Consider the following 121,896-nt stretch of genomic DNA (forward strand, 5'->3'; position numbering starts at 1 on the left):
AATAGGTGGCCTGGCTCCAAAATGGCCATGCCACGAGTCCCTTCACCTTCCCCAGGTCGAGTCGACCCGGGTCAGTCCTTATTTGGTCATGCACTTTCCCGCAAATCCCAATGCTTTTGCGGGCTTCTGCATGCCTTGTGTGTGTGCCTCCAGGATGTGGGCTGGAACGTCTGGTTCCAATACACATCCTAGGTGCCAGAGAGTCTAGAGTGCCCTGAATGACTGGGACCACCGTGGTCCTTGATTGGTCCACATATGGAGTGTGTGTTTGTGAGCAGATCTCCCATTGGGTCCTCTCTGTTTTGGCGCAAAGGGAACTTTGGATAAGAGGAGACTAAAAACTCCCATACCATGTTGATCTCCTGAGTTCTCACTGAACAAAGGATAGGATCCAAGTATCCTGCAACTACAAAGCTGAGTCGAGAAACCGCTGGTGACCCGCTGGAAGGTTTGGCACTCTGAGCCCGCTGTCGTCCCGAGGGACCCCTCTGCATCTGGTCATCCTAGAAGGTCTGCGAAGACGCTTCGACCCATTGGAATAGCAGGACCAACTATTCTCGGCACCTTCATCAAACCCTGCAAGTAAGCTTTCTCGGAAGTGTCCCTGGGCCAACCAGTGGACTGACCAGCTTACCCAGTTGCTTTGCTCTGTCACCGCCGCCGTTTCATGGAGGCCCTTGAAACTTGGTCTACTGCTAGCTCTGTGTCCACAGCACCCTCACACCAAATTTTGTACACTTGCCGTTCCCAGGTCTGAAGTGAGACGAGTGCTCCAGGACCGGAGTAGACGCGGTTACCGTGTTGCCCTGCCGTGGCAATGTCCTTTGCAAGTCCTCTTGCCCCTGAACCCTGCTGCAGTGAAAATGGGATGATTCATCCACCCAGAGTGGAGAAATCGCCACTGTCCCGTTTGGGAATCATCGCTGTATCTCAGGAACTGAAAGGTGCAGAGACGTCCTTTTTGCCGTATTCAAACCTGCAAGTGGACTGACCTGCCGAAGTTTGGGTCCACTTGCGTCGGGGACCGGTGAGTACTCAATACCCCAACCGGTGGCCCCTAGTGCAAGGGCCCATTTTTACACATGGGTGGCCCCTGGGGGTCCCTCTCCTTTCCACTGCTGTTGTGATATAACGACTCCATCCCGAATTCTCGAACTGCCTCTGCCTTCAAGTGGAGGTCCTTCTTGAATAGGGGGAACTTGTTCTGCATCGCCTCATCCACTTTCCCGAACTGCTAGAGACCCCTGAAGAGACCCTGTTCTGCCCATTGGAACAACCGCGTGCGTTTGCATTGCATGTACTATTGAGCACAAGGCTCCTCTCTTCTTAGGGCTTGGACTGCCTCTTAGGTGTATTGTCGATGTCGAAAGGGGCCTAAAGACTATCTGCATTGCCTGTTTCTTTCCCATCTAGGTTGTCGACATATTTCGTGCATTTACCCCTTTAGACCTCAATGGTCTTGTATATATATTGTATTGGTTGTGATGTGTTAGTTTACTTAGTGTTACTGTGATTCTTTGGCTATGGTCTATGTTACAAAGGCCTTGTAATAAATGTGTCTATATTTTTGATATAACACCTGTCTGGAGTAATTTGTAAGTGTCCTTGCTCTGTGTGCTCATTGAGGTCCTTCAGTAACCCTCAACCCTTATGAGACTTAGTCTTGACCGCCTGCCATAGCAACATTGATTGGGCTGGCTTGTCCAGAGGTTACTCTGTTCCAAGAAACTAAGTTGGCCTTCTGAACCTCTGCCCCTCCAGGTCAGAGTTCAGAAATCCATCTTAACATGTGTCAATTATGAATCAGTCAGTCAATCAATATGTTTATTCGGATGTGAACATCCATCAAATAGACAAAAACACAACACATAATAAAAACAATACATCATAAAGTCAACAAGAATAAAATAAAGACCTTCATAACACTGCCAAGACACCCTTACTTTTATACATAGCTCTTATTCAAAAGGATAACAAGGCACTAGCAACATATACTGAATCTGCAGGTGAGAGAAAGAGCAAGGCAGGTCGATAACGGAGCAGATTGAACTGTCTAAAAACAGGTAGTAATGTGGGCTTTCTAGTGTCCCTGTATGCTGGGCAGAAAATAATGGAATGCTTTAGATCCTCCCTGACCTCCCCACATAACGGACAGCTCGCTGTATCCAGATAACCTTCCAGTTAACTGTGTTTCCCCTCAGCTGTAGGCAATCCATTCTAGCAGGTGTAATCAGCCAACGGTCTCCCTTTCTAGAGCTCATAAGGAGATAAGGCTGCATCCTATCTACCCTGCTGACAACAGCATGTGCTCTATCATTATAAGTAACAAGTTCCCGGCATTTCCCTCTTTTCCATAACCGCTGAAGTCAAAATACACACATAATATTGCTTTTGCCCCAGGGACAACAAGCTGCCAGGCGGAAAAAACGGTCTTTGATGAAGGTGAGCAGGGGTGTTGCTAGGCCTGGAAAAGATGCGGGCCTAAGCTAATGTTGGGACTGTCGGGACTTGGGGCTAGCTACCCTTTTGGTTGTAGTCCCTGAGTTTTTATCTGGGGCTACAACTAAAAGACCCGGGGCTATAGCCCCCTTAGTCCCCCCCCCCAGCAACACCTCTGAAGGTGAGCCAGGAAATGTTATACCAATTAGCCCGACCTATCAAAGACTTAATAATGAAATTACTTAAACTAGCCTGTTCATTGGACCAAAGGCAGTGAGAAATAAATCGGAGCCAGACCCCACTGATCCTCCAGGAAGCCCACACCCAGTTCCCTATGCACTGCTACACTCGATGAGGATCTTGTGAGTCCCAGTAAACATCTGAGAAACTTGTTTTCCAACACCTGTAACTCAGGCACTTTCATATAACCCCTTAGAGGCGCTCTACATAAGGTTGCTGCTTTCGTTTGTCTCGCCAAATCCACCGGTTGCCCCGGGCATCCGGTCAAAAAACAGAAAAGCCCTCCTGTATGTTGCATCATCTTCAACGATTGGTTTCTCAGGGGTGCACGGCCCGTGACTGTCTCAGAGAATCGTACTCCCAGATAGTCAAAATCCTTCACTTGGTGATTTGGAGGTATTGATCTTCAAATTATGAATCAGTGCTCAGTAAATATGTAAATACAAAAAAAGGAAACAGACGACAAAGCAAAACAGTCATTACTATTGTAACCATTTTTTTTATATTTGTGGTTCAAATGACCCTTTACAAAAATAGAACATCAACCATATAGTATTACACATTTCAAATACAAAACAATTCTTATTATTAAAAGAAAATAAAACAGATTAAAACAACAATTAATCCGAATCAACAATTGCATTACCTAATATAGAAAAAATATACACTAAAATAACGAAATATCTTTTTCTATTGCTTTCAGAAAAACAACCAATAAAAAGATTTGTGCTCTCTCATATCACTGCATTAGTCTATTCCAAAGAGACTCCATGCAGTCTTCATAATTCACATTTACAAATCGTAGAAAGAGCTTAGACCTTAAATCTCTAAAATACGAGCATTCTAAAATCAAGTGTTTCAAAGTTTCATTTGGTTCTAAACAATTCAGAAAATGACATTTAGAAATACCATGATAACCATTAGAGGTTCCCCAGTGCTTTGTTCTTTCAAGAGTATGGTACTGGTTTAGTCTAAATCTCATTTAATACATTCTGGTTACGTTGCATGGGAATATAATAAGATAATAACAACAACCATCTCTTTTCTGTGGAAACTTGGAATATTCTTTATATGTTCTCAATGATTTTATTTCATCTAACGTTTTGCACCAATCGTTCTCAAAAAGTTTATGTTTTACATAACTCGGTCGGATATATAAATCTTCTTGATCTACACCTAAGTTATACAATATTTTGGCCATGGTTTCGTAATAGCCGGTGATAGAGGTAGAAGAGTATCCCTTCGTGAATTCAAGGAAATCTTGATACAATGAGTTATCAGGGCAATTAAGAATTTTACAGTAATTTGATAGCACCCGCCAAGTCAATTTCGTAGATTAAGAGATCAAGCCCATCTCGTGTCTAATAACGCAATTCGGAATTGCAGGAGACAAGCGCAGAGCTTCTTTCAGCAAGCTGCCCTGCATAGAATCTAGTTTTTTGTGCAGATTGCATACACAAATATCCAAGGCATATATAAGTATTAGTTCCACCTTTAGGGTAAGGAACTCTAGTAACGGTATCACAGAAAATTTATAAAATTCAGTAAAAATAAACTTCATTTGACTTCTAAGAGGTCTAGCTTTTTGCTTCAGATAAACAACCCATGATTTAATTGAGGTCTCGTTACTCAGACGATATCCCAAGTAAATGGTTTCTTTTAATTCATGTATAGAGATATCCTCAATATTCCAACAGAACTTCTTAAGTTTCTTACTGGATTTAAAAATCATAATACTAGTTTTAGAATGATTAGGTTCAAGATTATGTTGATGGGAAAATTCAGAAAATATATTAAATATATTTAACTTAGATTGGAGACCAGTTGGGGTCAAGTAAAAAAAAATAAGATCATCTGCAAAGGCTAGACATTGTAGTCCTAGCGAGCATAGCCTTGCAGGATAAGTAACAATAGAATTCCAATGTTCATTTATGTCAGAAAGATATAAGTTAAACAGCAATGCCGCAAAATTACAGCCTTGTTTCAACCACAGAAATGATTGCAAAGGGTCAGTAAGTGAGCTCCCTTGGGTTATACAAATTCTACACAATGTATTGGTGTGAAATTTAGTAATCCAATAAATGAAATACTCAGGAATTCCAAGTTTACGCATCTTAGTCCATAGCACATTGCGAACGACTGTATCGAACGCAGAAGACATATCGATCGATGCGATATAAAGGGTGCTAAGTTCCTTCTTTTTAATTCCAGCTATTAAGTGCGCCAAAATTGTTGCATTTAGTGTTGTTCCCATCTGGCGTCTAAATCCCACTTGACATCTGGAATAGATCTTATGTTTTTCAAGCTCATAAATAACTAAGATAGAAAAGACCTTAGATGCTGAATCTGTCAAAGATATTGGTCTGTAATTCGCGGGTAAGCCGGGATCACCTTTTTTGTAGAGTAGAATGAAAATGGAGGTAACCCAAGACATAGGAATGGTTCCGCTTGCTAAAATGTTGTCAAACTTAATTTTTAGAATCGTACTCCAGAAAATAGGATCATACCTATATACACAGGATGGAATCCCGTCAGGGCCTGGGGCGTGGGAATTGGATAATTTTTTGATGGCCCGCATGATGTCAAAAGTAGACCAAACAAATTGCACAGATGGTGGAGACTGATCTAGTTTTTCATGAATTTGAGCAAAGCGAGCAGGTAACGCATATTTGTTCTTGACATTGGCTATCCATATATCCGCATTTATTATAGTCGTATTTTGATTTTATGGTGCATGACCTTTCTTGATCGCGGTACAAATGTTACGCAAATTGTAACTGCAAATAGCTCTGATAATTTCACAATTTTGCTTATTGTATTGGTCAATATGTACTCCTTTAATTTTAAATGTATATGCTTGAGACACTTTTTTTAACAGATATTGTTCAAATGGTAACTGCTTTAATTCAAGATTTCTTATATCTCTATACTTAGATCCTTTCAAATATTTGATTTTAAAATGAGATCTATGTTTGTGACTAATCACAAAAGGAGATTGATTAATTCTGAGATGATCAAGGGCTTCTTTAGTACAGTTATTAATGATCTGGTTTAGATAATTGATAAGAGTATTTTTCTGGGGTATTAAAGTTGATACCACATTTGAGATGTTTTGATACACGCTCGGCTAGCCTCTTACATAAGGTAGGATTCCATCTGAGAGAAATATTGTCCCTTTTGGTCACGATTGCACGTGTACAATGATCTATATGCCATGAGTAATGGGGGCATGGCCGCTGTAAACAATTTCCCCAATAGTATCAGAATCAATGCATGATAACAAGGAATAAGAAACACAAAAGAAATCAATCAAGGCACTTGAGTTACCTCTTTTCCATGTAAGAGTAGGAGAGAGTTAATTAAACTTAACAAATGACATGCCCCATACTTTAAGGTAGATACCAAAGTCAGCCCCTCTCTTAATACTATTTGTTCTGACTTGTTTAGAAACATTGTGACACACATGCCGTCCTAGACATTGTGAGTTAAAATCATCACCCACTATAATGTCGAAATTGGTGTCAGAGGTACAGGCCTGATTAAAGCATTGATCAATGTCATCAAGAATCTCAGTTAGCTTATATTTCAAAGGATTGCAGTACAAATTGATTACTAGAATCGATTTTGTATCGTTCTTGTTCATTTTCAAAAATATGGCCAAGACATGGATGGATGAATACACCAATGTTACATTGCAGGCTACAGAATTAACATACGTTGCAAGACCACCATAGGGCCTGCCTTCCACACCTTTGATGGCAAAAGAACAATATGGGCAATAAACAGGGATAACTAGTGGATCTATTTTCATGGTTTCTTGAAATAAAATAATTGATGGTAATGTATGCTTTCCAAGAGTAGATAGCCAAATTGGAATATTGTAACCATTCTAAAATGTTCAAAACACTCACACCTATAGACCACTCACACAAGGCCACAAAGCACATATTGCCAGATTATTTCAACCTTGAGGCCAATGCAGACTTTGAGAAGTTTCAGCTCTGCTAAGCACGGCAAGTGGCACATGAGCCCATAGACGCCTCACCTCAACATTCATCCCGATACATGAGAAGTGTGAGCTCAGCTAATAGAAGCTGAACAAGTTGAGGAGGCAAATATTCTGAGAGTTGAGCCTTTTGCTGCAACGCATCCTGGAGTTGGGTCGCTCCCAGAAACTAATGGAAGTACATGCTGACAAATGAAGGAAGCATTTAATCATGTAGAAGTGAATCAAGTACATGCACCTAGGGGTGTACCGAATAGTAAATTTAAGTATTCAACCGAATAGTTTGACAAGTATTGGGCTGGAGCCGAATACTAAGCCGAATAGCTGCTTTTTTAATAAATAAAGTTATGTAGACAAGAAAAACACACTTTAAAATATGTGTATCAATTCTTTATTCTACATTCATGTTTTGGTCTCTTCAGAAAATGTTTGTGTGAACCATGAAAGGAATACATTGTTAGAAAATAAACGGTTCAATAACAGCAGGGTTTGTATTTGTGTGCATTCATAGGTGTTACTTGTTGGGCAGGTGCCAAGTAACTAAGACTAGCCCAAAAGTATAGTATGCAATCACTGAGGGGAGACTGTGATGTGTCTACTTGTACTTTCAAATGTTCCTTTTGAGCCTTACCCATCTTCATTCTTCTTACTCCAGGAAGGCACTGAAACACAAAAGGAGTGATTTCATCATTTAGCACCCTGCTGCCCGCTGAAGGGATACTGAATACAAACCTTTGGGATGCTAAAGCCACGCCTTCATCCCATGGTACTGAGTGGGGCTGAGGCATGGGAAAAATGTCTTTCCATTAATAGATATTTTTCTTTCTTTTTCAAGTGTGGAATGTTTGTGGTGTTTTGGGGCATGGTAAAATACATCAGACAAAAACATTCTCGGGAATGCTGAGTCCTCCATGGTTCTCGGCTGACCTATAGGGAAGGGACAGTGCTGATTTTTAGATCTTTAATTGGCATTTGCATGTTTATTTTATTTATTTGTTTTACTTGAAAATCCATTTGGTCCAATGGTTCCAAATCTTAAACTTTTATCTCTTTGCCTTTATTGCACAAATAACTCTCTTTTTAACTGTAATGTTGAGAGGAATATTTCTGCTGCTACAGACTGGGGCATTTTGGTAAAAAGAATATAGCCACACTCTTTAGTAAAATCTGACACTTTTACTCAACTGAAAGGGACTAATTTGTGCAACATGAGAAAGTAGGAGGGCAGGAATTGTAACCTATGTTTCAATAATATAAGCACATCTCTGCCGCAGGCACACTTCCCACTGAGCCATCTTACTTGATTTTCAACCTTGGCCTGCTGGCTGAAGTTTTCTGCTGCAGGCACACTACATCCTGAGATATTTTATTCAGGGTTTGGAACTTACTGTGATCTCCACAGCAGCTATATTAATCCACTTCATTATATTATTTGAATGTGGTGGGATTGGAACCTGGAACCTTCAGATCTTACACATGTCATCAATAAGCACCTGCGGAAGATACCATTTCCCAATAGCAACATCATAAACTATTGTTCCAATTCAATGGTTTTCAACTGCCAAATCGAAGGGAGACAAGAGACACATAAAAAAATATAGACAGTTTTGCTTCAACTCACCCCTCTCCAGCAAACCACCAGATGAACGACTGTCCAGGACATGAAGGGCAGGGACCTGGTCTGCACTTTCACACCTCTGCTCTGCAGATATGCAATCAAAAAAAGTGACAGCATTTGTTTTATGATCTCTTTAAAGGATAAACTTGACATGCCTAAATGAATCCAGGCACACAGTCAAAGCAGTACCTCATGTATTTTGTTGGGGAAACTATTCAGCTGCAAGTGATGAAAATTAAGGTATTCAGCCGAAGTCGAATATCTCATTTTTAGCAGAAATTCGGCCGAATACTTACTTGAAGCGGAATTTCGGTACATCCCTACATGCAGTGGTAAGAAAACAACTATGGTAGAAGCAGGGAAACAGCTATGCTAAACCACAGTGAAGCTACATGCTCTGCACCAAAGAAATTACTATGGTGGACCCCTACCACATAATGACTGCTGCCCGGCCAGGGGGGAAGAAGATTCCAAATGTGGTCACATGAACCCCTTTGAGAATGTGTGCTGATCGGGAAGCAATCTAATCACAATTAGAGAGGTAGGGCCCCTCCCAAAGAAGGTATGACAAATGCCTGAAGACGGAGCAAATTACTCAGAAGATGAACACAGGGTGTTCCTATTCTTTGCTCTAGCCAGGTAGACGTTGCCTGCCTTGCTGTAGGATATTGCCCTCAGAAACACACATGCCTGCACTCATTGACTATGGGGCAACGTAAAAGTCTTGAGCAGCATACAGTTCAAAACGCTGCGACCAAGATCTGAACCCACCAACGTAAATATATTGATGACTTTTTCACAACGACATTATCTCATGTGATAGCCAGTGATAATTTTGCCATGAAAATGGCCACCAGTTGGTGACATTTCCCTAAAAATGCCCCCCACTAGAAATTTACTGCTTTCCCCAAATATTCTAGTATTGGAGGAAATAATATATAACTATACCACCTCTAGAATAGGGGAACGAAGTTTAGGGCTCAGGAAAAAAAAGTCACCTAACCTGGCAACTTTTCATCACAACATTATCACATGAAACCAATATATTTGCTTACGGAGCAGACACATGGTTTGCATCAACTTCCAGAAAAGTGATATCAAATTGGCGGGAAAGAATATGTAATGCCAGAGGACACTGTCACACTCCTCAGCTGCGACATGGGCGATAATAAGCAGCTGATATACTTTGCTTTTCACATCTATGAAGAGGAACTGGAAGACATCATCCACACATTCGATGTGTTGTTCCATGGTACAGGATGCCTGAAAAGCCAAAAGGTGCATCTGCATATCGACGAAACTGTTCAGACAAAGGCCTTAAAACACTGTACATCCCTTTTCACTTTCGACCAAAGTCAAGGGGGAATTACGCAAGCTACAGAGCACTGGCATCATCGAAAAAAGGTGTTGCCAATCGGAGTGGCGCAAAAATCCAAACAGCCACATCAGGTGCATCTCTGCATAGACTTGCGCCTGCCACGCTTTGGTAAAAAAGTAGAGCAAATAAACTCTGACCAATTTTTTTCGATCAACAGACGATATCCTCATGTTTGTGAAAACTCCCAGCTTCCAGCTGCTAAAAGACCAGGGCCGCACCGTTAATCAGAAGAATTGTGAGTTTAACAGTGTTTAAGCTGGAGTTCTTTGGCTTTATATTCTAGAAAGACGGTGGGCCCCATCATGAGTTGGGCAGTAACGCCGGCGCTAATAGCGCTGGCGTTATTAGCCCTACTGCCAAACCCACCGGTGCTATTAGTGCTGGATCACGGGTTTGGCGGAACGGGAAATCCCCATTCCCCATTGAGCCCATTAGGGAATTCCCCATTGGGCTCAATGGGTGAATTTTGCGCTTTTACCGCTGGCGGATTTCCCACCGGCGGTAAACGTGCCGAAAATCGGCAAATTCTCAGCGGAATTCCCACCAGCAGGGGGGAAGTCAGCCGAAGCCAGGATTTGGCGGACCCTTAAATCAGGCGGTAACAGCACTACTGCGGGATTTAAGGGCTACCGCCAAACTCGTGATGAGGCCAGTTGTCTCCACAGACCCTCAAAAGGTCAGTGACATTAAATCAGCATCAGCTCCCCAGAACCAGTCAGAAACCTAAAACTTTCTCGGCATGATTAACTACTGTGGGACCTTGCTTCTCTCGCGGAGATCCTGCGATGACTAACCAGGGTGGTGGAACCCGGGGAGTGGAGGGGTGAGCAGTCTGCCACCTCCCAGGTGAGCAAAGATGCAATAGTTGCAGATACCACAATAGCCTAATTTGACTGCCAAAGACAGACTGAACTGGTCAAAAAGACCAGTTCCCATTTATTTATTTATTTATACATTTGTAGAGTGCACAAAACCCACAGGCATCAAGGCGCTGGTTACATAAACAGGTGGGAGGTGATATTGATATTTGATTTGTATCGCGCTCGTACACAAGTGTTTCAGGGTGGGGTTAGGGACCAGAGGGAAAAGCAATTGGAATGGCTGGTTAGCTCAGTACATGATTGGTTAATTGTCCGCTGGTTTTTAGTTGTTTCCTGAATAGCCAGTAGGACGGTTCAGTGCGTCATGGCCTTGGGGCTGGGGCTTACTCACATAACCAGATAATCCCAGACAGAGAAGGAAGCCATCCCAGTAGTAGTATGGGGAGGACCCTATTTCCACCTAGTTATACCAGAGGTCTTCAAACCGTGGGGCGCGCCCCTCTAGGGGGGCGCGGCCACATCCCAGGGGGGGCGCCAGAGCCCAGCATGAAATGCGTAAAAATTTATTTTTTTTTTTAAATAAAAACATTTTTTTTTTTAGATTGGAGGAATTGGGAAGGGGCAGCTCACACGGTCAGACTGGACCATAAAACGGTCTTAGGCACCAATGAAAAAATGACCAGCAATTGCAAATGAATATTCAGTCCTTTAGTCACAGACTGTTTGAATAGTACCCAAGGGGTTGTTTTTTGTTCAAATGTAAACAAATTGTGATATTTAAAGAGTATTTATTCAGCAACAATGGTCAAAACTACTAGCTGCATAGTGAAGTAACTCCTCAAACTGGCCCACATTGGCCAAAAAAGTGGCCCATTTTGACTGGCCTACACTAGCATTTTGCATTTTTGGTACGGTCATCGCCCTATTGCCCTATAGGCCAGTCCAAGCCTGCCGGCTCATCCCTAATGGGTGAGGGGGCGTCCACCCACTGGCCACCTCACCCATTATGGAGGAGCCGAGGGGGCAACCCAGTGAAACACTGAGCACTCCCTCAGCTGCTTTTTCCAGCTGAGTGAGTGCTCTTGGGCTGGCAGAACTGTCAAAGGGAAACACTGTTTGCCTTTGACAGTTCATTTCCCCAGCCGCACATGATCACTGAGCCATGCAACGCTGGGGGTGTTTTGCTTCGCCAGCCTTGCATAGCTCATTGGAAATGCTGGCTGGGGCACTGCATGTATGTATGTGCGAGGGGGTGCTCCTGCGCCTCCTCGCACATACGGGCAGAGCAACCTGGAGCTGGGCATTTTAGCATCCACGTGCAGGCCCCTGCAGAAGGTACGTTTATGGCGATTTATTTTTTATTTAAATGTGTATGGATGTGTGTATGCTTGTGTTATGGGACTGTGGTGGGAGCAGGATGAGCGGCAGCACTGGGATAGTGGTGGGAGTAGGGTGGGGATAGCCCAGGGTCTGTACTGGGAGTAGGGTGCGGTGACGGCACGCAAAAGTTCACAGCGATTTCTACATACTGTCCATCTGGCACTTTTGGGGGGGCCCGGCCTGCCCAAAGGGGGGCCCATACCAAAAAAGTTTGAAGACCACTGAGTTATACGGTTGCCCATTCCAGGTAATCGCAGACTGCAAATCCCTCGTTCCAGTACTCATAGATCTGCCCTCGCTCACCTCAAGAATCGAGAAATGGACCCTTCATTTAAAATCTGGTGTACAATACGGTTCTGGCGCCAAAAATCTATCTGATTTCCTCAGCCCTAGAAGCCACAGCCCAAGAGGAAAGGGCAGCTATCTGGCTAAATCAATACGTCAATCAGTGGTCGAAGTGAGCGGGAATGGTCGGGAGCAGAGTTCCATTACTTTTATTTTTTACTGTTAACAGTTCCACTGCTATTTCTAAATATTTTCTTTCACCATTCCGGAACTGTTCTTTGTGAAGTTAAAACACTTTTCACCACTTTAACACCCAATAGCAGTTACAGCTAAACCGAAATCGGTTTCAACTCAAGTGGCTGTCAAGCAGTACAGCTGCAACCCTTGAAAAATGTGTTGCGGTCACAGTTTAGTTCCACTACTTTTTTTGGTACACTTCTACCACTGATGTCAACATTAACGTGGCTGGGAGTTCATCAAAAGCTTAGTCAGTGGAAGAGCTACAGACAGAGTGCCTGGGTGTGGTAAAACCAGCACTCACTAGAGGCAAATAGCAAGGCTTTCTACAGGCTCAGCATTATCGGGCAGAAGGCTTGCGCCAGCAAATGAAAAGCCTTTCTAATATGAGGCAAAGTTGCCCGGTTCAAAGTGACTTTACACTGCTGACACAAACCCTGATTCATGGAACTGTGCAAAGTGTAATTTTGCAGTGCAAAGTCAGCTCATAGTCATTTTTGCAGAACAAAATGACTTTGCACTGCAAAAATACACTTTGCACAGTGCCATGAATCAGGGTTTGTGTCGGCAGTGCAAAGTGACTTTGAACCGTGCAAAAGATTCCATGAATTGGGCCCAAACTGTCTTCAACTGCAGATGGGCTCTGGCCCCTGTATAGTGATTGCAGTGGCCCTCGTCTCCAGAGTAATCCAGTTGACCCACTTGAGATACCTAGGCCCAGGGCCGTCACGAGGGGGATGCAGGGGGGGGGCAAACTGCCCCGGGCCTCGCACTTGCGGGGGGCCTCGTGGCCCCCTCTCCTAAGTAGAAGGCAGCATAGTCCACCCGTGTCCATTATTCACACGAGGACTGTGCTGTCTCCTCTCTGCCCCTGAAATGATTTTGCTGTTTTTTGCAAAGCTGTTTGGCTCCGCAACAAACAGCAAAATAATGGGAGACAGCAGGGCTCAGAAGTGAGCTCTGCTGCCTCCCCTTATTCAGCTGACAACGTGGACATGCTGATTGACAAGAGAGGACTCAGTGTGTTCACGTTGCTCAGTGTGAACACACTGACTGATGGGAGAGGAGTTCTCTCCTGTCAGACAGCATGTCCACGTGTCGGAGTGCATGATGTAAGGTAAGTGTTTTTTATTTTAAATTAAAAGTGTATATATGTGTATTTAAATTAAATTAGTATATATATGTGTATGTATGAATGCATGCGTGCATGTTGGTGTTTCTTTGTGTCAATGCTGTGTTTGGTTTTATGTATGCATGTATGTATGGAGTTGTGTAACTGGTGGATGAATGCATGGGTGAAAGTGTTTTATGTGAGTGTGTGTTCAACCCCACCCCTAAATTTAGCCGCCCTGGGGGCCACTTCATTAAGGGGTGGGTTCATGCCATCAGAGGTGCACTTAGGCTAAAATGTCAGGGGGGGGGCTAAAACTTAAAATGTTGGGAGAGGCGCTAACATCAGAGGCTGTGAGGGAGGGGCAAACTTCCTTGTGTGGGGGCCACTAACATCTTTCCACATTTCGAATGAGACTGTCCTGGTGAAGCTTCAATGTTACAAGCAGCTACCTCTTGCCTTCAATTCTGAAACGTCACACTTAAGGACAGACTGCTGTGAGAATGAGATGTCTCATGTCACCACTTCCCTTCTTCTCATGGCCATGCTAATCCCTATGGCGATTCTCACCCAGTTCCTGCCCTCCCCACCCAAAACACCTCCTCACTGGAACTAGCTTTAAACACGCCTTGCCATCAAACTTTGCCCTCAATGTGCCTGCAAGTGGTTCCTCAAAGGAGTCTTCTGCGAGTTCATGACTTCATTGGAGTTATAAACACGAAACTGGTATAATAGAAATGTCTTAATCAAGTCTGCTTTGGACACTCGATTTAAAAACACCCTGCGTGTCTTTCGCTGAAGTTTTGTTAAAAACAAGCATTGGCAAAGCCAACAGTTTTGGCTTGTGTATAAGTATTAGGTATTTGCCAGACACTGCTCATAGCTGCTCAGGTACTCAAACCATTTTGCACCGGCACTATCAATGGCCAGCTAATACCAATACAGAAGTGACTTTCCCATGCCTACACAAATGCTCAAACTGCTCTTTTTGGTTGGTATAGGTAGAAATGACCGAAAACAAAAGGTCGAAATGACCAAATGTTCTAAAAATGCTACCACCAAAGGATCGAACACCTAAAGTTCGAACCTTTGGTGGTAGCATTAAAAAAAAAAACGGGGGCTGCGGGGGTGTCCCCCGCATCGCCCCGCTCACTATACTTTATGGTATAGAGAGTGGGGGCTGCGGGGGGACATCCTGCAGCCTTCCGTTAAAAAAAAAGAAGAAAAGGACCCTGCAGCGTTGATTCCCTTTCACAGAAGTTAAAGGGAACTGGCGCTGCAGGGAACCAGTGTGAAGATGAAGGTAAGTGGGTTTAGTTTATGTTGGGGGTGAGGGTGTGTTGGGGGTGAGGGTGTGCTGAGGGTGTGGGTGGGGGGGTGGGTGTGTGTGTGCGTGTGTGTGAGAGAGAGAGAGAGAGAGAGAGAGAGAAAAAGAAAGAGAGAGAGAGAGAGAGAGAGAGAGAGAGAGAGAGAGAGAGAATGAATCTATGTGTTTTCGCAAATTATTGCGGCTGTAATGTCCGAAAACAAAGTGTTCGAACTTTTGGTTATTCAAACACTTTGGTTTCGTCATTTCAGCCGCGATAATTTATGCTTCGGTCAAATCACGTGGATTCTTTTGGTTTACTCTTGATGCACAGGACTATGCATCAAGGTTAAAGCAAACATACTACTTGGCTAAATTGGCCCACATTGAATGTAGGCCAATCTAGCCAGTAATAACACTTATGGTACACAGTCAGTATGGATATACCTTCAGTGGCATTGCATGTTTACTGGCTGGGAGTCTGTACATGGTAATAATGGCATATCTTGATGCAGCCTGCATGGACATAATTAGAACAACCAGCATGAATATATTTTTATACTAGCATATCTTGCGTGGAAAGGCAGCATGAAATGTATTGGAAAATGTTCCTATGCACGGTTTGTGATTTGCAACTATTGGGATTTTCCATGTGCTTCCATACAAAACAAATTGCAAACTGTATGGATTTCTACCCAATTTTGCAAAGAAAGTGCTGTAAAATGCACAATTTTAACCCAATGTTTCAAACCTTTTCTTGGCACAAACATTTAAGCCTCTTAAATTCAGAAATGTACCAGCCTCCACTGTACATCATTGTCACGATGTATGATGTCTGTTTTAATGCGCACACAGGTGCAGGGTGCTCCTTAATGATATGATATGGCATTTATAACGTGCCTGTACACTACACAAGTGTTACTAGGCACGACAAGGCAAGGAGGGGGAAACAAAAGAGTAGTGCAAAACACAGATCTTACTAGGCCTTGTGTAATTCAGATCGCGCAAGAGCAGGGAATGGGGGAGGGGAGAAGTGCCGAGTGTGGGGTAGGATGCAGAAGTTGTTACGCTCACCTGGTTCCCACAGGGGCGTCGATGGGACCCGGACAGCTGCGGTCTCCACCAACGTGATGCGTAGTGCAGAGATGACTGTCTGGACTGGCCCGCCTAATCTTGTCTGCTGGACTTGTAGAAGTATTCTCCTGCAAGTGGAGAAAGGGATTTAGCCACCCGTGGACTTTAGTGATGGCCCCCCAACTGTTCTCGTTCTCCCCACTAATCACCTCCGATATCCCCTCTTGGTAACCTCACCTTATGTTTTTAAATGATGAGCTCTCCATCCTGCATGGCATGCAGGGGTGCGTAGATACCAGTTACTTCACTGGTTTGAAGGTACTGGAGGAGTTCCGGAGGAATATTGACTCCAGTGTCTATAAAGTTCAAAGAGTTCAATATGTCCAATGTTCACTCTTGTTCCATTCCCTCGCTAGGTTGCAGCTGGGTCCAAAAGAATATTGCCTGGAGGCAGCTGATGGCGTTCAGGTAAGAGTCTGTATTACCAAACACTGTCCGGTAAAAGTTGCATGAGTTTAACTTGCTGTTTTCTCTCCCTTTATAGGTGCGGCATAGGAAGATGCGGCGAATTAAAGGATAATACCTCCGGTGGTAAAGCAGGTAAGCCTATGGTGGCAAGAGATTGTCTTTGTCGGTTTTCTCGGCTCACCTTGTTATTCCTTTTGTTTTCCCACCAGGTGCTGGGTTTCGACGAAGAAAATGATGGAGGCAGCGCCGAGTCGAAAGATGCTGTGGGCTGGTGAGTATAACGTGGCGTTGCTGCTGGCGAAACGACGCGTGCTGAAATAATGTCCTTTCTAGGCTCGGAGCTGTGTTGGGTCCGGAATCAGGTAAGGAATCAAATAATGTCCGTGATCTAACCTCTTCTCCTTTCCTTTCCTTTTGTCTAGGAGCTCCGGATTCGAGGTGGGCGTGGTAGAAGACTGGATGCTGACTTGCAGACACGGTGAGCGTTACGCTGCTGGATGCAGAATAACACGAAGCATGGGCTGCTGTTCGGGTGTGGTTTAAATAGCCTGCAAAGTAGTACCAGGTAAGAAGTTCCCCAGAACCACACCCGAGTGAAAAATAGTCCCTGTAATAAAAAAGTCCCATCCAGGCCTCATGTTGGCTTGGACTCATTTGCAGCATGGTCTGCATAAGGTAAGTAAAGGCTATGAGCCTGGCGCCTATGCGCCAGGACTGATTTCTATGATGAGCCTGGCGCCTAAGGCGCCAGGACTGATTCCAAACAGCCCCCAGCCAGGGCTGTTGGGGTTTTAATAAGTATCTGGATGCCTGCTCCCAGGGCTGATGGACTCGATCCGGATGCCCGGGGGTAGGCATCATGACAGAAGTGCAGTAACAAAGGAGAAACAAGAGTGCAGCCAACAGGTGGCAAGTGTTGGTACTCATAAGTGCAGCCAAAGGGTGGAGGATAAGTGCAAGAGAGGGGACTGTAGGGTTACAGATACAAGTAATGTAGTGTATGGAATTAAATGTCCATGTGGATTATTTTATGTTGGCCTGACATCAAGAAAAGCCAAATTGAGATGGACTGAGCACAAATCTAACATCCGATTATGCTCACCGGTGGCACAACACTTTAAAGAATATAAACACTCAGTGGCTCAGATGAAAGAGGTGATTTTGGAGCAAGTTAGATGCTCTAAAAGAGGGGGTGACATACAAAGGTTACTGAGACAAAAAGAGGTGGAGTGGATTGAGCGGCTAGATACACTTGACCCAAAGGGTATGACTAATGAGTTTGATTTGACTTGTTTTATCTGAAGTGATTTTTTGTTGACCATTTTGAGAACAACTGCTTTCTTTGTTCATTTTTGGAATTGCCCTACTTTTGGGCTTAAAGTGTATATAGAGTTGATAACTGAAATTGTAGTGTTGATCCATCAGTGAGGATATGTTCACAATAACAATGATGGAATATGAGTATGTTAAATAAATAAGGGAACTGTTGTTAATTATCTCTGCTTGCATGGCGAGCACCCGTGGTACCTGAATGAATTTAGGCATTGAACAGATTGGAATACTCTGTTTGTTTTAATATTGGATTGCAGTTATCGCCAAATCTCTGTTGGGAGAAGAGAGGATGAACACCAAGGGAGCATGTCCCAGTTCACTTCATTGTAGAGCAGGGATTTTCTCTGCCTGTACTTAACATATATAGTTGTCCTTTTAGAGAATGGAATTCAGTATAGCAAGTATTATATTGAATAGATATTAGTATAAGGCTTACCTGCACTGGAATTTACATCCACTGGGAGGTTTTCTTTCCCATGCTCGTAATAAGTATATGAGTGTTTTATTTTTGATTTCCTGACAAACAAGAATCCACAACTGTATGCCAGCTCTGGTACACTCCAGGAGTGGTCTTTTTACGTGGACAATCTGAAGGGAGTTAAGTATAAATAGTTGAAGTCTTTTGAACTGTGTGGCCCGTTGCGGACAGGCCGTCACGTGATGACTTTGTTATCACGTGGGGCGGCACCAAGGGACAGGTATCACATTTACTAACGATCACGTGATCGGGTTGATCACGCGACTGATTTAATAGATTTAACTTCACGCATCGCGGGACGGGTGACTGTTATTGCAGCCAATGCACCGTTCCCGCGTTGCGTTTGAAATATATTTGTATTTACAAGTATTGGCATTGCTGTAGGTCCCAAAAGAAACGTACGGGGGTCACGTGATCGGATTCACGATCACGTGACTCATTGACATCCTATTGAAAACGAACCGTGGGATGGGAGGCTGTGGTTGCAGCCTTTTTTCGCCGTCACCTCGTTGCATCTGTGACACCAGTCGAGTTGTGGGCAAATAAGTTTTTTACTTATGTTGGTATAGATGTAGCAAGTAGCAGATTGTGGTGGGCAAGAAGTTTATCATTATTGTTTTCTCTACAGAGTGATTGCAATATCTGGCCAGACGTTTTGGAAAATTATTCAGGAAGTGACACGGCGGTCAGAATTGACTATAGAGTCCCTGGACATCTCCAAGGTCAGTGAAATCTATAGACTGGGTAGCTTAAAATTAATTTGTGGGATACCGGCGCTCGCTGTACCATAGAGGCAATATGAGTACAAATCTCAGATTTTTGTTAAATTTACTTTTAGGGTACAGAGAAATTGTTAAAAACAACACATCAACACCTGAAGAAGGGGTGAAGATAACCCCGAAACGCATAGTGGACAAACATCATGTGATTGTGATTGTGATTGTGTGGGGAAACAAAACCCCTTTTGTTAAATTTAAGTTTATCTTAGAAAGTACAAATTCAGCAAATCTTGCTGAACTTTTTCTGAAGTTATTTTCTAAAAAATATTGTTTGCTGTTAAGAACTTTCTGCTCTTGTTTGATGAAATATTTGTGATGTACTTGATGAAATCGTGAAATTCAGATGGGCTAAAACATTGTAGGAATGATGCATACAATTACCTACTAAAAGACATTTACGAGTATGTGTTTTTTATGATTTTTGAAAGTTTTGATTGAAAAGAGGCTACATCTTTTGAATTGATTGAAACATTTTAGAGAGATTCTTTCTCAATTAGAGTGACCAGGTACATGCCCCACAGGCTTAGTGTGGCATAAAATTGTATTGGGTTACAGATACAGACCACAAGTGCAGGGGAGCAAAGAGGCAGTACGTAATTGCAACAGATCAGGCAGGTACCTGGGCCCGAATTCAGAGCTTGAACAGATGACCAGTGCATGGATCAGGCAGGTGATCAAGTTTCAGAGAGGCAGGGAGGCTGTTTCCAGAGGGAGGCCCCAGCCGAAGAAAGAGATCTGCCCTCAACTCTTTGCTTGGAAAAGTGACTAACCCTCAGAGAGTTGGAGGTGGGGCAGTGGAGAGCTCATGCCATACTATATATATTTTTGCATATGATACAAAAGTTAGTCTGGCATAAACCTTTCTTCAGTAGAGAAATCTAGCTTTGCTGTAGTTGATTTGGAGTTATAGTAATAAACCATATTTGGGATCCTGCACACAAACGCAAAGGTAGATTTCTCGAGTCTCCTGTATGCAGAGATGCTGCCGCTGACCGAGTGCAAATAATTGTAAGGGGGCCTCACCAAATGTTTTGCCCCAGGCCTCACCCCATCTTCTGACAGCGCTGCCTAGGCCTGTGCAAAACCAAGGCCTGTGTAAAACTAAGGCCTGCATCAGGGGAAAGGTGTGGTTCCTGGGGCGTGAACAGGCCGTTGAAACTGCAATATTAAGCTGCATCCCTTGCCAACCACTGGCCTCCCTCCCACCTAACCCAGCACCTCTGCAGTCAATGCTGAGTGGAAGCCTGCCCTGGGAGGGCTGCACGCTCCTAGTAACTTATTGACTCCTTGGTTGTGACCACGGTGCAGAAGATGTTTGCAATCCTCTCTGCCTCCTCAATGAAGGCCGACAATGGACACCTGTTCGCGGGGAATGGATTTGAGCAGTTTCCTAGAACCACTTAACATCCATCACCGGCAAATCACCCCATGCTGGCTGCAAGTCAATGGGGACACCAAAAGGTTTATATGCACCCTCAACAAGGTGCTGATGGCAGTGATGGATTGAAATGATGACTTACTGACCAAGGGCCCACTCCTCGATAGGTTCTTCCCAGGCTAGGGTTCTCCTGGGCCAAAGGCCCCAACAAACTATTTTCACATATCCAAGATGGATGCCACCTGAATATGCCGCTGAGAGAGTCGATAAGCGCTGAGTGGTGAACAACCAGGCGGAGAGCAAAGGGATAAGGCAAACAAGCCTAGGCTACTAAAGAACCAATGAACCCAGGGGAAATTTGGCATGCCTTGTGTGTCCCGTCCATTCACGGTCACCACCCAGAAGGGCAGCATGGTCAAGGGCTGCAGGTGAGACATCTGATGAGGAGCACCGCATGAGTGAACGGGACAGGCTCAGCGAAGGGAATGCAAAGGATGGTCCAGTTTAGGACGCCCCAGTGACAAAGGTGATGGAGTGGCCGTGCGCCCCTGGGACTACTAGTGACCTGGGAGCCCATGTCCACCACCTTTTGCTGAAGTTTCACCAAGGCAGAGGTACTCAGTGCGAATGCCCAGCAAGTTTAAAGAGGGAAGAGGGGGCATTTTCAAGCCAGGTGTACTATTGATATTCCATATATCAGTGGGAAGGGATTTCATGATGACAGGATAAAGATACGAGGATGGCATACATCACATCTTATGACCCGCGCACTCATACGCATGCATGCTCCCATAGAAGCGGTGACATGAAGGCTAGTTATCACGAGAATAAAAGGGAGTCTTCCCACGTGTGGGAGGGAAAGTCACAGAGATTACCAGGTATCCTTCTGTAGAGGCGTAGGGGGCACTCCTTCATTCTTTTCTTTTGTATTATACAATTCATTCGGGATTGGTTTAAGGGGGACTCCCTCGTTCTTGATTTCTGTATTTGTACAAATCATTCTAGAGTGGTGTCGGGGTGACTTCCTCGTTCTTGACTTCTGTATTTGTACAAATCATTCTAGGGTGGTGTCGGGGTGACTTCCTCGTTCTTGACTTCTGTATTTGTACAAATCATTCTAGAGTGGTGTCGGGGCGACTTCCTCGTTCTTGACTTCTGTATTTGTACAAATCATTCTAGAGTGGTGTCGGGGTGACTTCCTCGTTCTTGACTTCTGTATTTGTACAAATCATTCTGGAGTGATGTAGTAGAGTCTCCCCCATTCCTTACCTCGATATACTCCAGACTCCCTTGTTCTTTACTGCTGTACTCTATCAGTTGTTCTGCAGTGGGTCTGGGAGCACTCACTCGTACCTGACTCCTGTATTTGAATCAGTTATTCTGGACTAGTGTAGGGGGATACTTGCTTGTTCTTTACCTCTGCATTATATAGCTCATTCTGGAGTGGTGTAGGGGGACTCCCATGTGCTTTACCTTGGAATTCTATCTATGGTTCAAGAGTAGTGTAGGAGGGAGAGTCCGTACATACCAGAGAGACATTGATATGTAGTTGGGATGAGGGAATGCAGATCATATCATACGGATCGACTGGAATCCTTTCTGTGCATGCTCGGTACTGTCTTGTTGTCTACTCGCATGGCTCATCGGTGCCCCCCACCTACCTGTCAGGGGGTGCTAGTGCACCCATGAGGTGGATTAGGTCAGTTGCGATGTAGAAGGGAAGAGCCAAGTCTTGAGGGCCTTCCAGAAGGCGAGGTGATCCTCTATGTGGTGAATGCTAAAAGGCATAGAGTTCCATATGGTAGGAGCTTGGACAGGGAAGGAGGATACCCCTATTCTGGTCAATTTGGTGAATGGGATGACAAGGAGGAGAGCCATGCCTGATTTCAGGTTTCCGTTGGGTCTGTAGGGTGTGAGCTGGCATTGTAGATATTCCGGGGCTGAGTTGTGTAGAGCACGGTGGCTGATGCACATAGCTTTAAAGGTGGACTGTCACCCAATCGGCAGCCAGTGAAGGACACAGAGGGCGGATGTGATGTGTTCACGGGGGCCTAGGTCAAGAAGGAGTTCTGCTGCAGTGTTTTGGACCAGTTGGAGTTTTCTAAGAGTTGATGCAGGGGTGCCCAGGTGTAGGTTCTTGGCATAGTCTAGGCAAGAGAGGACGACCGTGGCCATAATTGTAGCGACTCTGTTTGGGATGGTCTAGGTAGAGGAAGATGCGTCAGAGGATGCGTAGGTATAGATAGCACGATTTTGACGCTGAGTAGATGTGATGTGTTAGTGTTAGATCAGAGTCCATGGAGCTTCCAAGCTTCTTTACTGTGTTAGAGATAGAAGGGGGTGTACCTAGAGAGGGCGAAGGGGTGTGTTAGGGGAAGAGGGCAGTCTTCCGGCAGATCATGATTTCACGTTTTCTGGGGTTGAGAGAGAGATGGTTAGCTGTCATCAAGTGGTCAATTTCTGTGAGGAATGAAGCGAGGTCAAGGGAGGTGATGGAAGGGTCCTTTAAGATCTTTAAGATGATTTTAGTGTCATCTGTGTAGTTGTAGCAAGACAGGCCATGTAAGCGGATGATAGCAGGAAGTGGCCTCAGGTATGGGTTAAGGAGCAGGGGTGAGAGAGATGCGCCCTGTGGTACTCCATTGGTGCCTCGAGCAGAAGGGAGGCATTTGTATTATTTGGGATCTGTTGGAGAGGAAGGAGGTGATCCACTTCAATGCTGCATCCCTGATGCCGAGAGTATGGAGTCTGTCCACGAGGGTGTGGTGGATAATGGTGACGAAGACCACTGAGAGGTCGAGAAGGATTAGTGCGGCACAAACATCAGCGTCTGTGGTTCTTTTGAGATCATCTCAGATGGAGACTAGGCATGATTCAGTTCCTCATAGTGGTCTAAAGCCGAATTGGGTGGGATCGAGGAGGAAGTTGGTTTCTGTGAAAAGACATAGCTGGGTGTAGGCTGTTCGGTCGATTACTTAGGCTATGAAATGATTGTTTGAGCTAGGGCTGTAGTTGGCCTGTAGAAGGGGGGTCAAGAAAAGTTTTTTGAGCAGGTGTTTGATGTGGGATGTCTTGAAATCTGCTGGGAAAGTGCCTGAGGTGAGAGATGAATTGATGATTGATGCTGCCGGAGTAGATGGAAGAAAGGATTTTGTTTTTAAGAGAAGGGGGGGGCAGGGATCTCCAGGGGTTTGTGAGGTCCAGTCATTAGCTAGGTGCTTTAAGAATTAAGGGTGGGGGATAGGAGAGACCGAGGAGAAGAGCAGTTGGTCAGCGGGTGGGTCTCAGGGCTCAGATGAGGAATCAAAGGAGAGAGGAGGGAGTGTAACAGTTTATTGACAGGCCACCCTCAACACAGGGAGTTCCTCCCCTCCCCAACTGAGGTGTCACACTACAAACTGTTTAATTGATTCTTTGTTCAGTCCTATTTCAGATTTATCTCATGCCCCTTGGATCCCTCCCCATGTACCACCAATGAGCCAAGAACCAGGCCGTTGTACAGGAAATATATTTGAATTATAGGTAATGGAGATCACACTAAAACTACACACGCCACCTTCTTTGTGGCCCGCAATTAAATATCTTTTTACATAAATAAATTGCACAAGTTGGTTGGGAAAAACACAAATCACAATACTTTACTTTATCCCGATTGCAATTCAAGAAATAATCTACACTGGTCAATGAACAAATTCAATTTACATATGCAATGCGGTGCAATTTCGATTTTCCTGCGCGTTTAAAAAGGCTAGCAGGATGGCCACCAGGGGGTGCGGAGACTCAGATGTCTCTGTAAACCTTTCTTCTGAAAGGCCCCTTTGCAGGCTGAGCCCCCCCAAGAAGCCCCCAACCAATGAGATTATAGATCTAGGAGACATGCAAAGGTTGAACGCACCCCCCGTTCCAACTCCGAAGATGGGGGTGTCAGGAAACAGGAGAAAAGCACTGAACTCCCAGCAGCGGCCAGTGACGCAGTCCCAAGCCGCCAAACAACACCAGGAGAGAGGCTCTCCACGGGGCGAGGAGAGAGCGGCCCACTACTCCAGTATACGTCAGTGGCCCCAGAATCACGGGGGCCTCCAAAGGAATGGCAACCACCCCCATCCCACCCGACTGAGGAGGCCAATGCACAGGGCCCCCCTGCTGCAAGGAGGAGAATCCCCAGAGTGCTTCGGAAGAGCGGTAGGCGACAGATGAGACCTCGCCAATGCGGAGGCACTGGCCCAACGTGGTCCACCGTTGGAACCCGGAGGATGCCCCGCCCAGCCGGTGTAGGGGGGTGCACTTCCGCCCTGGCCTAAGGATGAGGTAAGCAGTCCTGTGCGTGGCGTGGCCAGATGCCCCCCTCAACCCCCAACTCATGGAGGTGGGCCCAGGGTCCTGCAGTCGACCTCCCGATTGATATGGTGGGGGGGCCACCTCACGGAGCACCCCCCACGGAGCAGAGGAGGAGCCTAGGAGGGCATCTGTGGAGTGCAACGCTCCAGTTGAGGCCACCAAGAGATGCCACCCGCAGAATTCCCACTGGGACAGAGGGGTCCCTACTGCACCTGAGTGGGGGTGTGCCGGGGCCGGGGTGGTGCACACCGTGCATACAGCGGAGGGCCCCCCCTTGACACTAAGGGGGGCTTAAAACCCCCTCACCACCACTGACCCCGCCCAATCCCCATGAGTGGAGAGGAAGAGGTTGGAACTTGGGGGAAGCATTCTGTTGCAGGGAGAGGAGGAGTGCCCGGCCTCTCCCCCCACAATAAACCTGAGGCCCACAGTGGACTAAAGACAGCTTTCAGTGAGAGACTGCCGCCCATATATGTGCATAGTCGCTGTGGCCAGGCCAGGGATCCCTCCCTGCTGGCACTTTGGAGAGGAAAGAGGTGCCAGCGGACTGGGAGGCACAGGGGATACGCTAGGGCCCAGAGAGTGCAGGTGTCACCCAGTCTCTGGCCAGGAGGTGCGCCGAGGGAATTGAGTGGCCCACCAGGGAAGGAGAGGGCCCCAAACCCACCCCAGGGCAGTTGGAAAAGCATGCAGCTGCAACGAAGAGCTTGGATAACAGGAGTGGCACAAGCTGTGAGGACCGCCAGCAAGGACGGAGTGTTAGGTGGTGAGAAATGGCTTGAACTGCTTAGCGGGAGGTGCAGGACTGTGAGGTCAAAGAGTGAAGTGTGGGCGCGCCATGGGAGCATACACAGGTGTGTGTCCGCCTCGCCTTGGCCTGGGTGCAGAAGGTCACACTAGGCACCACGTGAGGGCTGCTGGAAAGTGGATAGGTGCACAGAGCTGCAGGGACCAGGGGCCCCTAAACAACAGAAATACAACCCCGAAGGAGTAAGAGAAGAGGTGGACGTGGGACACCCCAGCAGGTAGAGGATCGTACTGGCGGTCTTGGTGGCAGTGAAGGAGTAGGAAGTGGTGCCCATCCACTTGGGCCATCGTACAGGAGGATCAGGACTGTGAGTTTGCAGGCAGAGGTATGGGCCCCCTGGAATAGTGCAGGGGCACGTGCCCACCTCGCCCCGACCACAGTCGGGCAGGACACCTGATCATCCCCCGGGGGCGCCACCCACAGGAGTACAGGAGCAACGTAGAGAGACGCCATCAGGTCTGGGGGGCATGGCAACTTTGGCTTGAGATCGGACGGACCCTCCCAGGGACCCAACAGCATGGGCAAGGCGTGGGCTGGTGGCACATGGATGTGAGGAAGAAACTGGCCACCTTTGTATAAACCCCACATACCCCAGAGAGGAGAACACCCGTTTGGGGCCAAGGGTCAACAATGGGAGAAGACGCTGGTGCCACCAAAAAGGACGTAGCAGCCCTTCTTCAAGAGATGAGAAGCATGAGGGCGGACAATGGGGGAAGAGTGGACAAGATCACCAACAGAATTGACAAGATGGAGGAAAGGCTGGTGGAGGTGGACACGTTAGAGACCCAGATTGACGTGCGGCTCATGGAGGTTGAAAGAAGAGAGGAGGAAATCCTCCTGAAGGTGGATGAACTAGAAAATCGCGAGAGGCGCAACAACCTTCGCTTCTTCGGTGTTCCTGAGAATTAGGGGGAGACCGAGAAGGACTTGCGAAGTGCCCTCTTCTCCATTACCAAACTAATTTTTTAAAACAATGCCATTGACAAGGTCAGGATAGAGCGGATACACAGGGCTGGGGGGGGGGGGTGGCCAATGGCCCCAGATCTGTGCTTGTTCGCTTCCACAACTATAATGATAGGCTCCAAATCCTTGAACGGGCAAGAAGGAAGGGACCCGTAATGTATGTCTTGGCAAAGGTGACAGTTTTTCAGGACCTATCGTCCCTTCATCCGATCTAAGAGAAGGCTCTGCGCCCCCCTCATTAGGTGGCTGAATGAAAAGGGAATCAGATACAGGGGGGGATTCCCTTTCTCCATCTCGTTTGAAGTGGAGAGATGCAAATATAGACTTACTTTGGAGCCGGACATCAGCGAATTGATGGGTTAAGGAGTGATCCCCCCACACCTCAAGGGAAAGGAAGCCAGACGAAGGTCGGTGGGAAACACCAGGAGCAAGGAGGAGGAGAATCAAGGGCTCGCGGAAGATCAGGAAACTGAACACCCCCCGGCGGAGGGGGACGGAGACAATGTGTGAATGCGAGCCACCAACGGGTGGTGGAGCCTTCAAAGATGAGTGTCCCAGCGAACCCGGACCTGGGGGCCCGGGTACAATTTATCTTACCCCCACCTGAGCGTGGGGGCATCGTGTGTTATGGTTCTTGTTCTTGGGGGGGGCAGTTAATCTCATGGATCAGTTGGCTATGGGGGTGGGGGCTAGAGGGGAGTGTGCAGGAGCTTTAATGGGGGCAACGGATTCAAATTTGGTGAAAGTAGGGGGGCTCAAGTACATGTGGTATGGAAAGCGGGGGCCCTCCCTAAGAGGGGGATCCCACAGGTGGTTCGGTTTTCACCCAGTGATGCTAACAGGGCGGCACCGATCCCCGGAGGTGGGGTGGAAGGACGGGGGATAGAAGAAGGTGGTGAGGGGGAAGGGTAGAACCCAACCGGTACTGGGTATTACAGAAGTAGAGTTAGGTTTGCGCAAGGTTCAGGCTGATACAATGAAGTCTAAAAAGAGGAGGGCAGGCCACCCCTGGACAGGGATAACATGAGCATATTGGAAAGAAATAGATCGGGAGACGATTGCCTACGGATTGGCACTCTGAATGTGAAGGGTTTAAATTCACCCACCAAATGATCTATGTTGCGAAGCGAATTACAGAGGTCCGAGCTGGATGTTATATTCATCTAGGAAACTAAGTACTCAAAGGGGGAGAAACGAAGGATCCCTTGCAGGCGTGTCGGTCGAGAATTCTGGAGATCTGGCCCTTTGCGAAAGGCAGGGGTGGGCATACTGGTACAAAAGGGTCTGAGGATGGAGGTCACCATGGTTTGGTCTGACATAAACAGGAGAGCCTTACTGGTCTTAGGGGATATTAGGAAGACGCGGTTCACGTTTGCCACCAAGTACGTGCCCAACCAGGGACAGTTACGGTTCCTGAAGGATACAGTGGCAAAAATCCTTGTAGAAAGTTCGGGGCATCTGATCACAAGGGGTGGGAGGACCTCAATACATGGGCAGATCCGGCCATGGACAGGGAGACCCTTGGGGAAAGGACATGGGAGACACAGCGCCCCGGACACCATGAGTTTCATGACTCAATGTGGGAGTGGGGGCTGAGGGACATATGGTGCCATCTCAACCTGGGGACAAGGGGATACACGTTTTACTCCCCACCACATGGGACATACACACGGATTGATTATCTGTACATCTCGCAACATATTTGGGGGAAGCTCTGAGATCGTTCCGATCTCGTGGTTTGACCATGACATGGTGACGGTGGACATGCAGTGGGGGGGCATTTCTCCAAAAGGTTTGCAATGGAGGTGCAATGATCGCTTTGGAAGGACCCGGTGTTCTTCACCGAGATGGAAAAGGAAATAGAAGAATACTTCGAGATCAATGATGACGGGGAGGTAGACATGAGGACCATATGGGAGGCTGGGAAGGCTACGTGGAGAGGGATTCTAATTTGGGAAGGGGCTTGTAAAAAGAGGGAAAGGGCAGTAGTTGAGAGAAGACTTAGGGAGGTGATTAGACACCTGGATGCGAGAGCTCATGACCCTTCTGGGAGTTGGGTGGAGAGTATACAGGAGGTGAGGGGTAAGAGGGAGGAACTGAGACTCTTGGAAGAAAGGAAAGACATCCGCAGCCTGCTCTTCCTGAAACAAAAGTTCTACAAAAAAGAGGATAACAGAGGAGGAAGTAAAAAAGGCAGTGTTGAGATTACCGATGGGGAAGGCACCGGGGGGAGGATGGCTTCACCTCTGGGTTCTACAAAGCATTTCTCCCCGCCTTACTCCCTTTCCTGACAAAGCTGTTTAATCATATACTCGATACAGGTAGGGCATCAGAATCGTTCTCCTGCGCTTTGATCACAGTGATTCCCAAGGAGGGTAGAGACCATCAGAACTGTGGTGCATACAGGCCGATTTCTCTCCTAAATACGGACGCCAAATTATACACCAGGGTTATAGCCACAAGATTGGAAGGGTACATGCTGACCCTGATTCACTTGGACCAGGTGGGGTTCATTATGGGGCGACAGGGAAGAGACATGATGAGGAAGACACTACATCTCATGCACGCATCTTAGAACATGGGGGGGCAGAACTTCTTTCAATAGACACGTAGAAGGCCTTTGACCGGGTGGAATGGGGTTCTCTCAGGGCCGTTTTAGTAAGTTTGGTGTAGGGGAAAGGTTACTACGAGGGGTTCTGGCGGTGTATACATCCCCTATGGCATCAGTGATGGTGAATGGGGGGTTCTCAAGGTGGTTCCCACTCGGGAGGGGACCCAGGCAGGGGTGTCCCCTCTCTCCAATGCTGCACGCTCTGTCAATAGAACCCCTTGATTAGGGATGCCCCAGAGGTGTGAGGTGACAAAATGGGAGGGATGGAATATAAGGTTGCCCAATATGCTGATGATATGTTGCTACACTTGAGTGAACCCCTGAATTCCGTTCCAGTGGCCCTCCGGCTGATTGAGCACTATGGCACTATGGCCGTGCTGAAGATTAATAGGGAGAAGTCGGTACTCTTCCCCCTGGATAGGGGTACGGATGGGGATTCACCCCGCTTGGGATGGAGGTTAATGTGTCCGTGATGCAGTATTTGGGGGTAAATCTCACTAGAGATTTGGAAAGCTTATATGAGGCTAATTTCTCCCCACTGATGCAGAAAATACACGAGGACATAACAAAATGGCAAAAGCTAAGGATTTCCTGGATGGGTCACCTGAATGCAATCAAAATGGTTGTCCTCCCAAGGTTGCTATATTTATTCCAAATGTTACTGATACGCATACCAGAGGTATTCTTTCGGGAGGTACAGGGGGTGCTTCACAGGTTCCTCTGGTAGGGGAATAAGGCTAGAATCTCCAGGTCCACCCTACCGTTACCAACGGAGAAAGGAGGGGTAAGCCTTCCAGATATGCGGCTCTACTATAAGGCAACTCAGCTTAGGGTCCTGATCCCCCACTTGCGGTTTCAGACCGATCACCAATGGGTGGCGATGGATAACTTCCACCAGAACCCGGCCACGGTTGGGGAATGGTTGTAGGTACCCAGGAATAAATTACCTAGGAGAATACGGGACCACCCCCATCCTGGGAACTATATGGGACATCTGGAGACAGGGGGTGGATATGAAGGGGGTCACTATGTGGTCCTCGCCTCTGGGTCACTTGTGGGTACCTGGAATTAGGGACAACATACCCGGTCCAGGACCGTTTCAGGAGTGGTTCGAAGCAGGCTTGCAGAGGATAGGGCAGCTCTTTAAGGGGGGCAAATTCATCCCGATAGCGGACTTAGAAGAAGCCCTGGGCATAGGCAAACTTTCTGTATTCCTGTTCTTGCAACTAAAAGGGGTACTCACCTCACGGATGCAAGGGTAAGGGATAAGATGCGTAGAGAGCTCACCCCCTTTAAGAAGTTGCTTGACAGAGGCACAATGATGCAAGGGCTAATTTCGGCCATGTATGGTGCCTTGGTTGGGGCGGGAGAGGGGAACACGGAAAACTTGAAAGGGCAATGGGAAAGGGACATGGGGGTGGAACTCGATGAGTCCCTCTGGACCAGACTCTGCAGGGGTGCTCATAAGACATCATTATCATGCCAGTACCGACAGCATGCGATCAAGCTCCTCCATAGATGGCAGTATGACCCAGCCCGACTGTCCAGGATGTTTCTCGATGTGAGTCCACGGTGTTGGAGGGGCTGTGAAGGGAGGGCGGATTACTAGCACATGTGGTGGGCTTGCCCTACGATACAGACCTTCTGGAATGAGGTCCTCAGTTGGGTCAGAGACCTGGAGGGGATACCTAGGGATAAAAATCCCCTTCTGGTTTTGTTTGGAATGGAGGAGGAGGAGGGGGAATACTTCAGGCTCCCTAAAATGGCAGCAGCTCTACTCCTGGCCGGCCGGGGCATGCATTACCACCAAATGGAAAGACGAACATACACCAGTAAGAGAGAATGGATGAATGTAACCAAGAGCATTTACTTGATGGAAAGATTCACAGCAGGGCTCCACGGAAGGCTGAGGCCGACAGAAATGGAGTGGTACCCCTTCACTGTTAGATACGTGACACCGGGCATGCAGACGGGGTGATGGAGAGGGATCTTACGGGATGTAGAATTGTAGTTGGGAATGGCTGGAAAGTAGTGGAGGATTGGAGAAGTTCTGACACCACTCAGAGAGCAGAGAGGGATCAATGAATATGGAGGCGAAGAAGGCTAAGGGTGCCAAAATGTTGCCTATACCACTGCTTAGGGCCTGCAAACTGGACAAAGAATGAGCATACAGTACCAGGGAGGAGGGAGGGCGGGGATGTAAGGGGGGGAAGTTGCTGGGGTGTTTTATCAGTGGTTGTGGTTTCATGTTCTTTGTTGTCGTCTAAAATGGCAATGTTGTACAGTTGTGATATTATATTCTCCTGCAAAACAAAATAAACTTAAATGTGCAACAAAAAAAAAAAGGCTAGCAGTTTGGTTTACAGATTTGTACAAATGCATATGGTAATTATTATTTCACCCACACGGTTGCTTTCAAATAAACACAGGGGGCCTCATTACGACCCAGGCGGTAATCTTCCGTCATTACCGCCATGGCGTAATGAGCGTTTACGCCATGGGCCGATGGCGTAAAGAGCGCCACATTACGACCCATCGCGCACGAGCATTACGCCATGGCGGTAATGCAATTAACGCCATGGCGGAAAAGGCCCCTACCGGCATCGTAAAGCGAGCAAGGTGCACTTCCGCCACCGTAAGTAGCGGCCACCGTAATTAGCGGCCACCGTAATTAGCGGCCACCGTAATTTGCGGTGGCCGTAAAAAGCAGAACCGGAAATAGCGTCATCGCGCCGGAACGGGAAACAGCACGTCGGCCATCTTTAAAAACACAATCCATTGTCATCCTACCGAACAACACCAGATCCAACCCTGACACCTGTCCCAACCAATCACCCACCCATCCAACTACCCAAAAATGCCTAAAGCTGTTAAGAAGGCATGTGACCGCCAGCGCCAGGAAAGATTCAGCCGGGAGGAACTCTGCATGCTTGCGGAGACCCTGCAAGACAACGCAGCTGTCGTTTTCTCCCCGGAAATGACCAGGACAGCGATAGGGAAAAAGAAGGCCATCTGGGCCCTGGTCGCCGAGCGCGTCAGCGCGGTGGGGACCGTACCCCGCACCCCACAGCAGTGCAGGAAGCGCTGGGACGACCTTCGCATACGGGTCAGAGCCGTCATCTCTGCGAACCGCAACCTTGCCCTGGGTACCGGTGGAGGGTCGGAATCCCCACTAAAACTCCAACCGTGGGAGGAGATTTGTGCAACCACGATTGGCATGGAAGCCATTGAAGGCGTCGGAGGGATGGAAAGGGGAGCTCCGACATCAGGCGATGAAGGTAGGTGCCTCAAACAAGACATGCCATAGTCACTGCAGTCCATTCATGTGTAGCACAAGGTTGCCCTAGAGTGTAAATGCAACACATATCCACACTGCCCATAGCCACATGCGAGCACCACCCTGTATACACTGCTGGCACCCGCATACCTGCATCCACATTCCACACTAAAAGGAGACAACCTGCATGGCCCTGCCTGAAATCTGCCTCATCTACTGACCAGAATAATGTCTATCATTGTCATTCCAAAGTCCGCAGACCCATCAATAACGCCCTCCCTCCTTTGCTCCACCACAGGCACAGATTCACACCCCGAGGACCAGGTCACCCCTGCGAAGAAGAGAGCCAAGAAGGCCAATAATACCGTCCCGCACCCTCAACCTCAGCTGCAGTGAGGCAGACCCCACAACAAGCAGGACCCACTGCAAGCATACCGGACGCCCCACCGGCAAGCACCCCTGTAGTCAGCAGGCCAGCAGCAGCTGCTCCACCTCTACCAACATTGCCTGCCACAGAAGGCACCGCAGCAACATGGGTGTGACAGCTGCAATAGCTGCATGTTCAGACTCAGACATTGAGGAGCACGAAGTCAGAAGCCCCACTGACCTACTACATTCCCCCTGTTTGTCAGACGCCAGCCCCCATGAGGATCACACACAGGGGCACACAGAGGTAGAGGAGTGGCCTTCTACCCCATGCCCAGTCCTCAGTCCACAGGAGGGGAGCAGCCCCTCCATCACACCACCAGCACTGGCCATGGGCCAGCAGGGACCGTAGTCCCTCGAGGACATCACAGAATGGCAGCAACAACTGTCCACGATGCTGGCTGAGCATGCCGCGGAATGTGTGGGGGCTAGGGCAACCATTGAACAGGCCACGGAGACCCTAAGGGCCGAAGTAGCGCAGAGCACTGCCACCCTGAGGGATGCCATGCAGGCCATGTCCAGGGACATCTGTGCTGAACTTGCCGGCTTGCGTCGTGCGCTCACTGAGCTCACCCACACCCTACAGGACGTGCATGCACGGGGGCAGGCAGGGACCTCCTCCACTGCCAGTTCTGCACAGAGCAGCCCCGTCCGACGTTCCGGACGTAACCTGCGCTCCACAGCCAGGGGTGCCCCGGGGGCCGGGAGAGGGGGCTTGTAACAGCCTGTGGCCACTGTCACAGGAATCTGTTGACACCTACATGGGGTGTGTTGGGGTGTGCAGGGGGGAGGGAGGAGGGGGTGCGTAGGGGTGTGCAGGGGGGAGGGGGGGTGTGTTGGGGTGTGCAGGGGGGAGGGGGTGTGTCACGACGTTTCATAGTTTAAATACACTTTTTTCTTTCCCAAAATGAAATGTGTGGACATTTTCATTGCGTATGTGTGCTTTATTGGTGTACAGTCCATAGTGTGCATGTCCCAGAGACACACAGTGCCCCAAGTGCAGTCTCCATGTGATTCACACCAGCCGTGTGTGCTAGAAGCAGTGGTCGATGATACTTTGGCGCATTGCACGCCCCTCCTGTGCGTCGCCTCCTCCATGGGGTGCCGCCCCATCTGCACCCTCCTCATCCTCATGTGGTTGCAGTTCTGCGTCAGGGGGCAGGGGCACATTCCGTCTGACGCACATATTGTGTAGCATGACACATGCCATGACGATCATTGCCACCTTCTCATGGTGGTACAGGAGTGCCCCACCAGACCTGCTGAGGCTTCGGAACCGTGCCTTCAATAGGCCGAATGTCTGCTCTATGACCACACGAGTACGTGTATGTGCACGGTTGAAGTCCTCCTCGTGCTGGTTCTGCGGGTTCCGGACTGGTGTAAGGAGCCACCTCTTCAGGGGATAGCCTGCATCACCTGTATGTAGGCGAGAATGTATGTGTCAGTCATGTCGTCTGATCAAGAACATGATGTGCCACCATGGCTTGCATCCAACTGCTACTTCGGCTCACTTCTACATGCACTAATTGATTCACACAATGCAACCAGTATATGCTCATGGCTCCCATGGCCTGTTTTGCATGCCATCACCCAATGTATGCAGAGGGGTTGAGTGCATTGTGAGTGCCCATCCTCTGTCTCTGTTCTCTGTGTTACTCACAGCCAGGTTGAGTATGCATCATTCCCCCCCCTATCAGCCAGGTGGAGTATGCATCATTCCCCCCCCTTTCAGCCAGGTGGAGTATGCATCTTTCCCCCCCACTTTCAGCCAGGTGGAGTATGCATCATCCCCCCCCCTTTCAGCCAGGTGGAGTATGCATCATTCCCCCCCCCCTATCAGCCAGGTGGAGTATGCATCATCCCCCCCCTTTCAGCCAGGTGGAGTATGCATCATTCCGCCCCCCCCTTTCAGCCAGGTGGAGTATGCATCGGTACGTCATTCACCTGCCCACTTCCATGACCTTGGACTCACCGAGTAGCCAGGATCTTGGGCCTGCATGTCGCTCCATGTAGCGTGGTATTGTGGAGTTCCTCAGGACCACAGAATCATGGGTTGATCCGGGGAATCGGGCACAACAATGTGTGATGATCTTGTTGGAGTCACAGACCATTTGCACGTTGATTGAGTGGAACTGTTTCCGGTTGCGGTACGGTACCTCCATGGCACGTGGAACCACCAATTCCACATGGGTGCAGTCGATGGCACCAATGCAACCGGGTATGCCGGCTAGTGCATGGAAACCCACTTTGGTGTTTGCAATGTCCTGGGCAGTCCGTGGCAATGAGATGTGGTCGTCTGTGTGCTTGAGGAGGGCATCGAGCACTTGGATGAGTGTTCGTTGGAATAATGGTTGTGAAATGCCATGCAAGTGCCCCACTGTGTGCTGGTAGGTGCCTGTGGCCAGGAAGTGGAGTACAGACACTACCTTCAGTAGGGGGGGATGGCGGTTGGAGTTTCTATCATGCTGACGATGTCGTTGTGTATCATGTCTACGATGGCGGTGATGGTGTCCCGGTCCAAACGGTACAGGGTGTGGATCTGCTCAGCAGTGAGGTTGAATGGATTGGCTCTGATGCGTGGGATTGGGGGCTGCCTGCGTGGTGGCACTGGCTGTGCTGGTGGGGCTTGCTGGGCCTGCCTTGCCCCCCTTCTCCTCCTGCGTCTCCTCTGTGCTGCCTGTTGTTGTTGTTGCTGTTGTAGCACATGCATTGCTATCAGGTCCTCCAGCCCCAACATTGCTAGTCGTATTGGTATCATTGTGGAGTGTGACTGGGTGTGGGAAGGGGTGGGGTGTGCTCTTTTTGTACTTCCTGAGTCTGTATTGCCTTCACCTGTGCTGTTTCTGTGCACCTGTGGCAGCTGCATTCACTTTACATGGCCCTTTACGGTTGGTTCGCGATGGCGTAATTAGCACCATGGCGGTAAGGTACTTAACGGGCTGGGTGATGGCGTTAGGTGCATGTCCGCTTGGGTCGGCATTTGCATACCTTTCCGCCATGGCGCTAAGTATGGTGTGGCCCGTCGCGTGCGCGCACCCTTAGCGCAGTTAGCGGCAGCGTTAACTACGATGCCGCTAATGGCATCGTAGTTCACGGTCACGGGTCATGATCGGACCTGGCGGAAAACGATGGCGGTAACCATTTACCGCCATCGTTTTTCACTTAGCGCCAGGGTCGTAATGAGGCCCAGGGTGATTTAGCAGTTTGTTTTTCAGATCCCCCCTCACTTAAAGGTCTGTGTTGGGGAAGTCGGACAGAAACACTGGAATGATTTAGGAAATTTGGATTTCAGAACACCTCCACTTAAAGGCCTGTGTTGGGGAAGCTGGACAGAAAAATTGGGATGATTTAGGAATCTTACATTTCAGACCCTCTTCCCCTCCTCTTAAAGGACTATATTGAGGATGCTGGACAGAAAAATTGGGATGATTTAGGAATTTTGGATTTCAGACCACCTTCCCCTCCTCTTAAAGGACTGTATTGGGGATGCTGGACAGAAAAATTGGGATGATTTAGGAATTTTGGATTTCAGAACCCCCTTCAACTTAAATGCCTTGGTTGGGCAATCTGGTTCACATGTCAAATAGGATTACCCAATTAAATTACAGGCTATAGTTTTCAGCATGCACTGGTAATGAGCTTTGTTAGTTTTGAATGTTAACACTAACCTCATTACGACCCTGGCGGTAATCCGCCGTCATTACCGCCATGGCGTAATGAACGTTAACGCCGTGGGACGATGGTGTAAAGTGCGCCACATTACGACCCATCGCGCACGAGCATTATGCCATGGCGGTAATGTAAACAGCGCCATGGCGGTAATGCCCCCAAAACGGCACCTACCGGCATCGTATGCGGCGCAAGGTGCACCACCGCCACCGCCGTACATAGCGGTGACCGTAGTTAGCGGTCACCGCAATTAGCGTTGACCGTAGATAAGCGGAACCGGAAGTAGCGTCACCGCGGCGGAACGGGAAAGAGCACGGCGGCCATCTTTAAAAACACAATCCATTGCCATCCTCCGAAACCACTGGACATCCGAGCCTGAGACCCCGCCAATACCGGCTTCAACCTTCTACCTGCAGGAAGATGCCTAAAGTTTTGAAAAAAGCCTGTGACCGCCAGCGGCAAGACCGCTTCTCCAGAGAGGAGCTCACCATTCTAGCGGAGACCCTACAGGAGAACGCTGCAGTGGTATTCTCCAACCAACTGACAAGACCGGCCATAACCAAGAAGAAGGCCATATGGGCACTGGTAGCTCAGCGGGTCAGTGCCGTGGGAACGACACCCCGCAATGTCAAACAGTGCCGCAAGCGGTGGGACGATCTCCGGCTCAGAGTCAGGAGCATACTATCAGCCAACATGAACCTGGCAATGGCAACTGGGGGAGGATCGGAGTCCCCTATAAAATTGCAGCCATGGGAGGAAATCTGTGCCTCCACAATCGGAATGCAGAGCATTGAAGGAGTAGGAGGAATGGAGAGAGGAGCCCCGACATCGGGCGATGCAGGTAGGTGGCTCAAATCAAGGCATGCAAAGTCCATTCATGTGAAGTACAATGTTGGCCCATAGTGTGAATGCAACACATCAGCAGGAGACTGCCCACAGATACATCCGATCTGCACCCTGTACACATGCAGCATGCACACCCTAACTGCAGGCACCCACATACCTCCATGCTACTTCCACACAAAAGGGAGTCAACTTTTTTCCCCTGCATGAAATGTGCCACATGTACTAACTGATGAGATGCCAGTCGCCACAATGCCCGGCCAATGTCCGCAGACCCATCAATAACACTCTCCCTCCTCTGTCCCACCACAGGCTCAAATTCCGACCTTGAGGAAGAGGACACCACAGCCTCCACACCCACCAAGAGGGCCAGGCCAACTGTGCCAACGCCACAACCCTCCACCTCTGTCGTCCCGAGGAAAACACCACAGCAGGCAAAATCCATGCAAGGGAAACAGGACAGGGCACAGACAGCCACCCCAGCAGGCAGTACAGCAGCAGCAGCAGCAGCAGCAGACATCACACCAATCATGCCCACAGAAGCCACAGCCTCTGCTGCAAGCAGCACACTTGGGGAGACTGCTGCCATTGCTGCCTCCTCCGATAGTGAAGCAGGGACCTTTGAGGAGAGTGATGTCAGGAGCCCCACAGGCCACCCTCATTCCCCCTACCTGTCCCTAAGCAGCCCGCATGTGGATGCCACACAGGGTCAGCCAGAGGATGACGATTGGCCAGCCACTCCATCCCCGCTGCAGGGGCAGATCAGCCCAATGGGAATGCCACTGCCATTAGCCATGGCCCAGAATCCCAACCATTCTCTGGAGGCGATTGCCACCCGGCAGCAGCAACTTTCCTCGCTGCTCGAAGAACATGTTGCTGAATGTGGGGGGTCAAGTGCAGCAATGGATAAATGTGCTGAGACTGTGAAGGCAGCTATAGAGTCGTCCACAAAGGACATCTGCGCGGAACTAGCTGCTGTGCGGCACGCCATCACTGACCTTGTGCAGACAATACGGGCCATGCGTCCAAATGAGCAGGCAGGATCCTCCTCGGTTGCCAGCTCGACACCGAGCAGCCCCATCCGCCGATCGGGGAGGAACCTCCGCAGCACAGGCAGGGGTGCCCCGGGGGCCAGTGGAGGGGGCTGCCAATAGTGGCCGGACAGTGTAGGAATCCTACTACTGACACTGCTGCACAGACCAACTCACACCTTTGTTGGGATTCCAGGGGGGGGGGAGGGTGGAGGGGGGAGTGGGTGTGTTGGGGTGTGCAGGGGGGTGGCGGGGTGGTGTGTTGGGGAGTTAAGGGGGGAGTTTGGGGGGGGTGTGTGCAGGGGGGAGGTGGGAGGTGGGAGGGGGTGTGTTGGGGTGTGCAGGGGGGTGGCGGGGTGGTGTGTTGGGGAGTTAAGGGGGGAGTTTGGGGGGGGGGGTGTGCAGGGGGGAGGTGGGAGGTGGGAGGGGGTGTGACACGACAGTACATAGTTCAAATACAGTTTATTCGTTTCACAAAAGGAAACGTGTGGACATTTTCATTGCGTATGTGTGCTTTATTGGTGTCCAGTCCTCAGTGTGCATGCCCCAGAGTCACACAGTGCCCCAAGTGCTGTCTCCATGCGATGAACACCAGCCGTGTGTGCTAGAAGCAGTGGTTGATGATACTTTGGCGCATGGCACGCCCCTCCTGTGCATCGCCTCCTCCATGTGGTGGCGCCCCTTCTGCACCCTCCTCATCCTCATCCTCATCGTCAGGTGGTTGCAGTTCTGCGTCAGGGGGCAGGGGCACATTCCGTCTGACGCACATATTGTGCAGCATGACACATGCCATGACGATCTTTGCCACCTTCTCATGGCCATACAGGAGTGCCCCACCAGACCTGCTGAGGCTTCGGAACCGTGCCTTCAGGAGGCCGAATGTCTGCTCTATGACCACACGAGTACGTGTATGTGCACGGTTGTAGTCCTCCTCGTGCTGGTTCTGCGGGTTCCGGACTGGCGTGAGGAGCCACCTCTTCAGGGGGTAGGCTGCATCACCTGTATGTAGGCGAGAATGTATGTGTCAGTCATGTTGTCTGTCCAGGAACATGATGTCCCACCATGGCTGGCATGGAACTGTTACCTTGGCTCACTTCTACATGCACTAATTGATTCACACTATGCAACCAGTATATGCCCATTGCTGCCATGGCCTGTTTAGCATGCCATCACCCTATGTATGCAGAGGGGTTTAGTGCATTGTGAGTGGCCTTCCTCTGTATCCGTTCTCTGTGTTACTCACAGCCAGGTGGAGTATGCATCATCCCCCCCCCCCTTTCAGCCAGGTGGAGTATGCATCATCCCCCCCCCCCTTTCAGCCAGGTGGAGTATGCATCATCCCCCCCCCCCTTTCTGCCAGGTGGAGTATGCACTGGTACGTCATTCCCATGCCCACTTCCATGACATAGCACTCACCGAGTAGCCAGGATCTTGGGCCTGCATGTCGCTCCATGTAGCGTGGTATTGTGGAGTTCCTCAGGATCATGGAATCATGGGTTGATCCGGGGAATCGGGCACAACAATGTGTGATGATCTTGTTGGAGTCACAGACCATTTGCACGTTGATAGAGTGGAACTGTTTCCGGTTGCGGTACGGTACCTCCATGGCACGTGGAACCACCAATTCCACATGGGTGCAGTCGATGGCACCAATGCAACCGGGTATGCTGGCTAGTGCATGGAAACCCACTTTGGTGTTTGCAATCTCCTGGGCAGTCCGTGGTAATGAGATGTGGTCGTCTGTGTGCTTGAGGAGGGCATCGAGCACTTGGATGAGTGTTCGTGAGAATAATGGTTGTGAAATGCCATGCAGGTGCCCCACTGTGTGCTGGTAGGTGCCTGTGGCCAGGAAGTGGAGTACAGCCACTACCTTCAGTAGGGGGGGGATGGCGGTTGGACTTTCTATCATGCTGACGATGTCGTTGTGTGTCATGTCTACGATGGCGGTGATGGTGTCCCTGTCCAAACGGTACAGGGTGTGGATCTGCTCAGCAGTGAGGTTGTTTGGATTGGCTCTGATGCGTGGGATTGGGGGCTGCCTGCGTGGTGGCACTGGCTGTGCTGGTGGGGCTTGCTGGGCCTGCCTTGCCCTCCTTCTCCTCCTGCGTCTCCTCTGTGCTGCCTGTTGTTGTTGTTGTTGCTGTTGCTGTTGTAGTAGCACATGCATTGCTATCAGGTCCTCCAGCCCCAACATTGCTAGTCGTATTGGCATCATTGTGGAGTGTGACTGGGTGTGGGTAGGGGTGGGGTGTGCTCTTTTTATACTCCCCTGAGTCTGTATTGCCTTCACCTGTGCTGTTTCTGTGCACCTGTGGCAGCTGCATTCACTTGAATTGGCCCTTTACGGTTGGTTCGCGATGGCGTTATTTGCACCATGGCGGTAAGGTACTTAGCGGCCTCAATGATGGCGTTAGGTGCATGTCCGCTTGGGTCGGCATTTGCGTGCCTTTCCGCCATGGCGCTAAGTACGGTGTGGGCGGTCGCGTGCGCGCACCCTTAGCGCAGTTTGCGGCAGCGTTAACTACGATGCCGCTATTGGCATCGTAGTTAACGGTCACGGGTCATGATCGGACCTGGCGGAAAACGATGGCGGTAAGCATTTACCGCCATCGTTTTTCGCTTAGCGCCAGGGTCGTAATGAGGCCCTAAATCACCCCGGAGTGTTTTGTTAAAGGGGAATTAATTAAATCAATATCCTAGTGCCCTGCATTCGCAGCCTTACTATATCGGTCTGCAAACACCTGTTGTCTTCAGTTTTCTTTAGTCCGGCGCCTTGGACTATAACTTGTAGCTCACGGCTCTCCCCGGTGAGTTTGTTTTGCTCTGGTGGCAGCCCTCAGGTAGGGGGTGCCGGCCTGTGCCACTGACCCTCAGAGGGTGCCTATCTGCTTGTCAGCTGGTGGGCTGGCCGATCACTGAACGCTGTTCTGGGAAGGTCGCTTGTATGGCCTGGGACCTTAATTGTTGCTTACCCTCCTTCCCAAGTTTCTTGGATGAGAATGCTTTTGTAAAGGCACTTTTAAGCATTTTTGGTTTGCATTAACACCTAATTTTTAACTACATAGTCACACCCCAGATAGGGGTGTCGGCTATCTTTTTTTATCTGAATTTTATCGGAATTTTAACTGAACTGATAGTGACACAAAGTTTTGACTTTGTCCTAACTCCTGCTCTACACCTTACTTTTGCATCAATTGCGGCAAACTGTTTCCGAACGGTTCCCTTCGCCAGGAGAGCCCTTCCTCTAACACGTCGCAGAAGAGGAAGCGCTCTGCAGGGAGCCCCATAGCTGCACGCCAAATGAAGCACGCGGCTACCTGCTCTCGGGACACGACAACGACTATGGCCACAACGGCCATAATGGCCATGCAAGCCTTTCCCTGTCCTCCTTGTCCTCCTGGCCCTTGCCCCCCCCCCCCGGCCTTCCTCGTCCTCTCTCTGAGGAAGTGCTCGGACTTGATACGCTGCAACTAACGAGCACGCTGGAAGACTGCCAGGAAGGAGGCAGTATGGAAGGTGGAGTCATGGCCACCCCGGAAGACACTCCTGCAAATAACACCAGACGTGCAGCCCGTGCCTGCTCTCAGCGCACAGTCGAGCTAGTCAAGCTAGTCAAGCTGGGCAAGATGGGCCAGAACTCCTCTAAACAACGGGGAGCGGAACTGACCAATTTAAAAATGATGACAGACTTCTTTACTTTGGCTAAAGATTCGAAGGACGTGACAACTGCAAAATCCACTGAGCACGATCTAGTTGCTTATAATAGGGAGCTGACTGAGGAGTTCTCTGCATCACTTTCTTGCCTGGGATCAAAAACGATTGCAACTGTAGGGAAGGCTCTCACGCATAAACTGGATCCACCTGAGCGACTTGAAGCTGCAGTTGTACCACAACAGAGACGTGGTAGCCCATTTGGAACCATGCAAGGGCCTTATCAGGAGGTGCGGGATGAAGAAGACTTCTGAGGTGAGTCTCAATGTGTGCTTGACCCCAGTGGAAGCATCTTTTTTTTCAACTCTTCTTCATTGTCATCTACTCAGCCTCCTCCCAAATTCGACCATAAGGAGTTTGAAAAACCTATGTCATCCCATCTGAATGGAGCGGCTGACACTGCTAGCCGACACTCAGTCCCTTGCCCAATCATTGACAGAGCTTGATATTAGTAACGCAAGAAGTTCCTCTGCAGCCATGTTTAACATCTTGGAGTCCCTGCTTACAGTTCTGCTGACACAGTGCGAGGCTATTGCTGGCAAGTTGGACTCCCAAGGGGAGCAACTTTTAAAAATGATTGCACTAGCCGAGATACTCCACAACCAGTTTGCCATCCAGTTGTCATCTCTGGCAGATGTCCGAGCTATTGTTTTGCCTTCCACTGCCTCTTTAGGCCTTTCTAGCGCTGGTCAAACCTCCAGCCCCTTTGTTGATGCCATCCGCCACAGTGCCTCTGACCGCGCGGCACTTGTGGAACGGCATATTGCCATTGGAAAGCAAACGCGAAAAATGCCTGGGCAGGCTCTGCTGTATGAACCTCTGGCCTCAAAAAAGAAAAGAATGAGGAGGGAAACCCTGCCCACCAAATCTGCAGCAAATGATGTGTTGCCTAGTGATCCAGCAACCACCTTATATCCTTTCTTCCAGACTAGCAATCCCAGCGACTCTCGGGAAAAGGTCCCTTGTAGTCTCCTCACGGCTACAAACTGTGCAGTACACAATGGGGGGGCAGAGGGTGTATGGTCTATTACCTCTGGCTTGGGCCATGATGCCACATACCCCTTACCCCCACCATATAATTCTACAAAAAGCATGGCTACAACCCCTGGAGAGAAGTCAGTACTTAAGAACACAGCTCCAGTGCCCATTACGAAGGGCAAAAGGCTACACTTCTTGCCCGCTACGGAGAAAGCCCAGTATTATAACTAAGAGCGTTTACTCGAAAACCAACTGCTTATTGAAAACCATGGAGTGAATGTCTCCGTCCAGACTGCCTGTGCCCCTTGTGCTCATCCTTATGGACAGAATGTTAGAAAAAGACTGCAGGGGTCTGCCCCGATGACCTCCATAAGATGTGCAGCATTGGATCAATCACCAATTTTTCAGTGCCTTGACACAGCACTGCCTAGCAGGAAGCAAAGCAGCTGCACGCAGGCTCTTCAAATACAGAGCCTCTTTGGTGTTGACAGTGACTTGGCTTTAAACCGAGCTTGCTTGCTGGACTCATTTCATAGTATAATTCCGCTAAGATATGTCCAAAGTAATGACATCAAAACTGTTGATATTTGCGAGAATGTACCTAGGGGCTACAGCTATTCTTCCATGTGAATAGCACCCTAGCATACATTCTTGAACATGCCGGCTGTTTGAATCGATTGGGGTATGAATGTATTGTATTGGAAGTGGAATATAGCAGGAGATTTTGCCCGGTAAGCATGCATAGGAACCCACACACTGAATCCATGCGTAGTGGTGGGTCTACCCAGACCCCAACAGCGACTCCATTTCTAACCCTAGCTTGCCAAGAGGCGCAGGGTTGGAGGACGAACCATGGGAGGAAGAAGCACATTGGGCATGGTTGGCAAATCTAGTTGCACAACATGCGAAAAAGGGCTCTTAGCCGCCGCCCAAGGGCAAGCCCCCAAATGATCTGTTGGAATACTTGTGGCAACCATCATCTTTTTGAGGGAGATGGTCTGATCGAACATATTGAAGAGAATTTAAGTTCCCAATTCCTAATGTACATATTATATATATATTTTTTCCTAGAAAGCCTTGTTATTGCCCCTGATGAAGAGTGTTGTAGCACTCGAAACGCGTTGGGCCTTCCACAGCTTCAACATCAAGAATAAACAATCAAGAATGTTTCTTGTAACCTTACCTGATTCAAAGTCATTGTTTTGAACATATTACCGCTTTTTATGCATTACCATTTACAGACTTTCTTGAATTTATTAAGAAAAATCAATTGTTAAATATATCTACTTGTTGGTCTGGTATTCCAGATATTAGATAGTGTGCAGGGGACGTAAGTTCCCGGTTTGGGAACTTAAATTCTCTTCATTGTATTGTGCAACCAAGGTGTCATGGTTGCCCCTCTCTCCTCTGCACCTCATACTTGATAAGCATTTTGTCTAAACACCTAGTATCCAAGTTGAATATTAATATTTAAAACTTTTTTCGTCACCAGGGTGTGCCATAGTTGTCCTATCCTTCCCTTCTCTGATCGAACATATTGACCAATAATCCGTCATGACCTTACAGGAGACTTGGCTCACCAACACCGTTCTTGTAGATGGTTGGCACTTCCTCTTTTAATTAGACACACAAGGCAAACAGGGACACCCCAAGGGAGGATTATTACTTGGCATCAGGAAACCCATGAACTTGGAAGAACTTGCTAAGAAACTCCCTAAATATTTTGGTGGGTAGATCAGCCCTATAGGCTTGCCCATGGGACAGTCTTAGCTGAAATGGAGACCCTGATTGATGAACATTTTGGGACGTCTCCCGTGCATCATACGTGGAGCTTCAACTCTAAGATCCCAAAGGCCCTTGAAAGCCTGGAGCGGGAGTGTTCCTCAGCCCCCCTGTCAGTGGATGGTGACCGGCTCTTAAAGAACTTCAAACAGGGTTTCAAGTGGGCAGGCATCCTATTCTCTGCCGGATTTACGATGATTAATGGTTCATTCCCTTCGGACTCTCCCCCCAGTTTATGCGCGTTGGTCACAAGTCCTGTAACATCTTGAATTATGCTTTTATGGCCAATACTGCTACATTGATCACAGATATTACCATAACACACAGGCTTGAGAGTGACCATTTTCCTCTTGTCCTTAGCCTGAATGTATTACCACACCCTTTGCTTCCCACTTCCACAGGGGTATTGGGTGTCGGTGCTGCACTGAACCATATCTCTTGGAATGCCCGACGCCTAGAGGAAATTTCGGCTAACATGCAGGTTGCCTTGGTATCTTTCATTGAGCACTGCAATGGACAGGTGGATAATAACTCCCCTAATTCACCAGAGTCTGCTATTAAATAATTTGGGCACGTCAAACCACTAGACCCCCTCATAGATATCTCTTTGATCAGCTCATTGTTAAGAGGAGAAGGAACCTCTGGGTTACTCTGCGTGAACTAACATGATCATCTTCGGATCGAGCTACACTTGCATCACACATTAATTCTGCAAAGAGTAACTATCGAAAATGGCTGAGATGCCATAGATATCGTCTAGAAAGTGCCTATTGGCGATCTTTGGTCGTGATGGCACTAGAGAAAAACGCCCAGCCGTTTTGGAGGGCTATAGAGGGCCACAGCCCAAGACCTTGTCACAACATTGGCTTACTGGAACCGGCCTTGATTGCATTCCTAACCCAAACTCTATGAAATGGAGGGAATGCTTTACCTATGCCATATATCCAACGGGCTAAATGGCACTACAGAAACGGTGTGATGGTGGGTATAGGGCCTGTGAATGCGCACTGCCTACCTCGGGTGTTTGAGTGGGAATGAGCTGCGTAACTGACGTCAGGGGTCAGGCGTACCCACTTTCACCTGGTATTGAGAAAATGCAGTGCGGATATGACTTCCTTGTCGCGCTCTTCCCTATTAAACTTGCTGTAATATTTAATTCTGATCTTGCTGAGAACTCATAATTATTCATCAATGCATTGCATTATATAGTTTCAGTGAATGCTGTTTTTAATATTAAAGTTGGTTGTCAGCCGACACGTGTTTCGACAATAAGTTGTTTTCAAGGCTGACATCACAAGACATAGTAGTAAATGCAGTGTGTCGCAAAATATATCATGTTTGATATGATATGATATGGCATTTGTAGCGCGCCTACACACAAGTGTTTCAAAGCGCGATGAGGCAAGGGGGGGGAACAAGGGGAGACAGACAACGATCCTACTAGGCCAGGTGTCATTCAGATTGCCCTTTGTGTGGAGATTCTTGTCTGGAAACGGTTAGACACTTATTGATGAAGTGTGATGCCCTGATCAAACTGAAATTGACTGCTTGAAGGCTGCTGGAATTAGTAATGCTTTAGGGGAGGAAGAGCTTTGGTCCCTCCTGATGAATGGCAATGATGAGTCTTGCATTATATTCTTCACTATCTTGTGGAGAAAGACAGCATTGACGCTGAAAACATTTGGCGTGCATTAAGTGGGTGGAGCAGGTGTCCATAGTGCTTGTGTGGGGGAGATTGACAATTATCTGACTTGCTAACCTTAGAGAAGAGATCAGTGAAATGTGTCTGTGGGTTTGGATGTGTGGGCTCGGGGAGGGATGGGGCAGTCGCTGTTGTATTGTGTCTGCCAAGTCATACTGCAAAGGGAGGGAATTGCCATCTGTTTATTTTCTTTTATTTGGGAGGAGTAACTGGCACTAGGGATTGTGTCCTAGTTGCCGGGATTTGTGGGTAGGGCGGGGGGATCTAGATGTGTTTTGATATTGTTGCACTGTGTTGAAATGTTGTCCTTGGTACAGCTATATAACATGTTAAATAAATGAAAAAAATAATTACATGAATTTTAGTCAAATAGCCTAAGGATCTACACAGTTTTGCCCACTATAAAGGAACATGTTTTAATGCAAGAAGATTCACCCACCTTTTGGATTCAAATGGTTCAATTCTACTTACATTGTAAACCTCTGTTTAAAGTTCAGGAAAGCCAGCTGCATTTCAGGACCCTGTTGAGGACAGGTCAGGGGTCTTGTCACACCACTCTCAAGGATGATTCCCAGCTCTTCACCATAGGGCGCAGTCAGCTTTTAGACCTCCCCAGCAATAGACAGCTCCAGCCCTCTTCCAATCTCCACCCAGATGCAATTTCAGCAAATCTTCTTTGGTGTTCCCTTGCGGCTGTCAGTTGGTAATTTTTAGCAGCTCTCCCCTTCTCTCATAGTGTATCCACTTTATATACCAGTGATGACACCATCAAGATTTCAATATTGGGCAGTGCCCTGCAAGAATTCCCGCAAACAGGATTGGACAGTTACCTTTCTCTCTCCCCTCAAGTCTAGCCTCTGTATAAGCATTGGTTTAGGAGTCTAGAACAGAAATATGGCAACTCCCATTTGAAATCCCATTTTGTTTTTAATGTAATCCTTTTGGCCAAAAGTAGTAATGTGATAAAACTTCACAATTGACTAGTACCTGCCATAATGTTAATGTTCAATGATATTTATACTGTGCACTATCACCACCAAAGTGGTCCCCTGGTGCTCTGGCAGATCTGAAAGGAAAAAGGGTGGGATGGGTTGTAGGATTCAGCGGTAAAAGTGCAAGAGAGATGCGATGTGCTGTTTGCAGCTTCAGTTCGGTTAACACTGTTCGCTGAGTTTAGGTGTGCTTTTCGGTTGGTAGCCGTCATGTGCTGTTGTGCAAGGCTATGTGTGGTTTGTTTTGTTGTTGCACTGTAGGGAAGTGTGCGCAGTGTGTAGTGCTTTAGAGGTAAAGGTATCTAAATGTGATGCAGGCAATTCTCCGGAATATTATGTGCATGAGACACATGATTATCTTCACAATTCTATCTAAATGTGACGCAGGCTAGTTTTCACAATTCTATCTAGATGTGATGCATGATTATCTTCACAATTCTGTCTAAATGTGACTCGGGCTAATCTCCACAATTCTATGTGTATGGGACACATGATCATCTTCACACTTCTATCTAGATGTGACGCATGATTATCTTCACAATTCTATCTAAATGCGATGCAGGCTAATGTCCACAATTCTGTGTTATGAGGCACATGATTATCTTCACACTTCTATCTAAATGTGACACATCATTATCTGTACAATTCAGTCTGGATGAGATGCACGATTATCTTCAAAATTCTGTCTAGACGTGACACAGGCTAATCTCCACAATTCTATGTTTATGTGTTAGACTCACCACCGTACGAACAGGCCGGGGCGTTGGCTCAGGACCAGACGAGAGCTGTTCAATGAGTGCAGAATCTTCAGTCACTGCTGGAGTAATTCCCAGAGGAGAAATATCCAGACCGGACTCCCTCTCACTGAGCAAACTCTTTTTGGTAATGGACCCTCCCGCTGTTTTAGTTAACAGCCAAGATGATAAATTACCCAAAAGAGCGGGGATACCCGCACTGCTTTCACCAAGCTTTAAAGAAAGGACGAATGATTAGAACCAAAATGGAAGAAGGAAAATGTAACACAGATCTGCTGCTAGGGTCAGTACCTGAAATACAGGGGATAGGAGGTTGGTAGTATCTATGAGAAAAGAATGGAGGTTTATATTAGCCAGCGACAAAGAGAAAAAGCTTGCAGAGGAACGATAGAGGTATTGCCAATTCTTACCCTCTTTAGCCTAAAGAAATGCTTAGATAGTGGTAACAACAGCAGGATAAAATAAGAAAAAGGAAGGTTAGTATAGGGAACTCCCCGGGCGGAACGAAGGCTGATACTAGGTTCGGGTTGGTGCAATGTTTACAGCAGAGCGTTCGGAGTATTGCACTGATCTTCAGGTAAGTTTCCAAAGAGGATATAATGAGTACAGTATGTATTGTCCAGGTATGCTGATGGTGAATAATCGTTGATTATAGTATTGTAGGTAGGGGGATACAGAGGACACAGGGTGTGGAAGACAATTCCCAGATGAAAATAAAAGGTAAAGTTTCAGTCTTACCAGGTGAGGAGGAGTCTCAGCCTCTCAGGATCACCGATTGGGGCTAGCGGTGAATACCGCGATAGCGGGGTATGTCTTGGGTCCCGTGAGTACGCTGGGTACATGGGAACTGCTTAGCTCGAAGACAGGGATTCGTGCTAGGCGGAGAAAATTGCGAGCAGGAGTTCGTTTTGAAGAGCTCCAGGAAGTCAGCGGAAATGCTGAAAACAAGGTCGGACGGTGCGGGTCAGAAGCCAGCGAGTCAAGAGCCAGGTAACAAGGGAGACGAGAATAGTGGTGAAAGGGGGATATCCGAGTTCAGTTTCACAAAGGATTTCGGCAGTAAATGATTGGAAGTAGTAACGCTAATCAGAAGCACTTAGTCTGGCGTTACGGACACTTTTATGGGAAAGCGAACGGGAATTGAGGATGTGTCTCGTGCTACTGGCAGGCAGCGTCGCGGTCAGCTGATCAGTCACGTGACTATGTGACAACAACCTCCGTTTCCCTAGCAACCTCCAGCGTTGCCAGAAAGGAGCCGTTCTCCGCAGTCTTCGCGGATCGTACCGTAGGTGTGACAGCATCCGCCCCCAAAGATAACAGCAACCCCCTGGAGGCATGAAAGGAACGGAGAAGGTGGGTAGAATGGATATTAGCCAACGGTTCCCAGGTGCGATATTCGGTGCCAAACCCCTTCCAATCTACCAGATAATACAAAGTGCCCCTAGAAACCTTAACATCCAGAATACGTGACACCTCAAATTCATCTTCCCCCTCCACTTGAACAGGGTCAGGGCGCACAGGCAACCGGGAATCTGGAGGGCAGGGTTTCAACAGGGAGAAATGAAAAACTGGATGAACCCGCCAATTGGAGGGCAAAGACAGACGGACGGCAGCAGGGTTAACAACTGCATCCACCTTGTAAGGACCCACGAAGCGGGGTAGCAGTTTCTTGCATCCAGGAATGTGCAGATGGCGCGTGGACAGCCATACTTTCATGCCCGTGCAGTAGGCAGGACCCGGGACACGATGGACATCTACATATTTTTTTGCTCGCACCTGAGCATGTAGAAAGTGAGACCGCACATCACGCCGAAGATGATCCAAATCCCTCACGCATGCACTGGCAGCTGGATTAGCAATTGGTAAGTCGAGGTCCAAAGGCAATGAGTGCGGATGAAACCCGTATAGAGAGTAAAATGGGGACAATTTAATGGTAGAGTGCAATGAATTATTGTATGCAAACTCAGCATGAGGCAGAGCTTGTAACCATGAATGTTGGAACTGAAGGCACAAACAGCGTAAATATAGCTCCAACGTAGCGTTGGTGGCTCAGTTTGGCCATCCGTTTGAGGATGGTAAGAAGAAGAAAAACAATCGTTAATGTGCAATCTAGCTGTTAAGGCCCTCCAAAAACGAGTGGTGAATTGGGATCCCCTGTCGGTGATAATAATCGAAAGAAGACCAAACCTCTGGAAGATGTGGGACAGAAACAGATTGGCCAACACAGAAGCGGTAGGAATACCCACACACAGTATAAAGACTGCCTATTTAGTAAAATAATCAACCACAACCAGAATTGTGTCAAAACCTTTGGTTTTGGGTAAGTCCACCACAAAGTCCATCAATATCATGTGCCATGGCTTGTACAGCACCGGAAGGAGTTGCAATAAACCCATTGGTTTAGTTTTGGAGGACTTGCACTGAGCACAGATTGCACATGATGCCAGATATCAACAACGTCTCTAGACATAGAAGGCCACCAAGACCAACGTCTAAGAGATTCAATAGTTTTCTGCTGGCTGGGATGTGCAGCATTAATGGAATCATGAGCCCATTGTAGGGCAAGGAGACGAGCAGGTCCTGGTGGAATAAAAACTCTTCCTTGGACGGGTAGACCGTTCACAATGTCTAAATTGAGGTCCGTAACTTCGGAAGGGTTCGAAGATGCCCATTCCTCCAGAAGAGTCTGTAGCGAAGGTTGGACCGAACAACCACAGACCACATTGCTGTGTAACACAGGAATAGGTTTGGTACAGGTCGGGGACTGCTCTACATGTAGACGAGAGAGCGCATCTGCCGAGACTTGCATCCGAACAGGTCTGTAAGTGATTGTGAAACGGAATTGAGGAAAGAACAGATGCCACCGAGCTTGAGGGGCGGTAAGACATTTCATTGATCGGAAAGCCAAGAGCCTCTGATGATCGGAATAGACAGTGACACTATGTTTAGCTCCCAGGAGTTTGTGTCTCCGCTCAACAAAGGCTTCCTTGATTGCCAACAATTCCCTCTCGATAATGGCATAGTTCCGCTCATAAGCAGTAAGTTTGCGGGAAAAATAAGCTACGGGGTATATGGTCCCTGAATTCGAACAGGGCTGGGACAACACTGCTCCCACAGCAAAACCCGAGGCATCCGCCTCAACAAAGAATGGTCGATCGGGATCAGGATGCTGTAGCACCGGTGCCGTGGTGAAGGCGATCTTGAGTTGTTTAAAAGCCTTCTGAGCTTCTCTGGACCATATGAATGGTTGTTTGGCGCTTGTCAGAGCAGTGAGCAGAGCGGCCAATGAGGAAAATGAATGAATAAAGCGGCGATAAAAATTTGCGAAATCTAAAAAGGATTGCAAAGCTTTAATCGACATGGGTGTAGGCCAATCCATGACCGCTTTTACTTTAGAGGAACACATTTGTATCCCATGATCAGTGAGGTTAAAACCCAGGAACTCAACCTACGTAGCATGAAACAGACATTTTTCGGCCTTAACATACAAGAGATTATCCCAGAGGTGTTGAAGGACCGTGGAAACGTATTGGAGATGTTCAGACCTTGATGATGAGTAAATCAAGATGTAGTCCAAATAGATCACTACATATTGATCCATTATGTCATGAAATATATCGTTCATAAATGCCTGAAAAGTGGCAGGGGCATTACAAAAGCCAAATGGCATTACTAAGTACTCAAACAGTCCAAACCGCGTCTTAAAGGCAGTTTTCCACTCGTCTCCACTCCTCATGCGTACCAAATTATATGCCCCACGGAGGTCCAGTTTGGTAAATATCTTGGATTGCCAAACTGATCCAGTAGGACTGAGATCAGTGGGAGGGGGTACTGGTTTCTGACTGTCACCGCATTGAGAGCTCTGTAATCAACACAGCGCCTGAGGTCTCCCTCCTTCTTGGGAACAAAGAAAATGGGAGGGGCAGCGGGCGATGTGTAGGGCAGAATGAAACCCATGGACAATGCCTTGTCCAGATATTCCTTGAGTGCAGCATCTTCCTTAAGAGATAATGAATACACCATGCCCGATGGAATCTTAGCCCCTGGGATCAGCTCAATTGGGCAGTCATAGGCTCGATGCTGAGGAAGGGTTTCCGCCATTCTTTTATCAAATACATCAGAGAAATCTGATACTCCGGAGGTATTGCTGGAATAGGTTCTGTAGGAATGGCCCCTTATAGATGGTGAGATGGTGGCCAAAGCATGGCCAGGAGTGAACACCGAAATACTATAAATAAGTAGACACTGGCCATTACAGAACGGTGAAGGGAACTGAATAGTACCCAGAGCCCAATCAATCACAGGGTTATGGAGCTGTGGCCAGGGAATCCTCAAAATGATTCTGTAGGCTGGAGCCTTGATAACGTCAAAAGTGATCTCCTCAGTATGCCCATCAGTAGTACACATTGTGAGTGGCACTGTATGTTGAGTTACCAGACCCGAAACTAGAGCGGAACCATCCACTGCACTGGCCATCTCGGGTTGAGATTTGTTGATGAGGGCAATACCCGAGGATGTTGCAAAATCCTGATCGATGTAATTTCCTGCGGCTCCACCAGAATCGAAAATGGCAGAGGCAGGAAAAGACACCCCATTTGCTGTTGAAATGGTGACCTGAAGACTGAATAATGATGGTGGGCTGGCTACGATAGAGTCCAAAACAGGTTTTCCCGACAAAGGGACTCTTTCCACTGTCGGGCTCTGGCGTTTCCCGCCTTCTTTTTTGGTTTCTTATTGCAATCGGGTAACAAATGATCCGAGGACCCACAGTACATACAGAGATTATTTTTTCTGTGGTGTTCCCGTTGAGCTGGGGTAAGGGGCCCCCTAATGGTTCCGATCTGCATGGGTTCAGGTGCTGGGGAAGAGACTGTAGAAGTATCGGCAACCATGGGGGGGAAGAGCCGGATGTTTCTCACCCTTCCTTTCTGCTCTACGGGCATCGATTTGGAGTACCAAATCCAAAAGTTCATTATAGTCCGTGGGTAATACAGGAACCGTGGATAACGTGTCTTTTAGCTCTTCTGAAAGACCTTGGTAGAATACTGTGTTTTTTTTGTCCTCAGGCCAATCGGTTTCGGCAGCGAGCTGATTGAAACGGGCTAGGTAGGAGATCAAGGAAGAAGTACCTTGCCTGAGTTTAAGGAGCTCCAGATCCGAGGCCTGATTAGTGTATTGAGTATCAAAAACTCGACTCATGGCGTAAAGAAGGGTGTCACAATCATATAGAACATTGCTATTGGACTCCAACAGGGGGTTGGCCCAAGCAGCTGCAGTACCTCCCAAAAGAGATAAAACAAAAGTAGCCTTAGTAGTAGAAGTGGGAAATGACGCAGGTCGACACAAAAAGTGTAGTTTATACTGGTTAACAAACGTGCGATACTGCTTGGGGCCAAAGGGAACTGCGTAGAGACCACTATCGGAGCCGGTTCTTGCCCGGGAGTGGGAAAACCGGAACTCGAGGCAGAAACACTTACTGTCCCAGAGACCTGTGGCGCAGGTGGTGTCACCATTTGCTGAAGGGTATCGATTCTTTGTCGAAGGTTCTCTTGTGCAGAGATTATGTCTGACTTGAGTTCAGTAACCATCTGCATAAACTGTGCCAATGATTCTGTGGGATCCATTGGCTTTCTTTCTTAAGGCTTTTGATTCTGTTAGACTCACCACCGTGCAGACAGGCCGGGGCGTTGGCTCAGGACCACACGAGAGCTGTTCGATTGAGTCCATAATCTTCAGTCACTGCTGGAGTAATTCCCAGAGGGGAAATATCCATACCGGACTCCCTCTCACCGAGGGAACTCTTTTTGGTAATGGACCCTCCCGCTGTTTTAGATAACAGCCAAGATGATAAATTACCCAAAAGAGCGGGGCTACCCACACCGCTTTCACCAAGCTGTAAAGAAAGGCAAATGATTAGAACCAAAATGGAAGAAGGAAAATATAACACAGATCTGCTGCTAGGGTCAGCACCTGACATACAGGTTATAGGAGGTTGGTAGTATCTATGAGAAAAGAACTGAGGTCTATATTAGCCAGGGACAAAGAGAAAAAGCTTGCAGAGAAACGATAGATGTATTGCCAATTCTTACCCTCTGTAGCCTAAAGAAATGCTTAGATAGTGGTAACAACGGCAGGATAAAATAAGAAAAAGGAAGGTTAGTATAGGGAACTCCCCGGGCGGAACGAGGGCCGATACTAGGTTCTGGTTGGTGCAATGTTTATAGCAGAGCGTTCTGAGTATTGCACTGATCTTCAGGTAAGTTTCCAAAGAGGAGATAATGAGTACAGTATGTATTGTCCAGGTATGCTGATGGTGAATAATCGCTGATTATGGTATTGTAGGTAGGGGGATACAGAGGACACAGGGTGTGGGAGACAATTCCTAGATGAAAATAAAAGGTAAAGTTTCAGTCTTACCAGGTGAGGAGGTGTCTCAGCCTCTCAGGATCACCGATCGGGACTACCGGTGAATACCGCGATAGCGGGGTATGTCTTGGGTCCCGTGAGTATGCTGGGTACGCTGGAACTGCTTAGCTCGAAGACGGGGATTCGTGCTAGGCGGAGAAAATTGCGAGCAGGAGTTCGCCTTGAAGAGCTCCAGGAAGTCAGCGGAAATGCTGAAAACAAGGTCGGATGGTCCAGGTCAGAAGCCAGCGAGTCAAGAGCCAGGTAACAAGGGAGAGACGAGAAGAGTGGTCAAAGAGGTCAGTTTCACAAATGATTTCGGTGGTAAATGATTGGACGTAGTAACACTAATCAGATGCACCTAGTCCGGCGTTACGGATACCTTTATGGGAAAGTGAACGGGAATTGAGGAGGCATGTCATGCTACTGGCAGGCAGCGTAGCAGTCAGCTGATCAGTCACGTGACTACAACCTCCGTTTCCCTAGCAACCTCCAGTGTTGCCAGAAAGGAGCCGTTCTCCGCAGTCTTTGCTCCTGCATAGAAGGGTAAAGCAAGGGGCGCAGCGCGGATCGTACCGTAGGTGTGACAATATGGGACACATGATTATTTTCACACTTCTATCTAAATGCGATTCATGTTTATCTGCACAGTTCTATCTAGATATGATGCATGATTATCCTCACAATTCTATCTAAATGTAGGCTAATGTCCACAATTCGGTGTATATGAGGCACATGATTATCTTCACACTTCTATGTAGATGTGACATATCATTATCTGCACAATTCTGTCTGGATGTGATGCATGATTATCTTCAAAATTCTGTCTAGATGTGACACAGGATAATCTCCACAATTCTATCTACATGTTACACATGATTATCTTCACAATTCTGTCTGGATGTGACGCATGCTAGTCTTTAACAGTTCAATTTAAATGTGACGTATGTTGATCCTTCATCCTAGATGCAGACCAGCTCAGGAAATGGGGTGGTAGTCTACATAAAACACAAGATGAACCCCACAGAATACCAAACACTAGGCAAAAAACAATTGCAAAAAGCACACAAAACCATCCTAAAACAGGCCAATATATATATATTTTTTTAATCAATGTAAAACTACTCACTGAACATCAACCAGCCCCTAAGACTGCTCTTCAAGTGATTTCCTTGCAGGTTGCTTCTAGATTACAGTCAGGAAGGCAAGTGGAAATGGTAGCGACTAGTTCCCATCCGAGAAAAGGACCATAGCAACGGCCCACCCCCTCGTTGTCACGTGACCTCTGATGTCATTTGTGTGCTTTCCGGAGCATAGAAGCGGTTCCGGAGCACGTTCAGTAAGCGGGCTGGGGCTGAGCGGGAATTTTGAACGCTCTGGCTGCCGCTGGTGCAAGTGCAACCGGACCCTGCCAGCCTTTGGCTAGCAGCGTTTGGGGTTGGCATTTCAACACCGGGATCATTTCTAGGAGGCCCTGGAGTGTCCTGGGCGGCAAGGCTCTGGCTGCCAGGCTGCAGGAACAGCAGCAACCCGTGTGCTTTTGGCTGGCTGTAAATTGGAATTTTGTTCCGGATACCGTGAACGTTCCTGCAAGACACCCGATTTAGACGGGGGAGCAGGAAATTACATTTACTTTAAAAATCATGCTCAGCTATTCAACATGAAAGGTATGGAGGGCTAAGAAAAGGAACAGGGAGACAGTGTATGCTTGTGTTTAACTGATCACGGGGGTTAATAGAGTGATTTAATGTTTTATGAGGGTGTGATTATTAGGATGCGTGGTTTTAGAGGGGGTTGGCTGGGGCTATCTGCGTGTGATTCGGGATGGCACACAGGCATCTGTTGCAAGGGGGAAGGGGCATCTTGCTATTTGGAAGAAGGATCAGGCATTATGTTATTGGACTAGAGGGAGGGATTGGGCATCTTGCTGGGGTCTGAATGGTTGGATAGGGGCATGCTGGTGTAGGTCTGGTGGGATGAGTAACTTCTGCGTGGCTCTGGAGAAAGGGGGCACATTGGTGTGGGTCTGGAGGGATGGATAGGACATAGTGGTGTCGGTCTGGGTGAGGGATAGGGACAGTGATGTGGGTTGGGGTACATTGGTGTGGGTCTGGGGAGGGATGGAGGACATGGGTGTGTTTCTGGAGGGAGAGATGGGGCACAGTGGATCTGGAGGGTGGCATGGGTCATCTAGGTGTGGGTTGGGAAGTGGAACGGGGCATCCTGGTGTGGCTCTGGAGGGAGGTGGTGGAGCACTTTGGTGTGGCTCTGGAGGGAAGTGGTGGGGCACATTGGTGTGGATCTGGATGGAGGGATGGTGCACATGGGTGTGTTTCTGGAGGGAGAGATGGGGCACAGTGTGTCTGGAGGGTGGCATGGGTCATCTAGGTGTGGGTTGGGAAGTGGGACGGGGCATTTTGGTGTGGCTCTGGAGGGAGGTGGTGGGGGCACATTGGTGTGGCTCTGGAGGGAGGTGGTGGGGCACATTGGTGTGGATCTTGGCAGAGGGATGGTGCACATGGGTTTGTTTCTGGAGGGAGAGATGGGGCACAGTGGGTCTGGTGGGTAGCAGGGGTCATCTAGGTGTGGGTTAGGAAGTTGGACGGGGCATCTTGGTGTGGCTCTGGAGGGAGGTGGTGGGGGCACATTGGTGTGGCTCTGGCGGGAGGTGGTGGGGCACATGGGCGTGTTTCTGGAGGGAGAAATGGGGCACAGTGGGTCTGGAGGGTGGCATGGGTCATCTAGGTGTGGGTTAGGAAGTTGGACGGGGCATCTTGGTGTGGCTCTGGAGGGAGGTGGTGGGGCACATTGGTGTGGCTCTGGGGGAAGGTGGATGGGGCACATGGGCGTGTTTCTGGAGGGAGAAATGGGGCACAGTGGGTCTGGAGGGTGGCATGGGTCATCTAGGTGTGGGTTGGGAAGTTGGACAGGGCATCTTGGTGTGGCTCTGGAGGGAGGTGGTGGGGGCACATTGGTGTGTATCTGGGTGGAGGGATGGTGCACATGGGTGTGTTTCTGGAGGGAGAGATGGGACACAGTGTGTCTGGAGGGTGGCATGGGTCATCTAGGTGTGGATTGGGAAGTGGGACGGGGCATTTTGGTGTGGCTCTGGAGGGAGGTGGTGGGGGCACATTGGTGTGGCTCTGGAGGGAGGTGGTGGGGCACATTGGTGTGGATCTTGGCGGAAGGATGGTGCACATGGGTGTGTTTCTGGAGGGAGAGATGGGGCACAGTGGGTCTGGTGGGTAGCATGGGTCATCTAGGTGTGGGTTAGGATGTTGGGCGGGGCATCTTGGTGTGGCTCTGGAGGGAGGTGGTGGAGCACATGGGTTTGTTTCTGGAGGGAGAGATGGGGCACAGTGTGTCTGGAGGGTGGCATGGGTCATCTAGGTGTGGGTTGGGTAGTGGGACGGGGTATTTTGGTGTGGCTCTGGAGGGAGGTGGTGGGGGCACATTGGTGTGGCTCTCGAGGGAGGTGGTCGGGCACATTGGTGTGGATCTTGGCGGAGGGATGGTGCACATGGGTGTGTTTCTGGAAGGAGAGATAGGGCACAGTGGGTCTGGTGGGTAGCATGGATCATCTAGGTGTGGGTTAGGAAGTTGGACGGGGCACATTGGTGTGGCTCTGGAGGGAGGTGGTGGGGCACATTGGTGTGGCTCTGGAGGGAGGTGGATGGGGCACATGCGCGTGTTTCTGGAGGGAGAGATGGGGCACAGTGGATCTGGAGGGTGGCATGGGTCATCTAGGTGTGGGTTGGGAAGTGGAACGGGGCATTTTGGTGTGGCTCTGGAGGGAGGTGGTGGGGGCCCATTGGTGTGGCTCTGGAGGGAGGTGGAGGGGCACATTGGTGTGGATCTTGGCGGAAGGATGGTGCACATGGGTGTGTTTCTGGATGGAGAGATGGGGCACAGTGGGTCTGGTGGGTAGCATGGGTCATCTAGGTGTGGGTTAGGATGTTGGGCGGGGCATCTTGGTGTGGCTCTGGAGGGAGGTGGTAGGGCACATGGGTTTGTTTCTGGAGGGAGAGATGGGGCACAGTGTGTCTGGAGGGTGGCATGGGCCATCTACGTGTGGGTTGGGAAGTGGGACGGGGTATTTTGGTGTGGCTCTGGAGGGAGGTGGTGGGGGCACATTGCTGTGGCTCTGGAGGGAGGTGGTGGGGGCACATTGGTGTGGCTCTCGAGGGAGGTGGTCGGGCACATTGGTGTGGATCTTGGCGGAGGGATGGTGCACATGGGTGTGTTTCTGGAGGGAGAGATGGGGCACAGTGGGTCTGGTGGGTAGCATGGGTCATCTAGGTGTGGGTTGGGAAGTGAACGGGGCATTTTGGTGTGGCTTTGAAGGGAGGTGGTGGGGGCACATCGGTGTGGCTCTGGAGGGAGGTGATGGGGCACATTGGTGTGGATCTTGGCGGAGGGATGGTGCACATGGGTGTGGCTCTGGAGGGAGGTGGTAGGGCACATTGGTGTGGTTCTGGAGGGAGGTGGATGGGGCACATGGGCGTTTTTCTGGAGGGAGAGATGGGGCACAGTGGGTCTGGAGGGTGGCATGGGTCATCTAGGTGTGGGTTAGGATGTTGGGCGGGGCATCTTGGTGTGGCTCTGGAGGGAGGTGTTGGGGGCACATTGGTGTGGGTTTGATGGGAGGGATGGGGACATTGGTCTGGGGAGGGATGACCGCATATTGGTGTGGGTCTGGAAGGAGGGGACGGGGCACATTGGTGTGGGTCTGGGCAGATGGGGGCATACTAGGATGGGTGGTTTTAGAGGGGGTTGGCTGGGGCTTTCTGCATGTGATGCAGGATCGGCACATGGGCATCTGATGCAAGGGGCATCTTGCTATGTGGAGGGAGGATAGTGCATTATGGTATTGGTCTAGAGGGAGGGATGGGGCATCTTGGTGTGGTTCTGAGAGGAAGGGATGGTGCACATGGGTGTGGGTCTGTAGGGAGGGATGGGGACATTGCTTTGGGTATGAAGGGAGGCACAGGACACATTGATGTGCATCTGGAGGGAGGGATGGGCACATTGGTGTGGGTCTGGAGGGAAGGATTGGGGCTCATTGGTCGGAGGACGGATAGGGGCATCTTTCTGTGTGGAGGGAGCATGGGCCATCATTGTATGGGTCTTGAGGAAGGGATTGTGCATCGTGGAGTCTGGATCAGAGGGGGCATTGTTGATATGGAATGGGCATATGATGGGGGCATGTCAGGGAATGGTGAAGCATGTGGGTCAGGGCTGGAGCGCTCTGGTGGGAAGGAAGGGGGCATCTGGGTGTGAATGGAGGGATGGGGTATGATTGTCTGGAGAGAAGGTTGTTGGTTTATTGGAGTGGTGGGAGCATGTGTGTGTCGAAGGGATGGGGTAATCGGGTGTGGGTATAGAGAGAGGGCGAATGGTGCCATCTGAGTGTGGAGGTAGAGATGAAGCATATGGGTGTGGCTCTGAGGGGTGGAGCATCTTGGTGTAGGTATGGAGGGACGGATGTTGGTGTCTTTGTGTGGGTTCGGATGGAGGGATGGTGGCATGTAGGTCAGGAGGGAGGTGGCATTTGAATCTGGAACGTGTTTGGAAGGAGAAATGGGGCATTTGAGTGTGAATGGTTTCTGCTTGTGGGTGGGGGCATAAAGGATCATTAACAGCGGATCAGGGGGAGGGAGAGCCGTGGGCCCGACCTCGGTTGCATCCCAGACGTGCACACCCACAGCCCGGGGCACCTCTCGCAGAGCGGTCTGGTGCGCGTGGTCAACCAGCCCCCTCTCCTCACTGAGCCCGCATCTGCGCTGGCCGGGGGGCGCACACTCCTCTCTCTGACCTGCCAGCGGCTGGGCATTGGTGGGCACACCCCGGTCACCAGGGAAGCCCTGACTGGGGGGAGCCGGGAGCCGAGGGAAACCTGACTGCTCTCGAGAGGTGCCTCCCCAGGCAGACAGGTACCCGGGCAAGCCAGGCATGAGCCATGGTGCAGCTGGCTCACTTGACGGTGGGCGCCAAGGTTCCAGCCGCCCACATTTGTGTGTGAGCAATGGCCAGGCCCGCTGGCACAGTGGGTGACCTTCCCTCTTGCCCAGGTACCTGGAGCTGGGTCCTATGCGGCCGGGCTGGGGTTTGAAGACTCTAGTGGTCCCACCCGACCCCCTGTCTGTGCTGTCTCTGGCCTGCCTCGTTGTCCATCTCCCAGCCCCCCCTCCCAAAAGGGAAGCGGAAGGGGTCGGAGAAGGATGAGTGGATCGGGCCGTGTGGGCAGGTGCCGGAGCGGCCTACCTCCATCCCCATGGGAAGCGCTGTGCTGCTGCAGCTGGCGGTCAGGCTGAGCACCTGGATTATTATTTTTTATTTTTTTGAAACCACAATGGTTTCGGCCGAGCTAGACAGGGAGCTGGGCTGTCCTGCCACAGCCAGCGCTGCCTCCCCCAACCTCTCCTGCACCGGCAGGGTCAGGCCGAAGTCTAGGACAAAAAAAGTTGCATGTGGCTCTTGGCGGTGGATCACTCGACTCGTGCATCGATGAAGAACGCAGCTAGCTGCGAGAATTAGTGTGAATTGCAGGACACATTGATCAACACTTCGAACGCACCTTGTGGCCCTGGGTTTTTCCCGGGACTACGCCTGCCTGAGGGTCGCTTGTACATCAACCGCCCCGGGGTTCACTCCCAGGGGCGTGGCTGGGGCTGTCGCAGGGACCCCATTCCATTCATCCCCCCTAAGGTCAGACCCCGATCAGCACCGTCGCTGGATCCTTGGATCTGGCACGCAAGCTCATTGCCGACGCGTCCTGGTTTCCCCAGTTTCCCCACCTCATGCTGGTTTCGGGAGGGCCGGGTGGCCGACGCGCCCTGGACGTGGTGGCGGCGGCAGCAGGCTTTAAAAAAGCCTGGCGCACCTTCACCCTACCCCTGGGCACCTGGCCGTGCTGTGTGTGGCTGTCTTTGGTGTCCCCTGGGCTGCCGGCGCAGGATGACCATGGAGCACGGACCTCGTGACCATGTGGGCTTCGGTCACAGATTGGGACAGAATACACTCGCCTGCGCCAAGGGCTGGGGCAACCCCCCATACGGGCCCGGGGCCAGCTGCCCTGAGCTTTGTGCTCCCCGACCACGGCCTCAGATCAGACATGGTGACCTGCTGAATTTAAGCATATTACTAAGCAGAGGAAAAGGAACTAACCAAGATTCCCTCAGTAACGGCCAGTGAAAAGGGAAGAGCCCAGCGCCGAATCCCCATTCAGCAGCAGGCGTACAGAAGACCGACTCTCCGGCATCACTCAGGGGGCTCAAGTCCTTCTGATCGAGTCTCCCCACGCAGATGGTGTTAGGCCGATAGCAGCCTCTTGCACACCGGGATCAGGTCTTCTTGGAGTCAGGTTACTTGGGAATGTAGCCCAAAGCGTGTGGTAAACTCTGTTTAAGGCTAAATACGGGCGCGAGACTGGTGACCAACAAGTACCGTAAGGGAAAGTTGAAGAGAGTTCAAGAGGGTGTGAAACGGTTGAGCGGTAAACTGGTGGGGTCTGTGCAGTCCACCCACAGGATTCAACACGGCAGGCAGGTTGGTCACCTGGAACGGTGGAGGCCGTTGCGGGTCTGTGGCCCGGGCACATCCAGCCCCAGCAGGGTGCATTTGGGAAGGCCCCAGAGGGCAGGTGGCTCTCTGCTCCAGCAGAGAGTGTTACAGCCCCCTGACAGCAGTTTTGTCCACGGGGCTGAGGGAGATAGACCACCACCGGGCCCTTATCCGGCAACTGTCCTGGCCCCTCTTGGGGGTTGCTAGAGTGACCACGGGAGACAGGGCTCCCGATGTGACTGTGGTGGACTGCCCTCAATACACCCCAACCACGCCGTGCTGTCGGGCGGGGAGGCCCACAAAGGGCGCCAGGGGTCGGTTAACCACCCGACCTGTCTGGAAACACTGACTAAGAATATAATGCCTGCCCGAGTTAGAGGGATGAATGAAACCCTGTGATGTAATGATGTTGAGGGCCGGTGCCCGGTGATTGCAGTGGCATCCTGTCGCGGTGGGCTCTCCACCGACCCGTCTCCCCCGCTCTGTCAGAGATGATGCATGAGCGTGTGTGAAAGGACCCGAAAGATGGTGAACTCGGCCTGGTGGAGGTCCGTAGTGGTCCTGATGTGTAAATCGGTCATCCGACCTGGGCATAGGGGCAAAAGACTAATCGAATGATATAGTAGCTGGTTCTCTCCGAAGTTTCACTCAAGATAGCTGGCGCACGGAAACCCCAGTTTTATCTAGCAATGCGAATGATTAGAGGTCTTGGGGCCAAAATTATCTCAACCTGCTCTCAAGCTTTAAATGGGTATGAAGCCCGGCTTGCTGGCGTGGAGCCGGGTATTGTATGAAAGTGCTCAGTGGGCAACTTTTGGTAAGCAGAACAGGCGCTGTGGGATGAACCGCACCCGGGGTTAAGGCGCATGATGCAGATGCTCATCAGTCCCCAGAAACGGTGTTGGACGATATAGACAGCAGGATGGTGGCCATGGTAGTCGGAATCCACTAAGGAGTGTGTAACAACTCACTTGTCGAATCAACTAGCCCTGAAAATGGATGGCCCTGGAGCATCAGGCCCATACCAGGCCGGCGTTGAGAGCCACGGGGGCTAAGTCAGGCGAGTAGGAGGGCTGCTGCAGTACGCACAGAAGCCTGGGGCGAGGGCCTGAGTGGAGCCGCCGCAGGTGCAGATCTTGGTTGTAGTAGCAAATATTAAAACGAGAACTTTGAAGAATAAAGTGGAGAAGGGTTCCATGTGAACAGAAGTTGAACATGGGTCAGTCAGTCCTAAGGGATGGGCGAGCGCCGTTCGGAAGGGCTGGGCTATGGCCTCCATTGCCCTGAGCCGATCGACAGGAAGTCGGGTTCAGATCCCCAAATCCAGAGTGGCAGGGACGGGCGCCCTTGCAGCGTCCAGTGCGGCAATGCAAATGATCCCAGAGAAGCCGGCGGGAGCCGCACAGTTTTTTTTTTTTTTTGGGAAAAAACAATTTTTATTTTATATAACACACAATTCTTGGGAATTCCATCATCAGATTCAGCGTCAGAGTGTTACAATCAGCATTGTCCAGTCCCATGAAACTCCCTCCCCCCTAACTTGAGCCAATATGTCCATGTCATCATCCTGTGATTTTTCAGGCGGGTTTATCGTCGTCTCTTTATCCGTTTTATCATCGCTCTGATCAGACTGGGGGGGCCACTCATGGTAGCCACCAGCTGCCTCCATTCAATTAGGGGTCCTACCTCCTCCTCCCCTCCCCTACAAACCGTGTCCCACTAAACAGCCGTTTCTGCCTCTGCCCATTTTAAGAGGTCAGCCCACCACAACTCTATCCTCGGCCACTGGGCTGCCTTCCAGCACATTGCTATCCTTCGTTTGGCCAGGACATATGCTAGATCTTTCATTTTGCTTATGTGCTTTAAGTTACGTGGCCTAGGGAATCCCCCCATGCATGCCCAGGCCGACTCCACCTCCAGTGTAATACCGGTTCCTGCTAAGCGTGCCTTCACTTCTTGCCAAAACCGCCCCACCTCAGGGCAGGCCCAAAACATGTGGAGTAGCCCAGCCTCCTCCACCCCACACCTAGGGCATTTCTGAGTCGTATGGCCACCAAACCTAGCGATCTTACTGGGGGTGAGCTATGCTCTATGTGTGACATATAGTTGGATCTGCTGGAGCCTTGCGTTCCGGGACATTTTTTTAGATATCTTTGGGCTCTTTTCCAGAGCCCATCCGACATGGGCTCTCCCACCTCATCCTCCCAAAGTTGTCTGTTGGGTGAAGTCCTTCCCCACCTTGGACCCCAACAGCTCGTATATGTGGGAAATCTCATGCCCACCCTCTGAAATATCATATATAGCCTCCATGGTGGCATCCGGTTGTCCGGTGAGCACCTCTGTTGGCCACTTCACTCGTACTCTTTTGACAATTCTGGTGTAAGTTATGTACTGCCCTTTATGCACCCCAGTATCTTCGATCAGGTTCGGGAACTCTAATGCCTCCCCTTCCAGCCATATGTCTCCCAGGGTGGCCAGGCCCACTGGTTCCCAGTACTTGCGGACCCCTTGTATCAGCTGGGGATCCTCTCCACATAGTGCTGCAAGCGGCACCTGCATAAATTACGGAACCAGGTGTCCCGCAATCTGCCACGTTCTGTGCCATATCTCCCATCCCAGTACCAGCAGCCCCGCCATCCCCCGGACCCTCGACTTGGACAGCCACACCACTTCTTTGTGAAAGAAGGGGAGCAGTTCCCTGCACAGCAGCCTGGTTTCTGCCGTCTCCTCGCCAGACAGCCATCTTGCTACATACTGCAGCTGCCCTGCCAGATAGTATAGCTCAAAATTTGGCAGGTTGATCCCTCCCCTATCACACAAGTTTTGTAGTTTCCAGAGGGCCACCCTGTTCCTGGAGTTGCCCCAGATGAAGCTCCTACAGAGGCTATGGAGGCTAGCGAAAAAGCGCCTCGGGATCCCATGCGGGATGTTAACAAAGAAATGCAACAGTCTGGGCAAAACTACCATTTTTAGCAGAGCAGCCCTCCCCACCATAGCCAGGGGTAACCTGGACCAGAATCCCATGCTGTTCTTAATTCCTTCTACTTCTTTAACCGTGTTGTGTGCATGTTCTTCTGCCATATGGTATATGTCAATTCCGAGATATCGGAACGACTTTGTGTGCCAGGGTAATCGGCAACACTGGCAGACTACTGGGCAAGACAAGCTTGTATCTCCCCAGAGGGAACACGCTAGACTTTTTGGGGTTAACTGCTATGCCAGAGAGAACGGCAAATTGCTCCATCATGTCTAGAATATATTGCATGTTCTCTTCTGGGTAGCGTAAATATAACAGTATGTCGTCCGCATATAAAGAAACAAGGTGCATGCCATCCGCAGTGCGAATACCTATCTCCTCGTATTGCTGTCTCAGGCAGGTGGCCATTGGCTCCAGTGCCCATATGTATAACATGGGCGACCACGGGCAGCCCTGTCTAGTGCCTCTGCTTAGTTACCATTTGTCCGAAATGATAGCACCCGTTTTGACTTGGCGGTCGGGGAGCTGTATAACATTGTCACCCACCTGAGGTACCCCGGCCCCATTCCATAGACCTTAAAGGTCGCGATCAACTAGGGCCTTTTCACTGGCTCGAAGGCCTTGACCGCGTCTAGTGAAACTATTGCCAGTTCACCTGGGTCATTTTTTGTCTGGTCAAGGATGTGATGCAGTCTTCTGAGATTATCAGTTATGTTTCTGACGTAGCCCGTTTGGTCGGCGTGTATCAGTTTACCAATGACAGCCTTAAGCCCATTTGCCAGTACAGCAGTGAGGATTTTACTAACCTGATTGAGCATTGATAAGGGCCTGTACGACCCACAATCAGTGATAGGCTTGCCCGGCTTCAGAAGCGGGATAATCACCGCCTCTCGCAGGGTCTCTGGTAGCCTGCCTTGCTCATACGACTGGTTAAGCATGGCCAGCAGCGGGGGAAGCAACTCTTGTTCATAGGTTTTATAAAATTCACTTGGAAGCCCATCGGACCCGGGGGCCTTACAGGTGGGCAAGTAGGTGGGCACTAGTTCGAGTTCTTCCATCGTAATAGGGGCATCTACGTCTGCGCGTTCTGCCTCATCTAAGGTGGGTAGGCCCATGTCCTCCAATCTTACCCGAATTTCGTGGTCTCTAGGGCCACCTGGGTCCTCATAAAGATGTTTATAGAATCTCAGGAACTCCTCATTCACCCCCTCCTGGGTATTCTGAGTCCACCCTCCCTTGCCTTTAATTTCCCTGATCACCGTTCGCGGCGTCTCACTCTTGTATAGCCAGGCCAGCAACCTGCCCGGCTTATCTCCCCCTGCGTGCTGTCTCTCCACGTATTTCTTATAGCTTAGTTTACATAACCTGTCCCAGCAGTCCCCACTGGCCTGTTGTAATTGCCTTATCCTGTCTCTGTCCTCATCAACGGTGCCTTCCGTACGCATCCTGCCCTCCAATTCCTCCTCAATTCCCTTCCACTCTGCTCTATGCCCCCCTGGAGCCCCCTAGACTTCGAAATGGCAACCCCCCGCAAAACCACCTTAAACGCCTCCCAAACAGTTCCCATAGAGCTTACACTACCAGTATTTATCTCGAAGTACTCAGTGATCGCCTCTCTTAAATCCTCCCTGAATCCCGGGTCCTGCAGAGCCTCGGCTCTGAGTTTCCAAGTGAGAATCCGTGCCCTGGGAGGTTGATGCCGCCACTCCAGGACCAGGGGGGAGTGGTCCAAAAGCACCTTAGCTTTGTATTCCGCACCTTCCATCTCTCCTGCCAACTCTGTGGAGGCGAACACATAGTCTAATCTTGTGTGAAGGGCATGTGGTGCCGTATAGTGCGAGTATTGTCTATCCACTGGATGCAACTGCCTCCAGACATCCACTAGGTCGAAGTCCCTCGGGAGGGCCTGCAGCACCTTTGCTGCTGGGGTTGGTTTGTCTATCTTACTATCCGATCTGTCAACATTAGAGATAAGTACACAGTTAAAATCACCTCCCCAAATAATCCCACCACCCAGCAGAGGGCCGACTCTACCGTACAGGGTCCTAAAGTAAGCCGCTGTGTCCTGGTTAAGGGCATATACATTTACAATACACACTTCTCGGTTTTCCAATATACCCTTCACAACAGTCAATCTGCCATCTGGGTCACCCGTGACCTGAAGCAGCTGAAATGGCACCTGCGGCGCCACCCAGATGATAACTCCTCTAGCGTAGGCCGAGTATGTGGATCCCACCAGGCACCCCCTCCACTTCTTCTTAAGCACCTCCAATTTCTCCCTAGTGAGGTGGGTCTCTTGCAATAATGCTATGTCGGTCCTCATCCTTTTCAGCTACATCATCACCTTGTTACGTTTCAGATAGCTGTTGAGGCCCCTGACATTCCAGGTAACCACTGTAAGGCACCCTGGCGCCATCACCATGATATTCCGCCTCTTAAGGGTCACATTTTGGCTCAATACCCTTTCCCTCCCATCAAACTTCCCTCCAACCCCCTTCCCAACTCCCCATCCCCCAACTTCAAACCACTGCACACCCCTCTCACCCTCCCACCTCCCCCCCTTCGTCTACCCCAACCCCAACAAGTGCCCAGCTCCATCCCTGGATCTCGGGCCCCCCTGCGTTTGGTTCTGCCCTAAAAGGCCCCAGCCCAGAACCCAGCAGGGTGTCACCGAACTACCAGTGACCTAACTAAACTATTCGCTATGGGGGTGTGAGGTCATGCTCGGTATAGCTCCTATATCTTTATCAAGGTTTCCAGTGCCACTGTCTCATATTTATAATTGTAGCTCTGAACACACTCCTCTGCCGGTATATGCAATGCTATTTTCAAGTCCCATTGTCATGAGCTGCAGCGCCTAGGGCGCTTTTCCGACGCATGTTACTTATCTCCACCTTCTGCTCCCTGGATGTCCGGTTCCTTGGGACAGCTCTGCGCATCTAACCATCCCATGGCGTCCTCTGGGGTGTCAAAAAACAAGGTTCTGCTCTTGTAGAAAACCTTCAGTTTAGCTGGAAAAAGCAGCATGTACCTATGGCCTGTATCCCGCAATCTTCTTTTCACGGATCCCAAGTTCATGCGGCTCCGCTGTACTTGCAAGGTATAATCCGGGTATGCCATTATGTTCGCAGCACCTCTTTGTATCGTGCCGCCCTTCCGAAAGTGTTCAAGGATTTTTTTCCCGGTCCCGGTAGTTTAGGATCTTCGCTATCACCGGCCTGGGGAGGGGGGGTAGGGTTCCCCGGCAGTGGCTTCCTCATCAGGGCCCTGTGTGCCCTCTCTACAGCAAACCCCTAGGACAGAGCTCCCCCGGTTATCTCCTGTAATAGCATAGACTCGATGTATTCGTAGGGTTAGTTCCCTCAGCTCCTTCCGACAATGGGAATATTGTTCCTTCGGCGCGTCCCTCCGCCTCTTCCGACCTGCTCTCCAGATTGCCCACACGTTGTACCAAGGCGTGAAGTTCAGATTTATGGGCAGCACAGGCTGCTGTGTTCGGGGCCAACTCTTTTTCCAGGTCCTCCGTGCACTCAGCCAACAATCGTACATCTTGCCGGAGAAGATTTACGTCCTCCTGCACTGCTCCAACTTTGAGCTGAAGTGCAGCTTTCAATTCACTGATTGCCAGGCCCAGTTTGGTCTCCAAGGCCACTTTCAGGTCCGCAATTGCCGCAAGTACCTCCTGGTTGCCCATAATGTCTGGGCCCCCAGCGGGGGTCCTGTCTTTCTTCCTGGCCCCTTCTGCACCTGGTGGTGTTTTGGCAAAATCGTCCAGTGTGGGCTGCTTGCCTTTCTGTCTGATGGGTTTGTTGGACATCTTGTTGCGTCAGGGTAAAGTGAGTCGGCCCCAAAACGTGCTGTCCTCTTTTAGAATGTGCTAAGTTGCCCAAAATGTCTAGGCCCGGCCTGATCGTTTCAGGGGTGTCCTCCAGCGACCTCCCCTATTTCTAGAATGGACTGTGTCCTCCCACGTACCCATGTGGGTTCATTCAGCCTTCACAGGACTAAGGACCCTGCCCCAGTCGATCTAGCTCCCCGGGCTGTCTGCCTGGCGCTGGTGTGGCTCTGCGGGCTACGGTGGCCACTCTTGCTGGTCCCCACTTTCATGGGGCAACCCCGTACACCTTCATCTGCAGTTACCTCTTGCGGCCACCTCGGGCACGTTGTCTGCGTCTCTTTGTTCCCACTTCAGGCGGCTGCAAGTCTCTGTGTTTCTGTCTAAGCCTGTCTGTGCCGCTCGGGTGTCTAGATCAGCATTCGTAAATCAATCATAGGCATGTTCTGTTCTTCGTTGTGCTATTGCGTTTAATAGCCTCCACAGGATGGTTTAGTGGAGTTTGTTGCAGGTTGGGTTGCCGATGTGTGCCTGCGCCTCTTCGTCTCACGGTGCGGCGCTGGGTTTATTGTGTCATGGGCATTTCAGCTTATCAGCTGTCTGTGAGCAGCAACGGTGCTCTTTTCTCTCCTCCCATCACCTCGTTAAAGGAGACGGACGCTCCCAGCGTCGCCTCCCTCTGATCGTTCCGCTTGGTGCACAGCGTACCGGGCAGCTCCCTGCGTCTATATACACGCGCGCATTGGCGCCATTTTGAATGCGCTATCCAAGCTCTGCATCGCAGCCCATTCAAAGAATTGCTTGGCAACGTGATAGTTAGTTTAATATAAATCAGTAGTGCTCTGGTCGCCACCGGTTCATTCTAGTTACTGGTTCCACATTCCACCATGCAATAGTTCCATGTTTGCAGGGTCAGCGCTCTGCATGACCCTCCCCTGTGCTGCAATTGCAAGATCAACTCCCTTGTCCCCGGTGGATGTGTGAATTTATACATGTTGCAAAGGGTAATATGATTAAGCTGGCATCTGTTTTGCTAGGAGCTGCTATCACATCTAATCAGGGTCCCCCTGTGTGCCTCCGTCAGGTCTCGGGCAACCCTTAGGCTGTGCTCGGCTTTATTATCAGTGAAACTTGATTGCATCCGTTTCAGGGTCTTCCTGTGTGGCACTCCGTATACTAAGCTGGCCCTGTACATCCGTGTTATTGCGTTACCTTCGGTCCGGATGGCCGCAACATGGAGCCTGCAGCTGTGGACACCATGCGCGACCCGAAAAGCTGCCCTGTCATAGGCTTGTCTAATGACCAAGTCTCCACTGCGGCTGCAAGCGAAACCGCCCATAATGCTTGGACGGCTCACACGCCGTCACTTCGCTACAGCTGCTTGTGGGCACGCCGGTGCCTCGTATGTGTTGCGCATACACTGCCGAGTATTGCAGTGTATATTGTACTGTCACTTATTCATGGGTGAGCAGCCTTGTAGTCTATCACGCATACACGCGGACTGCTTGGGGTTCCAGTCCCGTTTCGTCGTGCACCGGGCATGCGCTTTTCAAACACGGCACTGTTCGTTTGCCGTTTTACTCCGACGTCTGGCTTCTCCCCCGGGTCCCGCTCTGTGGCCACAGGGGGTCTTCACAGCTCCGCTCTACTCGCGGCCCCTTCTGGCAGACCCGATCTGAGCGCAACTCTCTCTCCTACAACGGGCTGCTCGCGAGTCAGCTGTCCTCCACATCTCTTTGTTGTTGGCGGATCGCCATTTTAGATTCCTCACAAGCGCACCGCCACAAAATTCTTCCGGCTGATTTTGCTCGCATCACAGTGCTGATCCTCACCATCTCCAGCTCCAGTTGGGCAGTGTTAGTTCATGAACTCGGGCAAACGATGTATTCAGACCAGGATGGTTTCAATGTGTCACATTTTCTCGGATCATTTCAGGATCATCAGGAGCCTCCTTGGAAACACGTCCTCCTACATGGCTCTGTAGCCACGCCCCCAGCCGCACAGAGAGTTCTTTTCTTTTCTTTGTGAGGGGCAGGGCACCCTGGAATGGGTTTGCCCCGAGAAAGGGGCCCGAGCTTTGCAAAACGTCGCTGTTCCGGCGGCGTCCGGTGAGCTCCCGCTGGTCCTTAAAAATCTGGGTGAGATTTTGTAAATCTCGCGCCGGCCGTACCCATATCCGCAGCATGTCTCCAAGGCGGACAACCTCTGGCATGTCAGAAAAATGTAGGTACGGGAAGTCAGCCTCTGGATGCGAGCCGGTCCCTTCCTGGGGATCACCCCAGGTGCAGTGTTCGCCAATCTTGTTCTTCCTCTGGGGGTTCAGGGCCGGCATTCTGCCTCGGCCGACACCTAGCAGCTGACTTGGAACTGGTGCGGACCATGTGAATCTGACTGTTTAATTAAAACAAAGCATTGCGAAGGCCTGTGAAGGGTGTTGACGCAATGTGATTTCTGCCAAGTGCTCCTAATGTCAAAGTGAAGAAATTCAATGAAGTGTGGGTAAACGGTTGGGGTAACTATGACCTTTAAGGTAGCCACATGCCTCGTCATCTAATTAATGATGTGCATGAATGGATGAATGAGATTCCCACTGTCCCTATCTAATATCTAGCGAAACCACAGCCAAGGGAACAAGCTTGGCAGAATCGTCGGGGAAAGAAGAGCAGGTTGAGTTTGACTCTAGTCTGGCACTGTGAAGAGACATGAGGTAGGATAAGTGGGAGGCCCTCGGGCCGCTGGTGAAATACCACTACTCTTATTGTTTTTCCACTTACCCGGTGAGGCGGGGGGCAAGCCCCATGGGGCTCTCGCTTCTGGCTCCAAGCACCCGGCACCTGCCGGGCACGACCCGCTCCGGGGACAGTGGCAGGTGGGGAGTTTGACTGGGGTGGTACACCCTGTCAAAGGATAACGCAGGTGTCCTAAGGCGAACTCAAGGAGGACAGAAACCTCCCGCAGAGCAGACGGGCAAAAGCTAGCTTGATCTCGATTTTTCAGTATGAATATAGACCGTGAAAGCAGGGCTTCACGATCCTGCTGACTTTTTGGGTTTCAAGCAGGAGGTATCAGAAAAGTTACCACAGGGATAACTGGCTTGTGGCGGCCAAGCCTTCATAGCAACGTCGCTTTTTGATCCTTCGATGTCGACTCTTCCTATCATTGTGAAACAGATTTCACCAAGCATCGGACTGTTTACCCACTAATAGGGAACGTGAGGTGGATTTAGACCGTTGTGAGACAGGTTAGTTTTACCCTACTGATGATGTGTTGTTGCAATAGTAATCCTGTTCAGTACGAGAGGAACCGCAGGTTCAGACATTTGGTGTGCATGCTTGGCTGAGGAGCCAATGGGGTGAAGCTACCATCTGTGGGATTATGACTGAACGCCTCTACGTCCAAAATTCCCCCCTCCACCCCAGACCGTATACTGCAGCGCTGTCGAGCATCAGTTAGCTTAGGACAGCCGGCCTTGGGGCCGGTGTGTAGAGCCGCTTGCCTCAGGACTTGAGTGTGGACAGAATGGGGGCCACCTCTCTCACCCATAGTGCACCGCATGTTTGTGGGAATCTGGTGCTAAATCATTCATCGACAACCTGATTCTGGTTCAGGGTTTCGTAAGTAGCAGAGCAGCTACGTCGCTGCGATCTATTGGAAGTCATCCTCTGAGCCAAGCTTTTGTTGCAAGGCGGCAGCACCGCCAAGGTTCTCCATCCTTCCTCCTAGGGCATGCGGGGTGCACAGGAAAATACCACCCACCATAGGGGCGCACCTGCGGGGGCGTGGGGGCTGGGCGGGGAGCACTCTTCTCACCTTTCCTGGTCAGCCTGGCAGATCAGATGGCCTTGGGCCCGGGCCTTCGAGGTGGTGCCTTAAGCCCCCGAACAGGGTAGGGGAAGAGAGGGTGCAGCCACCCCAGGGCGCGGGGTTGTAGCTAAAGCCTGTGCCCCTGGAAAGTGGGGTTGGGGCAGGCCCGGCTGGCCACTGGACCACCTGGCCTGGTAGTAGGCCCAGATGGCCCAAGTTGTGGCTGGTGGACCAGATGCCCGAGTTGCGGCTGACTCCTGCATTTGTCTTCGGTCGGGTTCCGTAAGCTTTATAGTCGGCGTGGAAGTGTCTCCCCGGCCCGAGAGCGCTGAGTTGGTGCCTTAAACCCAGGGCGGGGAAGAGAGGCAGCAGCTTAAGCACCCACCCCAGAGCACGCGGGGTGGTACCTTAAGCCTGTGCCCCTGGGCGGTGGGGGCAGGTACGGCCGCTGGGCCATCTGGCCCGGGGAGCAGGCCCAGATGGCCTGAGTTGTGGTTGCCACGGCTGACTCCTGCATTTGTCTACGGTTGGCATGGAAGTGCCACCCTGCGGCCTTCAGGGCGGCCGTGGCGCAATTACCAGCTTTAGTTCAATGGCGTTCGTGGGTTGCTCCCGGTCATCTGGCAAGTATCAACCAGTTGTGGTCAGGTCCAAGACGAGGTGTGTGTGTCAAGGGGCGCCCTGAGTGGGCCCCTTTCCTCCGCGTGGGGGTAAATGCTCTCGCAGTGGCCGGCCCTGAGTTCCACAGTGTTTGTGGGTTAGTCCTGGAGGGAAAGGCTCTAATGTTGTGGGAGCAGCTCAGGCCAGAGCTCCAGGGTGAAAGCCCCCGGACCCAGTGGTAGTCGCATTGCTCCCCACAGGGAAAAGCTCTAATGGGGCCCTGCTAAAGCTCCAGGGTGGCTGGCGGCGGGGGTGTCCTGGCCTTGGGTGCCTGTCTCACGTCTGGGTTGACTGTCCCCAAGCCTGGTGGTGATCGTGGGGAGCCCTGTCCCTCTCTGGAGGGTAAAGCTCTAATGTGGCGGGCAAAGCTCTAAGGCGGCCCGGGCCAGAGCTCCACGGTGGCTGGGGCAACTGCCCCCACTGGCCTTGGGTGCCAGCCTTGTGCGTGTGGGTGGAGTCCCCAAGCCTTGCGGTAGTTGCGGGGAGCCCTGTAAGGGGAAGCTCTAAATGGGCCCTGCTAAAGCTCCAGGATGGCTGGGGGGGTGCTGGTCCCCCCAAGCACCCAGCCTTGGGTACCTGTCTCACATGTGGGGCGACTGTCCCTCCCCAGAGGGATAAGCTCCAGGGTGGATCAAAAACCTCTTATGTGGAGGGTGGGGGGAGAAAAACTCTAAGGTGGCCTTGCCAGAGCTCGAGGATGACGATTGGTGCTGGCCCATGCCTTTGGGCACCTGCCGGTGCCCTGTCCTTTGTCAGGTGGGGGGGCCAAAGGCCCTTCCCATCCAGGCCCATTGGAATGCTTTGACCTACCAGATGGCCGCTCTCTGAGCCCGGCCATCTGGTTATTGGCCAGAGGAATGTCTGCAAGGACCAGACGGCTTGGCTGCTCTGGAAGTTCTGATGGGCGTCAGTTTAAAATGTTTCTCCAGTTGGATCTCTAAGGAGCCCGAGGCTTTTGCCGAGAGGTCCCGCTCTGTCACTCTGGGTACACAGATGACAAAACGTAGTCTCCTTCCTCCGGATTACTATAGACTGGGTGAGAGGGACCTGTCTGCGCTCCTCTTGGTTCTCGTTGCCCAACCCGGGCTCTATGGTGAAAACCCGGGCCAGCCGGGGGGCGTGCCCCACGTAATGCCCCAGCAGAGAATGGCCTGCTGGAGGTGCTCTTCCGAGCACTCCATGGGATCGATTTGGTGCACTTGGTCTGTCTAGGGCTGGACTGCTTGGCCATCCTCGGCTGTTTCAAGCAATTTCCTTCCACCCGCCTTGGGACTGTGTCAAGGGTTTGCTTCCCTCGGGGAGGGCCCCCTCGCTTGGGCAGCTCTAGAGCAAAGGCTAAGCAGCCCGGCAGCTCCCCAGTGGTCAGATCAGACGGGTTCCCCTCGCAAGCCACGACGTGGCCCCTCCTCCACCAAGCACGTTTCTCCAGCAGTTCGGAAACACACGTTGGCTGCTGACCCCCTCTGTCGCCATACCAGTGGCAGCGTGCTGGCAAACCCCACTACCGGTTCAAGTTGTGCCTGGCCTCTCCCTCCCACCCACCCTGTGGCATGGCTGAGCAGGCCTGGCCGCCGGCGCCTGCGTGACCAACCTGTCCACCCGAAACACACACGTCTAGGGATGCTCTTTGGCGCTCGGGTCCTGCAGACAGCCCAAGAGGGTGTGCAGGTTGGCTCTAAGGCAGTCGCGCGGCTCCCCCCGTTGCCACCCTCCATCAGGTGCGGCTACCTCATTGATCCTGCCAGTAGCATATGCGTGTCTGAAAGATTAAGCCATGCACGTGTAAGTACAAACGACTGGTACAGTGAAACTGCAAATGGCTCATTAAATCAGTTATGGTTCCATTGATCGTGCCATCTGTTTCTTGGATAACTGGTAATTCTAGAGCTAATACATGCCGACGAGCGCGGACCTCCCGGGATGCATGCATTTATCAGACCAAGACCAATCTGGGCTCGCCCGGCTGCTTTGGTGACTCTAAATAACCTCAGGACGATCGCACATCCATGTGACCGTGACGATGCATTCAGATCAACTTTCGATGGTACTTAGGTGACCACGGGCAATGGGGAATCGGGGTTTGATTCTGGAGAGGGAGCCTGAGAAACGGCTACCACATCAAGGAATGCAGCAGGCGCCGAAATTACCCAATCCCGACTCCGGGAGTTAGTGACGAAAAATAACAGTACAGGACTCTTTCGAGGCACTGTAATTGGAATGAGTACAATGTTTAAATCCTTTAACGAGTACCCATTGGAGGGCAAGTCTGGTGCCAGCAGCCACGGTAACTCCAGCTCCAATAGCATATATTAAGGTTGCTGCAGTTAAAAAGCTTGTAGTTGGATTTTGGGATTGAGCTGGCGGTCCGCCATGAGGCGAGCTACAACTGCCTGTCCCAGCCCCTGCCTGAGCGTCCTGGGGGTCTGAAGCGTTTACTTTGAAAAAAGTACAGTGTTCAAAGCAGGCTGGTCACCTGAATACTTAAGCTAGGAATAATGTAATAGGACACTGGTTCTATTTTGTTGTTTTTCGGAACTGGGGCCGTGATTAAGAGGGACGGCCGGGGGCATTCGTATTGTGCCGCTAGAGGTAACATTCTTGGACCAGCGCAAGAAGAACCAAAGTGAAAGTATTAGCCAATAATGTTTTCATTAATCTACTGTTGTTTTTGGTTGTTGGTCTTCAGGTCTGCCACTCTGCCAAATTCCCCTAGGAGTGCTGTTAACTTCCCGAGGGAAGTGTCCATGTCTGTTAGCACGACTAGGAGGTCGTCGGCAAAGGCCATTGCCTTATGGTCTTCCCCACCGAATGTAATCTCTTTTATTCCCCTCTCCTGTCTAATTCTAGCTAGGAAGGGTTCGAGAAAGTTTGCGTACAGGAATGGTGACATGGGCAGCCCTCCTTAGTACCCCTAGTGATCCTTATCGCCTTGGTGACATGCCTATTGATAGCCAGCCTGATAAGTGGTGCTCCATAGTTGACTTTGACCAGGTGGACAAGTCCCGGGCCAAACCCCATAACCATCATCGTAGCAAACAAGAATGACCATTTGACTCGGCCAAATGCCTTCTCTGCATCTAGTTCTAACACTACCTGCCCTCAGGACTGCCCTGTTTGACTTCTCTATCAGGTGGGATATTCGCCTAATGTTGACAAACGTTTGTCGCCCCTTGACAAAGCCTGCTTGATCCGGGTGGATCAGGTCAGTGATTACTTTATCCATTCTAGATGTTTGAATTTTTTGTAAAGATTTTGGCATCAAGGTTTATTAGGGCAGTAGGGCGGTAGGCTACAGAGGGTTTGTTTCTTGTTTGGCTTAGGGAAGAGGATTACCTTGGCCTCCTCCATGGACTGGGAGATGCGGCCCGTATCGGAGAAGGAGTTGAACAGGGATGCCATTAACGGGACTAATGTGGTATGGAATGCTTTATAGAATGTGGCGGGCTTTATTTGGTTGTAGCGATTGGATCGCTGCATGCACCTCGTCTTAGGTAATTGTCCATTCTAAAGCGTCACGCTGGCTCTGTTCTAATCTTTTTAGCCAGCAAGATTTTAAGAAGGCCTTTTGGAGGTCACTCTCCGGTGCCTCCGCAGAGTAGAGGCTTGTATAGAACTCTGTGAACGCCTGAAGGATCTCTTCTGTACGTGTGGTTTCCTGTCCCTCCACCATCTGAATGTGGCGTATTGTACCTGCCGCCTCCTTCTGCTTAACCTACCTGGCTAAGAGCCGGCCTGTCTTGTTTGCTGGAGGTAATACTTCTGCCTCAAGAATCGGAGCAATTTTACTGCTTGTTTAGCTAGAAGGATATTGATTTGCCCTTTGATATGCCTATACTCCCTCCTGATCATTACCCCCCTATCTGTCTCCGTTAACCCCTGTTCTAGGTCCACCTGGAGGGCCTTCTCCTGTTTGGCTCGAGATGCCTGCTTTGCTATGAGCACCCCCCGCATGGTTGCCTTAAAGGCGTCCCATACTACATGTTCCTGCACCTCCGGGGTCTTATTTTCCCCAAAGAAGTTGCAGATGGACTTGTGTATCTCGTCGCAAATTACTGCATCAGCAGATGTCAGGGGAACCGCTACTTCCAGAGGCCCCCCTCTCCCATTGGATTTCTAGCTGCAGGGGAGTGTGGTCGGGCAGGGCTATGGTTTCCCTTTCTATGATCCGTACTTGGCAGAGCAGTGTCTCCGAAATCAATATGTAATCAATTCTTGAGAATGTTCGGTGCACATGTGAGTAGTATACCCCTTGGAGTCCCCTTTTAGTTCATGCCATGTATCTGCTAATGCTATTCTGTTATGCTAGCCTGTAGTTTACTAGATGGGCCTTCAGATGTGGGTGTCCTGTCTGCGCTTCTGTCCGTGGATGGGCGCCATGCCAAGTTAAAATCCCGTCAGTATTAGCTGGCTCGTTGTTAACTGGTTTAGCTTCTCCAAAACCCCCTGCAAGTATTCTTCCTGCCCTGAGTTGGGGGCGTACACTGTGGCGATTGTGAGAGGCCACCCCCCCATTGTAGCTGGACGAAGAGGAATCTACCTTCCTTGTCGACTTTTGTGCCTATTATTTTGATGTCAGGTAGGTGTCTAAATGCTATGAGGACCCCTCAAGCTTTGCTCTTGTCGTTGGCCTGCAGAACCTGGGGTTATCCTCAACTTCATTCTGTATCTGTCTTGCTTACGGATATCGGTCCCCTGGAGCGTCACAATGTCGGGCTTGGTATCCTGGAGGAGGTTCTCCAGTTTCTGTCTCTATAGTCAGTGTGTTTAGTCCTCTAACATTGAGTTTTAGTATTTGGATCCCTACCCATACCCCGTTACGTTCTGAGAGTAACCATGTCGAAACGATCCCCCTCCGGCTGGACTCGGCTCAACTTCCCCAAGCCGTAACGTCGTCCTAGGTTGCTTGATCTCGTTCCCATCCCAGAGAATAACTGTGCGGGGAGAGCCATTCCTCTGCTCTCCCCTGTTTCCAAGATCTGTCACCCCCTAACCCCCTGTCTCCCGGAGCCGACCCTATTCAGCCTGGGGCTTTGGTTGCTATCCCCCCCGGACCCTGCAATTGTTTGTGTCTCGGCTCTGACCTCTCTACTCTTCTCCACTCCCATGGCTTCTCTTGGTGGCTTTCATGTTCTGGCCTCCTATTAGGTCCTCCCCCTGCATCCCCTTCGTCTTCAATATTCAGGATCTTGGGTCCCTCATCCAACGTAGTGATGTGGTGTTGGCACCCTTCCCACTTGAAGACCATTCCAAAGGGGAATGTCCACCTGGATCTTATCTGGGCTTTGGTAAGGGCTTTGGTCACCGGGCCCATTTGCCTCCTCATTGATAGTATGGATTGGGCCAGGTCCTAGAAAAGTTCTGACGGCGCTGTTCACTTTTATCAGGGTTGCTTTCCTTGCCGCTTGGAGGATCCATTTGTTTCGGTCGTATCGCTATAAAGCCATCGCCACTTCTCTTGGCCTGGCCCCGGATTCTTCTCGCTGCGGACCTTCTATCTGAGAATTTCTCCCCAGCCATGCCCAGCAAATCTTTGAACACATGCTGCATTGTTCCCCTGAGGTCGGCATCGCTCACACTTTCTGGCAGCCCCTTCACCCTTGTAATGAGGCCCACTGTCCTATAAATCCATATTTCGAGTGACATTTTTTACTTGCAAATATTCTGAGACCTTTAGTTTTCTATAGTTTACCTGTACTTATTCACACTACAGCACCATTCTGAAAAGCAAATCATTTATAGATCGATAATTGCGTCACAAACCTCCGGCACTGTGTATCATCGTTCCCCTGCTGAAGGTGTGAAGTCGTAATATCTGTTGAGCCCTTACAGGAAATATTGTGACAAAAGATTGTGAACATTTGCAATAATAAAGTTTACTTTTTCTTTTATCCAATTCTTGCAGCGACTCATGTGCAGTTATGAGAACTGTTTTTCCATAAATGTTTCACTATTCGGCTTCTTTTTCCTTCCAATCCCCCAGGTAAAGCAGGTTCACTCCATATGGCTCCACCAATTTGATCTTTGGTTTACACATGTATATGTATTATTTGTTGCTTTACAGTGTAAGCACTTGTCATAATAAAAACACTTCAGTTACCCAATTGTCTATTTCTTTAAGCTAATGTGTTATTTGTTTTTAATCCCTTAACTGCCAATGCCTCCCACCCCCCCACGCGCCAAGCCCTTTTTTGGTGGTTTCGGTATGTCGCAATTCAATCCCTTGTAATGCTTTATTTACATGTGATATCTCCCTCAAATTTGCCCCCCTTTCTTCCCACATGTAGGTGATCATAACGCCACCTAGGAATCCTAGTTTGCTGTATGGGGGTGAGAGAAAATAACCGAAAACGGAGCACATTTCGTGTTTTTTCAGACAATGCCAATAGAATTATGTACAAAGAAGCCTGTGGGTGTTTCCTTGTATGAGCTAGGAACAAATGATTTGCTGTGCTGAATTTGACATTTTCCAGGCTTTCAAGAACAGGTTGAGTGAAAACCAAAAAAATAAGGTTACCATCAATTTTGTGAGAGCTATGCAGGTGTACCCCTTTCCCCCACCTCCCCCCCAATAGTCCATGCGGGGACAGAATGGAAGAGGAGGGTAGGAAAGCTGAAAGGGAAGACCAAGGCATACATTTCTGAAAAGTAGACAAAATTCCAAGTTTAGGAAAGGGTGATTTGTGCAGGTGAGGCAACATCTATGTAGGGAAAATGCCCATAGTTTGGGGAAAGATTTGAAAAATTACAGTTAAAAAATGTATGTGCTGGACATGGTTGGATCTGTAAGGTAATGGCTTCTATGAATATTTAGAAAAGCAGTGCCCCGCTACATTCCCCTGACTTTTCCAGTTAGGAAATCGCATGTACCATAAGCCAAAAACGGAGCCATAGTACACAGGAATTTTATGCTGACGGCCTAAACAGACATACTTAGCATGTGTAAATAAGGAAAATAAATGTGAGGAATGGCAAGCATACCATTTTTGAAAGAGCACAGGCAGCCCTTTTGAAGGGTAGGTGACTTGAGCAGGTTACAAAAGCATACAGTGCTTAAATCGGCAACTACATGTAGCTCACATTTGGGAAATTAAAGGGTTGTGTAACAAAGTGCAATAGCAAATGTATGAAAATGTTAAACCAAGAGAAAACAACAAATGTCCTACTATCCTACATACCCACACGTCCTGACGAAAACTGTACCTCATGTGTCGGTGCAACTACCTGGGTGCAAATGGAAAGGGCTAAACCACTGGTAACCCAAGCGTTTCAGGAGAGCAGACTCCCGTAGGAACCCACAGAGGTCTGACTTGTGCCAATTGCCCTAGAATTTATTACCCAAAAGCCCGGCAAAGTCTGAAATTTAGGGAAAATAAACACAATTTTCAGACATTTCCAACCTGGAAACTACTGAAACATACCGCCAACACATGGCCTACCTTCCCAAAGGTGTCTGGATGAAAACAGTACCTCGTGTGGGTGTACCTACCTGGGTGAAAAAGTGTTAACCATCCCCAAGTCCAACGGCACTCCAAAGGAGCACCAGCAGGGTCTCCATCCGTTCCCTGAAGGGAAATTCTGTAATGCTGCCTACCCAGAGCTCCAGGATGGTCTGCGGTGATGTCACCGGCCTTGGATGACTCTACCATGTGGGTCCACCATCCCCAAGTGCAGCAGGACTCCCAGGGAGCCCCGGCAGGTTCCCTGACCTTTCCCAAAGGGAGAAGCTGTAACACAGGCCAGGTCGGAGGGCCGCTTCTCTAATGGGAAATAGCCGCTTCAGTCTGAATGGGCTAGTTCCCATTAGACAAGAGGACCTTTTTGCCTTTCCAGGTCGGAGGGCCGTTTCTCTAATGGGAAATTGCTGCTTCAGTGTGAATGGGCTAGTTCCCACTAGACGAGAGGACCTTTCTGCCTTTCCAGGTCGGAGGGTCGTTTCTCTAATGGGAAATAGCTGCTTCAGTGTGAGTGGGCTAGTTCCCATTAGACGAGAGGACCTTTCTGCCTTTCCAGGTCGGAGGGCCGCTTCTCTAATGGGAAATAGCTGCTTCAGTGTGAATGGGCTAGTTCCCATTAGACGAGAGGACCTTTTTGCCTTTCCAGGTCGGAGGGCCGTTTCTCTAATGGGAAATAGCTGCTTCAGTGTGAATGGGCTAGTTCCCATTAGACGAGAGGACTTTTCTGCCTCTGCAGGTCGGAGGGCCGCTTCTCTAATGGGAAATAGTTGCTTCAGTGTGAGTGGGCTAGTTCCCATTAGACAAGAGGACCTTTTTGCCTTTCCAGGTCGGAGGGCCGTTTCTCTAATGGGAAATAGCTGCTTCAGTGTGAGTGGCCTAGTTCCCATTAGACGAGAGGACCTTTCTGCCTCTGCAGGTCGGAGGGCCGCTTCTCTAATGGGAAATAGCTGCTTCAGTGTGAATGGGCTAGTTCCCATTAGAGGAGAGGACCTTTTTGTCTTTCCAGGTCGGAGGGCCGTTTCTCTAATGGGAAATAGCTGCTTCAGTGTGAATGGGCTAGTTCCCATTAGACGAGAGGACCTTTTTGCCTTTCCAGGTCGGAGGGCCGTTTCTCTAATGGGAAATAGCTGCTTCAGTGTGAGTTCCCATTAGCCGAGAGGACCTTTCTGCCTTTCCAGGTCAGAGGGCCGATACTCTAATGGGAAATAGCTGCTTCAGTGTGAGTGGGCTAGTTCCCATTAGCCGAGAGGACCTTTCTGCCTTTCCAGGTCGGAGGGCCGTTACTCTAATGGGAAATAGCTGCTTCAGTGTGAGTGGGCTAGTTCCCATTAGACGAGAGGACCTTTCTGCCTCTGCAGGTCGGAGGGCCGCTTCTCTAATGGGAAATAGCCGCTTCAGTGTGAATGGGCTAGTTCCCATTAGACGAGAGGACCTTTCTGCCTTTCCAGGTCGGAGGGCCGTTTCTCTAATGGGAAATAGCTGCTTCAGTGTGAGTGGGCTAGTTCCCATTAGACGAGAGGACCTTTCTGCCTCTGCATGTCGGATGGCCGCTTCTCTAATGGGAAATAGCTGCTTCAGTGTGAGTGGGCTAGTTCCCATTAGACGAGAGGACCTTTCTGCCTCTGCAGGTCGGATGGCCGCTTCTCTAATGGGAAATAGCTGCTTCAGTCTGAGTGGGCTAGTTCCCATTAGACGAGAGGACCTTTTTGCCTCTGCAGGTCGGAGGGCCGCTTCTCTAATGGGAAATAGCTGCTTCAGTGTGAATGGGCTAGTTCCCATTAGACGAGAGGACCTTTTTGCCTTTCCAGGTCGGAGGGCCGTTACTCTAATGGGAAATAGCTGCTTCAGTGTGAGTGGGCTAGTTCCCATTAGACGAGAGGACCTTTCTGCCTCTGCAGGTCGGAGGGCCGCTTCTCTAATGGGAAATAGCTACTTCAGTGTGAATGGGCTAGTTCCCATTAGACGAGAGGACCTTTCTGCCTTTCCAGGTCAGAGGGCCGTTTCTCTAATGGGAAATAGCTGCTTCAGTGTGAGTGGGCTAGTTCCCATTAGAAGAGAAGACCTTTCTGCCTCTGCAGGTTAGAGGGCCGCTTCTCTAATGGGAAATAGCTGCTTCAGTGTGAATGGGCTAGTTCCCATTAGGCGAGCGGACCTTTTTGCCTTTCCAGGTCGGAGGGCCGTTTCTCTAATGGAAAATAGCTGCTTCAGTCTGAGTGGGCTAGTTCCCATTAGACGAGAGGACCTTTCTGCCTTTCCAGGTCGGAGGGCCGTTTCTCTAATGGGAAATAGCTGCTTCAGTGTGAGTGGGCTAGTTCCCATTAGCCGAGAGGATCTTTCTGCCTTTCCAGGTCGGAGGGCCGTTTCTCTAATGGGAAATAGCTGCTTCAGTCTGAGTGGGCTAGTTCCCATTAGACGAGAGGACCTGTCTGCCTCTGCAGGTCGGAGGGCTGCTTCTCTAATGGGAAATAGCTGCTTCAGTGTGAGTGGGCTAGTTCCCATTAGACGAGAGGACCTTTCTGCCTTTCCAGGTCGGAGGGCCGTTTCTCTAATGGGAAATAGCTGCTTCAGTGTGAGTGGCTAGTTCCGATTAGCCTAGAGGACCATTCTGCCTTTCTAGGTCGGAGGGCCGTTTCTCTAATGGGAAATAGCTGCTTCAGTGTGAGTGGGCTAGTTCCCATTAGCCGAGAGGACCTTACTGCCTTTCCAGGTCGGAGGGCCGTTTCTCTAATGGGAAATAGCTGCTTCAGTGTGAGTGGGCTAGTTCCCATTAGCCGAGAGGACCTTTCTGCCTTTCCAGGACGGAGGGCCCTTTCTCTAATGGGAAATAGCTGCTTCAGTGTGAGTGGGCTAGTTCCCATTAGCCGAGAGGACCTTTCTGCCTTTCCAGGTCGGAGGGCCGTTTCTCTAATGGGAAATAGCTGCTTCAGTGTGAGTGGGCTAGTTCCCATTAGACGGGAGGACCTTTCTGCCTCTGCAGGTCGGAGGGCCGCTTCTCTAATGGGAAATAGCTGCTTCAGTGTGAATTAGCTAGTTCCCATTAGACAAGAGGACCCTTTTGCCTTTCCAGGTCGGAGGGCCGTTTCTCTAATGGAAAATAGCTGCTTCAGTCTGAGTGGGCTAGTTCCCATTAGACGAGAGGACCTTTCTGCCTCTCCAGGTCGGAGGGCCGTTTCTCTAATGGGAAATAGCTGCTTCAGTGTGAGTGGGCTAGTTCCCATTAGCCGAGAGGACCTTTCTGCCTCTCCAGGTCGGAGGGCCATTTCTCTAATGGGAAATAGCTGCTTCAGTGTGAGTGGGCTAGTTCCCATTAGCCGAGAGGACCTCTCTGCCTCTCCAGGTCGGAGGGCCGTTTCTCTAATGGGAAATAGCTGCTTCAGTCTGAGTGGGCTAGTTCCCATTAGACGAGAGGACCTTTCTGCCTCTGCAGGTCGGAGGGCCGCTTCTCTAATGAGAAATAGCTGCTTCAGTGTGAATGGGCTAGTTCCCATTAGACGAGAGGACCTTTTTGCCTTTCCAGGTCGGAGGGCCGTTACTCTAATGGGAAATAGCTGCTTCAGTGTGAGTGGGCTAGTTCCCATTAGACAAGAGGACCTTTCCGCCTCTGCAGGTCGGGGGGCCGCTTCTCTAATGGGAAATAGCTGCTTCAGTGTGAATGGGCTAGTTCCCATTAGACGAGAGGACCTTTCTGCCTTTCCAGGTCGGAGGGCCGTTTCTTTAATGGAAAATAGCTGCTTCAGTCTGAGTGGGCTAGCTCCCTTTAGACGAGAGGACCTTTCTGCCTTTCCAGGTCGGAGGGCCGTTTCTCTAATGGGAAATAGCTGCTTCAGTGTGAGTGGGCAAGTTCCCATTAGAAGAGAAGACCTTTCTGCCTCTGCAGGTCGGAGGGCCGCTTCTCTAATGGGAAATAGCTGCTTCAGTGTGAGTGGGCTAGTTCCCTTTAGCCGAGAGGACCTTTCTGCCTTTCCAGGTCGGAGGGCCGCTTCTCTAATGGGAAATAGCTGCTTCAGTGTGAGTGGGCTAGTTCCCATTAGCCGAGAGGACCTTTCTGCCTTTCCAGGTCGGAGGGCCGTTTCTCTAATGGGAAATAGCTGCTTCAGTGTGAGTGGGCTAGTTCCCATTAGCCGAGAGGATCTTTCTGCCTTTCCAGGTCGGAGGGCCGTTTCTCTAATGGGAAATAGCTGCTTCAGTGTGAGTGGGCTAGTTCCCATTAGCCGAGAGGACCTTTCTGCCTTTCCAAGTCGGAGGGCCGTTACTCTAATGGGAAACAGCTGCTTCAGTGTGAGTGGGCTAGTTCCCATTAGACGAGAGGACCTTTCTGCCTCTGTAGGTCGGAGGGCCGCTTCTCTAATGGGAAATAGCCACTTCAGTGTGAATGGGCTAGTTCCCATTAGACGAGAGCACCTTTTTGCCTTTCCAGGTCGGAGGGCCGTTTCTCTAATGGGAAATAGCCGCTTCAGTGTGAGTGGGCTAGTTCCCATTAGCCGAGAGGACCTGTCTGCCGTTCCAGGTCAGAGGGCCCTTTCTCTAATGGGAAATAGCCGCTTCAGTCTGAGTGGGCTAGTTCCCATTAGCCGATAGGACCTTTCTGCCTTTCCAGGTCGGAGGGCCGCTTCTCTAATGGGAAATAGCCGCTTCAGTGTGAATGGGCTAGTTCCCATTAGACGAGAGGACCTTTTTGCCTTTTCAGGTCGGAGGGCCGTTTCTCTAATGGAAAATAGCTGCTTCAGTCTGAGTGGGCTAATTCCCATTAGACGAGAGGACCTTTCTGCCTCTGCAGGTCGGAGGGCCGCTTCTCTAATGGGAAATAGCTGCTTCAGTGTGAATGGGCTAGTTCCCATTAGACGAGAGGACCTTTCTGCCTTTCCAGGTCGGAGGGCCCTTTCTCTAATGGGAAATAGCTGCTTCAGTGTGAGTGGGCTAGTTCCCATTAGCCGAGAGGACCTTTCTGCCTTTCCAGGTCGGAGGGCCGTTTCTCTAATGGGAAATAGCTGCTTCAGTGTGAGTGGGCTAGTTCCCATTAGCCGAGAGGACCTTTCTGCCTTTCCAGGTCGGAGGGCCCTTTCTCTAATGGGAAATAGCTGCTTCAGTCTGAGTGGGCTAGTTCCCATTAGACGAGAGGATCTTTCTGCCTCTGCAGATCGAAGGGCCGCTTCTCTAATGGGAAATAGCTGCTTCAGTGTGAATGGGCTAGTTCCCATTAGACGAGAGGACCTTACTGCCTTTCCAGGTCGGAGGGCCGTTACTCTAATGTGAAATAGTTGCTTCATTGTGAGTGGCTAGTTCCCATTAGACGAGAGGACCTTTCTGCCTCTGCAGGTCGGAGGGCCGTTTCTCTAATGGAAAATAGCTGCTTCAGTCTGAGTGGGCTAGTTCCCATTAGACGAGAGGACCTTTCTGCCTTTCCAGGTCGGAGGGCCGTTTCTCTAATGAGAAATAGCTGCTTCAGTGTGAGTGGGCTAGTTCCCATTAGACGAGAGGACCTTTCTGCCTCTGCAGGTCGGAGGGCCGCTTCTCTAATGGGAAATAGCTGCTTCAGTGTGAGTGGGCTAGTTCCCATTAGTCGAGAGGACCTTTCTGCCTTTCCAGGTCGGAGGGCCGTTTCTCTAATGGGAAATAGCCGCTTCAGTGTGAGTGGGCTAGTTCCCATTAGCCGAGAGGACCTGTCTGCCGTTCCAGGTCAGAGGGCCCTTTCTCTAATGGGAAATAGCCGCTTCAGTCTGAGTGGGCTAGTTCCCATTAGCCGAGAGGACCTTTCTGCCTTTCCAGGTCGGAGGGCCGCTTCTCTAATGGGAAATAGCCGCTTCAGTGTGAATGGGCTAGTTCCCATTAGACGAGAGGACCTTTTTGCCTTTTCAGGTCGGAGGGCCGTTTCTCTAATGGAAAATAGCTGCTTCAGTCTGAGTGGGCTAGTTCCCATTAGCCGAGAGGACCATTCTGCCTTTCTAGGTCGGAGGGCCGTTTCTCTAATGGGAAATAGCTGCTTCAGTGTGAGTGGGCTAGTTCCCATTAGCCGAGAGGACCTTTCTGCCTTTCCAGGTCGGAGGGCCGTTTCTCTAATGGGAAATAGCTGCTTCAGTGTGAGTGGGCTAGTTCCCATTAGCCGAGAGGACCTTTCTGCCTTTCCAGGACGGAGGGCCCTTTCTCTAATGGGAAATAGCTGCTTCAGTGTGAGTGGGCTAGTTCCCATTAGCCGAGAGGACCTTTCTGCCTTTCCAGGTCGGAGGGCCGTTTCTCTAATGGGAAATAGCTGCTTCAGTGTGAGTGGGCTAGTTCCCATTAGACGGGAGGACCTTTCTGCCTCTGCAGGTCGGAGGGCCGCTTCTCTAATGGGAAATAGCTGCTTCAGTGTGAATTAGCTAGTTCCCATTAGACAAGAGGACCTTTTTGCCTTTCCAGGTCGGAGGGCCGTTTCTCTAATGGAAAATAGCTGCTTCAGTCTGAGTGGGCTAGTTCCCATTAGACGAGAGGACCTTTCTGCCTCTCCAGGTCGGAGGGCCGTTTCTCTAATGGGAAATAGCTGCTTCAGTGTGAGTGGGCTAGTTCCCATTAGCCGAGAGGACCTTTCTGCCTCTCCAGGTCGGAGGGCCATTTCTCTAATGGGAAATAGCTGCTTCAGTGTGAGTGGGCTAGTTCCCATTAGCCGAGAGGACCTCTCTGCCTCTCCAGGTCGGAGGGCCGTTTCTCTAATGGGAAATAGCTGCTTCAGTCTGAGTGGGCTAGTTCCCATTAGACGAGAGGACCTTTCTGCCTCTGCAGGTCGGAGGGCCGCTTCTCTAATGAGAAATAGCTGCTTCAGTGTGAATGGGCTAGTTCCCATTAGACGAGAGGACCTTTTTGCCTTTCCAGGTCGGAGGGCCGTTACTCTAATGGGAAATAGCTGCTTCAGTGTGAGTGGGCTAGTTCCCATTAGACAAGAGGACCTTTCTGCCTCTGCAGGTCGGAGGGCCGCTTCTCTAATGGGAAATAGCTGCTTCAGTGTGAATGGGCTAGTTCCCATTAGACGAGAGGACCTTTCTGCCTTTCCAGGTCGGAGGGCCGTTTCTTTAATGGAAAATAGCTGCTTCAGTCTGAGTGGGCTAGCTCCCTTTAGACGAGAGGACCTTTCTGCCTTTCCAGGTCGGAGGGCCGTTTCTCTAATGGGAAATAGCTGCTTCAGTGTGAGTGGGCAAGTTCCCATTAGAAGAGAAGACCTTTCTGCCTCTGCAGGTCGGAGGGCCGCTTCTCTAATGGGAAATAGCTGCTTCAGTGTGAGTGGGCTAGTTCCCTTTAGCCGAGAGGACCTTTCTGCCTTTCCAGGTCGGAGGGCCGCTTCTCTAATGGGAAATAGCTGCTTCAGTGTGAGTGGGCTAGTTCCCATTAGCCGAGAGGACCTTTCTGCCTTTCCAGGTCGGAGGGCCGTTTCTCTAATGGGAAATAGCTGCTTCAGTGTGAGTGGGCTAGTTCCCATTAGCCGAGAGGATCTTTCTGCCTTTCCAGGTCGGAGGGCCGTTTCTCTAATGGGAAATAGCTGCTTCAGTGTGAGTGGGCTAGTTCCCATTAGCCGAGAGGACCTTTCTGCCTTTCCAAGTCGGAGGGCCGTTACTCTAATGGGAAATAGCTGCTTCAGTGTGAGTGGGCTAGTTCCCATTAGACGAGAGGACCTTTCTGCCTCTGTAGGTCGGAGGGCCGCTTCTCTAATGGGAAATAGCCACTTCAGTGTGAATGGGCTAGTTCCCATTAGACGAGAGCACCTTTTTGCCTTTCCAGGTCGGAGGGCCGTTTCTCTAATGGGAAATAGCCGCTTCAGTGTGAGTGGGCTAGTTCCCATTAGCCGAGAGGACCTGTCTGCCGTTCCAGGTCAGAGGGCCCTTTCTCTAATGGGAAATAGCCGCTTCAGTCTGAGTGGGCTAGTTCCCATTAGCCGATAGGACCTTTCTGCCTTTCCAGGTCGGAGGGCCGCTTCTCTAATGGGAAATAGCCGCTTCAGTGTGAATGGGCTAGTTCCCATTAGACGAGAGGACCTTTTTGCCTTTTCAGGTCGGAGGGCCGTTTCTCTATTGGAAAATAGCTGCTTCAGTCTGAGTGGGCTAATTCCCATTAGACGAGAGGACCTTTCTGCCTCTGCAGGTCGGAGGGCTGCTTCTCTAATGGGAAATAGCTGCTTCAGTGTGAATGGGCTAGTTCCCATTAGACGAGAGGACCTTTCTGCCTTTCCAGGTCGGAGGGCCCTTTCTCTAATGGGAAATAGCTGCTTCAGTGTGAGTGGGCTAGTTCCCATTAGCCGAGAGGACCTTTCTGCCTTTCCAGGTCGGAGGGCCGTTTCTCTAATGGGAAATAGCTGCTTCAGTGTGAGTGGGCTAGTTCCCATTAGCCGAGAGGACCTTTCTGCCTTTCCAGGTCGGAGGGCCCTTTCTCTAATGGGAAATAGCTGCTTCAGTCTGAGTGGGCTAGTTCCCATTAGACGAGAGGATCTTTCTGCCTCTGCAGATCGAAGGGCCGCTTCTCTAATGGGAAATAGCTGCTTCAGTGTGAATGGGCTAGTTCCCATTAGACGAGAGGACCTTACTGCCTTTCCAGGTCGGAGGGCCGTTACTCTAATGTGAAATAGTTGCTTCATTGTGAGTGGCTAGTTCCCATTAGACGAGAGGACCTTTCTGCCTCTGCAGGTCGGAGGGCCGTTTCTCTAATGGAAAATAGCTGCTTCAGTCTGAGTGGGCTAGTTCCCATTAGACGAGAGGACCTTTCTGCCTTTCCAGGTCGGAGGGCCGTTTCTCTAATGGGAAATAGCTGCTTCAGTGTGAGTGGGCTAGTTCCCATTAGTCGAGAGGACCTTTCTGCCTTTCCAGGTCAGAGGGCCGTTTCTCTAATGGGAAATAGCCGCTTCAGTGTGAGTGGGCTAGTTCCCATTAGCCGAGAGGACCTGTCTGCCGTTCCAGGTCAGAGGGCCCTTTCTCTAATGGGAAATAGCCGCTTCAGTCTGAGTGGGCTAGTTCCCATTAGCCGAGAGGACCTTTCTGCCTTTCCAGGTCGGAGGGCCGCTTCTCTAATGGGAAATAGCCGCTTCAGTGTGAATGGGCTAGTTCCCATTAGACGAGAGGACCTTTTTGCCTTTTCAGGTCGGAGGGCCGTTTCTCTAATGGAAAATAGCTGCTTCAGTCTGAGTGGGCTAATTCCCATTAGACGAGAGGACCTTTCTGCCTCTGCAGGTCGGAGGGCCGCTTCTCTAATGGGAAATAGCTGCTTCAGTGTGAATGGGCTAGTTCCCATTAGACGAGAGGACCTTTCTGCCTTTCCAGGTCGGAGGGCCCTTTCTCTAATGGGAAATAGCTGCTTCAGTGTGAGTGGGCTAGTTCCCATTAGCCGAGAGGACCTTTCTGCCTTTCCAGGTCGGAGGGCCGTTTCTCTAATGGGAAATAGCTGCTTCAGTGTGAGTGGGCTAGTTCCCATTAGCCGAGAGGACCTTTCTGCCTTTCCAGGTCGGAGGGCCCTTTCTCTAATGGGAAATAGCTGCTTCAGTCTGAGTGGGCTAGTTCCCATTAGACGAGAGGATCTTTCTGCCTCTGCAGATCGAAGGGCCGCTTCTCTAATGGGAAATAGCTGCTTCAGTGTGAATGGGCTAGTTCCCATTAGACGAGAGGACCTTACTGCCTTTCCAGGTCGGAGGGCCGTTACTCTAATGTGAAATAGTTGCTTCATTGTGAGTGGCTAGTTCCCATTAGACGAGAGGACCTTTCTGCCTCTGCAGGTCGGAGGGCCGTTTCTCTAATGGAAAATAGCTGCTTCAGTCTGAGTGGGCTAGTTCCCATTAGACGAGAGGACCTTTCTGCCTTTCCAGGTCGGAGGGCCGTTTCTCTAATGGGAAATAGCTGCTTCAGTGTGAGTGGGCTAGTTCCCATTAGACGAGAGGACCTTTCTGCCTCTGCAGGTCGGAGGGCCGCTTCTCTAATGGGAAATAGCTGCTTCAGTGTGAGTGGGCTAGTTCCCATTAGTCGAGAGGACCTTTCTGCCTTTCCAGGTCGGAGGGCCGTTTCTCTAATGACAAATAGCTGCTTCAGTGTGAGTGGGCTAGTTCCCATTAGCCGAGAGGACCTTTCTGCCTTTCCAGGTCGGAGGGCCGTTTCTCTAATGGGAAATAGCTGCTTCAGTGTGAGTGGGCTAGTTCCCATTAGCCGAGAGGACCTTTCTGCCTTTCCAGGTCAGAGGGCCGTTTCTCTAATGGGAAATAGCTGCTTCAGTGTGAGTGGGCTAGTTCCCATTAGCCGAGAGGACCTTTCTGCCTTTCCAGGTCGGAGGGCCGTTTCTCTAATGGGAAATAGCTGCTTCAGTGTGAGTGGGCTAGTTCCCATTAGCCGAGAGGACCTTTCTGCCTTTCCAGGTCGGAGGGCCGTTTCTCTAATGGGAAATAGCTGCTTCAGTGTGAGTGGGCTAGTTCCCATTAGCCGAGAGGACCTCTCTGCCTCTGCAGGTCGGAGGGCCGCTTCTCTAATGGGAAATAGCTGCTTCAGTGTGAATGGGCTAGTTCCCATTAGACGAGAGGACCTTTCTGCCTTTCCAGGTCGGAGGGCCCTTTCTCTAATGGGAAATAGCTGCTTCAGTGTGAGTGGGCTAGTTCCCATTAGCCGAGAGGACCTTTCTGCCTTTCCAGGTCGGAGGGCCGTTTCTCTAATGGGAAATAGCTGCTTCAGTGTGAGTGGGCTAGTTCCCATTAGCCGAGAGGACCTTTCTGCCTTTCCAGGTCGGAGGGCCCTTTCTCTAATGGGAAATAGCTGCTTCAGTCTGAGTGGGCTAGTTCCCATTAGACGAGAGGATCTTTCTGCCTCTGCAGATCGAAGGGCCGCTTCTCTAATGGGAAATAGCTGCTTCAGTGTGAATGGGCTAGTTCCCATTAGACGAGAGGACCTTACTGCCTTTCCAGGTCGGAGGGCCGTTACTCTAATGTGAAATAGTTGCTTCATTGTGAGTGGCTAGTTCCCATTAGACGAGAGGACCTTTCTGCCTCTGCAGGTCGGAGGGCCGTTTCTCTAATGGAAAATAGCTGCTTCAGTCTGAGTGGGCTAGTTCCCATTAGACGAGAGGACCTTTCTGCCTTTCCAGGTCGGAGGGCCGTTTCTCTAATGGGAAATAGCTGCTTCAGTGTGAGTGGGCTAGTTCCCATTAGACGAGAGGACCTTTCTGCCTCTGCAGGTCGGAGGGCCGCTTCTCTAATGGGAAATAGCTGCTTCAGTGTGAATGGGCTAGTTCCCATTAGACGAGAGGACCTTTCTGCCTTTCCAGGTCGGAGGGCCGTTTCTTTAATGGAAAATAGCTGCTTCAGTCTGAGTGGGCTAGCTCCCTTTAGACGAGAGGACCTTTCTGCCTTTCCAGGTCGGAGGGCCGTTTCTCTAATGGGAAATAGCTGCTTCAGTGTGAGTGGGCAAGTTCCCATTAGAAGAGAAGACCTTTCTGCCTCTGCAGGTCGGAGGGCCGCTTCTCTAATGGGAAATAGCTGCTTCAGTGTGAGTGGGCTAGTTCCCTTTAGCCGAGAGGACCTTTCTGCCTTTCCAGGTCGGAGGGCCGCTTCTCTAATGGGAAATAGCTGCTTCAGTGTGAGTGGGCTAGTTCCCATTAGCCGAGAGGACCTTTCTGCCTTTCCAGGTCGGAGGGCCGTTTCTCTAATGGGAAATAGCTGCTTCAGTGTGAGTGGGCTAGTTCCCATTAGCCGAGAGGATCTTTCTGCCTTTCCAGGTCGGAGGGCCGTTTCTCTAATGGGAAATAGCTGCTTCAGTGTGAGTGGGCTAGTTCCCATTAGCCGAGAGGACCTTTCTGCCTTTCCAAGTCGGAGGGCCGTTACTCTAATGGGAAATAGCTGCTTCAGTGTGAGTGGGCTAGTTCCCATTAGACGAGAGGACCTTTCTGCCTCTGTAGGTCGGAGGGCCGCTTCTCTAATGGGAAATAGCCACTTCAGTGTGAATGGGCTAGTTCCCATTAGACGAGAGCACCTTTTTGCCTTTCCAGGTCGGAGGGCCGTTTCTCTAATGGGAAATAGCCGCTTCAGTGTGAGTGGGCTAGTTCCCATTAGCCGAGAGGACCTGTCTGCCGTTCCAGGTCAGAGGGCCCTTTCTCTAATGGGAAATAGCCGCTTCAGTCTGAGTGGGCTAGTTCCCATTAGCCGATAGGACCTTTCTGCCTTTCCAGGTCGGAGGGCCGCTTCTCTAATGGGAAATAGCCGCTTCAGTGTGAATGGGCTAGTTCCCATTAGACGAGAGGATCTTTTTGCCTTTTCAGGTCGGAGGGCCGTTTCTCTATTGGAAAATAGCTGCTTCAGTCTGAGTGGGCTAATTCCCATTAGACGAGAGGACCTTTCTGCCTCTGCAGGTCGGAGGGCTGCTTCTCTAATGGGAAATAGCTGCTTCAGTGTGAATGGGCTAGTTCCCATTAGACGAGAGGACCTTTCTGCCTTTCCAGGTCGGAGGGCCCTTTCTCTAATGGGAAATAGCTGCTTCAGTGTGAGTGGGCTAGTTCCCATTAGCCGAGAGGACCTTTCTGCCTTTCCAGGTCGGAGGGCCGTTTCTCTAATGGGAAATAGCTGCTTCAGTGTGAGTGGGCTAGTTCCCATTAGCCGAGAGGACCTTTCTGCCTTTCCAGGTCGGAGGGCCCTTTCTCTAATGGGAAATAGCTGCTTCAGTCTGAGTGGGCTAGTTCCCATTAGACGAGAGGATCTTTCTGCCTCTGCAGATCGAAGGGCCGCTTCTCTAATGGGAAATAGCTGCTTCAGTGTGAATGGGCTAGTTCCCATTAGACGAGAGGACCTTACTGCCTTTCCAGGTCGGAGGGCCGTTACTCTAATGTGAAATAGTTGCTTCATTGTGAGTGGCTAGTTCCCATTAGACGAGAGGACCTTTCTGCCTCTGCAGGTCGGAGGGCCGTTTCTCTAATGGAAAATAGCTGCTTCAGTCTGAGTGGGCTAGTTCCCATTAGACGAGAGGACCTTTCTGCCTTTCCAGGTCGGAGGGCCGTTTCTCTAATGGGAAATAGCTGCTTCAGTGTGAGTGGGCTAGTTCCCATTAGTCGAGAGGACCTTTCTGCCTTTCCAGGTCAGAGGGCCGTTTCTCTAATGGGAAATAGCCGCTTCAGTGTGAGTGGGCTAGTTCCCATTAGCCGAGAGGACCTGTCTGCCGTTCCAGGTCAGAGGGCCCTTTCTCTAATGGGAAATAGCCGCTTCAGTCTGAGTGGGCTAGTTCCCATTAGCCGAGAGGACCTTTCTGCCTTTCCAGGTCGGAGGGCCGCTTCTCTAATGGGAAATAGCCGCTTCAGTGTGAATGGGCTAGTTCCCATTAGACGAGAGGACCTTTTTGCCTTTTCAGGTCGGAGGGCCGTTTCTCTAATGGAAAATAGCTGCTTCAGTCTGAGTGGGCTAATTCCCATTAGACGAGAGGACCTTTCTGCCTCTGCAGGTCGGAGGGCCGCTTCTCTAATGGGAAATAGCTGCTTCAGTGTGAATGGGCTAGTTCCCATTAGACGAGAGGACCTTTCTGCCTTTCCAGGTCGGAGGGCCCTTTCTCTAATGGGAAATAGCTGCTTCAGTGTGAGTGGGCTAGTTCCCATTAGCCGAGAGGACCTTTCTGCCTTTCCAGGTCGGAGGGCCGTTTCTCTAATGGGAAATAGCTGCTTCAGTGTGAGTGGGCTAGTTCCCATTAGCCGAGAGGACCTTTCTGCCTTTCCAGGTCGGAGGGCCCTTTCTCTAATGGGAAATAGCTGCTTCAGTCTGAGTGGGCTAGTTCCCATTAGACGAGAGGATCTTTCTGCCTCTGCAGATCGAAGGGCCGCTTCTCTAATGGGAAATAGCTGCTTCAGTGTGAATGGGCTAGTTCCCATTAGACGAGAGGACCTTACTGCCTTTCCAGGTCGGAGGGCCGTTACTCTAATGTGAAATAGTTGCTTCATTGTGAGTGGCTAGTTCCCATTAGACGAGAGGACCTTTCTGCCTCTGCAGGTCGGAGGGCCGTTTCTCTAATGGAAAATAGCTGCTTCAGTCTGAGTGGGCTAGTTCCCATTAGACGAGAGGACCTTTCTGCCTTTCCAGGTCGGAGGGCCGTTTCTCTAATGGGAAATAGCTGCTTCAGTGTGAGTGGGCTAGTTCCCATTAGACGAGAGGACCTTTCTGCCTCTGCAGGTCGGAGGGCCGCTTCTCTAATGGGAAATAGCTGCTTCAGTGTGAGTGGGCTAGTTCCCATTAGTCGAGAGGACCTTTCTGCCTTTCCAGGTCGGAGGGCCGTTTCTCTAATGACAAATAGCTGCTTCAGTGTGAGTGGGCTAGTTCCCATTAGCCGAGAGGACCTTTCTGCCTTTCCAGGTCGGAGGGCCGTTTCTCTAATGGGAAATAGCTGCTTCAGTGTGAGTGGGCTAGTTCCCATTAGCCGAGAGGACCTTTCTGCCTTTCCAGGTCAGAGGGCCGTTTCTCTAATGGGAAATAGCTGCTTCAGTGTGAGTGGGCTAGTTCCCATTAGCCGAGAGGACCTTTCTGCCTTTCCAGGTCGGAGGGCCGTTTCTCTAATGGGAAATAGCTGCTTCAGTGTGAGTGGGCTAGTTCCCATTAGCCGAGAGGACCTTTCTGCCTTTCCAGGTCGGAGGGCCGTTTCTCTAATGGGAAATAGCTGCTTCAGTGTGAGTGGGCTAGTTCCCATTAGCCGAGAGGACCTCTCTGCCTCTGCAGGTCGGAGGGCCGCTTCTCTAATGGGAAATAGCTGCTTCAGTGTGAATGGGCTAGTTCCCATTAGACGAGAGGACCTTTCTGCCTTTCCAGGTCGGAGGGCCCTTTCTCTAATGGGAAATAGCTGCTTCAGTGTGAGTGGGCTAGTTCCCATTAGCCGAGAGGACCTTTCTGCCTTTCCAGGTCGGAGGGCCGTTTCTCTAATGGGAAATAGCTGCTTCAGTGTGAGTGGGCTAGTTCCCATTAGCCGAGAGGACCTTTCTGCCTTTCCAGGTCGGAGGGCCCTTTCTCTAATGGGAAATAGCTGCTTCAGTCTGAGTGGGCTAGTTCCCATTAGACGAGAGGATCTTTCTGCCTCTGCAGATCGAAGGGCCGCTTCTCTAATGGGAAATAGCTGCTTCAGTGTGAATGGGCTAGTTCCCATTAGACGAGAGGACCTTACTGCCTTTCCAGGTCGGAGGGCCGTTACTCTAATGTGAAATAGTTGCTTCATTGTGAGTGGCTAGTTCCCATTAGACGAGAGGACCTTTCTGCCTCTGCAGGTCGGAGGGCCGTTTCTCTAATGGAAAATAGCTGCTTCAGTCTGAGTGGGCTAGTTCCCATTAGACGAGAGGACCTTTCTGCCTTTCCAGGTCGGAGGGCCGTTTCTCTAATGGGAAATAGCTGCTTCAGTGTGAGTGGGCTAGTTCCCATTAGACGAGAGGACCTTTCTGCCTCTGCAGGTCGGAGGGCCGCTTCTCTAATGACAAATAGCTGCTTCAGTGTGAGTGGGCTAGTTCCCATTAGCCGAGAGGACCTTTCTGCCTTTCCAGGTCGGAGGGCCGTTTCTCTAATGGGAAATAGCTGCTTCAGTGTGAGTGGGCTAGTTCCCATTAGCCGAGAGGACCTTTCTGCCTTTCCAGGTCAGAGGGCCGTTTCTCTAATGGGAAATAGCTGCTTCAGTGTGAGTGGGCTAGTTCCCATTAGCCGAGAGGACCTTTCTGCCTTTCCAGGTCGGAGGGCCGTTTCTCTAATGGGAAATAGCTGCTTCAGTGTGAGTGGGCTAGTTCCCATTAGTCGAGAGGACCTTTCTGCCTTTCCAGGTCGGAGGGCCGTTTCTCTAATGACAAATAGCTGCTTCAGTGTGAGTGGGCTAGTTCCCATTAGCCGAGAGGACCTTTCTGCCTTTCCAGGTCGGAGGGCCGTTTCTCTAATGGGAAATAGCTGCTTCAGTGTGAGTGGGCTAGTTCCCATTAGCCGAGAGGACCTTTCTGCCTTTCCAGGTCAGAGGGCCGTTTCTCTAATGGGAAATAGCTGCTTCAGTGTGAGTGGGCTAGTTCCCATTAGCCGAGAGGACCTTTCTGCCTTTCCAGGTCGGAGGGCCGTTTCTCTAATGGGAAATAGCTGCTTCAGTGTGAGTGGGCTAGTTCCCATTAGCCGAGAGGACCTTTCTGCCTTTCCAGGTCGGAGGGCCGTTTCTCTAATGGGAAATAGCTGCTTCAGTGTGAGTGGGCTAGTTCCCATTAGCCGAGAGGACCTCTCTGCCTTTCCAGGTCGGAGGGCCCTTTCTCTAATGGGAAATAGCTGCTTCAGTCTGAGTGGGCTAGTTCCCATTAGACGAGAGGACCTTTCTGCCTCTGCAGGTCGGAGGGCCGCTTCTCTAATGGGAAATAGCTGCTTCAGTGTGAATGGGCTAGTTCCCATTAGACGAGAGGACCTTTTTGCCTTTCCAGGTCGGAGGGCCGTTACTCTAATGGGAAATAGCTGCTTCAGTGTGAGTGGGCTAGTTCCCATTAGACGAGAGGACCTTTCTGCCTCTGCAGGTCGGAGGGCCGCTTCTCTAATGGGAAATAGCTGCTTCAGTGTGAATGGGCTAGTTCCCATTAGACGAGAGGACCTTTTTGCCTTTCCAGGTCGGAGGGCCGTTCCTCTAATGGAAAATAGCTGCTTCAGTCTGAGTGGGCTAGTTCCCTTTAGACGAAAGGACCTTTCTGCCTTTCCAGGTCGGAGGGCCGTTTCTCTAATGGGAAATAGCTGCTTCAGTGTGAGTGGGCTAGTTCCCATTAGACGAGAGGACCTTTCTGCCTCTGCAGGTCGGAGGGCCGCTTCTCTAATGGGAAATAGCTGCTTCAGTGTGAGTGGGCTAGTTCCCATTAGCCGAGAGGACCTTTCTGCCTTTCCAGGTCGGAGGGCCGTTTCTCTAATGGGAAATAGCTGCTTCAGTGTGAGTGGGCTAGTTCCCATTAGTCGAGAGGACCTTTCTGCCTTTCCAGGTCGGAGGGCCGTTTCTCTAATGGGAAATAGCTGCTTCAGTGTGAGTGGGCTAGTTCCCATTAGCCGAGAGGACCTTTCTGCCTTTCCAGGTCGGAGGGCCGTTTCTCTAATGGGAAATAGCTGCTTCAGTGTGAGTGGGCTAGTTCCCATTAGCCGAGAGGACCTTTCTGCCTTTCCAGGTCGGAGGGCCGTTTCTCTAATGGGAAATAGCTGCTTCAGTGTGAGTGGGCTAGTTCCCATTAGCCGAGAGGACCTTTCTGCCTTTCCAGGTCGGAGGGCCGTTTCTCTAATGGGAAATAGCTGCTTCAGTGTGAGTGGGCTAGTTCCCATTAGCCGAGAGGACCTCTCTGCCTTTCCAGGTCGGAGGGCCCTTTCTCCAATGGGAAATAGCTGCTTCACTCTAATCGCATTTTTAATTTTAGGCAGTGTGAGTTGCTTTTCATGTTATTTTAACTCACTGGGCCGCATTTCAGTCTGAGTGGGCTAGTTCTCATTAGACGAGAGGACCTTTCTGCCTCTGCAGGTCGGAGGGCCGCTTCTCTAATGGGAAATAGCTGCTTCAGTGTGAATGGGCTAGTTCCCATTAGACGAGAGGACCTTTTTGCCTTTCCAGGTCGGAGGGCCGTTACTCTAATGGGAAATAGCTGCTTCAGTGTGAGTGGGCTAGTTCCCATTAGACGAGAGGACCTTTCTGCCTCTGCAGGTCGGAGGGCCGCTTCTCTAATGGGAAATAGCTGCTTCAGTGTGAATGGGCTAGTTCCCATTAGACGAGAGGACCTTTTTGCCTTTCCAGGTCGGAGGGCCGTTCCTCTAATGGAAAATAGCTGCTTCAGTCTGAGTGGGCTAGTTCCTTTTAGACGAGAGGACCTTTCTGCCTTTCCAGGTCAGAGGGCCGTTTCTCTAATGGGAAATAGCTGCTTCAGTGTGAGTGGGCAAGTTCCCATTAGAAGAGAAGACCTTTCTGCCTCTGCAGGTCGGAGGGCCGCTTCTCTAATGGGAAATAGCTGCTTCAGTGTGAGTGGGCTAGTTCCCATTAACCGAGAGGACCTTTCTGCCATTCCAGGTCAGAGGGCCGTTTCTCTAATGGGAAATAGCTGCTTCAGTGTGAGTGGGCTAGTTCCCATTAGCCGAGAGGACCTTTCTGCCTTTCCAGGTCGGAGGGCCGTTACTCTAATGGGAAATAGCTGCTTCAGTGTGAGTGGGCTAGTTCCCATTAGACGAGAGGACCTTTCTGCCTCTGCAGGTCGGAGGGCCGCTTCTCTAATGGGAAATAGCCACTTCAGTGTGAATGGGCTAGTTCCCATTAGACGAGAGGACCTTTTTGCCTTTCCAGGTCGGAGGGCCGTTTCTCTAATGGGAAATAGCCGCTTCAGTGTGAGTGGGCTAGTTCCCATTAGCCGAGAGGACCTTTCTGCCTTTCCAGGTCGGAGGGCCGTTACTCTAATGGGAAATAGCTGCTTCAGTGTGAGTGGGCTAGTTCCCATTAGACGAGAGGACCTTTCTGCCTCTGCAGGTCGGAGGGCCGCTTCTCTAATGGGAAATAGCCACTTCAGTGTGAATGGGCTAGTTCCCATTAGACGAGAGGACCTTTTTGCCTTTCCAGGTCGGAGGGCCGTTTCTCTAATGGGAAATAGCGGCTTCAGTGTGAGTGGGCTAGTTCCCATTAGCCGAGAGGACCTTTCTGCCTTTCCAGGTCGGAGGGCCCTTTCTCTAATGGGAAATAGCTGCTTCAGTCTGAGTGGGGTAGTTCCCATTAGACGAGAGGACCTTTCTGCCTCTGCAGGTCGGAGGGCCGCTTCTCTAATGGGAAATAGCTGCTTCAGTGTGAATGGGCTAGTTCCCATTAGACGAGAGGACCTTTTTGCCTTTCCAGGTCGGAGGGCCGTTTCTCTAATGGAAAATAGCTGCTTCAGTCTGAGTGGGCTAGTTCCCATTAGACGAGAGGACCTTTCTGCCTCTGCAGGTCGGAGGGCCGCTTCTCTAATGGGAAATAGCTGCTTCAGTGTGAATGGGCTAGTTCCCATTAGACGAGAGGACCTTTCTGCCTTTCCAGGTCGGAGGGCCGTTTCTCTAATGGGAAATAGCTGCTTCAGTGTGAGTGGGCTAGTGCCCATTAGCCGAGAGGACCATTCTGCCTTTCCAGGTCGGAGGGCCGTTTCTCTAATGGGAAATAGCTGCTTCAGTGTGAGTGGGCTAGTTCCCATTAGCCGAGAGGACCTTTCTGCCTTTCCAGGTCGGAGGGCCGTTTCTCTAATGGGAAATAGTTGCTTCAGTGTGAGCGGGCTAGTTCCCATTAGCCGAGAGGACCTTTCTGCCTTTCCAGGTCGGAGGGCCCTTTCTCTAATGGGAAATAGCTGCTTCAGTGTGAGTGGGCTAGTTCCCATTAGCCGAGAGGACCTTTCTGCCTTTCCAGGTCGGAGGGCCATTTCTCTAATGGGAAATAGCTGCTTCAGTGTGAGTGGGCTAGTTCCCATTAGCCGAGAGGACCTTTCTTTTTTTTTTTTCATAACAACATTTTATTGATCTTGCAGGATAAAGTGTTACATGCAACAATGCAATATATTACATTTTAAAGATTTAATTAGTGTCTTTGTAGCCCGATGTGGGTTGGAGGACGGAGAAAATGGTGGGCAGATTCTGGATGTGGCGCTTAAGTGGGAGAGTTCTGGGAGCCTGATCCCTCTGTTCCGGTATGTTCGGTGGGTGGTCGGGAGTTAGTAGAGAGGGCTGCATTGGAGCCATCTAGTAAGTGGAGGTCTCCTGGTGAGGGTTGGGTATTTGGCCGCGTAGTCCAAGAATGGGTCCCATATATTCAGGGTTCTGTTTAGGGAGTCCGAGCGGATTGCCGAGATTTTTTCTGCTACTGCCATCTTCCAGCATTTGGCCCACCATAGGGCGATCGAGGGGCCATTTTTGTCTTTCCATAATCGAGCCATAGCTATCTTTGCGGCTAATAGCAGGTGGTTACATAGTCGGGAGATGTGACCTGAGATTGGGAATGCTCCATCGCCGGATTCGCCCAGGAGGACAATTCCTGGGTCCCAAGGGATGGAGAGGCCGGAGATTTCTTTGATGTGTTTCAGGACTTCCTTCCAGTATGTTTCTGCCCTTGGGCAGCTCCAGACTAGGTGATAGAGAGATCCGGGGGTTTGGCATCCTCGCCAGCATGTGACTGGAAAGTCCGGGTTGGCTTTGTGAATTTGGGTGGGTGTGATGTAATATCTGTAGCACAGCTTATAGCCTCCTTCCTTGTTCGTGACGCATTGTGAGCTTTTATGCAGTCTGGACCAGATTTGCCCCCAGCTCTCTGCAGTTATTTCCCGGCCAATATCCTTTTCCCATTCCGTCATATATTTTTCTTTCTTTGCTGGGTCCGATCTTTCCAGGAGCCGGTATATGGTGGATATTTTCCCTTTGTTGGTCGGGGATGTCAATGTGAGCTCCAGGGCTGTTGCTTCTCTCGAGCATTTGTCCCGGGTTCTTCTGTGCGAGATCCAGTGTCTAATTTGTGAGTATCGGAATCTTTCCCGTTCCCCCACTCCAAATTTTGATTTGCATCTCTCGAAGGTGATGGGTCGGCCTTCTTCGATAAAATCGCTAGTTTTTGCAAGGCCCCCTGCTATCCAGGCGTGAAAATCTCGGGGTGGGTTTCCGGGGGTAAACTCCGGGTTGTTCCAGATGGGTGACATGGGTCCTAATGGGCTGCAATGTCCCCATTTCCGAGCTGCGGATTTCCAGCATTGAGTTGTGTTGGTCGTGGTCGATAGTGGCCCGGTGTTGGCTTGGGATTTTAGCGTTGGTAGGTGTGGGAGATCCTGTAGGGGGACCGGGCACCAGGATTCCTCAATTGTCGCCATAGCGGGAGGTCTGTTTCCTGCACCCAAGCGAATGCATGTGATAGTTGAGCTGCTAGCGAGTATCTGGCTAGGTCAGGAACACCCATTCCTCCTTGCGGTTTGCCTTTTGTCATGATTCGTTTATTGATCCTGGGCCTCTTCCCTCCCCAGACAAATTCCATTAGTTTCTTCTGTAGTGTACATATGGCTGGGGGTGGGATTTGTATTGGCAGGGCTGTGCACTGGTATATCCATCTGGGGATTAGGTTCATTTTTACAGCTGAAATCCGTCCGAACCATGAGATTTCTTGTTGTTTCCATCTTATGAGATCACTTTGCAGGGTGCTGAGTAATTGTGGGATGTTCTTTGAGTATAGTCGCTTTGGATTTTCGGTGATCTGGACTCCGAGGTATCCTATGGCGTCTCTGGCCCAGGGGATTGGTGAGAGAGGTGCGAGGGCGGTCTCGTCCAGGCGAGTTAAATTAACGGGTAGTGCTGAGGATTTGGTTAAGTTGACTTTAAATCCTGACATGGTGCCAAACTCCTCTATCTCTTTCCATAGTGTCCCCAGGGAGGCCGCCGGGTCTGTGATAGTTAACAGCACGTCGTCGGCATAGAGTGCGATTTTATACTCGCGGTTGCCCGCTTGGAATCCTTTTATGATTTCATTTCGTCTGATTCTGGTGGCGAAGGGCTCCATGGATAGAGCAAAGATCAGGGGCGAGAGCGGGCAGCCTTGTCTGGTGCCTCTTGTGATGCGGATATGTTCGGACCTTGTGCCATTAACACGAAGTTGTGTGGTGGGAATTCGGTAATTAGCCATGACCCACGCTGTGAAGTTGGGGCCGAAGCCGAAGCAATGGAGGACCTCGTGGATGTATCCCCAGTCCACACGATCGAAGGCTTTGTGTGCGTCTAATGAGATTACCGCCATTTTTGTTTTGGATTTGTGAGCGCCTTCAATTAGGTTTAGTACTCGCCGAATATTGTCATGTGTCCCTCTGCCAGGGATAAATCCAGTTTGGTCCCGGTCGATTAGGCTTGGAAGAGTTGGGCCCAGTCTTCTGGCTAGTACCTTGGCAAAGATCTTCCCGTCATTGTTTAAGAGTGAGATGGGTCGGTAGGAATCTGGGAGTTCGGGGTCTTTTCCGGGTTTATGTAGTAGGATTGTAATTGATTCGGCCATGGATTTAGTGACGGTTTTCGTGGATAGGAAGGAGTTGAATAATGCGGATAATTGTGGGGCCAGGACTCTGGCGAATTTCTTATAGAAGGCTGCGGTTAGCCTATCTGGGCCTGGGGCAGAGGGTTTGAGGGCTTTGATGGCTTCAATAATTTCTTCTACTTCAATGGGAGCCTCCAGGTGTTCCGGATGTGTGGGGTTGCGGGGCGGAAGTGCGCTCAGGTATTCTGGTAGCTCATTTAGTGTTAGTGGGTCACTGGACATTATAGATGTGTGGTGTCTCAGGAGTTCGTTCATTATCTCTGTTTGGGAGCAGAGCAGATTACCGTTTTCTCCTCGCAGTTTTAGTATGTTGTTTCGGTTGCGGAGCGCCCTCAACTTTTGTACCAATATCCTGTTTGCTTTATTTCCTTTGGCGTAGTAAAATTGCTTTGTGTACGCCAGGGATTTGGCTATCCGGTCAGCACAGTGCATTTCCAAAGCAATTTTCGCCTTTCTCAGGGCCCGCTCGGTTTTCCTTGAGTATTGAGTTTTTAGCTGTGATTCGTGGAGGGATACTTCTTTTTCTAGTTTGGAGAAGGCAATGTTTGAGATCCTTCGCTGTTCAGCTCCGGCACCTATTAGTACCCCCCTGACCACCGCTTTCATTGCGTCCCAGATTGTACTGATGTGGGATGTTTGTGTGGTGTTCTCTTCAAAGTAGTTTATCAATGAGTCCTCCACTTCGGCTCTTATGCTGATATCTAGAAGGAGTGCATCGTTCAATTTCCAGTGCCTTTGAGGGGGGGATTTCTGACCTGAGATGGATAGGTTTACAGATATCGGGGAGTGGTCGGAGATCATGCGTGTGTGAATTTCTGTATCAGTGACACATGGGAGTAGGGCGCCGGGGATTAAAATTAGGTCAATTCTTGAGAATCCCTTATGAACGTTGGAGAAATATGTGAAATCTCTTGAGTCGCCGTTCTGTATTCTCCATGCGTCTACAGTCTCTGTTTCTCTGAACAACTTAAGTAAGGCAAGGGCATGCACGTAATCATTGTTTGTGGCTGGGAGAGTTTTGTCTAGCAGTGGGTTAGGGATGGTATTGAAATCTCCTCCGATAAATAGGTGGCCTTCTCGGAATGCTAGAATTGTTGGGAGGATGTCGTTTAAGAACTTATTTTGGGAGGAATTGGGGCTGTAGATTGAGGCTAGAGTAATGGGAAGTTCTTCAAAGGTGCCTTTGAGAAGCAGGTAACGGCCGTCTGGGTCTCTTCTTATAGTGTTGTTGAGTAGTGGGATTTTGTTGCTGAGAAGGATTGCAACCCCTCTTTTCTTTGAGCCAGAGGTGGCGAAGAAGGACTGTTTGTATCTCTTGAATTTTATGCGTCGTTCATCCTCCGCGAGTAGATGCGTTTCTTGTAGTAGAACGATATCTCCGGCCAGTTGACTCAAGCGGTGCTCAACCGATCTGCGTTTCCTTGGTGAGTTCATCCCCTGAATGTTCCAGGAGAGAAATCTTAACTCGCTTGTATTAGTCATCTCTGGCGGCGTTGTGATGAGGTTGATTCTTGGGATTTATCCCTGGGCTGATCTGTGGGGGTTGTATCAGGCTTGATGAGTGTAACGAGGTGTAAGCATGTTTTGGGGTGTTGTTGCATGTTGTGCTGCCGAGTCCTTGGTTGATTCTGGGACCATTGAGTAAACGAATTGAATAGCGCATTCTTGCAAGTTTTCGTACTTCTTTCTGAGTTTTTCCTCCTTTCCAAACGTTGGACTGGTAGATGGAACTTCTACCTACTGCCACTGGGGAACTTGTGGCACCAATGCGCTCGGTGTGGCCAACTGGGCCGTTGAGATGAACCGGGGGTAAGCTCGTCGGGTGAAGCCTCTCCGTATCGGTGCGCGAGGGTTGTTTGCGAAGTTCTCGGAGGGGCTTCATTGGACTTGGGAGAACATTGCTTGAGGGAATCATTGTTTCCTGCCTCGGTGAGCTGTTGTTAAGTGTTCAGCCCCTGTCGCCGTCTTTTTTCGGGGGTCCTCTGAGTCTGCGCCGTCTGTTGTATATGGACCATGACCCTCCTGGTGATGTGTCTCGGGGAGGGTGAGTTGCCTCCACGGGTTCGGCGCTGGGGTCGGTACCGCCCACGCCCATGAGTTTCTCCGCCTCTTTCAATGATTGTATTTGCCTCTGTGTACCGTCCCATTTGAATTTCACTGAAGTGGGGAAACCCCAGTGGTATGGGATTTTCTTTTCTTGTAGCCAGGATGTCAGGGGTCTCATTGCTTTCCGTTTCAGGAGTGTGGTGTTCGCTAGGTCTTGGAACAGAGAGATCGTGGACCCTCTGAAGGTGATCTGTCTCATTTGCCTTGCTTCTCGCATGATGTCTTCTTTTATCTGGAAGAAGTGTATTCTGGCCAGGACATCCGGGGGGAGCGCTGAGGATTTCCTTGGGTTTGTTCTGTGTACCCGGTCCAATTCTAGGGGGGAGGTGTCTGGGAGAGTGATAATGAATCGAAAGAGATCCGTTATGTACGCTTTCAGATCTGATTCCGGGATAGAGGTTGGGATCCCTCTGATTCTGATGTTGTTCCTTCTTGATCGATTTTCCAAATCCTCCTGCTTTGCGTCAAGGATGTTACATCTTGCTTCGAGAGCAGCTATCCGGTCTTTGTTGTGTTCCTCTTTGAATCTTTGGTCACAGATTTCGGATTCGATTTCGGCGGTTCGTTGTTCTACTTCCCCCATTCTTTTGTCGAGATTGTTTATTTTCTTAGTAATTTCCTCGGAGCTTTTTTGGATTTCCCTGGTTAGGGCTACTAATAGCTCTTGTAGGTCTGCTTTGGTTGCCGCTTGAGGCAGAGTGGGATCTGTTTCTGTGGTTGGTGGGGTGGTATTTTTCATAGTCTCCCCCGGAAGGTCGGTTTTCTTTGCTCTTTCGGCGGCCACGGACGACATAAGGGAAATAATGTCCGATTGTTTAGGAGCTTTCCCGCTTTTGGACATTGCCGTGTGGGGTTGCGGAGGGTGGTAGTAGCTCAGTCTTAGCGAGTTGGTGAGAGTTATGAGCTGCTCGGGAGGATTTAGGGTTGGAGTTCTGGGTCCGATAGCGGAAGTTGTCTGATCCGAAGGTGTGGGGGCACAGTAAGAGGTTGCGCCGCTGGGTGGGACCCGAGGAGTCTGGTGGTATCGGGCTCGGAAAATCAAGCTAGCAAGCCGGTGAGTTCATGAGGTCCCCCTCTGCCGCACTCCCAGGGTGGGCTGATTGTTCTCCCGTCTCCCCCCCACTCCTTACCTCCTGTCCCCTGCGCCGGAGTGAACTGCCGCTGTGCCCGGGAGGATGTTGGGGGTAGCAACCCCTGCCGGTCTATGGAGCAGCAGTCCCGGGAGGGGGGTTAAGGGTTACGAGGAGTGGATGGCAGTTGAGTGGTGGATGGGGCGGACGGGTGGAGGTCAACTCCGCCGGTGAAATGCGGGGGGCAGGAGGGCTCGATGCTGTGGTGGATGCTCCGGGCTCTGGACCGCAAGGCCGCAAGATGGCCGCCGGGCCTGGGGGTGCCGAAGTCGCGGAGGCAGACGTGCAAGTACAGGTGGGAAGTGCTGTGATGAGATGTCCGTACCACCGCCTGCACCGTGCACTGAGATGGGAGGTGGAGGTCCGTGGGTCAGGGCCTCTGTGGTTCTAGTGCAGTCCTGTGGGCGGGCACGGGGCTCGCCCTCTCCTGGTGGGGTTAATGGCTGGTCCCACGGGCTCCAGTGGTGATGGAGATGCGGAGGCTGATGGCCTCCTGCGGCGGGTGTTATGCGCAGAGGCAGGCAGGCTATGCGGCAGGCAGCGTTCGGTGCCGGGCTCGGCCGGCGGGCGGAGAGGAGAATCGGCTGCGCCTCTGCCCAGGGATCGGATCTATTTCGGGCGAAGGCGGGCCTGTTTTCATCGAGCCCGGGGAGTTTGGAGGGTGCCTGTGGTTGGTGGACTCGGAGTGGGCACAGTCGATCCTTCCGCGCTGGAAGCCGAGGAGCGCAGGTTGCGGTAGGTGAGGATCAGGATTAGCGTCCACGCTACCTGGGGTGTGATGTTGTCTCCGGCGGTGCTTGATGGGAGAGGCTGGGAGGTGGATCCAGGGCAGTTGGACTCAGCGATGGGCGACGAGCGGTACACCCCGGATCATCACTGGCGGTTGCCGGTCGGCAGGGCTTCAGTGTCCGCTCCGCCCCCTCCTGGGTGGTCTCCGACTCCCGAAGCTGCGGCGGCCATCTTGCTGCCGAGTGGGCCCCAGGGTTGTTGGGGGTCTAACACTGCGGATTCGGGATGGAACCGGGAATCGGTCGGCCGGTGGGTGCAGGGGAGGTTCACCCGCCGGTGGCTTCAGTCACGGACAGAATCGGAGGCTGGAAGTGGGTTTTTAACGAAAAGGCGCATTGGGCCAGGCGGGAGCTCTCAGGAAGACATTCCAGATGAGTCGGCTCCAGGCCACGCCCCCCCGACCTTTCTGCCTTTCCAGGTCGGAGGGCCCTTTCTCTAATGGGAAATAGCTGCTTCAGTCTGAGTGGGCTAGTTCCCATTAGACGAGAGGACCTTTCTGCCTCTGCAGGTCGAAGGGCCGCTTCTCTAATGGGAAATAGCTGCTTCAGTGTGAATGGGCTAGTTCCCATTAGACGAGAGGACCTTTCTGCCTTTCCAGGTCGGAGGGCCGTTACTCTAATGGGAAATAGCTGATTCAGTGTGAGTGGGCTAGTTCCCATTAGACGAGAGGACCTTTCTGCCTCTGCAGGTCGGAGGGCCGTTTCTCTAATGGAAAATAGCTGCTTCAGTCTGAGTGGGCTAGTTCCCATTAGACGAGAGGACCTTTCTGCCTTTCCAGGTCAGAGGGCCGTTTCTCTAATGGGAAATAGCTGCTTCAGTGTGAGTGGGCAAGTTCCCATTAGAAGAGAAGACCTTTCTGCCTCTGCAGGTCGGAGGGCCGCTTCTCTAATGGGAAATAGCTGCTTCAGTGTGAGTGGGCTAGTTCCCATTAGACAAGAGGACCTTTCTGCCTCTGCAGGTCGGAGGGCCGCTTCTCTAATGGGAAATAGCTGCTTCAGTGTGAGTGGGCTAGTTCCCATTAGCCAAGAGGACCTTTCTGCCTTTCCAGGTCGGAGGGCCCTTTCTCTAATGGGAAATAGCTGCTTCAGTGTGAGTGGGCTAGTTCCCATTAGACGAGAGGACCTTTCTGCCTTTCCAGGTCGGAGGGCCCTTTCTCTAATGGGAAATAGCTGCTTCAGTGTGAGTGGGCTAGTTCCCATTAGACGAGAGGACCTTTCTGCCTTTACAGGTCGGAGGGCACTTTCTCTAATGGGAAATAGCTTCTTCAGTGTGAATGGGCTAGTTCCCATTAGACGAGAGGACCTGTCTGCCTTTCCAGGTCGGAGGGCCGTTTCTCTAATGGGAAATAGCTGCTTCAGTGTGAGTGGGCTAGCTCCCATTAGCCGAGAGGACCTTTCTGCCTCCGCAGGTCGGAGGGCCGCTTCTCTAATAGGAAATAGCTGCTTCAGTGTGAATGGGCTAGTTCCCATTAGACGAGAGGACCTTTCTGCCTTTCCAGGTCGGAGGGCCGTTTCTCTAATGGGAAATAGCTGCTTCAGTGTGAGTGGGCTAGTTCCCATTAGCCGAGAGGACCATTCTGCCTTTCCAGGTCGGAGGGCCGTTTCTCTAATGGGAAATAGCTGCTTCAGTCTGAGTGGGCTAGTTCCCATTAGCCGAGAGGACCTTTCTGCCTTTCCAGGTCGGAGGGCAGTTTCTCTAATGGGAAATAGCTGCTTCAGTGTGAGTGGGCTAGTTCCCATTAGCCGAGAGGACCTTTCTGCCTTTCCAGGTCGGAGGGCAGTTTCTCTAATGGGAAATAGCTGCTTCAGTGTGAGTGGGCAAGTTCCCATTAGCCGAGAGGACCTTTCTGCCTTTCCAGGTCGGAGGGCCGTTTCTCTAATGGGAAATAGCTGCTTCAGTGTGAGTGGGCAAGTTCCCATTAGAAGAGAAGACCTTTCTGCCTCTGCAGGTCGGAGGGCCGCTTCTCTAATGGGAAATAGCTGCTTCAGTGTGAGTGGGCTAGTTCCCATTAGACGAGAGGACCTTTCTGCCTCTGCAGGTCGGAGGGCCGCTTCTCTAATGGGAAATAGCTGCTTCAGTGTGAGTGGGCTAGTTCCCATTAGCCGAGAGGACCTTTCTGCCTTTCCAGGTCGGAGGGCCCTTTCTCTAATGGGAAATAGCTGCTTCAGTGTGAGTGGGCTAGTTCCCATTAGACGAGAGGACCTTTCTGCCTTTCCAGGTCGGAGGGCCGTTTCTCTAATGGAAAATAGCTGCTTCAGTCTGAGTGGGCTAGTTCCCATTAGACGAGAGGACCTTTCTGCCTCTGCAGGTCGGAGGGCCGCTTCTCTAATGAGAAATAGCTGCTTCAGTGTGAATGGGCTAGTTCCCATTAGACGAGAGGACCTTTCTGCCTTTCCAGGTCGGAGGGCCGTTTCTCTAATGGGAAATAGCTGCTTCAGTGTGAGTGGGCTAGTTCCCATTAGCCGAGAGGACCATTCTGCCTTTCCAGGTCGGAGGGCCATTTCTCTGATGGGAAATAGCTGCTTCAGTCTGAGTGGGCTAGTTCCCATTAGACGAGAGGACCTTTCTGCCTCTGCAGGTCGAAGGGCCGCTTCTCTAATGGGAAATAGCTGCTTCAGTGTGAATGGGCTAGTTCCCATTAGACGAGAGGACCTTTCTGCCTTTCCAGGTCGGAGGGCCGTTACTCTAATGGGAAATAGCTGCTTCAGTGTGAGTGGGCTAGTTCCCATTAGACGAGAGGACCTTTCTGCCTCTGCAGGTCGGAGGGCCGTTTCTCTAATGGAAAATAGCGGCTTCAGTCTGAGTGGGCTAGTTCCCATTAGACGAGAGGACCTTTCTGCCTTTCCAGGTCAGAGGGCCGTTTCTCTAATGGGAAATAGCTGCTTCAGTGTGAGTGGGCAAGTTTCCATTAGAAGAGAAGACCTTTCTGCCTCTGCAGGTCGGAGGGCCGCTTCTCTAATGGGAAATAGCTGCTTCAGTGTGAGTGGGCTAGTTCCCATTAGACGAGAGGACCTTTCTGCCTCTGCAGGTCGGAGGGCCGCTTCTCTAATGGGAAATGGCTGCTTCAGTGTGAGTGGGCTAGTTCCCATTAGCCAAGAGGACCTTTCTGCCTTTCCAGGTCGGAGGGCCCTTTCTCTAATGGGAAATAGCTGCTTCAGTGTGAGTGGGCTAGTTCCCATTAGCCGAGAGGACCTTTCTGCCTTTCCAGGTCGGAGGGCCCTTTCTCTAATGGGAAAAAGCTGCTTCAGTCTGAGTGGGCTAGTTCCCATTAGACGAGAGGACCTTTCTGCCTCTGCAGGTCGGAGGGCCGCTTCTCTAATGGGAAATAGCTGCTTCAGTGTGAATGGGCTAGTTCCCATTAGACGAGAGGACCTTTTTGCTTTTCTAGGTCGGAGCGCCGTTACTCTAATGGGAAATAGCTGCTTCAGTGTGAGTGGGCTAGTTCCCATTAGACGAGAGGACCTTTCTGCCTCTGCAGGTCGGAGGGCCGCTTCTCTAATGGGAAATAGCTGCTTCAGTGTGAGTGGGCTAGTTCCCATTAGCCAAGAGGACCTTTCTGCCTTTCCAGGTCGGAGGGCCCTTTCTCTAATGGGAAATAGCTGCTTCAGTGTGAGTGGGCTAGTTCCCATTAGACGAGAGGACCTTTCTGCCTTTCCAGGTCGGAGGGCCCTTTCTCTAATGGGAAATAGCTGCTTCAGTGTGAGTGGGCTAGTTCCCATTAGACGAGAGGACCTTTCTGCCTTTCCAGGTCGGAGGGCACTTTCTCTAATGGGAAATAGCTGCTTCCGTGTGAATGGGCTAGTTCCCATTAGACGAGAGGACCTTTTTGCCTTTCCAGGTCGGAGGGCCGCTTCTCTAATGGGAAATAGCTGCTTCAGTGTGAGTGGGCTAGTTCCCATTAGCCGAGAGGACCTTTCTGCCTTTCCAGGTCGGAGGGCCCTTTCTCTAATGGGAAATAGCTGCTTCAGTGTGAGTGGGCTAGTTCCCATTAGACAAGAGGACCTTTCTGCCTTTCCAGGTCGGAGGGCACTTTCTCTAATGGGAAATAGCTGCTTCAGTGTGAGTGGGCTAGTTCCCACTATTATGCAGGACTTGGCCACTAGGGGCAAAAAGGGCAATTTTTCTAATGGGAACTAGCCTTCTCAGTGTGAGTAGGCTAGTTCCCATTATTATGCAGGACTTGGCCACTAGGGCCAAAAAGGGCCACTTCTCTAATGGGAAATAGCAGGACTTGGCCACTAGGGGCAAAAAGGGCCATTTCTCTAATGGGAACTAGCCTTCCCAGTGTGAGTAGGCTAGTTCGCATTATTATGCAGGACTTGGCCACTAGGGGAGCAAAAAGAGCAATTTCTCTAATGGGAACTAGCCTTCTCAGTTTGAGTAGGCTAGTTCCCATTATTATGCAGGACTTGGCCACTAGGGGCAAAAGGGCCATTTCTCTAATGGGAACTAGCCTTCTCTGTGTGAGTGGGCTAGTTCCCATTATTATGCAGGACTTGGCCACTAGGGGAGCAAAAAGGGCCTTTTCTCTAATGGGAACTAGCCTTCTCTGTGTGAGTGGGCTAGTTCCCATTAGTATGCAGGACTTAGCCACTAGGGGGCAAAAAAGTGCCATTTCTCTAATAGGAACTAGCTCACTCACACTGAAGCAGCTATTTCCCTTCTGAGAAATGGCCCTAACAACCGATGGTCCGTTTCTCGGATGGGAACTAGTATCAACCAAGTGGAAATGGGTGCCAGGAAAAGAGGCAGAGAGAGAGACACCTGACAGTTCCAGCCAATTGCAATGGAGGAGGGGGGAACAGTAAGAAAGACAGAAACAAAGGACTACACCACAGAGACTGCACACTCTAGGTGCAGTGCAAACCAGCTCAGAACATGTGGTGGGAGTCCACAAAAACACAAGATAACCCCAAAGAATACCACAAACACCTTTTCACAGAAGACAGCAGCCCAGTACTGTACAGAGAGATAAGATGATTTTCCAGAATCGCAGTATCATCCAGTGGTCTAGCAGGACTATGAGCCTCAAAACTTTGGTTCGAAAGCCTTGAATTTGACCTGCCTAATCATCTATGCTGACTAAAGCTTCATACTGTTCATTTGGAAGCGCTGCCCAGTATTTACAACCTTTGTTTTGTGGAACCAAACTCTAGACTTTCACCATACTGATGCTATGTTAGTTTTTCGAACGGGCGCATTATGGGGCTTGCACAGTGCTTTTGTACCACTGTAGGTTTTACTATCTCCAAACTTTATTAACCTCAGAGAGAGGGGAAAAGCTGGTTTTCCTTGCCAGAATTTGGTGCTGTGATTTGACCTATGAACACAGATCTCTGTAATGAATGCTTAATACACTTAGCTATCTTTTGAACGATTGTTGCCTGCAAACGTATTATACATTTCACCTTCTTTGAGCATTGCATGTGATAGATAGAGTACCCAAAGAATGGTGAAAAAGCGATATGAATTGTGCTGTAGTGACTGCACAAGCTGTATCTAGTACAGGAAACAGAGAATTCACCACAGGAGTAATTGGATATTAGTGTAAACCAGTAAGATAGCTCAGTGGGCTGAGTGCTTGGTGCTGCGATCTGTGTGTGATCTACAGGTCGCAGGTGCAAATCCCAGCAAGGCCAACTCAGGCTTTCAGGCTTTCATCCTTCCGAGGTTGATAAATGAGTACCAATTCCTGTTGGGTGATATTGTATGTATGTATATATGTTCTATGTAAGTCGCTTAGGCAAAAGCACTCATCATTATCATTAAAGAACTGCCAGGCAGCAAGCACAGAGGGTGACAGTTTCAGAGAAAATGCTGGATTTATTTCTCAGCAAACAATGTGATGTGCTTTTCCAATCTGCACTCAGAATACGTTTTATTCTTCAGCTTTCTCTGGATTTCAACTGCAGAAAGACACCCACACAGTCTGCCTAAATAGGCCCATTTTTAGCATGAAGGTTTTGCTGGCAGGTCATTTTTATCAGTGGGCCCTTCAGTTCTGTTTGTTTGAGGCCTTTGATTAAACCCCACTTGAGCCATGCTATTTTAGAGCCAATGGTGAGGTTTCTTTCCAGGGCTATGTCGTGGAATGAAATAGTTTCGGCTTATAGGTGTTGTAAGCAACACCTAATAGTTGAAACTAATAAATGAGTGGCCCAGGATAAACACGTTGGTTTAATAGTGAAGCTGGGCTTTTTGCCCCATCAGCTATTTCAGCAGTTTAGCAAGTTGATTCTGAGTTTTTGTCATAAATCATGGTACAATTATTTGTGAATTTTTGACTTTCATGTTCTGTTCTGTTTTGTAGACCAGACCCGGAAACTAAACAAATTACTTGATTATCCAACATGACAATATATTTAAAAATCCTATGATCAGGTTATGAAAAATCTGAATGATTGTACTGTAGCTTTACTGGCCCATTATCAAGGGGATTATACAAGTACCTGAAAACTAATTGAGTGAGGCTAAATAATCTCACCAGAGATTACCTTACCTTTGGTATTTCAAGGCTTTAAACATGACCAACAAAAGAATCTGTGATACAGGCATCTGGGTATAGTCATTGTTTGACACAGTTATGGACTGCTCTTCATGCCGTGAAGAGTAACATTTGAAATTGTAGAAAAAAGCAAACCATTTCTGTGTCAAGTAAACAGACCTGAAGATAAGCTCGCCAGAGGCGTGCAACGTTTGGTCAGCTTGCTCATGTCTAGGACCCCTTCCATTCAAGAGGCCTACACAAACGAGCCAACAATGGTATAAGCAAGGCAACCACAACGTGAGAAGGCACATCTTTTCACAGAAGACAGCAGCAGTCACGAGTTTTGACACACTTCTCCTGGAAGGCTACACGGTACTCTCTCTGCCTACAGCAAACAGACCAGGTGGGGGAGTAGCAATGATCTTCCCTGAGTAGATCCCTGTGTCTGTCATTCCCACTCATGCCTACTCATGCTTTGAGTGCCTGGTCTGCAGGCTCTCCCTCTCTCCTAGCTCTTCACTCCTGCTGGCCACCTTCTATCGGTTACCTGGACAGCCCTCCCTCTTCCTTTCGGAATGGGCTGACCTGGCCTCCTCTCTCCTTTCCTCCTCTTCTCAACTCCTCTTACTGGGTGATCTCAATATCCATCTCGACTCATCTGATTCCTCTGGACCTTCCCGCAATCTTTGTGACTCTCTCTCTCTTTCCATCTTACCCTCTGGCCCAACACACTCCACTGGCCACACCTTGGACACTCTCATCTCAACCAACATCCCTCTATCTATCCCTCTCACTACTTCTCTCTCCTGGAATGATCACTATCTTCTCTCTTCTCTCTTCTCACTTGAACCTCTCTTCTCCTCTTGCATCGGTAAGGTTGGCATTGCCTCCCGTTTAGAAGGTCATCCGACCCATGAAAAGAGTGTCAGTTGCTGCCTTTGCCACTATCTACTCTGCTTCTTCTACTCCTGCGGCTGACTCCCACCCTGACACAGTCCTCTCTAACGGTAACCTCTCCGTTTCCAACACTCTTGATATTCTTGCCCTTGTCAAGAGTGCAACTCTTGGTACGACTCTGAACTGGCTGCCCTTAAACGCAAGTGCAGGGCAGATGAACGGAAATGGGATTCCTCGGGCGCAACCTCTGATAAACTTGGCTGCCACTTCCTTCAAAGGCAGTATAGACTTTGCATCTGCTCCAAGGAAAGAGTCTTTATTCAAGCCTGCATATCCGCGGCATCCAATAACACGGCGAAACCTTTCAAAGTCTGCAAGGAACTAGCCAATCCTGCTGCAGCCTCCTCCACCATTGCACCCACCCAGGCCCTTTGCTCGACCCTGGCTGCACACTTCACCTCAAAAGCAAAGGATATCCTATCCTCTCTCTCTTCCTCATCACCTCATGCACCAACATCTCTTTTACCTTCCTTGGCCACCCCCACCGCTCCCCTTCCTCTCTCTCTCCCTTGTCACACCTTGGGAGGTCACTAGATATGTCTGGTCTGTAAAAGCTTCCACCAAACAGAAACCCCACAAAACCTCCTCCCCACAAAACCATCAAGGACAACATTGACCCTCTCGCTCCAGCCATGGCCGACCTCTGCAACCTCTCCTTCGCCACTGGAATTTTCCCCACTGCTCTTAAGCACTCCCTTGTGCACCCTCTCCTCAAACACCTTCTGCTGACCCTTGCATTCTGGCAAACTATCACCCGATCTCTATCACTCCTTTCATGGGCAAACCCCTGAAGAAGTTGGCTATTTCTCAGCTTACCCTCTGCACCAAATCTGCTGGTTGCTTACATAACCACCAGTCTGGCTCTAGAGCATCCAAAGGCATGGAAACTGCTCTTTTGAACACCCGTAAAGATCGGCTCTCAAATCTTGATTCTAACTCTCCTTCTGTCCTCATTCTACTCGACCTCTCCTCTGCCTTCGATATGGTAAACCACAACACCCAGATCGCACATCTCTGTGATACCCTGGGCATCACTGATCAGGCCCTGTCATGGCTTACCTCCTTTCACTCTAATGGCCCATCCCTGGTGGAATTGGAGCCCTTTCTCTCCCTGATCACTCTTTCTACGTGTAGTGTCCCCCAGGGATCAAACCTATCCCCCTGGTTTTTCAATGGCTACATGACACCACTGGCCCGTAGGGTAGCCACCTTGACCTTCAACATTCAGTGTTACACGAATGACACACAGCTCTCCCTCTTCCTCACTCATACCTGACTGTCTGTCCGCAGTTCAGTCGTGGGAAACACCCCAGAGATAATTGCTGGGTCTGCTGGGGAGATTAAGCTGGTATAAATGTTAAATGTGAGTAAAAGATGTTCTATATGAGACGTTACAGATGCCATACACTGTTCCTGACAGTGGAACAACTGTTATAATATATTCAGTCCGGGATGTGTTGACCGGCCCTCTGTCCATAATTAAGACCTTATGTATGAGTACTTGATATGTCTTATTTCATGCACATGAATGAATATAAAATAACCCACATAAATTATATAGCATGGTCTCCACTGCGGTGAGAGTGTAATTTTCAAACTTGTGCATCAAGGCAAATTTCTACCACCCCGCCCACTCTCATTACAAACATGGTCACACAGTAGTTTTTTCATTACTCTTACTTCATTTTACAACAATATTAGATTTGATTAATACTAGTATCACATCGATAAAATCTTATTAATGAGCTTTCTGGATGTTCCAAGATGGCACCCACATATACACCTTCAATATAGCAACATGCACATAGAGATCCAGAATAGTCCGTTTTCTATGGTTATGAACACGCATACAGACAGAGATGGTCTTAGTATGTGTTGTGCTTGCCGACAACTAAGAGGGTTGCCAGGGTTACGAGGAAACCCACCGCGGCATGAACGAGGAGCGCATCTATCAGATTTGGAGTGCCACGCGACCACAGGGAGAAACGCAGAGTAGAACGAACATTTTTCATCCACGGCCGCGGATTTCTACAATAACACTGCAGAGGTAAACACGAGCTAGTATAGATATTGGTGTATTCACTGATTTTCATATCCCCATGAAGGTTTTTTGCAGTAGAGCTCACTACTTGTTATCTTTATTTTCTCATTTTTTTCTGCACAGAATATCCCAATTGTCTCTGTGTTGACAACGCCTATTAACGCCAAGCTTTTTAAGCAAGACGAGACATAGCACTCTTATTTTTCTTCAAACCTCTAAACTTGATAGATAAGCCATTTTACTATCTATGGTAATTCTTTAACGTAGCAGGATATCTTAGTTTTGCATTTTGTCTCCTTCAAACGTTTGGTTACAGTTTCTAATATTACAGGGTGTAAAGTATCTTTAGTTTTATTGATTATGTATTTTTGAGAGTAAACGGTACTTACGACATTGCAGGTATTTTAGTCGGAAAATTCTCTTTGACTTTAGGTGCTCCGAACACTGAAGAGAGGAACATTGTTTCTAACCGTAGTGGAACACACCATTCCACCATTTCTAAGGGGGAAATACATACTTCACTTTCTCTACAATTAAGGTATGCCAACCCTACACTATTTTAATTGGGAGTTGCTTTAATAACTATATGTCTTCTTAACTGGTTGATTTGGGACGTGTATTGGGTATACCAGTGCACACTGGCCGCAGTGGTGGCCTCTGAAGACTAAAACAACTACGACCCTCATGCTAGAATGTCGTTTTGAATTGTACTTAGAATGTTATATTAATACATATATAACCATTTGGCAATGTTATGCACAGCTTGTTACTCCTTTGTAGATACATGATGTTTATGGGAAGAATACATGATTGAAACAGTCTTCATTTACTTTTTTGTTTTCTAGTTCAAACCACTTGGCTCAAGAAGAAGGGATGCTTATCCTGAAACGCGTCAGCCACTTTTGATTGTATACATGGATTACCATTGCTTATCATCATATTCTGTTGACAGCTAATTTGGCTTTTGTATTTTTAAGTTTCAATGGTGAATTGGTTGTGACTACAATTAAAATTTCATTGCTTTTTTAATAGATGAATGAACATCTTTGTTGTTTATAAATTGTATATTCTTTAGAACTACAACAACCAGTTTATTTGACTTCGAGGAACCATCTATTGATGGATTTAAAATAGAATGCAGGGGACGGGAGGGCTCCTATCTTTGGATCCTCTTTTCTTTGCCTACGTATATGTTGTAGTGATCCTGTGCCAGGGTCACTTTTCCTCCCCCGCACCTGAAAATAATATCTAATTACTACACGGTATTCTGAAAATGTATTTCTCATAGAAAGCATAAGGTAGTGCGCCTACTTATCCCTTTTCTTTACATGGCACCACTGGCCCGTAGGATAGCCACCTTGACCTTCAACATTCAGTGTTACACGAATGACACACAGCTCTTCTTCAGGCTACCCTCAGCCTCTTCCTCTTCCTCACTCATACCTGACTGTCTGTCCGCAGTTCAGTCGTGGTGTGCTGCAAATGACCTCTGCCTCAATGCCAGTAAGACAGAGATTGTCCTCATCAGGACCCCTTCTCCTGTCTTCCCTCTTTCTCTCTGGCCGGCCTCCCTTGGCCCTGCACCTCCACCTACCAACGAGGCAAAAAATGTGGGGGTCATCTTCGACTCCACTCTCTCCTCGTCTCACATTGCGGACATCTCTAAAAAGTCCCACTACCAACTGAATCTACTCCAGAGCTCTGGTCCTCTCTAGGCTGGCTTCTACAACAGCCTCTTTCTCAAACTTCCTTCTTCTACCCTCCGTCCTCTTCAACTCATCCAGAACAGAACCGCAAGACTTATCCTTGGCCTTAAGCCCAGGGACCGTATCTCACTGTCGCTGAAATCACTTCACTGGCTCCCCGTGGCTGCAAGGATTAAGTTCAAGACCCTTTGCATTGTCCACAAGGCTTTCTGGGGCCTGGGCTCACTCTATCTGCAACGCTCTCTTCCTAAATACTCTCCTTCCCAAGCCCTCTTTATCTTTATCCACTGCAGGTGTCTGCCTCTGGAACAGCCTCCCTGCCTCTCTCTGTTTTGAGCCGTGTTAGGCAGAATTATATGCAGTACCCTTTGGGAACACCACACACAATTAAGACTACAAGTGACAGTACAAATTCACTTTGGTACAAGCCTGTACTACACAGTTAAGTGGTAGCGATGGCTGAGCAGCCAGACTTATCTCAAGAGTAAGTGAGCAGTATCAAATAGTTACACAAAGGACAGCAATTACTATGATTCAGGCAAACACTTACTCAAGGTTTTCAAGTAAAAGAACATACATTTATACATTTATTTCACTCTTCACCACACCACTTCCCTTAAATTCCAGACAAGTTAAGCTCACAAAATGGCACTCAAGCAATTTAAAAGGGAGGGTAAGACAAAGTTAATAGAAATTGAACCCCACCAACAGGTAAGTACTCAGGACAATTTAACAAGAGGAACTACAGTGATCGAATCAGGTAGAAAATGCTTAGGGTAAAAGTCAATAGGACAAAAGTGTTTTGCTCAAGATCACACGGTTCAGGGTAGCCCACGGTAAAGATCGTGCCACAGATTTTGGACGAGGTTGGGTGGTAGAAAAGTTAGTTCAAAGAGAAGAGAAGGACAAGCCCTCAGATTGGAGAAAGATTTCACACACTTTCCCCGCGGCTGAACGAAACGAGCAACCGGGTTTGCACAGTACCTTAGAGAGGGAGCTGTAGCTGAGGTGGACGTTCCTTGTACTTCCAGCAGGCTCACGGTTCCTGAAGTGACTGTCGGGCTGACACGAAGTAGGAAGACTGGAGGGTCCTGCACTATCCAGGGAAGAAACCAGCAGCAGAGCAAAGCAACAAATAAAAGGTGCACTCCGACCTTCCTGGCTATCCAGCACACTGTAGCTCTGTACAGCGAATTTGACCAGAGGAGGGGTCCTGGCTTGCAGTTTGGGCAAACTGGTTGGTCCCACCAGCTCAAGGGAAGAGGTTTCCTGGAGGATCTTCTCTGTCAGCGGATTCTGAAGATTCGGACCTGCAGCAGGGCTTCACTGGGCGGTTCAGTCATTGAAGGGGTCCTCTTCCATCAGCTCCTCGTTGGTTCTTTTGTTCCAGTGGCGACTCTGCCTTTCCAGTCCCAGAGACCTGCTTTTCATGCAGTTTTCCCCCATTCATTCAGCCTGGCTGTCAATCACACAGCAGGGTGGCTGTCCTGGCAAGGGCAGTCACCCAGCTAATCAAACAGGAGTGCGACTTGGGTTACCAAGGGAACCCATGGCAGGGGTCCTAAGACCCCTCCCTCACATCTTGCCTACCCAGACTTTCAGGCGCCTTAAGGTGGGCTTTTGTGCAGAAGCCTGCGTAAAGACGACGAACAAAGGAATCAACCCCGGTTTGGTGCACAGAGAAGAACACGAGAAAGACTTTAGCAAAAAGTAATGGCGAATAAACCCAGCCAGAGCCAAAATAAAATGTATTTGGTCAAGCAGGTTTATGTTCGAGGCTAATATGACAGCCTAAAACAATACCATGGTTATATAAGATAACCGTGGTAGAAAAGTTAGGGAAGTTACCACTGCCACCAGCCAAGTCTTGATGTAAAGGGAGCGAAACAGTGCTCCAAGAGGAACAGACAAAAAGGGATAGGAAGTAACCCTTTCCAATACTCCATGTAAGATGGGGTGTACTGGGTCTGTAGTTTAAAGAGACTACATAAAGCTAATGGCAACTTGATGGGGTGTACTGGGTCTGTAGTTTAAAGAGACTACATAAAGCTAATGGCAACTTTACATGTTTCTGGGAGACAGTAGTCAGTCCCAGAAAAATGCAAGTCTAAAAGACAACCCTGTGTCACTGCACTAAAGGTGCTGTGTAACATACACAAAAATGGTGCTCATGGAGTAGGTGAGGCTCCAGAGCCCAAGATCAAACAAATGGTAAAAACACACACAGCAAAAAACATGTAAGAGTGGTGAAAAAAAGCTCACACTCTTACCAGGTGAAAATAATAAATCCTAGAAATCCAGCAAAGCTGCCGAGGGACTCTTTAGGTAAGGGAAATTAGCCATTTATGAGAATTCTCCCTAACAAGCCGGATCTCCTTAAGTTCCGGAAACTCCTCAAGACTTTTCTCTTCGCCTCCTCCTTCTCTCCTCCTCCTTCTCTCTCACTCTCCCCTGCTAACCACCTCTTTCTGCTCTCTCACTCTCCCTCCTTTACTTTTGCTCAGTTTCGCTGACTGGTGGCCTGGTATACCTTCAGAGCCTAACAGGTCCCAAGCTTGCCTTGCCAGTCTCCTGCACTTGCCTCTGGGCCTTGCACTTGCCGAAGCGCTACTGCACTTTGGTTACGACCCATGAGAGTGGTATCTCTCTGCACTTAACCCATGTTCTAACGGGACTGAGCGCACTTGGTCCCTATTGCCCCCACCCACGCACTTCCTGTTCTGTGCACCTGCATAATCTGAATGTACCACGCTTAGTAAGATCGCTTGTCTTGTCTTCCTTATGTCTTCCCCTCCCATGCATGGTTGCGCTTTGAAGCACTTGTGTATAAGCGCATAATAAATAAACAACCAATCAATCAATCAATCATGTGGAAAGAGTTGGTGAATTTTGGGGAAGGTTACAGCGGTGTTTGGAGAAAGGAGGATATTGGAGATCAGAGGGGAGGGGGAGTTGGAGGTGGAGGTGGTAGAAGTCAGACAGCAGGAGATTAGTGAACATCAGATAGAGGTGGTAGAAGTCAGACAGAGAGAGATTGGTGAACACTAGGAGGAGGTGGTTGGAGTTAGACAGCATGAGAAGATTAGTGAACACTGGGAGGAGGTGGTAAGAGTCAGACAGCAGGAGGAGATTGCTGAACACCAGGATGAGGTGATAGGAATGATGAAGGAGGATATGGGGACAATCAGGAGGAGGTGTTAGAAGTCAGACAGAAGGAGATTGGTGAACACCAGGAGGAGGTGGTTGGAGTCAGACACCCGCAGGAGATTGGTGAACAGCAGGAGGAGGTAGTAGGAGTCAGACAACAGGGGGAGATTGGTGAAAACCATGAGGAGGTGGTAGGAGTCAGACAGCAGGAGGAGATTGGTGAACACCAGGAGGAGGTGGTAGGAGTCAAACAGCAGGAGGAGATTTGTGAACACCAGGAGGAGATGGTAGGAGTCAGAAAGCAGGAGGAGATTGGTGAACATCAGGAGAAGGTGGTAAAAGGCAGACAGTAGGAAGAGATTGGTGAGAACCAGGAGTAGGTGGTAGGAGCTTGTGTATAAGCGCATAATAAATAAACAACCAATCAATCAATCAATCATGTGGAAAGAGTTGGCGAATTTTGGGGAAGGTTACAGCGGTGTTTGGAGAACATCAGGAGGAGATTGGTGAAAACCAGAAGGTGGTAGGAGTCCGACAGCAGGAGGAGATTGGTGAAAACCAGAAGGTGGTAGGAGTCAGACAGCAGTAGGAGATTGGTGAACACCAGGATGAGGTGGCAGGAGAAACAGCTGGAGG

At 50.0% G+C, this 121,896-nt stretch overlaps 1 protein-coding gene, 1 long non-coding RNA gene and 1 other non-coding gene across 3 annotated transcripts; all 3 read left to right on the top strand.

The window, feature by feature from the left end:
- Nucleotides 1-36,565: 36,565 nt before the first annotated feature.
- LOC138489225 (nuclear apoptosis-inducing factor 1-like) lies at nt 36,566-38,463 on the top strand. The gene is made up of 2 exons (XM_069616903.1): nt 36,566-37,263; nt 37,578-38,463. The coding sequence occupies exons 1-2, from the start codon at nt 36,843-36,845 to the stop codon at nt 38,417-38,419; spliced, it is 1,263 nt and encodes a 420-aa protein (XP_069473004.1). The 5' UTR covers nt 36,566-36,842; the 3' UTR covers nt 38,420-38,463.
- Nucleotides 38,464-41,812: 3,349 nt separating this feature from the next.
- Nucleotides 41,813-117,444, top strand: LOC138489228 (uncharacterized). The gene is made up of 2 exons (XR_011274758.1): nt 41,813-42,262; nt 117,253-117,444. It is a non-coding gene; the product is annotated as an uncharacterized lncRNA (long non-coding RNA).
- On the top strand, nt 61,094-61,244 carry LOC138490981 (5.8S ribosomal RNA). Its single transcript, XR_011275862.1, has one exon. It is a non-coding gene; the product is annotated as a 5.8S ribosomal RNA (ribosomal RNA).
- Nucleotides 117,445-121,896: the final 4,452 nt, after the last annotated feature.

This window comes from Ambystoma mexicanum, chromosome 9 (assembly GCF_040938575.1).
Source record: "Ambystoma mexicanum isolate Mex_15411 chromosome 9, UKY_AmexF1_1, whole genome shotgun sequence".
Classification (NCBI taxonomy): domain Eukaryota; kingdom Metazoa; phylum Chordata; class Amphibia; order Caudata; family Ambystomatidae; genus Ambystoma; species Ambystoma mexicanum.

Coding starts and splice junctions, on each gene's coding strand:
- LOC138489225 (XM_069616903.1), top strand. CDS start 36,843: ATGCCTAAAGTTTTGAAAAAAGCCTGTGACCGCCAGCGGCAAGACCGC. Junction 37,264..37,577: donor CCCGACATCGGGCGATGCAG/GTAGGTGGCTCA, acceptor GTCCCACCACAG/GCTCAAATTCCGACCTTGAG.